This window comes from Mus musculus, chromosome 17, assembly GCF_000001635.26.
Source record: "Mus musculus strain C57BL/6J chromosome 17, GRCm38.p6 C57BL/6J".
NCBI classification, from domain to species: Eukaryota; Metazoa; Chordata; class Mammalia; order Rodentia; family Muridae; genus Mus; species Mus musculus.
The window spans coordinates 87,642,444-87,744,961 of record NC_000083.6 but is presented as its reverse complement, the minus strand read 5'-3'; the positions used below and the strand labels follow the sequence as shown (position 1 = coordinate 87,744,961).

The window sequence follows — 102,518 nt, the reverse complement described above, 5'->3', positions numbered from 1 at the left end:
GCCTAGAGGTGCAGAGCAGAGCCCTCCCCCCCCTCCACCTCTTCTTTGATTAGGGACTCTGCCGTCTACTCCCAAAGGGTCTGCAGCACCAGAAACCCAAAGCAGCCATATTACAAATGTCAGGCCACTTAAGCTCCCATGCCCACCACATAGTGTTTGAGATCATGTTCTAAGTCATGTGTGGTCCTCAAATAACCAGGTGGGCTGTTTACTGCATTGAATTCTACACCGGAGGTAGAGGAGGCAGGAGGGAGGGAGCTGCCAGAACCCAGAGGAGTCATAGAATGAAAGGAACACTCTCTGAATGGTCCTCAGGCCAAGGGACAGAACCTCCCAGACTCGTCCTCTGCAGAGGGACGTCCAGATGCCCAAGGCTTCATTGAAATGGCAGAGTTTGGAGCTGTGAAGGAGCACCACTTCTGCCCTTTGTCTTATCTAAAGAAATGTGAACATGTAAGAAAAGTAGTGTCGGTGTTTATAAGCACACAGTGTGGCCACTGTGCACCACTTCTGGTAGGAATTCCAGCAAAAGTGTCCCCTCAGTATCATCCTTCTCCTTGGCAATGTGCCTGAAGTGTGTGTGTGTGTGTGTGTGTGTGTGTGTGTGTGTGTGTGCGCGCGCGCGCGCATACACCATTAAGAACCATGCTTGAATGTCAAACTCCTCTTTCCCCTTCCAGTTCACATAGGAAGGAAAAGAACTAACCCAGGTTGCAGGGACTTGGTTTGAGTAATTCCCAACCTGCTTTACAGTTGGCCTTTAAACACAGGCTCTAAACTGATGGGACACCAGTGAAGTAGGGCTAGCAGGAGACAGATTTAGTCTTGCTAAATCTTCAAGGGGTAGAATCCTTCCAGAAGCCATGCTTTCAGGATCCACTGTGATTGTCCAGCAGGGCTAGCTCATGAACTTGCATCTGAATGATGGCTTTGGTCCCAGAATATACTTTAGCCAGTCTAGGCCTTCTGACAGAACCTGGAAGTAAAGCATCAGGCTTATCCATTTAAAAGAGGAACAGATTAAAAAAACATCCAATTAGAGATGTCACCTAGGCAACAGAAATAACTTGGGGAGCTGAGCCATTCAGAGGGGGGAAGCAGAGATCCCATGGCAGAGGCAAAATAGCAGTTTGCCCATAGGGAGGGAGCTCTGGCACAGTAGGACCAAGTTACCACAGCTAGACGGACCTACTAAGACATCCAGGCCACCGTACTGATGAACAAACACGTAGCTCTGTGGAATCCTCCGTGAGAGGATGGGGAGCCACCTCCAGGAGCCTCCTCTGGGGAAGAAGAATGCCAAGCGTCCGTCCCTTGGCAGCATCCTCTGTCACCATGCTTCTTAGGCTCTCTGCGTTGCTTACGTTGCACGGCCTTAGCTGTTTCCCATTCCCTCCCTATGCTTTGGCTTTGGAAGAAGGCAAGTGGCTGCAGTTAGAGCAAGCCTCTAAAGGAAATAGACGCATAGTGTGAGGGGGCAGGGAAAGGAAGCCCCTTTCTCCTTCCTTCTCGTGACTTCCCAGAGAAATCTCTGTCCTCCACCAAGTACAATACATAGTATCTCAGGATCCAGTGACACCTATACATCTTGGTCCCTGTCCCTCTGGTCCCCACCACATAACACCAGTCTGTCCTACTATGTGGTACGACATACCGTCATTCTCCCCTGTACAAACCAAAGGATTCAGTTCCCCAGATGCCCAGAGGCTGCTGAGCTCTTGAAAAGCTGGGGCTTCCGGGTCAGGGGACTTGATGGATCAATGGAGTTATGTGGTATGGCTTCCCGTTTAAGGGAAAGCTAAGAAGAAAAAGCTCTCCTATCACTTTGGGAACAGCGACGTCGATCAGGACCCCTTTACTAAGAAGGTCTCCACATCCTTAGATGGTAACACCTCTTCCATGATCATGGGTGTCTCTTGAATGACCCATGGCTGGCAGCTCACCAATGCTCTCAGCTCCTGTGGGCTGCGGCTCACCTGCCTGACCTCAGGTACACACACACACACACACACACACACACACACACACACACACAGTGTTCTAGTGCATTGTAGGCTTCTATACTGACAGTGTGACTCCCATAATCCTTTGTCTTCTGGTTGTGGCCACACAGAACACAGAAGCCAGGGGCTGGACATCAAGCCTTCTTAGAGTTAATTAGGTCAGCAAAGAAGCCACTGTTGATGCCATCACCCACTAAAGCCATGCAGTCAGTCCCTGTGTCTTCCCAGTATAGCTCAAGGTCCTGGTGGGATGGTCTAAGTGGCCAGACAATCTCAGGCCTCCACCCTTGAACAGTGACAGGGAGCCCTAGCCCTTGCGTGTCGTGCGTACACGCGCACAGCAACCACAACAAGTCACTAGCCCTTTCTGAGGGACCCTCCCAGGTGAGGCCACTTTGAGAAGAACGGTTTCTTTTTCCTGTTTAATTCTCTCGAGATCTCCTAGGGCTTTGTTCCCCTCAGTGTTGGGGAGTTTTGTGTGCAGTGTGCATGTGTTTATGTGTTACACAGAAGCCAGCATCCAGTCTCAAGCCCACCCCTAAGAAGTAGATGGTCACCAAAACACCCAGAAGGCACCTCTTCTTACAGGTTTTGGAGTGAGGGTAACTGAGCCCTTATCAATAGAAGAGACACTTCTGGAGGGGACCGAGTCAGCCAACACCGGGCCTATGGACCACCTGGGTCTATCTTAATGTAACCTTTTACACTCATAGGGGTCAAAATAAGCACAATGCTCTATCAGTGTCTGGGAGGTCCTGCCAGCCAGCAGCTCAGGGCACTTCAGTGTCCAGAAGAGACGCTGGGGCTTTGTCTGTCTGTCTCTAGGATTGCTGAATAGCACCACGTGACTCTGAAGGCTCCGCCAGCAGAGTGGGAAGGGGAAAAGGACCTACTGAAGCCATTCCTGGCCACACATGGTCTCAACACCACAGATGTGGGGCCTGGACTCTCGTGACCCCAGAGAAGCCCCAGAACCTATAGGCATCCTGACCTGTGACAGAGCAAAGCCAGCCTCACTATGTTCTGAGGAGGAGCAATAGCCTTTCTGCAGCAACCCCTCCCAAGACCCTGCTTCCTCCCCGACCCCCCCCCCGGCCCCCCCCAAGGAAGCTGGCCCTGGCATTACTACTCATTTCTGATGCTGTGTTCTCTGGGGAGTGGTTCGAGCATGCAGGCGAGCCTACAGCACTTGAAAACAACACTTTTCTCCTTCCGAGCAGCACTTTGCTCTGAGAGCACTAAAAGGTATTTAAATTAACGATGAATAAAAAGTAGCCTGCCACCCTTTGAGCTGTTTTGCTTTCTGTCTGGTCAGAGCTCCTCCTCCTGTTGCCCTGCTCACACTGCCTCTCCCGGCCCTTTCAGACTTGTGGCTGCCAAGGGGATTGATTGTTCTACAGATCCACAGAGCTACCCCTGAGCCAGGCTGGGCTAGGTTGGTAGAGTCAGAGCAAGCATGGACCCATGACCATGTTCTCAAACCTGGTTGTCCACACAACCCTCCAAAGTGATCTTGAAAAGATGCTGGGGCCAGGCCCTACCCAGGAGGGACACTGGGCAGGCATTAGTACTGTTGTAAGGAGTGCAGGTGATTGTAGAGCCTGCACTACAGACAGCAAGCGCATTGTGGAGATGTTCCACTCTGATCAGAGCTCTGGATGCTGGATCTAGATCTGCAGTCACGGAACTGACGCCGCTCCTTGCTCTCCTCATCTTCCAAATGGGTTCATGACTCCACACCCCTGTTAGGAGTAAGCAGAAGTAAGAAGCACAAAGTGTGCAGAGATGCAAGGTGTCCCCACCCTGAGAGGCATCACGAGGACATGGGGGCCCCTCATGTCCCCAGGGAGATGGGTTCCTTCTAGTGCTTTCTTTAGCAGGGCGCTCCTTTACAGCTCCAGCATCACAGAGCTACTGAGACGTCCTTCCTCCTCTGCGCGCCCCTCCTAGAGGTGCAGGATTATGGAGGAGTCTTGGGGGGGGGGACAACAGAGCCTCTCTCGGGATCTAGGGCCCCAGAAATCCAATAGCCACCAAAGCCACCCCAAGATATCAGGTACTTGTTTGAAAAATTTGAAGAGTGGGATTCACAGACCACAGAAGGTGTTAGAGAGATGTTTGTTATAGACCAATAGGCAAACACTTACAAGAGGAAAAGAAAAAGAACAGAGGTCCTCTGTAGCAGGGAGGATACCAGGAAATAGGGTACCACTAAGCCTGGCTGCCTTGGAGTTAATAATGTTGGGGAAAGGGAGAGGGGGAAGGCAAGCTGGTCAGCCCAGTTCCCATGGCACGTGTCTAGAACTTTCAGTTAGATTGTCATTATTATTTCCAGGAGGTGGGTATTTTTTCAGGGAAATCGAGATAAGGAACACACACACACATTCACACTTACACACACACACACACACACACACACACCCTCCCGTTGCCCAGCCTCTGACCATACCAGAACCAGAGACATTTGAGCTTAAACATTTCTGGCATCTCTGAGCTCTAGCCAGGGTAGGCCTGACATTTCCTGCTTTTAGCCAAGAAAGAAACTGGTTACTTTTCTTTGGGGTCTTTTTTACCCTAAACTTCCTAACCAGTTTCTACCTCCTTTATCATCTTCCATGCATCCTAATCCATGGCCACACCCACCCTTGCTCCACCCACCTCTCCTGGCCCCACCCGCCAAAGTCTACAAACTCTCCAGCATCCTAAACTCTACCCCTGCTGACCGCAACCAACCAAATGTACCAGCCTCTCCCTTCTCCTTGTCTACAGCAGGGACTTTCATGACATTACATGATAAAATGGAACAAAAAGTTTAATCAGGGATGGAGACATGATTAGAGGTTAAGAGCAGTTGCAGAGGGCCAAGATTGGATCCCAGCTTCTTGGAATCCCAGTTGCTTACAATTGGCTGTAACTCCAGTTCCAGGGACCAACGCCCTCTTCTGGTCTCCTTGAGCACTGCATACACATGATAAGAATAGGCATGCAGGCAAAACACTCACACACATAAAATAGAAACAAATAAAAGAAGTTTCATCAAACCACTGACTCCATACCAGTTTTTGCCTTTTGTTTTAATGCTAGAGAAAGCTGCTCAATTGGTTCACCATCTGTGGAGTCACACTCCCTCCCACTTAAAGCACCCTGACCAGTAGCATTTCTGGAAAGTTGGCTTCTAACAGCCTTGTGTCCAATTAAGACCATTAGCTAGGCTAAAATTCTGGACACACCTGGGCTTCAGTCACCCACCAGCTCTGTGTTTGATGAGGGTCTCCAGCTGTGGCCCAGCTGTGTGGAACATACATCTCTTCATTGAATGATTCAGGTGACCTTTCGCTGCTTTTCAGGTCCTAAGACCTCGTGATTCCTGAATGACATTTTAGGAGTCCAACGGCGAATGCCTAGGTGGAATCGCTCACCCTGCCTCCTCTGTGGTTGGTCACCTTTCTATGAAGATATCTGTGTTCCTAATGAGTACCAAAGAAAAGGGAACTTAGCATGCAGCAGGTCAGGCTGCTGGACAAGAGACTTGTAGATTTATCATAATTACAAAACTTAATGATGCTTCCCCCTCCAGTTTGTCCTGGGCCGCAGAAGTTAAGGGCTTCTCTAGTTTGGGGTTATTGAATCAGAGGCTGAGGGAAAAGAATGAGAAAACGAGTTAGCGCGGCAGACCCTGGACTCCAGGCTCTGGCGTGTCAGCACAGGCGGGGAGGGTCTGTAGCCACAGTCACTTGTGGATGCTGGGACCACTGAAAACTTGTGGTCACTCCAATGCTGCAGAGAAAGCTTTCACACTGAGTCCATAGGAAGAGGAGGCTCCAGGGAGCCTACTCACGGGCAGAGGGAGCGGCACTGAAGACAAACAGAGGCAGGCTCTTTCCAGAAAGGAGCATATCGTTCGCGCCTCAGGTCTGGGGTGACAGAACGAAGATGTGACTGAGGGTCAGCCTCATGAAAGGCTTCGTAAGCCAAAGCAGTTTCAGCTCATCCTGTAGAATGTCAAGGGAAGAAAAGTCTGTGGAAGGGAGGGGGGCTTGGCCGACAGAAGCCATGACTGTGCCCGCTTGTGGGCAGAAGTCTGAGAGAAAGATCAGTGAGGCAGCTCAGGAAGTCGACACATCAGGTGACAAGCCTGAAGATTCAAGCTCAACCCCACATGGCAGACAGAAAGAATCGGATCCTGCAAGCTGCCCTCTGACCTCCACGAATGTGTCACGGCAAACATGTGCACACACACACACCAAATAAACACAATCCTAACAAAAATTGTAAGTCCAAGAGGCCCCAGGTTTCAGGCTAAGTAGGTGGCTGGAAGTGAGACCACATGGAAACTGAGAACCCTGGAGGACAAATAGGCTAAGCCAGGAAGGACAATGAGCTCCATTAGGGAGATGCTGGGGTTTTCCATTTATTTCTTTCTTTCTCTCTCTCTTTCTTTCTTCCTTCCTTCCTTCCTTCCTTTCTCTCTCTCTCTTTCTTTCTCGCTCTCTTTCTTCTTTCTTTCTTTCTTTCTTTCTTTCTTTCTTTCTTTCTTTCTTTCTTCTTTCTTTTTTGAGACAAGGTCTTTATTTGTAATCCTGGCTGTCTTGGAACTCACTATCCAGTCCAGGCTGGCCTTGAACTCACAGAGATCATCTGTCTGCCTCTGCCTCCAACCACTGAAAGTAATGGTGAATGCCACCACACCTGGCAAAGAAGCTAGGTTTAAGGAGTAAGGAAGTGTCCCAGAAAGAGGTTTCCCCTTAGCAAAAGCTAGCCTTGTGGTCTAAGCAAGGCTAGTAATGTGAGGGTTCTCAGCTTTAGGAGACAGATGAAATCATCTCTCCCGTGGTCCTCAGCCTTCTGAACACTGTGAAAGGGTTGTCCTGGCGTGTTCCTAAAAGGTCAAAGCAGTTGAGAACTGCTGAGAGCTTCTCATAGCTGCTGAGAGCCCAACAGTGTGGAAAGGACAAAGAAGAGTATCAGATCCCAACAACTGGGGAGTCGACGGCCGTCACCTCAGCTAGTGATGGGTTCCCGTGAGTCCCTGGGAATGAGGCTTCCATGTCTAAGTTTCATGGGTCACATGTTAGTTAGAGAGCAAACTGTGCTATGCTAACAGAAATCCAAAATCATACTGGCTAACAATAGGTAAGAAGTTTATTTCTCTCCCAGGAAGGGGAGCCAACATGGAGCCCCCAGCACGTTTGTTCCTGCCTATTTCTGCACTATCCCGTGTAGAATGGCCTAAGACGATTGACTTACAATGCGGGCCAGGCGAAGGTCTAGATGAACGCCTCCCTTCAAAGGCACGGCGCTAAGGCAGCAGATCACTTTCAATGTCAGCCCAAACTTTGTCAAATGACCTAACATGGTCACAAGACGACCTGAAAACTATTGTTCTTTAAGTTAGCCATGGTCCTGGTGAGAGTGGCTCCAGTTTAGCTGAGGGGACACTCTGTAGCTGCAGTGGGGTCTCTAGGGGGTCATGGTAAAGCTGGGCTTGTAGCTCGTTGTTATTGCTGGTGTGATTCAGCCCCAATGTCTGTCTTGTCATCACCTCATCCCTCAGCAACTGTGACCCATCCACAAGCCCATCTGGAAGGAAACTGGCAAGGGATTCTGGGAAATGTAGTTTTCAGACTTCCAAACCTCAGCCAAGCAAAAACAGTTTAGAGGCACACCAAGCACCATGTTGGGAAGTTCACAAACTCTGGTAACTCTAGATTCCTGAGATCCAACACCCTCTTCTGGCCTCTGTGGGTACCTGCACACACGTACAAACGGTGCATAGAAAGATACACACACATACACCAAAATAAAATCAATCTTTAAAAATAAGGTAAAAGGGTATATACCACTCCAGTAGGAGGTCTCAGCCATCATGAAGCAAAGACATCACATTCTTCATTTGGTCAGCAGTTTGTTCTGGAGTCAAGGTCACACTGTGTTACCCAGGCAGTGCAAACACTTGGACTCAAGGTACCTCCGCCTCAGCGGGAAGTACAGAATAACATGCCCTACTCTAATCCACTCTTGAAAGCATACTCTTTCCTTTTGAGGGACACATTCACAGAGGGCTGTCTGTAGAATCATTAGAAGACGCTTATCCAGATGGCAACAGTCAGTCAGCACCTCTGGCCTGCCGCTGGCTCCATGTGACTGCAACCAGGTCCCTCTTATCAGTCAGTGCTGTGGACTGGACTCAGTGGGTCCCTCAACCCTCTGGGAATTAGGGTCCCAGTATTCAGGTGGGCAAGGAGTTGGCAGGGTGACAAACAGATGTGAACACAAGGGAATGTTGATCTGAATGTAATTTCTCAAAGTGAGCATCAGACTTATATTACAGAAGGAGACAAGGAAGTTAAGTGATACAATAAGGTCATTCAAGGTACACTGAGGTTACCGGATGCAAAATGACTCTTTACACAAAACAGAGGAATGCAGCATACATACCAGCTAACAGGAACCAGGCAGTGTTTACAACTGAGATAAAAAGCAGCCACACCTAAGGTCAGTTTATTCTTAGAAGCCAGGGGCAAGGGCTTCATGCCCTTGCCATAGTTCCAATTCTAGTCTATTGTATAATTCACAATAGGCCTTTGGCCATTGTAAATGCCTGTGTATGGGAGTGACCCAGCTATTGTTCTAAGTATACTTTGTAGGCTAGCCCTGAGATTTCTAGCTCAATTCTAGTAAATTGTAATGCCTGATTTCTTTCACTGTCTCTCTGTCAACACTGGAGGCTTTTCATCTGAATGAGTAACATTTTTACAAAAATCAAAGCCCAAGGTTGGTTCAACGATTTCCTAGGATTTTGGAACACTGGTGGAGGCTAATCTAACTTAGCTATATGTCAAAAATCATTCCTTAGAGGCACTTATAATAAAACAATATTGAAGGAAAGCACACAGATCCATTCACCGACTGACAGAGGGACAAGTTTGGAGCATTCGTGCTATGGGATGCCAAGGCTCCAGGAGACTAAGTTTCCGTGAAACTTTTTGCCTTGGGACTGCATCCAAGCTTTTGGGCATGCCATGCAGTTTTTTACTGAAGAGGGTGTGGCAAGTCAGGTTTCTTTCTATGTCATTCAAATGAAGATCTGGCCTATGGTCTCTGCCACCCTGAAGGGAAGAGGAGAGAGATGTAAGGGGCCCATAGATAAGGAACCACTGGTAGCATCTACCAAGAGTCTGCCTGGCTTGAACAACTTATCCCAGTTCTGTCTCCATGGACAGGGTGCGGCAGGACCAGCAACTGGATGTGATGGAAGGAAACACACCTACTGAGATGGAGGTGCTTCCTGCAGAGGGTGGGAGCGGGCTCTTCATCTCTCTAGTGCCTATACTCCCCGGACCATGTAAAGTGTTCGCTAGATACACGCCGTCCTCTAATGTCCCACTAGCTACACACAGATACTTAGGCTTACATGGATTTATAGTAAAATTACATTTCCAGTCCTGGGCTGTTGAGATGTTCAGAAGGAAAAGGGACTTGTCACCAACCTGATGGCTTGAGTTTGATTCTTGGAGAGAGCCGACCTCCATTAGCTCACTGCGGAATCACCTGGAAAACACACCTCTGCCTGTAGAAGCTGTCCCAGAGACAGTCAACGAGAGAGGACACAAATGTGGGTGGCATGTAGTGGCATGTGGGTGGCATATGATGGCATGTGATGTATGTGGTGGCATGTGGGAGGCATGTGGGTAGCATGTGGTGGCATGTGGATGGCATATGATGATATGTGGTGGTATGTGGTTGGCATATGATGGCATGTGGTTGACATATGATGGCATGTGGGTGGCATGTGATGGCATGTGATGTATGTGGTGGCATGTGGGTGGCATGTGGGAGGCATGTGGGTAGTAGCATGTGGTAGCATGTGGGTGGCATGTGGGAGGCATGTGGGTAGCATGTGGTAGCATGTGGGTGGCATGTGGGTGGCATATGATGGCATGTGGGTGGCATGTGGTGGCATGTTCCCATGGACTGGGTCCTAGGAAGAACAACTGGCATAGCTCCAGCCACTCTCGTTACACAACTTCCCTATTCCGAGGACAGCACCCTCAAACAATGAACCAAAATAAACCCTTCTTCCTACGAATAGCTTCACAGGCACTGCAATACAGAATGAGACACATTAAAGGATACAGTGTGTCTGTCCTTCCAGAGGCTGTCACAGCGTTAGTACAGAGAGACCCCTAGGGACGGAAAGCCTGAACTCAGGGGCGACCTTGGGCCAGAGGGGCTGAAGTAGATATCCTGCTCCAACCTCACGTCCTAGTGTGGTCCCCTCTACCTCCAACTGGCTTCTTGTCCCTTGTCCCATGGAGAGTCTTAGGCACTGTTTGCAGTATGCACCCATAAGTACACATCCGTACCCCACAACCGGAGTGGCTGGTCACCCCGTGACTTTACATCAGTGGAAGTCATTGCTCCAGAAACACGATTGTGTGCAATGGAAGCCCCCTCCCTCCACAGCTGTCACAGACCTTGGAGTTATAGAGAGACACGAGGGGGATGTGTGCTTACTCATATGACAGCACTGGTCCAAACACACACACAGACCACACACACACAGACCACACACACACACACACTCCCCAGAGTAGACCTCACTAATACCTGGCGAACATAAACAGAAATCACAGTAGTGAAGGGTGGGTACTGAGGACCCTAAGGCAAAATGATCTTCAGTTTGTCAGAAACCCAGTCACAATAAAAACAGAGACTAACAGTGGCTTGTCCCTTGGGCCAGGGTGTGCATGCTTGCCCTACCCGCAGCGTCACCTCAGTTAGGCTGTTGAGAGAGGAGCTCATGGCTGATGTAGAAAGATGGTTGGAACCAAGGTACCAAAGATGCCGCCTCCAGCACCAGACTCACATGCAGGCCCCAAATTTCTATGGCCACCAGCTACACACCCAAGTGACACCTTCTCTCAGTACTTACACTCTGGCATACGCGAGAAGGTGTAGCCTGCAGCCCATGGGGACGTACTGGGGGACAGGTGGCATCCTGGGACTCAGTACACAGCATTGTAGAAAGCTCTTCTGAGGGTAGAGAACACTGTCTTCAGACTACTCTCACACTGAAAAGGAGAACAGACTTGAGTCACCCAATTCCTGCTGAAGCTGACTGTCCCTAATCCCCACCACTGCCCCCCAGTGTGGCTGAGCCTGTTCCTCTACAGTCCTACACCTGAGCCAAGACTTCTGGGTAAAATCTACCTTCAACTTGGTATCAGCCTGACCTTCGAACAGTAGTGGCTGTTTTCATTCACGCTGACCCAGATGACACTCCTACTACCAAACTCCTTAAGTTCTCTAAGAATCTGGGTTTCTCTGCGTGGCCCTGGCTATCCTGGAACTCACTGCAGATCAAGCTGGCCTTGAACTCAAGAGATCCACCTGCCTCTGCCTCCCCAATTCTGGGAATAAAGGCATGTGCCACCCCTGCCTTGCTGTTTTAACATCTCGAAATGAGAAAACAAACCTATCCAACTGTTTCTATGTGAGGACCTCCTAAAATGAAGTTTATAAAGTGCCAAACCTGATTATCCAGAACTAGTTAACCCATCTACCCACTCATCCATGCCCCATCCATCCACTCATCCATCCATTCACTGATCCATCCATTCACTCATCTACCCATCCATTTCTCCATCCACATTATTATATCACATCCTCTCTCTCTCTCTCTCTCTCTCTCTCTCTCTCTGTGTGTGTGTGTGTGTGTGTGTGTGTGTGTGTGTGTGTGTGTGTGTGTGTATACATGCACGTGCACACATGGTACACAGGTGGGAGGTCAGAGGACCTTGGAAGTCAGCCCTTGCTTTCTGCCCTGAGACAGAGTCTCTTTGCTGTTTTCCATTTTATATGCCATACAAATTTACAGGAATTCTCCTGCCTCCACCTCTCATCTCCCACAGGAGCCCTGGGATCCGATATTCTTGCTATGCTTCTGGCTTTTATAGTGTTCTGGGGACTCAAACTCAGATTCTCACACTTGCACAGCAGGGGTCTTTACCTGCTGAGCCCTGACCACCTATAAAAACTGAGAACCTGTTATTCCCACCATTGCAACCTGAAAATACAATCTAGTGGCAACAGCTTAATGTCCAGCCTGGATATGAACAATGTGTCTGGACGTGAACATGTCCTAAGGGATCCGGAGGCTGCTTAAAGGATGACTAAATACTCTTAGATTATATTTAGAGAAGTTCTAAATACTGAGAGGATGGGATAAATACTCCCAGGCCTCATTTTATGTTTTACTCCAATACAAGTGCTAGAGTCTCATACCAATTTCTCTCTCCCTGATGAAAACATTAGAACGTTTTCTTCCTTCATACAAGAAGATGCCTCACATTCTAGTTACCTTAACCTGGGCAACAGCTCTGCCTTTCCTTTGATTTCTCCATAGCCAGGGTTTTGTCACTCCTCTGAGGACGATGTACAGAGAGCAGACTTCTTCCAAGATTTTAACTGGACCTTTCATGAGGAATCTAGAAACTCACAAAATGATCTAAATAAGATGATGGGTACATTAAAGATGGTCTTCAGGAGCCTGTGTTCCCTGCACACAGCAGCTTGGCAGCAAGAAGCCAGAAAAGGGCTAGGCAGTAGACTCACCCTTGGGAGTCCTCCCCATCTCTTCAGTCAACCTGAGAAGAGGGGACAGGAACCTGTTACTAGCTAATGTGCAGCTGCTGCAGAGAAAAAAATGTCACATTTTGTTGCCAGAGTGAGGAGGGGCATGCTGCACAGCACTGGTTAGCTGCCTGATGCATGAAGACTAAGAGGGACCAGGAGCAGCCCTGCAGCTGTGCGAGTCTGGCCCAGGCCCTGAGCTCTCACCGGGTCTTTGCACTTAACTGTCCCTGGGGAAATCACCTGCCTTGGCTAATACTGGCACTTTTTTTTTTTAATGTTTATTTATTTTTACTGTTTCGGGTTTTTAATTGGGGTCTTTGGTCCACTGAGAATCGATTATTCTATAGGATGGAAGATACAAATGTAACCTCATTCTCCCTCAGGTGGATATTTAGTTTTGCCAGCACTATTTATTTATTTATTTTTTTTTTTAAAGATTTATTTATTTATTTATTACATGTAAGTACACTGTAGCTGTCTTCAGACACTCCAGAAGAGGGCGTCAGATCTCATTACGGATGGTTGTGGGCCACCATGTGGTTGCTGGGATTTGAACTCTGGACCTTCGGAAGAGCAGTCGGGTGCTCTTACCCACTGAGCCATCTCACCAGCCCCAGCACTATTTATAGAATAGGCCTTTCCCAGTGTTTTTGTTTTGGTTTGGTTTGGTTTGCCACCATTGTCAAGCATCAAGCGGCCATAGCTTCATGGGTTTATTTCTGAGCCCTCCATTCTGTTCTACTGGTCCATGACTTTGTTCTTATGCCAGGACCAAGCTGTCTTTATCACTAGAGTTTTACAGTATAATCTGAAGTCCAGCGTGAAGACCCTCAGCAAAGATGATCTTTCTCCACAGTGTTGCTTTGGCCATTTGAGACTTTTTGTGGTTCCATATGAATTCTTAATTTTTTTCTAGATCTGCCCTCCATTCTGTTCTACTGGTCCATGACTTTGTTCTTATGCCAGGACCAAGCTGTCTTTATCACTAGGACAAAGACATGTTTTCTTGGTTACTGGGCTTTTGTTTTGTTTTGCTATGCAGAGCTAGGGAATGAGCTGAAAAACTCATTCGAGGCCATATCCCTGGCCCTATCTATACCCTCAACCCTAACTAGCGGTGCATCTCTGAATGCTCTTAGGGTCAGGGCACTCTCTGTAGCCCCGCTTTCTGAACCATTTCCTCACTGGGCCCTGATGGAATGGCATCTGAGAACTCTAACATCCACTCTAATATCTTAGGTTACAGAAGAGGGGAGGAAACTGAGGAGGGGAGGGACCAGTTTAAAGTGACAGAGACGAGCAGGACTGTGGTCCAAGTCAGTCCTCAGAGTAGGCTACACTGCTGTTCTCTTTACTCCTGCTGTGTCCAGGCCCATGGGGCTCAGTCAGCAGTTGCATATACTCAACAGAGTAATAAGGAGAAGCCCAGGGCTACTCCCCCCAGCCTAGTGAAAGCATTCTTAGCTTGTGGAAGAACATGCAGGGCTTCCAAGAGACCCTAAGATTTGAGGCACCCCCTGCCCCACCCCCACCCCCCAGTGTCTTGCTCCAAACGCTGCTAACATTATATTCTCACTATCAATGTCAACACTTCTGGCCATTCCCACTTAGCTTTCTGCTTCCTGCATGTGGACTCTTAGCTACTGCTTCAATGCCATGTCTGTCTGCTATCATGCTCCCAGACTGTCATGGATTCTAACCCTCTGGGACTGAGAGCCCCAAATTAAACAGCGTCATGTATAAATTGCCTTGGTGTGATGTTTTGTCACAGCTATGGAAAAGTAACTAAGACTGGAGTTGGTACCAGGAGGTAGGGCTATTGATGTGATAGACCCACACACACACACACACGCACCCATGCACGCACGCACGCACGCACACACTTTTTTGTTTTTCCGAGACAGAATTTCTCTATGTAACCATAGCTGTCCTGGAAACTCACTCTTCAGACCAGCTGCCTCAAACTTAAAGAGATCCACCTGTCTCTGGCTCTCAAGTGCTGGGATTAAAGGATGACTTTGGGACCTTGAACCAGGAAAGCAATTGAATGCTCAAAGTGGAGTTTAACAGGTCATCACAATAGGAGTTTGGAAGACAGACGTGTTGAGACCAGCGTGGACTATGGAGGCCTGGATCGAGGTTTCAGAGGGTAACTATCAGGGCTTGAGACCATTCCTATGATATTTTGGCAAAGTATGTGGCTGGTTTTGTTGTTGTTGTTGTTGTTTTTACCTCGTCCTAAGAATCTTCCTGAGCCTAAATTGGAGTTTTGGATTAATTTCATTGGCAGAGGAGATTTCAAGACAGCCTAATATTGACTTTGTCACTTGCTTGTGAACACTGCTATGAAGGTCTACAGTGAAAAAGTAGGTGGGGCAAAGACAAGTAAAATATACAGTTGGAGGAGAAGGCTGCAGTCAAGTAGCCTGAAGCACTGAAGTAGACAAGGGACTGCAGAGGAAGAGAATGGAGTGGAGCCCTCAGGGAAGAGGCCACACAGCTAAGCATCCTACTTGTAAAAGAAAACGCCTAAGGAATTCATGGGAAGCTTAAGCCAATGTAACTTAGGGAGGAGTGAGGTTCCATCCCCAGTAGGCAGCCAAATATGGCAGTAATGCCACGTGGTTCTGGCTTTAAAGTCATAAAGGATACACAAGTAGAGAATCTTCCTCTATCATTAAGGGGAGCCACTGAGGCCAGACATGTGGCAAGGGAGTCCCTACATGGAGGCTCTGGGAGGCCATCTCATGATTCTATGAATGTCAAGGATTGTGTTGGCACCCCAGGGTGTTGGAGGTGTCAGAGCCATGGGATATCAGCCAGGGAGTGTGGCATGTGGGCAGTGGAACCATCTCAAGAGAGAAGTGTGCTGTAGTCAACCAAGCTGGAAAGGCAGAGCCTTCTAAGCTCTCTGACATCAGATACGGAACTACAGGGTTTAGAGTTTGCCCTGCTGTGTTTGGTCCAGTTAATTTCTTCACCATGTCCTATACTTCTTCTCTTTTGAAATAGTCATGTATATTCTGTGCCATTGTATATTGGAAGTGTATAATTTGCTCTTTTGATTTTTCAGAGGGTTACAAGTAAGAGACGGCCTTGGGTCTTAGGAGAGACTTTGGAATTCTTAAGCGGAGTTGAGACAGAAAAGACAGGGAACTTTTGAAGTTGAACCAGATGCATTTGTATTATAATAAGGCAGCAAACCTATAGGGGCCAGGGAGAGAATGTGGTCATACTAATGAGAATGGCCCCTAGAGGCTTCTGTATTTAAATACTTGGTCCCAGTTGATGGAACTGTTTGGAAAGGATTAGGAAGTATTTCTTTATTGGAGATGTTGTGTCACTAGGGACAGTCTTGGAGGTTTCAAAAGCTCACACCATTCCCAGCTACATCTTTCTGCCTCATGTTTGTAAATGAGGATGTGAGTTCTCAGCTGAGTGTGGTGATGCACATCTTTAATCCCAGCACTCAGGAGGCAGAGGCAGAGGCAGAGGCAGAGGCAGAGGCAGAGGCAGAGGCAGAGGCAGAGGCAGAGGCAGAGGCAGAGGCAGAGGCAGAGGCAGAGGCAGAGGCAGAGGCAGAGGCAGAGGCAGAGGCAGAGGCAGAGGCAGAGGCAGGTGGATCTCTGTTGAGTTTGAGGTCAGTCTGGTCTACAGAGAGTTCCAGAACAATGAGAACTACATAGTAAGACCCTGTTTCAAAAGAAAAAAGCAAACAAAAGCCGTGTGCTCTCAGCTACTGCTCTGGCACTGAGCCTGCCTGCTCCTGCAGTGCTTCCTGCCATGATAGTCACGCACGCTAAACTACTAGAACTGTGAGCCCCCAATGAAATCTTTCCTTCTCTAAGTTCCTTGGGTCATGGTGTTTGTCATGGCCAAGTAACTAAGACAACTGCTTAGGGAGTCTTTGGAAGAGCTTCCCCAACCCTTTCTCAGACCTTCATGAGGTCTGAGATGAATTACTTCATGAAGTAAATACCAAGGCTGAGTTTAGCAAATCATGAATCCATGTTTTGGCATTAAGGACTCAGCATGGAGAGTCGTTTTCTTGATCGATACGACTGAACTAGCCAGTGTTTTACAATAAAACATCACAGCATGCCTGATAATAAACATTAAAACCTAAGTCTAATCATTGTGTGAAAAATGGAGGCTCGGCGTACTGCTCAGCTGTAGGGTTCCTGCCTAGCACACACAGAGAGTTTAACCCCTAGAAGCACATAAACTGGACATGATGGGGTAGCCCTATAACCCCAGCACTTGAAAGGTGGGGGCAGAAAAAGTTCAAGGTCACCCCCAGCTACACACAGCAAGTTTAGTAGTCTGGGCTAAACGAAGCCCTGGGACAAAAAGAAAAGAAAAAAAAAAAGCATCCCGGTGGGATATTTTAAGCCTGAAGGTCAATGATTGAATTGAGAAGCTAAATTGCTTTAGATTTAATTATTCCCCACTTGGCTTTGGCTATCTCCATCCAAGATAACTTGTAAAACACTAGGGCTGCAGTGACCAGACTATTGAGGCAATTCTCTAACATAAAAAGTAGTTATAGATAGAATGCCTTTCTTCTAAATTTAACCATTTAAGGGAATTTCTAATTTGTTTGCCTCTCACCAAGATGAACAAAGACTCCAACACAGTCTTCCAGTCACCAGGTCTAGATTACGAGTAAGGCTGGAGGAGGGGAGGCATTAGGGTTCCCACCTACCATCCTAGGATTAGGGAAACTGAGGCAAGAGGGTCTCAAGATACGAGGCCAGCCTGGGCTTGAGACCCTCTCTCAAGAAAATAAGGACAGTCCATATAGAACTACCTAACAGCGCCGCCATCGTACAGCTCTGTGCTCCTGGCTTTCCAATATGGCTGCTTACGTGCAGGGGGACACTTCAGAGAGGAGAGACCATACCCTAGAGTAAAACTGTGCTGACCGGAATTGGAGTATATTCTGAATGTTGCCTGAAACCAGGGAGCTGGAGAAAAACACTGTGGCCTGTGCAAGACAAGACTGCCCACCTCCTGGGAGAAGAGGAAGGAGGAGTCGCTACAGTGGCACGCTGTGTACAAGGAGTTACCACCCCCAAGGCTGCACCAGGCTGTGCATAATCTAAGAGAAGCTGTGCGAGGATTTTATTTTTAGTCTTTTGAGGCGGTGTAGCTCTGGGTGGCCTCAAATTGCCTATGTAAATCCAGGCTGGCCTCAAAGTCAGACTCCTTCTCAGTGCTGGGATCACAGGTGGGCAACAGCGAAAGTGTAAACTCTAAGGCAGAGCAATAAAAGCTCTGTTAAAAAAAAGTAAGTAAAATAAAATAAAATAAAGCAGTGTGGGCACAGAGGGGACATGTGGCAGGAGCTATTCTCTCACACTGGGCTGCATCCCCATCTTCACACGAGCAATCTGCCATTCTGGGCATTTCTGTCCTCTTGCCTGACCACACCCTTTCTCCTTAACCCAAACATACAAAAATCTGTGTAAAAGTCTCTTCCCTCGTTCGTTCTCCTCCACAAGCTAATTAACCATGTTTATTTCGGAGCAGGGGCTAGCTTTTCCTGACTATTCTGCACACCATTTTAATCAACAGAATGTAACTAACAAGCTTTTAAGAGCCATTCAGTACTGAATCAGCAGCTCATACCATATGCTGAGGGTAAAAACACACTTCCCCAAAAAAGCTAAATGCAGAAAGACCAAGGATAGAAGATGTATTTAATACTCAAGAAGTCTCACAGGATGTGCTTGGTATGTGGAACGTTGAGACTCTGAGGGGAACAAGCTATTCTTTAAATATACCTACCCTAGTCACCGGCCAGCTAAGCCGGTACAGCTGGAAACTTAGTATATCTAAATACACGCACGCACACACACACACACACACACACACACACACACACACACACAGGCACACACCTTTTCCCACTGTTTCATTAGAACCTTTAAACCCCACCAACAAAATTTTTAAGGAAAAATACAATCAATTACAAAATTGCATCGTAGATACATCGTGGGGGAGGTGGCGGGTGTTTCAAGGCAGTTTCTCTCTATAACCCTGAACTTACTTTGTAGACCTGCCTGACTCTGCTTCCCGAGTGCTGGGATTAAAGGCATGCACCACACCACTGCCATGCTATAGATGGATTTTTTTTTTTTAACTGTTAAATGTAAAACCATTTTACATTTCTAACAGATTCCATGTTAACACTGGGTTGAGTTTGTAATCTGTTACTAACATACTCGTTTTATTCTGGTAATACTGGCTAATTAATATTTCAACTGTGAATAAAACCAACCCCATAAAATTAGAGCTAAAAAATCTGTATGAACTGTCTTCTTAATGACATTGCTTTTTAAGTATGCGTGTTTGTATGTATGCATACATTTGAGTGCAGTACACTAGAAAGTCAGAGGCCAGAGGCCTAGGACCCCTGGAACTGGAACTACAGGCAGTATTGACCCTCCATGCAGGTGTGGGGAACTGAACTGAGGTTCTCTGGAAGAACAGCAAATGCTCTTAACCACTGAACCATCTGTCCAGACCAACTGTGACAGGCCAGAAACTAGGTTGCTTTAGGTTCCAAAAGGAAGGGCCTGGGGTTTGGGGGGTGGGAAGCGGCGACAACGCCAGTTCCCAGGATCCTAACCATCTTTCAAAAATGTCTCAGAACTAAATCCCCAGCTTCCTTTAGAGTATGGAAGTCGTCGAGCTTCCGAGACTGCGTGTTGTCTCCGACTCGGTGGCCCTAACAACTCAACCCACCGTAGCTGATTTCCATCTCCAACGTGCTTTTGTGCAGCAGTCTAAAACCACCCCTTCACAGCCGTCCAAGGGATGGAAATATTTCAGCTCACTTTAAAAACTGCTTTTGAATTATGTAAAGATCCCTGGCTGAGCCAGGAGAGGTGGTGAACGCTCTTAATCCCAGCACTGGAAGAGGCAGAGGCAGGTGGATCTCATGAGTTCAAGGCCAGTCAGGGTTGCACAGTGAACCCTGTGTAGCAAGAAATAATAAACGAGTAAGCAAGCAAATAATCCCCCTGCAGCTGGCGGTGGCACCGCAGTGAAGGCTGCGGCAGGGGGATCGACAGCTCCAGACTGGCCTGGCTTGTCACAGAAAGACCCTTTATTTGAGTTGGCCTTCTTCACAAGTCTTTGGCACTCCTAAAAGAGACGCTAGCAAAGAAAAGGATCACAGTAAACAGAACTTTAAAGGTTAGGTTGATCTCCAATTATCTTCACACCGAAACGTTTATGTACGAAACAAAACTGCCCATCCTAACAGGAGCTTTCAACAAAAGACCTGCAAAGCCACTTGGGAACTCACTGTCGGGAGACCCTGGGAAAAAACCTGCCCTACCAGGACTCTCCTGGTTTAGTCATTTTTTTAGTTGCACCCTGCTGGGAACAGTTTTACACTCCACTTAAATTCCACACTCGTCTGGAGAGAGCTGTTTAGTGCCTAATTTCCAGAGGACTGGGGTTCGATTTCCAGCACCCACATAGTGGCTCCTAGCTGTGTGTAACTCCAGAGTCCAGGGATCCTAGGCCCTTGTCTGGGACTCAAATTTCATGTAAGTGGGGGAAACTGATTCCTCCGCTTCCTGTTTGAAGGTCTGTTAGCATCGCTTGGTGGAGCTGTAGCTCCTTTCTGTCTTCCAGCTGCCATGGACATTCCAATGTGCCCCTGGGATAGCAGAATGGTTTAGAATGTCAGTTTTACTCAGCTTGTACCCACCAGGAACACTCCCTCCTATCCTGACCAACAGTGGGCACTGCCACTTGCAGGCGTGGTCAGGTCTGGAGGAGGATGGAGCAGGCAGTGAGTGGCTTGGCATGGGCTTCTGTGTCTGCTAACTAGAAAACTGGGGAAGCCTGACTTTGAATCCGTGGCTGCCCTGGGACTCACTACGTTCAGAGGTCTGCTTACCTCTGCCCAGCCCTAAGACCCTTCTGTGTTTATAGCTGTTTGCTCTTATTGAAGTGACCTTTACTGATCCAGTTCACATGCAACGATCATGCGTGTCCACAACTCAGCGGTTTTGGTGTGCTCACTCACAGGTGTGTGTACCCAGGACTGATCTTCCATCTCACTAACACCAAACCCAACACCAACCCCAGCTTACCCACGACTCATCATGCAGCTACCATGTGTGGACTTCTGTGGCTGCTGTCTTTCTCTCAGCACGTTTTCAAGACTCGCCCAATCTTACCCATGTTGCTTGGTTTCTTTTAACACAAATAGACTACATTATACATCCAGAGCACACTAACACACTCTCATCCAGTTAGGATGCTGGGGCTGCTCCCACCTTTTGGCTACGATGCAACGTGAAACTGTTTGCTGTTTGTATGTCCATTCTGTTGGGATGTTTCTCTCTCTTCTCTATCTTCCTGGGATAGGAAGCACAAGTTTTCACTGTGTGAGGGTTGAATGTTTACATTCCCACTGGTGTGCAAGCACCCTCTGTACTCCCTCAGCAGACCCGACTCTACCCACCCCTCACGGTGAGGTGGTTCCTGTAGCTCTCACTTGCTTCCTCGGCTCTGGCCCTTTCCTCACTGGTTCCTTATCTATTACCTATTTTCTTAGAAAAGAAATACAAGGTACCCCCAATGTACAAACTACATGATTTTATTTATAAAATTCAGCATAGTGCTCACAGTTGCCCGTCCCCATTTAAACAGCACCCAGCTACAGACGGTAATGTTTTCAAGCATCACTAAACACTTCCGGATGCTGCTAGGCCAGGTTCCAGTGGGGAGCACTACCCAGAACAGCACACAGTAAAGGTGAGCTCCCCCGTGCACGCCCACCCACTGTCCCCTCACGGAGCCGGAGCCTTTATCCGTGAAATGATCTCGTTTACGAAGCTGTTGTTCTTTGCGACCACCTCGGCTTTCAGTTGCTTCAGCTTCGCGGAGATGCTCTCCTCCGACATGGCAGTAAAGGGCACCTGCTTGACCTTCGACAGGAACTCCAGAATAATTTTCTCACCTTGCTGAAAAACACACGTGTCCCAAAGTCATTACAACGTACTCATGTGGGTATGACATATGTCCGTGGACACCCTTATATGCCAGGAGACAGGGTCGGATCTCCTGGAGCTGGGTTTACAGATGGTCAAGATCCACCCAGTGTGGGAGGCTGGGAGCCCAGCCCGGGGCCTCTGGGAAAGCAGCAATGGGTCATCTCCAGCGTAAGCAATGGACTCTTTCTGTAATTTTCCTCTAGATATGCTATTAGATGTTTAACACACATTTTTATCATAAATGGGCAAGCAATTCTGAGAATCCCAAAGTCCTTGGTTGCTATGAACTTATCCAGAGCAAGCTATTAATAAGACATTTACACTGTAATTTCAGCTGACAAGGAACTGAGCAGCTCTTAAGCCCCTCTGCTTCATCTGACATGGAATTTAATCTCAGCAAAAAAGAACTTAAGGTTTCCAAGGCATAAACACTGAAACTCCCTGACTTGCACAAGCAAAATGGGGATATTAATATTACCAACTTCATACATTTGTTGTGAAGATTCAAAGAATTTAGAGCACGTCTGAAGCAAGAGTTAGTACTGTGTAATTTATTACAGCACATCAAAAACTAAATGGCCCATTTTTATACCTGGCATCAGCATCACAGGGGCAACTGGCAAGTACCGTAAGAACAATAGCTCTCCATTTAAAACCACACGGAAGGAGCTGGCAAGACTGCAAGGCATGTAAAGGCAAGCCTGGCCACCTGAAGTGGATCTCTGAGACCTACAGGGTAGGCAGGCAACAGAACTGATCCCTGAACACTGACCTCTGACTCCCACATGTGCTGTGAGGCAGGCAAACAAACACACAAACCAATGAAACACAAAACCCCTCTCTCTCCTCCCAAGCCCTCGCTCAGGCAAAGCCAAGCTCCGGCACTGCCGAGATAAAAATGTACTTTCTAAAACCAAAGGGACAAGAGCCCGGACTAATGGCAGCAAGGACGTGCTGTCTCCTTTAGCTGACTTTTCAAAATACGTCTTATTATAATAAAAGTACACAATTTCAGTTTTCTTGGAAACCAGGAATCATGTAACATAGCCCCGCCAATCCCAATCGTCAGCTCTGTGGGTCTGGCTGGATATTAAGTGAGTCTGGATGTAGAGACACTCCGTGCTCAGGATGGCAGCTTTCCATATCTAAAACTATGGGCAAGGTAGGATATAGCTTTCCTTTTTGTATAGCAACCGTCTATCCTTACAGGAAAAAAAGCCCACTGGGTAAAAGCTACAAATACGCCATTATCTGTCACCACGTATGCCACTGTAAGGTCTGTCACATGTATGCCACTGTAAGGCCTGTCACAATGTGCAGTGCAGTAAGGTCTGTCACAATGTATGGCACCGCGAAGCTGCCAGAACCAGGCAGCAGTGAAGTTCTTTTATTACTGAGCAGGCCTGTGGCTGTGAAAAAGGAACAAGTTAGACATATACTACAGCACTGTGTGACCATCTAACCCTGACCCCATAGCTACAGAGGAAGATCTAGTTCTGCTAATAACCACTGCCCACAGTCCGCTCTCCTCAGAAAGTCTAAGACCAGCATGGAGCAGGAGTCCTGTTTGCTGCCGCTGTTACACTTATCAATTGACATCTATAGCTTTAGGGATTAAATCTAGATGAACACTTATTTACATTATTCATTCGTTACTCCTTCTGCCAAATCCACAGCTCTCAGGAGGGCAGTGAGCCTGTGACAGAGCCAGATCCGCAGATTCCTGCGTGCCAGGACTATGCTCCAGCTCTAACCCTCCTTCGTAGAAAGGATGGGGGGGGGGGGGGGGAGAGGGAGAGAGAGAGACAGAGACAGAGGGAGAGACAGAGACAGAGGGGGAGAGAGAGAGACAGAGGGAGAGGGAGAGGGAGAGGGAGAGGGAGAGGGAGAGAGAGAGAGAGAGAGAGAGAGAGAGAGAACCAGGTTTTGGTGGTTCTCATATTTAATCCCAGCATCCTTGGAGGCAAAGGCAGGCAGATTAGAGTTGCAGATCAGCTTAGGTTAGGAGGGTGAGGGTGAGGATTAGACCTGCGGTTGTAGACCAGCTAGAGCTATAAGGTGAGACCTTACCTCAAACAACAATAATCCAGGGATGGGTTTTCGGTTATGCTAAGAAATATGAGCCAGTAAGAATGACCAAAAAGTAAATACTAGAATCCCACAGGGAACGCGCAACTCATCTTGGTTGCGTGGCACACAGATTCAGTAATTCACACCCCTGACGAATGCCCTGCTGACCGACCTCTCTTTCCAGGCAGCGTCTCTTTGCAGCCGGCTCGGCTTCGTCACATCCCAGCGAGGTTCCAATGTTCTGAAATTCTTCAAGCTCTAGAGCCTTCTGCTTGGCGCACGCTATCACGTGCCTCGGGAAGTTAGCGAGCTCAGCCACGTGAATCCCGAAACTCTGATCACAGACACCTACAGAAACGGGTGGCGTGGAAGAGGAAAGAAACAGCACTTATGTGAATGGAAGGAATACCCTGTTTATCACCTCATTAGAAAGTGTAATTTTACATTTCAAATACCTTAGCCAATCGGTTCAGAGCACCTCAGATAGACCTTTTAACCAATCGTCAACCATGTGACTGCACCCTCGCTCATTCTGCCTTACCGCACACCAGCAGTGGAGAAAGTACTCGAGTAACACACGGCTAAGGATGCAGCCGCGTGTAAGCAGAAGTGAGGCTACGAGGAGCTGCTGCGCCCGCCTCAGTTACCTGAAGCTGGACAGTGCTCAATTCGGAGCAAACAAAAGTAAACCACAGTCCAGTACATGCTAGCACGACCACAATGGGGGCTGGGCTTACTCTATCTCTATCCACGCTATACTCATCTATCCCCTAAGTATTCGGAAACCACTTCTGTAGCACACAACACACAAGTATCTTAAAAGCAGGACCGGTTTCATGCTGTGCTGAATGCCAGATCTACTACAAATATTGCCTTCTCTAACAAGTATCAATAATGCAAACATAGGAACGCAAACTAATTCCCACCGAGGCAAAAATAACAAAGAGGAAAGCATCAAGACGATGCGGACAATAATTATATTAAAAAAAAAGAAAACAAAAAATAAAGCAAACAAACAAAAAAACAACCACACACATTTTCCTAAGAAATGAAGACAGACATGTGAACCCCTTATTCTGAAATAATCACCTACAATATAGAACCTCCTCATGGAGGTCAGCATCACTGACTCAGTGATGAGTGGGCGCTAACCAGTAGCCTTTCTGGAAGGACGCCACACCCAGGGATCGCCAACACCAGCGCCACCGCTAACAGTGCCAGAGAATCTGGACTCACCAGGTCTAAAGACCACAAAAAGCCAGAAACATGGCTGGCTCAGGTTAAAATCATAGAGCCCTTCCAGGACACAGGCTCAGTTCTTAGCACTTGGGTCGGGGAGGTCACAACCCTCTCTAGCTCCAGCTTGAGAAAAGCCAATACCGTCTTCTAGACTCTGTGTCATGTGCACCAACCTTCACACAAGGCATAATACACTAATTAAAAATAAGATAGATCCTTTAAGAAATTGCAATCCTCCTTTACGTTAAAAACAAAACCAACCTATAGTCAGATAGCTATAATAAACCAACCTGTCTCCCACGTTATCATTTTGATACAGATAATGTATATTGCTCATCTGTAGACTAGAAAGCCAGAGGTAAATATGTTCTTAAAAGCAATTAATCCCAACGGAGAATAAAGAATGCACTAATGGCACTTCAGGCCCTGAGGGCCACGCTGAGCGGAGAAGCCCACCTTTTTTCACTTGGTAAAGCATAGTTAGGGTCTCCTCAGTAGTGAGCGCTGTGACATGTAGATTATTAACAGTTGGTATTTGGTTGGCCAAAGCAGTAAGTTCATGAAAATGGGTGGCAAACATGCAAAAGGCACCAATCTTCGTTGCAATGTAATCTGATATAGCCCATGCTAACCCAAATCCATCATAGGTAGAGGTTCCTCTTCCCAGCTCATCAATGATTATTAAGGAGTCTTTGGTTGCTGACCTGAAACGCATAATTACATGATAAAAAATGCAGTCCAGGGCTCATCATGGCAGAGGGGACAGAAAGACGAAAGAGGCAGAGGTAGTGGATACCTGTAGTACAGTATTTGTTAAACACAAGGCAACAGAATACATAAAACTCACATTAGTGATTTTGGTAACCTTTCATATTTCTCTCTCTGGCTTTTTGAGATAGGGTCTGTCTTTGCGGTCCAGCTATCCTTGAGCTCATTACACAGACTTGACTGGCCTCAAACTCACAAACATCCACCTGCCTGTGCCTCCCAAGTGCTGAGATTAAGGCGAGCAGCCATCACACACAGCTTCCAATCAGCCTTTTAAGATAATATAAAGTACATACAATTCACAGGCAAACACTCACTAAACTAAGAATACCTGTGGCATATTATAGACAAATCTGCAAATGCATTTCAAATAAAACGGGGCCACACGTCTCCACTTTCAAGGGACTAGGACACATACCTGAGGATGGAAGCAGTCTCCAGCATTTCAGCCATGAATGTGGAGACGCCTTTCAGTTGACTGTCACCAGCCCCGACTCGAGCAAGGATGCAATCCACAATGGACACTTCTGCCGACTCACAGGGCACAAAACACCCGATTTGGGCCATGAGTACAATCACCCCGGTCTGACGAATGTATGTTGATTTACCTCCCATATTGGGACCTATAAGTGAATTATATGCCAGGCCACTGATTTCTTTCACTACTAACAATTAAGCTACTAGTAGTCCAAAACTGCAATTGACAATTATTTAAGTCACAATGATATGCAAACCCACCCACAAGCCATCAAAAAACATGCATGGACAGTCACTGTCCACGCAGCCCCAAATGCAACTTTCTTACCATTCAGTCAGACAAACCCACACAGATCCCTCTAACCAGAGAGTAGGATCATAAACCGCACAGCTAAGCTGGAGCATCACTGTGGGCCACTACGCACACACACTTCCTGGCTCACAGACTCATTTAATGATGTCGATTACGCCCGACTGACTACTCAGTAATAGTATTCATTAATAAGTGGGCTAGTTATATGTAACCAGTCTGGGCAAACTCCTCAAATCACGTAAACTCCATGCTACACGACATTTCTTTTGGAAAATGTACAATTTACTTATCTGGGTTGGGTTAAATAATTTAAATACCCACTTAGGGAACTAACAGGATGGAACCATAATTTCTACAATGTAATTCTCTCTTATTTTCTAGTCTCTGGTTCTAGTTACTATCTCAGGACAGCTCAGCCTCCTTTCAAATGAGTATGAACACATGAGTGTCTTACGAGGCGTGCTGGCCTAGGCTGCAGCTTTTCCAGAAGACCATTCCTACCCATTTTCCAAGTCCTGGCTCTGGTGAGCCAGGGCGTGAGTTATATACTGAAACAATATTATCTCCTAAACTTTAGCCACCCCAAAAAGTCTTCCTTCTAGTCAGGATCTGAATGTATGACCAACCAGAGTAATACATTCTTTAATGCCAGAAAGAGAGACTTTCTTCATTAATTGAAAACACATTTCCATTCTATCATCATTAGGAAGAGAGAAAAAAAATTGTTTTTTACCAGTAATGATGTGGAACATCTGTTTATCTTTTTCAAAGTGCACGTCATTTGGAATAAATGCAACTTCATCTTGAACTTCAACACAAGCATGCCTGGAGGCTTTCAATATAATTCTCCCTTTTCCTTTCTCCAAGATGACTGGTCGTACATAAGGAACGGGTGCTGCGTTTGACACATGAGCGAAGCTAACAATGGCGTCTAAGTGAGCCAGCACATCGTTGAGCGTCTGCATTGGCTCTACGTAGCCTGTAAAAACATAAGATACACCTTATAATAGACTTAGCTCAAGGCCGTTTAAAAAGTTAGCAAGTTTGCTATAACAAAATCTGAAAAGCCTTGAACCTCAACATGGGGTTAAATGTTTCACTGTATCCTTCATGCTTCAAAAACAGAGAGCAAGGTCTTTCCTTATGAAATCCCAATTAACTAGCACAACGTACTTTCCCCTAAAAGTTGGGAAATTTGAGAAATCATGACAACCCTGTTCAGATCACAAGAGAGCTGTGGTGGTGCACGCACACATTTCATCTCAGCATTCAGGAGGCAGAGGCAGGCAGATCTCCGAGTTCAAGGCCAGCCTGCTCTACAGAGTGAGTTCCAGGACAGCCAAAGGAGTCAGGGGTATACAGAGAAACCGTGTCTGGGAAAACTATAAAACCACTTTAAAAAAATCACCATAAGCAATGAGCAAGAACAGATTCCAAGAATATTTGCAGTTTCATTTTGTTGGATCAGCACGCTTGCTTGCAGGATTGAGTTGATCCCTGGTGCCCATTTAACACACATTCAAGACTCCACTGTGACACAGCATTAGAGCCAAAGCTACCACACAAACCTCCCTGATTCTAAGGCTGGATAAAACATAACATGCGACAGCAACAAGGGTCAGAGTCTCAGCAGAGTCTCCATGCTAATGGGGTGCAGTACTGCCTGAGTGCCTTCTAATTTCTAGATGCCCCAGAGTTAAACTTTACAATTACTTTACAATTACTTTGTGTTTCAATGGCTGGAATTTTGACTTTACAATTTTTTGTCTTTTTACATAGGGTCTCACTATGCAGGCCAGGTTGGCTGGCTGTGAACTCACTGAGGGTTGCTGCTGCTGCTGCCTCCTGAGTGATGAGATTAAGGGTGTGTGCACCATGCCCACACTACTTATTGTTCATTCTCTTGTTTCACATAAAAGTAATGTTTTGCTGATAATAATTAACTTTTAAATACCCACATAAAAATAATCATCTCATCCTATTATAAAACTATGTTTTGTAGCCGGGCGTGGTGGCTCATGCCTTTAATCCCAGCACTCGGGAGGCAGAGGCAGGCGGATTTCTGAGTTCAAGGCCAGCCTGGTCTACAAAGTGAGTTCCAGGACAGCCAGAGCTATACAGAGAAACCCTGTCTCGAAAAACCATTAAAACAAAACAAAACAAACAAACAAAAAAAACCCCTATGTTTTGTGTTGTTTTCTAACCTATCAGAAATCCACCTGTCTCTGCCTCCACAGTGCTGAGATCAAAGGTATTTGCCGCCATGACGCGTGCGTTAGACACACACTTTACAGCTGTGCTATACCCCCACTCCTTATAACTTTTAACCTTGTTAAGATTTCAACCACACCGGGGCTGGAGGGGTGGTTTAGTGATTAAAAAAGCTGGCTGTCCCTGCAGAAGCCCTGAGTTCAGTAACCTGCGGCCACAGTGGGTAGCTCACAGCTACCAGTGCCCTTTTCTGGCTTCTGCAGACACCGGCGTGTGTATGGAGGCAGAAGGGTTAGGAACTCAAAGCTAGCTCGCAATGTTTAAGACTGTCTCAAACAAAACTGAAATGAGAAAAAATAAAATTTTTATAATTAAAAAAGTAGGCGTTTATTTATTGTGTGTGCGTGCATCTCACACACACACATGATCTGATGCACATATGTGGACATCAGAGCTCAACTTGTAGGGGTAGCCGGGTCTTTCCTTCCACCATGTCGGGCCTGGAGATCAAACCCCAGGTCACACAGCCTAAAGCAACCACCTTTACCCACTAAGTCATTTCATAAGCCCTATCATTTTTTTAAAGCATATTTTTTTCAACTTTGAGATTAGCCTGGGCCAAAATCTGAGCCCATGGAGAGGGACAGAGGAGAAAAGAAGGAAAATCTAATTTTAAAAGAACTTAGCATAAAAATCAAGTTGACTCCAAATATAAAGCTCTTGACTCAAAGGTTAAAAACCAGAGCCTCAACTAGCACAGTGAGAAACAGTTTTTGTTTTGTTTTTCTGAGGAAGCTTCGTCGTCATCATTGAAATAAACAGTATTTTATTAACAGAGCTCTTTAAAATGCAAATTAGATTCAAGAAGACAAACCAACTCAATTACTGCGCTTCAGTTACCTGCAACCATGCAGGCTTCACACATCATCCCTTCAACCCGCATCAGTACGGACAGCACATGCTAACACCACCTTACGTTCTGTTTCTTCTGACTTAACAGAAGTAAACATGCATACAGCCTTTTCAAAGATTCATCACGCCTAAATAATTTGGCTCACAGCCCTTAGAGGAAGGCCACCTTCCTGCCCTTCCTACACCAAGATGGTGGTGTCACAGCACCCCATCCCGAGCCACACCCCTGGCCCTGGAGTCAGTCAGTGGCTGGGCCTTTGGCTTGGCTGTTTTGCCCTATGAGTCTCCCTTAATCCTGAGCAGAGCCTGTCCTTCTCATGCTTCTTCAGCAATACTTGTAAAGAACCCAAGCATGAAAAAGAATGCCCACGATCCATTTTATCTGATGCGTTTCTGTTTCAAAGCAGGTTAAGGTCTGGGGCAAGAACACTCCACAGTGGCATGGTGGCTCTTCTGAGTCACCTCAGCTCATGCCATCTGTCCTACAGTTACCACTGTAGGTCCCATCTAAGTTCATATCTAAACCCTCAGCCTAACACACCATTACCTACCCTGCACTAAACATATATTCACCCATTCTATAGGCAAGTAACATCCAAGTCACACGGCCCTTTAAATACAAAGCACAACACCTCCTGGGGGCTGGAGAGATGGCTCAGTGGTTAAGAGCACTGACTGCTCTTCCAGAGGTCCTGAGTTCAATTCCCAGCAACCACATGGTGGCTCACAGCCATCTATAATGGACACCCTCTTCTGGTGTGTCTGAAGACAGCTACAGTGTACTCATATACATAAAATAAATAAATCTTTAAAAAAAATACACAACACCCCCAGTGCTGTGCCAAGAATAGACTGAAAATTTATAAATAGCATGCAGAATTACCAACAGCAGCTTGTCTTGTGTGATTTGCACTTGCTTTACAGTGATATTTATTTCCATACTCTTCAGTGTGAACCCAGATAATGATTTAAAACAAACACTGTAGAGTGGATCACACCTTCAAACTCAGCACGTGAGAAGATAAAGCAAGAGAACACTTCATCTAAGGAATCAGCAACAACACAGGAATCAGCTACAACACAGGAATCAACAACAACACAACACAGGAATCAACTACAACACAACACAGGAATCAGCTACAACACAACACAAGAATCAGCTACAACACAGGAATCAGCAACAACACAGGAATCAGCTACAACACAGGAATCAGCAACAATACAGGAATCAGCAACAACACAGGAATCAGCTACAACACAACACAGGAATCAGCTACAACACAGAAATCAGCAACAACACAGGAATCAGCTACAACACAACACAGGAATCAGCAACAACACAGGAATCAGCTACAACACAACACAGGAATCAGCAACAACACAGGAATCAGCAACAACACAACACAGGAATCAGCAACAACACAACACAGGAATCAGCAACAACACAGGAATCAGCAACAACACAGGAATCAACTACAACACAACACAGGAATCAGCTACAACACAGGAATCAGCAACAACACAGGAATCAGCAACAACACAGGAATCAGCTACAACACAACACAGGAATCAGCTACAACACAGGAATCAGCTACAACACAACACAAGAATCAGCTACAACACAGGAATCAGCAACAACACAGGAATCAGCTACAACACAGGAATCAGCAACAATACAGGAATCAGCAACAACACAGGAATCAGCTACAACACAACACAGGAATCAGCTACAACACAGAAATCAGCAACAACACAGGAATCAGCTACAACACAACACAGGAATCAGCAACAACACAGGAATCAGCTACAACACAACACAGGAATCAGCAACAACACAGGAATCAGCAACAACACAACACAGGAATCAGCAACAACACAACACAGGAATCAGCAACAACACAGGAATCAACTACAACACAACACAGGAATCAGCTACAACACAGGAATCAGCAACAACACAGGAATCAGCAACAACACAGGAATCAGCTACAACACAACACAGGAATCAGCTACAACACAGGAATCAGCTACAACACAGGAATCAGCAACAACACAGGAATCAGCAACAACACAACACAGGAATCAGCTACAACACAGGAATCAGCAACAACACAACACAGGAATCAGCAACAACACAACACAGGAATCAGCAACAACACAACACAGGAATCAGCTACAACACAACACAGGAATCAGCTACAACACAACACAGGAATCAGCAACAACACAGGAATCGGCTACAACACAACAGAAAGATCCTACCTTACCTACCTTAAAAGAAAAAAAGATAAGAAGAAACCCGTAAGAGCCAGTGAGACGGCTGGGCAGATAAATATGCGGGCCGCCTGAGTACTTTAGTTAAATCCCAGGATCCACAGAAGTAGAAAAAGGGAATCAACTCCTGCAAGTTGTTCTCTGGCCTCCACAAATACACACACACACACACACACACACACACACACACACACACAGAGAGAGATAAATAAATGTAGTAAGAAAGCTAAAACAGAAGAAAACAATCTTCACACATCCCATTAGAAAAAGCTAGGATATCGTCCACCATTTTATGCTCTATTAAGTTTACCTGAGGAAATATTGACAATTTCTTTAACAATGGCATCCTGGGCCTCTTCATACTCGCCTTTGTTCTTAGTATATTCTTCATTTAAAGAGGACAATTCACTGCAAATCAAAACATTATTAAGAGTATCAAAATGCCTGCATTTATATCCAGATTCGTCTTACGAGGGAAGTATCTGAACAATGAAAATTACAGGTTAAAATGAAAGGTGCTTTAGAGGATTGAAAGGAGAGTTAGCCAAAAGTGCTGACATCAAAGAAAAGGGATGGCCCTGGCTCCTGGCCATGGGCCTAAAGCAACACAAAAAGATTACTAGGGAATACACAAATGAAAAGATTTAAAGAAATGACGTGAACATGTCATAAACTGAGAGTCCTGCTGAAGAGATGGGCTGGTGCCTGGTCATATGGGCCATAGTCTAAGGTTTTATTCTGAATAATGGATACACACTGGGCCTTTTAAGAAGAAAAATGAGTCTGAAGAAACGACTCAGAAGTTCAGAGCACTGCCTGTTCTTCCAAGTCAATCCCCAGCAACCACATGGTAGCTAACAACCATCTACAGTGTGACCTGATGCCCTCTTCTGGCATGTAGGTATACATGCAGATACAACACTCATTTCCATAAAATAAGTAAATCTTTAAAAGAGGAAAAATGATATGATCGAAGTCAGATACATAAGCAAGCATGCCATCTTCTCCACAACTTGAAGGTAATGGATTCTTCGCTTTTAGCACCATGTGGCCAATCATTCCAATTTCTTTTACCTAAATACCCCATAGGTTCTGTCTTTATGTAGCCTAAGAGGTATTTTATTGAATGGGAGTGATATAATAAATTGGAAAAATCAATATGAGTTATATTAAGAGCTAGGTTTCATTGATGCCTGACAAGCCCATCCTGTGCTACATATGCAGCTGGAGCCATGTGTACTCCTTTGGCTTAGTCCCTGGGAGCTCTGGGGGGTCTAGTTAGTTGATATTGTTGTTCTTCCTATGGAGTTGCAAACCCCTTCAACTCCTTCAGTCCTTTCTCTTAACTCCTCTATTGGGGACCCCATGCTCAGTCCAATGGTTGGCTGCGAGCATCTGCCTCTGTATTTGTAAGACTCTGGCAGAGCCTCTCAGGAGACAGCCATTATCAAGCTCCTTTCAGCATGTACTTCTTGACATCCACAATAGTGTCTGGGTTGGTAACTATATATGGGATGGATCCCCAGGTGGGACAATCTCTGAATGGACTTTCCTTCAGTCTCTGCTCTACATTATCTCATATTTGCTCCTGTGAGGATTTTGTTCTCCTTCTAAGGGGAAAAGCACCCACACTTTGGTCTTCCGTCTTCTTGAGCTTCATGTGGTCTATGAATTATATCTTGGTTATTTGGAGCTTTTACACTAATATCCACTTAACAGTGAGTGCATACCATGTGTGTTCTTTTGCGATTAGGTTACCTCACTCAGGATGATACCTTCTAGTTCTATTCTTTTGCCTAAGAATTTCATGGATTCATCATTTTTAATAGCTGCATAGTACTCCATTGTGTAAATGTACCACATTTTCTGTATCCATTCCTCTGTTGAGGGACATCTGGGTTGTTTCCAGCTCCTAACTATTATGAATAAGGCTGCTATGAACATAGAGGAGTATGTGTCCTTATTACATGTTGGAGCATCTTCTGGGTATATGCCCAGGAGTGGTATAGCTGGGTCCTCAGGTAGTACTATGTCCAATTTTCTGAGGAATAGCCAGACAGATATCCAGAGTGGTTGTACCAGCTTGCAATCCCACCAGCAATGGAGGAGTGTTCCTCTTTCTCCACATCCTCTCCAGCATCTGCTGTCACCTGAGTTTTTGATCTTAGCCATTCTGACTGGTGTGAGATGGAATCTCAGGCTTGTGTTGATTTGCATTTCCCTGATGACTAAGGATGTTGAACATTTCTTTAGGTGCTTCTCGGCCATTAGGTATTCCTCAGTTGAAAACTGTTTAGCTCTGTATCCTCATTTTTTAATAGAGTTATTTGGTTCTCTGGAGTCTAACTTCTTGAGTTCTTTGTATATCGGATATAGGATTGGTAAAGATCTTTTCCCAATCTGTTGGTTGTCTTTTTGTCCTATTGACAGTGTCCTTACAGTATTGACAGTTCTGCCTTACAGATGCTTTGCAATTTTATGAGGTCCGATTTGTCCATTCTTGATCTTAGAGCATAAGCTATTGGTGTTCTGTTCAGGAATTCATGTGTTCGAGGTTCTTCCCCACTTTCTCCTCTCTAAGTTTCAGTGTATCTGGTTTTATGTGGAGGTCCTTGATCCACTTGGACTTGAACTTTGTACAAGGAGATAAGAATGGGTGGATTTGCATTTTTCTACATGCTGACTGCCAGTTGAGCCAGCAGCATTTGTTAAAAATGCTTTTTTCCCACTGGATGGTTTTAGTTCCTTTGCCAAAGATCAAATGACCATAGGTGTGTGGGTTCATTTCTGGGTTTTCAATTCTATTCCATTGATCTTCCTGTCTCTGTACCAGCACCATGCAGTTTTGTTCTCAATTGCTCTGTAATACAGCTTGAGGTCAGGGATAGTGATTCTGCCAGAGGTTATTTTATTGTTGAGAATAGTTTTCGCTATCCTGGGATTTTTATTATTCCAAATGAATTTGCAAATTGCTCTTTCTAACTCTATGAAGAATTGAGTTGGAATTTTGATGGGGATTGCAGTGAATCTGTAGATTGCTTCCAGCAAGATGGCCATTTTTATTTTTACTATATTAATCCTGCCAATCCATGAGCATGGGAGATCTTTCCATCTTCTGAGACCTTCTTTGATTTCTTTCTTCAGAGACTTGAAGTTCTTGTCATACAAATCTTTCACTTGCTTGGCTGAGTCACACCAAGGTATGTAATATTATTTGTGACTATTATGAAGGGTGTCATTCCCCTACTTTCTTTCTCAGCCTGTTTATCCTTTGAGTACAGAAAGGCCACTGATTTGTTTGAGTTAATTTTACATCTAGCCACTTTGCTGAAGTTGTTTATTAGCTGTAGGAGTTCTCTGGTGGAATTTTGGGGGGGTCACTTAAGTATACGATCATGTCATCTGCAAAAAGTGATATTTTGACTTCTTCCTTTCCAATTTGTATCCATTCCTTTGACTTTCTTTTGTTGCCTAACTGCTCTAGCTAGAACTTTCTTGGTCCCATGAAGGCTCAATAGATGCCCCAGTGTAGGGGAATCAAGGGCAGGGAGGTGGGAGTGGGTGGATGGGTAGAGGAACACCCTCATAGAAGCAGGGGGAAGAGAGGATGGGATAGGTTTATTTTTTTGAGGGGGGGACCAGGAAGGGATAACATTTGAAATATAAATAGAGAAAATATCCAATAAAAAAAGAAAAAAAATTAAACTGTTTAAAAGAGGGGAAAAAAGAGCTAGGTTTCAGTATATAGCAGTATTACTAACTAGCATGTAAGCAGGAACTGAGATTTATCAGATCTGTGAAGGGAGAAATAAATGCACCTGTCGTACTTCTTTCAAAAAATTATTATAAGGAACCATTACACCATTTTCATAACTGGGGTGTCTAACACACCTAGAATAATGTCAGCATGCAACACACTGTACTTAATAAGTTAATACAGGGCTAGAGAGACGGCTCAGTGGCTAAGAGCTGCTCTAGAAGAAGACCCAGGGTCACCCATATGGTGTCCCACAATTGTCCATTAACTCCAGCCCCAGCAGGTCTGACATGCTCTTCTGGCTTTTAACAGGTATGCTCAGAGCACACATACATACACAAAGACAAAACACCGGTACACTCAAATAACGTAAGCATACAAGAGTGGATCCCATCTATATGTTTTCTGTACTGGGAATACTAAGGAGTAGTAATAGCAAGGCAGGCCACAGGTTCTAGAACAGTACAGGAGGGGGGTACTGCCCCTCCCAAGGGACTTTTAGGACGACCCCTCCTGGGCTAACAGTGCTAAAGTATCTACTAGCTTCTTGGAAGAGAGTAAAACCTGACTCTTAGTTAATATTTTTAAGTCAGTGATTCCTTGTTAAAGACTTTGCTTTTACCGGAGAAGCCATGAAGAACCACAAGCTTACGAGTGTGACAAGCAGGCTCTCTGACCTGTTGGTAAACTTCACGCCATTCTTCTGGATGTCCACTGTGCTGAAGTTCTTGTTGTTGCGAAGCACTTTCTCTTCCTTGCAGGTTACACGGAAATAATATCCAAACTGTGCACTGGAGTCCAATTTAATCTGTTTGCCAGGATCCAATCCTTTACGATTAGAAAGAAAAAACTTAAAGTCATAAATTATACAGCCACTTTTTGGTCTAAATGGTCAAAACCACATCTGATTAGTGCAACATACTTATTATATCATAAGACTAGAAATTATTGTCATTTATCATAATTACTAGAAATTATGATTGGCTCATTGGAAAAGGTTCAAATCCCATTTCATTGGGAAACTATGTGTAATATATCTATGGAATCCTTAAGTTCTCTTATAAAAGCTGGCTTCTGACATGGGAGAAGCTGCTTTTCATATGTGTAAACCTACCCAAGATGGCAGAGCACTATTGGTGGGCAGCACCACTGGTGGGGAGCACTGTTGGTGGGGAGCACATGCTGTTTCAGATGTTGGAGGTCTATGAAAATGGGTATGGAAAAACCCATGCTTAAGTAGTTCTGCATAAATTTTCTTGATTTATTTGTTCTCACTTTATCTATTTGTATGTGGAGTGTGTGGAAATGTGTGCCATGGCTCAATGTAGAGCTCAGAAGACAAATTATGGGAGTCAGGTCTCTTTCCACCAAGCAGGTTCATGTTAGGTAGTTAGGCTGTTTGGTGATGTTTTTATCTACTAAGCCATCACCCCAGGCCAGGCTTCTCTTTTTAACCAAAGAATAGCTGAAAACTAGGGTATAATGAAAAGTGGGCAAATGCAATTTCCAAACAAAAATCTGACTCTGACAAGGAGACACTAGAAAAACTAGGATATATTCTTCTTAAGCACAGAAGATTTCACAGAACAAATAATGACTGGCTAGCTAAAATTTATATACCTAAGATCTGTAAAATTTTCTATCATGGCCTCGACTTACAATTTTACTCAAAGTAATTATTAGGCCACACTTAAAAATCTAGATACAAATTTGTTGGCTGAAAAACAGCAACCAAATTTATCAATAAAAACTATAGACAGTCCACATTTGTAAAGAGAACAGCAAAGAGCCACGCATAAATAAAAATTATAGTTTAATAACAAAATCACAAACTGTTCACAGGGAATCACGCAATGACATCTGCCATCCGCAATGACTAGTCTCTGAGTGAAGCACGTGCCCTCTCAGGGTGAAAAGAGAAAGGATTCGGGGACACCTGGCCAGAATGACCCTGCCCCTCCAAACCCATCTTACCGAGCCCCCGGGCTGCATTTATTAAGGTGGACTGCATCTTCTTCTCCAGGCCATCCATGACTTCTCTTAGTTCACTCAGGTTAGGATCAAATGAAGGTTTTACAAGGAACTCGTGGTTTTCCACCTATCGCAGGAGCAAGGACTAGGTAAGTCATACAAACAGATGTGTGGAGACAGACTTACGAAACGTGATGTTTCTTCTGCCTGTGCATATCTGGTGCGCGCGGCAGGAGTGACCCCCCCAACATGTCCAGCCAACACTACCAAGAACTTTCTACTTATTAACAAATTTTAATAGGCGCTTAAGAGTTCTAGATACACAGGAATTACCCACAGGAAGCAGACCCAAAGTCCATGATGCAGCTGTCTCCAACACTACCCTATTTGCATTTTCCTTAAGTATTACTAAAGAATGTTCAATATTCAAAATCATCACTACACTATGCTTTTCCCAAACCAAAGATCTACCTTAAGAACCTCAATAGCTCCAATTCAGCACAGCACTCCACTTCCAATGCCTCCTCCAAAAAACCATTCTTAAAAATCTCTATCTAGCTAGTGCAGGCAAGGTGGCTCATGGGTAAAAGAACTTAAAACTGCCACGCCTGGCGACCTGAGCTCCATCCCTGGAGCCCATGTGGTACAGGGTGAAAAATGACTTGCTGGTGTTGTCCTCTGTCTCCACAGATAAGGGAGGGTGGGATGTCCAGCCACGCACTCACACGCTCGTGCACAGGCACACACACACACATTCTAAACCCGTGTGACTGCCAGGTGTGGTGGCATTTGTCCTTAATCCTAACACTTAAACACTTAGAAGGCAGAGGCGTGAGAACCTCTCTGTGAATTCAAAGCCAGCCTAGTCTACAGAGTGAGCTCTGCCATGTTGGTTTTGACTCAAAGAGAGCTGCCTGCCTCTGCCTCTCGAGGGCTGGAATTAAAGGTGTGCACACTTACACCCACCTCAAAATGTCAGGATTTGATGGACGCATTTTAGAGGGCAGTGAATGCTGGGATCAAATCCAGCCATGGCACTCTTTTTTTTTTTTTTTTGGTTTTTTGAGACAGGGTTTCTCTGTATAGCCCTGGCTGTCCTGGAACTCACTTTGTAGACCAGGCTGGCCTCGAACTCAGAAATCCACCTGCCTCTGCCTCCCAAGTGCTGGGATTAAAGGCATGCGCCACCACACCCGGCTTGCCATGGCACTCTTAAACACTGTCTTTGTAAACTGCTCCTAGGCTATTGCTTTGGAGACAGGTCTAGCTGCAGACTGGCACTGAACTTGGAGATCTCCTTGCCTCTGCCCCCGGAGTACTTGGAGTAACGGTGTGTGGCACCACACCTGACTTTTTATTATTTACCAGCTATATTATTAACCAGCCAGAAAGTGTAATGAAAAATGAATCTCAGTTTTAAAAGCAAAGACATACATGGGATTTTCAAGTCTTTATTATGTAGAGACCTTTAAAATGCAATTTACCTGAACACTAAATAGAACTGGTTTCAAATTAAGGAGCAAACCATGGAAACAGAAAATTAAATGTTAATAGCTCTTCAAGCCTAGTGATTGTTCTTTTTTTTTTTTTTTTTAAAGCAAATGACTAAAATTTAAACAAATAAAATTACAAAGGAATATTTTAAAAAGAAGTCTATCTGTACCAGGCATTGAACGTTATTAAATAGACAATACACATAAAAGCTTAATATGAGAGTGAGTCAATTTTCTAAAACAAGATGACAAAAACATATTCACTAAATAAGGCTGAGACAAATTGCTCCTAATTATTATCCACTTAATCAGAGCACATTTTCATATTCCTAAAGTGAATTCACAAGGAGAAAAAAAAAATCAAATTACAGAAAGCTAGAGGAAAATCAATAAAATATTTAAAATAAAACATGTACCAACTATATAAAATATTAAAAGCTAAAATTCTGAATAGATCTTTTTAAAGATAAAAGGTATACCACAGCTTTACCAAAACAATAAGAACACAAAAGCTGTTTTGTCAGGGCACTTCTTTGCATATAAGGAAAGTATTAAGGTCATCAAATGAGCAGGCATAAGCACCTAAAATGAGCAACAGAGTAATGGAGAGGAGAGCGCAGTAATAAAAGATATGAATATTTAAACAGCCGTGAGCTGTTGTACAGTAGCTTTCCCCGTGCAGGCAGCTATTCCACCAGCTCCTTCCCAGTTTCCTGTCCCCACCTAAGAAAAAGGAGCGGCACACTCTAGGGAGGCTTCCTGAAACCACGCACTCACTCAGCCATGCCTGCTGAGGGTGAAGTTGGTATATGTTTAAAAAGAGCAGTGGCCAGGCGCACTGACACACATCTTTAATCCTGGTGTTCGAAGACAGACGCAGGCGGATCTCTCAGCTCAAGGCCAGCCTGTTCTAGAGAGAGAGTTCCAGAACAGCCAGGGCTACACAGACAAACCCTGTCTTGAAACACAAAACAGACAAAAAGGTGGAGGGCAGGGCAAAGCACAATGAGACTTGGGTACGTTTACTCTGACACAGCTGTTCGGCTGAAAATTTATGGAAATGATAAAATAGAGGCAAAATAAGCACACAGGCTGGAGAAAACCTCCACAGTTTTCTGACAAAGCCTCAATACAGTTAAGTTTACAGCACAACTTGAAGACACATAATTTGCATAACCCATCAACAGAACAGAATACTAATAGTCATTTAAACATATAATGAAGATTATCCAGTAATAAGGATCAAGACTTATAACAGTTACAGGAGGCAGGCGGGGGCGGGGCGGGGTGGGGGACCCAATGCTGTCACGGAAGATTGGAAGTGTGCTTACTACACCACTTGCTTCTTCCAGTGAAAAGGCAAAGTAGGGACCAGGCCACGTTCCTACCCTCAACCCCACCATATAGGAAAGAAATGGTGAGGCGAAACCTCAAATCTGGAGGGGTATCCTTCTCTCCTTCCTCAGATCAGAGAATGCACCTCTGAAAGCTGTGACGAGACTGGAGATGGAACTGGCAGCTAATTGCTCTTGCAGAGGACCCAAGTTCAGTTCCTACGCTCACGCCACCCACATGGAGGCATCACATGGGGCTCAGAACCACCTATCATTATAGTTCAAGAGGACACAATGTCTCTTCTGACCTTCTCTGGCCCTGCACCCGGATGCTGCACATATACACGGAGGCATGCACACATACATAAATAAAGTACATATATAGCAAATAAATGTTTAAAACAAAAATAGGAAAAGAGCTGCAGGGGGGCTAAACACAACAGGGGAAATGACCTGGCCTTTAATGTGGGGAATGACCAGGCCTTTAATGTGACTGAAATAAACGCTGATACAGGACACACATCCCATGGGCATCGCTCAGGAGGCTGCCACTCGCCCCACCCACATAGGACATCTCAATGTTAGTCAATTGTTTTTCAAACAGTACCACCGACCTTGGCACTAGAACAAGCCACTGGATCAGTAAAGGTGACAGACAGACAGACAGACAGACAGACAGAGGAGCAAGGAGCTAACAGTGAGATGAAAAGACTGAGAAAGGTAGGGTTGGGCCTTAGCCAAGTCACTAGAGGACTCATTAATACACCAGAGATGGTCTGAAATCAAATTACCAATTCTGAAAGAGTAGAAACCTTTATAGAGGACGTACATCAAAAGATGAAGGAATTACAAAGCAAACATAAAAGATACTAAGATTTTTAGGTTTTATATATTTTCATACTTTTTGGATGTGAGTGATTTCCCTGGTAGTATCTGTGTACTGTGTGTGCTTTGGTGACCTTGGGGCCAGAGAGTCCATGGAATCCCCTGGGTCTGGAGGTACAAATAGATATGAGCTGCCATGCCTTGTGGGTGCCGGAAACCAAAGCTTGGTCCTTTACAAGAACACGTACATGAACTGCTGAGTCAACTCTCTAGCCCAGGATATGTCTTAGACAATCATGTTATAAAAGCTCCACTACCCCAGAAGTATTAGATAAAATATTATAAGCATGTTTTTCTAAACAAATGATCAGCTGGAGAAAAATCCCATCTAGCTGATGCCAAGTAAAGATTCTCCAACATAAAACCAGGGAGATCATTTCAAAGTCTACTTCATGCCAGAACATGGCTCCACAAGCTTTTAATCCCAGCACTCTGGAGGCAAAGACAGGCAACTGTACATGAGGCCAAACTTGCCTATCTATACACAGCCAGTTCCAAGTTAGGTTTAGGGGTTAGGGGTCAGGGGTTAGGAGCTAGGATTAGTCAGGAAAGAAAGGAGGAACCCGGGCAGGGTTCAATACATAGTGGTGGCTGTGTCACTTAGTTTGTCACCTGAGAAGAAGGAAGCCCCTCAATGAAGTCGAGCAGGTAGGCAAGGCATGGGAGGATGACTTGATGTGTAAGGGCCCCGCTCACTGTGGGTGTTGCCATCCCTGGACAGTAGCCCTGAGGCACATAAGAGAGTAAGCTGAGCTAGAGAGAAGCTGAGCCGGTGAGAAGCTGAGCCGGTGAAGGAGCAAGTCAGGAGGCAGCATCCTCCACACCTACTGTAATCTGTGAGGTGAAGCATGGTCTTTCTCACGGCAGAGGGGGCAAGCTAAGAGGACTGTTAGTCCTCCAGAATGGAGCAGAAATAGGAACTGGCTGAAAAAAAAAAGAAACACTGGAGCTGGCCAGCTAGCTCAGTTGGTAAAAGTGCTTCCAAGCATAAAAGTGGACACTGCATACCGCAATCCTCATCAACAAACAAGATTTGCCCACTGGAGCAACAGCAGTGTCCTAGTTAGGGTTACGATTGCTGAGATGGGGCACCAGGGGAAGCAAGGGCTTATGTGAATCACACTTCCACACTGTGGCCCACCACTGACAGAAATCAGGACAAGAACTAAAACGGCAGGAACCTGGAGGCAGGAGCTGATGCGGACGCCGTGGAGGGGTGCTGCTTGCTGCCTTGCATGGCTTGCTCAGCCTGCTTTCTCACAGAGCCTGGGACCCCATCTCAGGGGTGGCCCTACCCATAGTGGGATGGGCCCCTTCCCATCAATCACTAGTTAAGAAAATGTTCTACAAGGCTGAGCTTATGGAGGCATTTTCTCAATCAAGGTTCCCTCATCTCACATGCTTGTGTCACGCTATCATAAAAATGACCACTAAGATCAGCATGAAGTTTTATGGGAATAACCAACGGCTTTAGGATTGGATTTGAGGCCTAATCCACAGGAGGGAATTCCTACCAGGTACTGTAAACCTGGTCAGAAGACCTCAGCTAGGGAGATCACCAGCCCCAGGCGGGGACAACTATTACTGCTGTTTTCCTAAACGGACACATCAAACTGCCTATTCCCAATTTATGCTTACACCCAGATCAGTGCTGTCCTCAGCGATGGTCAGAGAAGCTTCTCTCTGTAGTGGTCAGTAGGTAACGCATACACATGTCATCTAAATGACGAGAAGTGTTTACTGAGCGTGTGTGTGTGTCTGTGTCTGTCTCTCTTTCCCATGCACGCACACACACGGTGGAGGGTAGGTAACCCGGGTGACATCGTGGGAGAATGGGTGTTAAGTGTGTTAAGCGGCAGAGGATGGGAAGGAGTGCAGGAAATGCTGTATGGACATGACATAGCCAGTGCTCTCCTCATAGCAGGTACAGTTAGCTAAACCATAATGCCGAGCCAGTACACATCCCTGCACGGATGCAGGGGCTCACGGGGATCCTGGCTACATGCGGCACCACTGACAGTTACAGCTCCCAGGGAAGGGGAAGGCATCCCTGAGCATGCAGGCATCCGGCCCCCACATGACAGCTCACAACTGTCTGAAATTCCAGTTCTAGAGGATCTGACACCTTCACACAGACACACATGCAGGCAAAACACCAATGCACATGAAATAGAAGTGAATTAAAAAAGGATGGAAAGGAAAAAAGGAAAACATGACAATGAAGACCAAGGGTGTCTTAGTTACATTTCCATTGCGACGAATAGACGCCATGTCCAAGGCAACTCATAAGGACAACATTTAACCGGGGCTGGCTTACAGCTTCAGAGCTTCAGTCCACTAATATCATGGCAGGAAGCACGGCAGTGTCCAGGCAAACATGGTGCTGGAGAAGGAGCTGAGAGTTCTACATCTTGATCTGAAGGCAGCCAGGAGATGACCAGGACTGACTTCTTCCACACTGGGCAGAGTGTGAGTACCAGGAGCCCTCAAAGCTCACCTACACAGTGACACACTTCCTCCAACACAGCCATACCTCCTAATAGTGCCACTTCCCATGGGCCAAGCATATTCAAACCATCACGGAGGAGAAGTGGAAAGAAATGCATTGGATATGTTCAAAATAATGGTATAAACATATGAAACTGTCCAAAAATCTTTAAAAATTAATATAATTCACTGAAACACAAAGGAAACTGTTTAGTTTTTTTTTTTTTTTTTAAATCAATGCCTTTTTGGAATTTTGGCTTAGGATAGTTTTGATCTACATTTCTAAAATAGGAAAAAGAAAAAAAGAGAGGACTTATGGAAAGCAGCCACAGAAACACTTACTTGGGGGGTGGTGTGAGGGAAGGGCACAGGAAGCATGCCACTGTGTAAATGAGACCCTCCATCACGTGAACTCCTAAGCACAGCTGGAGCACAACCAGGCTTTCAAAGATTAGACATCAACAACTGAGAGTCCCTGGAGAATTTCTGAAAGTAGTTCTAAAAATGTAATCTGGATGTCTAAATCCACTACAAATCTCTGCGACGATGACGGTGATTTGAACTTGCCTTATAACCTGAGATACGGCTAGAGGCCTGCCTAGGTCTGCCCCCAGGAGTGCAGCCTTTAATTAGGACTGTGACTATTTAAGACCGTTCTACACTATAAACTGTGAGTGTCCCCAGTTGCAGTAACTGAGGAGTAACTGCTACTGGCCACAGCAGCCCTCCCCAGCCTGCAGTGCTCACCCTGAAGGCCCCTCCTCCTTCTGGAGGGTGCTGACGTGCGTGTTACGGATTGGATGCAAAGGTTCCGGCAATAGGGAGCCACAGAACACCACCAAGTCACACTGCACAACACACCTCACATAAAGAATGCAATGGGAGGAAAAACCCCACCCAAGAGGGCAAAGCCCCAGCAGAGGGAGGGGGGCATGGCCTGGCCTCACGGGGTCAGCTCCCAGAGTCGTCTAGAAGCCTGGCCGTGAAGGTCTCTAGGGATGGACTTACTGGCTATCCCTTGCCACTCAAGTTAGTATGACCGGCCAAGAGCTAATCCCCTTAACCTTTCTGGCTCTAGAATGGCTACCGGTAGCAGTTGAGCCAACATCCTGAGCCCTGCCATTTGCCATCAAGCGGTTTTCTCCACTCAAGAAATAAGCCAACCAGCAAAGACTGGACAATGGGCACTGCCAGATCTAAAATCAATCCCCAAACTGTCTGCTGAGAAATTTAGCTAAATTGGGTCCACCTCAGAACCTGGCTAACACATCTGGCTCTTTGCTCTGTGGCCTGATCTCAGTATGCTCTAGATAACCAATCTAAATGGCCACCAGAAGGCACTCTGTAAACTTTAATACTCTCCATGACCTTGAAAATGTCTGCATAGGGTGTGAGCTCCCGACTGTTCAAGTTTTTGGGGAGTTGCACTTCTGTGTCCAGTGCTTGACATCCCGTCTCGCTGGCCTTTTACCCGGGGACCTGGACCCTGAGTCATCCACCAGGACTGAGCTGCCTGAGTCACTGGCTTCCCCGCCCTCTCCTCCCCTCCCACTGCTCCCCTTCTAACTTGCCACCTCCCCTTTCTCAACCTTCTCCCCATCCTCTTCCCTCCTCCGTGCCGACTCTGCCCCCTCCCCTTCTATGACCCCGAAACCCACACCCTAGTCTGCCCCGCCTGAATTCTCCTCCCCTGTGGCTGCTTACAGCACTCTGGCAGACTCCGCCCTCCTCTGCCCACTCCAAGAGGTGGCAAGGGCTGAGGGACTTGCTCCAATTCCCGTTCCTTTCTCCCTACACCACCTCACCCAGACTGAAAGGTGGTGAGGCTCCTTCCCTGCCAACCTATCCATCTAGAGTAAAGAGTTCCACTACCTTTGCCAGGCCTCTGACCTCTGACCTGTACATTACACGGGGTTCCACTCTCATTCCCGGGTAGGTTCGGGCGTCTGGCAGGAAGTATGCAGAGTAGACCCAGTGGACAAAACAGTCCCTAGTGGGTGACAAGCCAAGGTCAGCTAAAGAACCCAACTGGGATTACCAGCCGGGTTAAGGTGGCCACCAGAGGAGGGAGCTTATGACCTATTGCCTCCTTCAGGGAATGGAGTTAGACAAGAGTCAACTAAAGTTGACTTTGGTAAGTTCCATGAAATTACGCAGCAAGCTGACGAAAATTCCGCCACGATGCAGTACCTGCCTGGACTCAGCCTCCACAGCAGAGGCCACGGTCCTCGCTACCCATTTTATTTCTGTCATTGCAGAGAGAATATTTTCGGTACTGTATAGACACATCACCTGTCAATTTAAAAAGCCTATGGCTTAGGCAGGAAATGGGAAGCGGGCTATCTGGGAGGCACAGAGAATTCTGGTACAGAGCCAGGCACGGGAAGATTCCCGCGGGGAAGATGGAACAAGACATATGCATAGTACCTGAGCACAGGTAACCAGCCATGTGGCAGAATGTAGGTTAAAATAACTGGGTTATCTACGTTATGATCTAGTCAGAGAAGAGCCAAGGTATTTGTAAATATATTTTGAGTCTGAGTCTTATTTCTGGGAGCATGGGAGGAAGCAGTCGAACCAAACCTAACTTCTACAAGTCCTAACCACAGAGTTGGAAAGAAACTAAAGAAGGAAGAGGATGGTTCTCAAACCCCAGTACAGACGCTGATGAAAATGGCTTCTAAAGCCTTTAAAAGCAAAGCAAAGGAAAAAAAAAAAAGCCGGGCGTGGTGGCGCACGTACGCCTTTAATCCCAGCACTCGGGAGGCAGAGGCAGGTGGATTTCTGAGTTCGAGGACAGCCTGGTCTACAGAGTGAGCTCCAGGACAGCCAGAGCTATATAGAGAAACCCTGTCTCGAAAAACCACAAAACAAAAAACAAAAAAAGTCTATAAAAGCAAGAGAGGAGGTGGCAGTTTCCTGACAGGCTTGGCTACAGCAGAAGGCTACCCCACCTGCGGCAACCCTCAGTAGCCCAGGAAGTCACGCCCAACCCCCTGGCAGCCTGGCCATCAGAAGTCTGTATGCCCCCATGTGGGCTCATCTTCTGTGCCCAGTCACAGAGAGGCCCAGCCCCACTAGCATAGGCTCCCAGACTCGGTGACCCTGCCAAGCCAAGGACAATGCTACAGTATTATCACCAACTTCGGGGGGGGGGGCAAATGGAAACCCCCCTCCTGTACACCTAAGACCCTGTTCTTCCCCACATAGATGGAACCCCCTCCTGTACACCTCTTCTTCCCTGCCTTCTTGTAGGGTGATTCTTCTCAAGTGTTTCTGGTCATGCCTGTCTGCCTGGTTCCTTTACTCCGCCATGAAATCCGTAGCTACTTTGAAGCCACCCTGGCCCCCATAACCTTTCCTGATTCCCATCTTCTTTCCCTAGTTGCCTCACAGATCTCTACCTCAGACTCCCCTGTCCCTATCCTACAGATCCAGTTAACTCTCAAGGGTGGAATATCTCCACACCGTGACTGCTACCCACCGCAGCTGGTCTTTATCCTCCTATTCCTTTCCCTCCAGACCCCAGTTTCCCGTCTCTGAAAACCACCGCTGCAGTCTCAAGCCATTACCCACCCACTATCTCGGACACTCCCACTGACGGCCTCACAGGGCTCCTGCTCTCCCAGCGCGCGCAGTACATGAGCTTCCGCTGCCTACCACACAGTACATTAAATATGGCAGTGGTTCCAACCCACCCTGTGGTTACCAACACTTCTACCCTCCTCCCTAATACTCCTCCTCTGCCTTCTACTTTACCATTGTGGACCTAAAGGACCCCTCCCTTCTTTACTGTCCCCCTGCATATTGACTTTCTCTTTGCCTTCACCTGGGTGGACCCTGACACAGGGCTTCGGGGCAGCTCACACGGACAGTTCTCTCTCAAGGCTTCCAGGGCCGTCCTCATTTTTCTGGCCAAGCTTCATTCCTAGCACACTTCTCTATCATGTAGATGACGTTTACTCTGCAGCCCTTCCTAGTCTCTGTCCCAACAAGGCAGTGTTTCGCTCCTCAGCTCTCTTGGTTGCCTGGGCTGCTCCCATCCTCTCTGTGGATGGATGCTTGCATAGATTAGCAAACCTCCAAGCAGCTTAGGCTGTGGTCAACTCCACTGAAACCGGTGAAGCAAACTGCCTCCCAGCGGGGACCTCTTCACAGTAGGCTGAGCTGCCTTAGCCAGGCATTCCACAGAGCCAAGGGCCAACATCTCCACCAATTCTAAGTATGCCTTAGTAAAAGCCCACCCACTCCACCTTATTCTCGACCCCAAGGGCACCACATTCAAGGCCCTGGGTTTGATTCCCCAGCACCGCCTGGCAAGTCCACTCTTCCTTGTCTGTCACTTCAGTTTACATCAAGTGGCCACAGAGGTGCCACACAAAGTGCCAAAAAAATACAAACTCAAGACAAATTAGACATTTTTTAATATGATTTTTCTGTTGTTTCTGGTTACTTTTTCCCTTCCAAAAATACTTTGCTGTGGGAATTAAATGTGAATTGCATACCTGATCCATATCTAAAGTTGTTTCTATCATTTCTTGAAATTTTGAAAAATCAGAACGAAGATCAATAAGAGGAGTCACAAAAACTGCCAACAACAGTGCCTGGTGTCTTCCTAAAACAAAGCAGAGACAGAAGTAAAAACAACAGATCATAATATTAAAATAATGAAATCCTTTGAACCAGAAAGCACAAATTGTCCAGGTCTCTAAACTCAATTCTCTTTTATGCTTTAACTCAAAGGGTATCATCTATAGACAGGGGACCACTGTGGTAGTGCCCAAGGCCCAACTACTAGAGCACTGCCCTCCCTGCAGGTCTGGGTCTCCTTCAGAGGGTGTGGAAACATTAATTATGACTAAGTGAGCCAAAGACAAAGCCACTAGAATAAGACCTAATTTGCATCCTAATTTCCATTAACAACCCAGCGCTCCAATCAGCAGAGGCTGAATCCAGTGCTTAAATTGGAACTTGGCGGTTGAGAGCCATCCCGAGGAATCGTGGGAGGAGGGGAACAGGAACCAACAATGTGCAAGAAGGCAGAGTCAGGGCTGGCGCTAGCCCGGGCATGCTGCTCTGTGGCTTTCTCATCCTCAGCACAGCCCTGTCCTGAGCCCTGTCCTTGTCTGCACAAGGTAGTGACGATGACAACTACCCAGAGGATAGGTGCGTGCCTGAGACGACACAGCAACAGGCAGTGCCCCACGCCGAACAGTCACTATACACTACACCACAAAAAACAGCTGTTGCAGATGTGAGGCTCCTGTCATCCTCGGTGTCCCCTACCCTCTCTAATGCAGACCTCCTGGAATCTTCATGACCACCCTCAGCCTCCTTCCCTGAGTTTTAACCTCCACTGAACCTTAGTTGCCAATTTCCAACTGGATTTTTAAAGACTGCATTCTCCATTAACTACCACAGCCTGGAAAGCCCTGCAAAAGCTAAGGCAAGGCCCACAGACCCCTTGACATCAAGGCAGAGCATGGACACAGGTCATCGTTTCACCTTTTTCGCATTCCCAAAACAGGTAATGAAGGTGCACAGTATTAGACAACCGTGTCTGTTACCAGTCAAAAGATCCACCACACTCTGAAATCATTTAACAGCTTTTGGAGTTATCCTAAAGTTTCATTTAAACTCAGCATTCCAGGTTGGCGAGATGGCTCAGTGGATACAAGCATAAATTGTTCTTGCAGAGGACCCAGGTTCAACGTTGAGACCCACACTGGGCAGCTCACAGTTTAGCTGTAACCCCAGCTCCAAGGGTTTCAGACTCTGGCCTCCATGGGCACCTATAGTCGCATGTCAACAGACCCACATATCCATAATTACAAATTTAAAATACAGATTCATTATTCTGAAATTGAAGCAAGAGTAGGCCTTTCATTCCTCTCTTAGAAACAAGGCTGTAACTATGTTGTATAAAAATCGATGTTCCTGCCTCGGCCTCCTGAGCAGCTGGGATACAGAATTAAACTACCACAGCCAACTTGTCAGCATCCCCCCCTCCCCTTTAGATTTAGTTATCTTTAATTTTATATAAAATGCATCCTTGGTGCCCACAGAAGTCAGAAGAGGTTATCAGATACCCTAGAACTGGAGTTTGGAATGGTTGTGATGGCCACAGAAGCTGGAAATCAAACCTGTCCTCTGCAAAAGCAACAAATGCTCTTACACGCTTAGCCGGCTCTCTCTCCATCTTACACGCTTAGCCAGCTCTCTCTCCACCTTACACGCTTAGCCGGCTCTCTCTCCATCTTACACGCTTAGCCGGCTCTCTCTCCATCTTACACGCTTAGCCGGCTCTCTCTCCACCTTACACGCTTAGCCGGCTCTCTCTCCACCTTACACGCTTAGCCGGCTCTCTCTCCATCTTACACGCTTAGCCGGCTCTCTCTCCATCTTACACGCTTAGCCGGCTCTCTCTCCATCTTACACGCTTAGCCGGCTCGCTCTCCACCTTACACGCTTAGCCGGCTCGCTCTCCACCTTACACGCTTAGCCGGCTCGCTCTCCACCTTACACGCTTGGCCGGCTCGCTCTCCACCTTACACGCTTAGCCGGCTCTCTCTCCACCTTACACGCTTAGCCGGCTTTCTCTCCATCTTACACGCTTAGCCAGCTCTCTCTCCATCTTACACACTTAGCCGGCTCTCTCTCCACCTTACACGCTTAGCCGGCTCTCTCTCCAGTCCTTACACGCTTAGCCGGCTCTCTCTCCATCTTACACACTTAGCCGGCTCTCTCTCCACCTTACACACTTAGCCGGCTCTCTCTCCATCTTACACGCTTAGCCGGCTTTCTCTCCATCTTACACGCTTAGCCGGCTCTCTCTCCATCTTACACACTTAGCCGGCTCTCTCTCCAGTCCTTACAATCTTTCTAAATGCATTAACTAAGGAGCTGGAGAGTTAACACTGTACGCTGCTCCCGCAGAGGACCCAAGTTTAGTTCCAAGAACCCACACTAGGCAGCAAACAACTACATTTACTCTAGCTCCAGGAGACCTGATATCTTACTGTCTCTTCCGAAGGGAAGGAGGGACAGAGGGACAGACAGATGGACGCACGCATACACAATTTAAATGCATTAATTACAAGTGTGAGGCAGGTGGATTTCTGAGTTCGAGGCCAGCCTTGTCTACAAAGTGAGTTCCAGGACAGCCAGGGCTATACAGAGAAACCTTGTCTCGAAAAACCAAAAAAAAAAAAAAACCAAAACCAAAAACAAAAACAAAAACTCAAGTGTATGGCTCTGTATCAAGGTTTTGTATCTTGATAACTACACTTCAATACAATTAGTTTCTTTTCTCCTTGTTTTATTTCATATGTTTAAAACCATTATTCTGAAAATAAGTTTTATTAGAAGCCAAAACAGCCTGTGTAGCACAAAATGAAACAAAGTTACAAACACTAGATACACAGCTGCGGAAAGGGCTTCAGACAGAGGTTAAGAGGGCTGACTGCTCTTCCAGAGGGCCTGGGTTCCATATCAGCACCACATGCCAGCTCACAACTATCTATAACTCCAATTACAGAGTACTGGATGCCCTGTCTGGAACTCTGCAGGCTAAGGCAACTTGGTTTTGTCTTTTAATTTTAAGGAGAGAGAACACACACTAGCAGGCCTCAGCTCTACCACTCTCCCCTTATTTTCTAGCACTGTGACTAATCACTTCACCTCACTTCATGACTTCAACATGTCTAACCCCTGCTAGCCTTAAACGCATCACTGGCTGATACAGTGAGGCTCCCCAGCCTCTCAAATCCTAGAAGCTGGCTGTTTCTCTGACTTTCTTTTGTTTTCTTTTCTTCTTGTTTGTTCTGGCTTTTGAAACAAGGTCTCATTCTGTAGCCCAAAATTTATGTAGCTCAGAATTTATGGCAATCCTCCTGCCTCAGCATACTAAGTTTGGGAATTATGGGTATCAGCCACTATATACAGCATCAGTAATTTCTCTTTCTTCACATTTTAAAGCCTTAAGTGCACAGGTGCTTTGCCTGTCTGTCTGTCTGGCATCACTGACATGTTTGGTACCCAAGGAGGCCAGAAGACAGTGTCAGATCCCCTGGGCCTGATTTACAGATGGCTATGAACCATGCTGGTGCTGGGAATCAAACCCAGGTCCTGTGGAAGAGCACCCAGTGCTCTTTTAAGTGTTGAGCCATCTCTGAGCCTTCTCAGCATCTCTCATGCTTGCTCAGTAAGGGTCTTGGATGTCAAAGATCACCCAAGGAATTGTGAACTTCTTAAATTAACTGAAGCATGAAGTGTCAGGCCTGGAGAGATAAACAAACTGAAGACACCCCACGCCCATAGATTGGCAGAATACTGTGAAAATGGCTACATTAAGCAACCAAAAAGACTCAATGCACTCTCTATCAAAATTCCATTTGCATGTGGCTGGTGAGATGCTCAGTAGTTAAGAGCACTGGCTGCTCTTCCAGAGGGTAAGGGTCCAATTCCCAGTACCCTCACAGGGGCTGACAAGCAGGGTTAGGGTTTGGTTTAGGGTCAGGGTCAGGGTCAGGGTTAGGGTTAGGGGTCTGTAACACCAGTTTCAGGCACAGATAGACATGAAAATACACATAAAATAATAACTTTTCAAAGTAGTTTACAAAGTCCGAACAGATAAGTTAGACATAAAATAATCTGTATGTCTGCGTGAGTTATCTTAATCTGCTGGAAACGTGTCCAATGTAGAACATCGTTATTTTATATTTTACCCTGGAACATTTGAGATAGACATGAAAATCCCTGTTTCTAGATGTGAGGGTGATCTGGCTGGACAGGCATCACCCCGCTCCATGGGGTCAACTAAAGCCACGCAGTCACCTTCCCAAAGATAGGAAAACTGCTTTTGTTGAGGACCTCTGTGCAGCTAACTCCATTACCCAGCTAGAACCTCCCAATAAGCTGGCAAGTATCTTACAGAGAAAAACTGTAACCAATGCAAATGCCCTCCCTTTCCAAGCTGCTGCTGCCCCCTGCTGTCTGTGAACACACCTGACTCTTGCTGTTCTCTGGACTAAAAAGCAAGCTTAGAATGAGTCAAAACCGAAAACATCACAGGAGGACAAATTATCTGTAACATCTCAAAATAATGGATGCTAATATACTTTTTAAAGCACGGTAAATTCCGCACACTAAAGAACTGTGCTGAGCTCTTTAAAAATAATGGGGATGGGAGGACCCACAGAAGGAAACCGGGAACACGGAACATAAAACAAGATGTCTTCTTAAAGTTTATAAGCTCAGGCTGCGTGTGTGTGTGTGTGTGTGTGTGTGTGTGTGTGTGTGTGTGGTGTGCGCGCTCGCTGGCTACATCTATCAACAAACAGGCACCTTAGCACCTGTCAGCCCAGCCCTGCGGTCAGGGTCAGAAGCAGATGTGTAAGCAGAGGATGAAGAAGTGCAGGCTTTTAGAACCGGGAGCCGAGAGAGGAAGATGCACTCATACCAAAAGCGATTCAGACTAGGACTTGTTTTTTCTAGTCAGTCAGTCAGTCAGTCAGTCAGTCAGTCGTCAGTCAGTCAGTCTTACTTTTTGAGAAAGAGTCTCTCTACACAGTACTTGCTATCTTAGAACTTCCTATGTAAACCAGGCCGGCCTCAAACTCTGCCGCCTCTCATGACCAGATCTGTGCTGAGGGAATAGGGCAAACATGAACACTTAAATGTGCTAAATCACAGAAAGGGAGAATTAAAAATAAATAAATAAATAAATAAATAAATAAATAAATCACACAAGCTGGGCACAGTTGTGCAGTGCTTTTACCTCAGCAGGGCAGGTCTTCGTGAGCTTGAGACCAGCCTTGCTTATACAGAATTCCAGGCCACCCAGGGAGGGCTTCATAGGACACTGTGTCAATCGATCAATCAGTGAGTAGATGAGTAAATAATGAGTAATTAATCGTGTACTAGGTGACTTACTAGGAAACAAAAGGCTATCTATCTGCTACTGTACAGTGGGAGATACATGAAAGCAGAAAGCCCCAAACAGCTGCTGTGTGCTGAGGCCTTACTGCTTAGAGCGGCCCAGTCAGAGCACATCCCTAATTCCTGCTGAAACCAGACAAAATGATATAAAAAGGAAACAAGCAGATGCTACACATTTATGTGATGGGGAAACTGAGGCACGAGGAGCAGAAATTCGTAGTCACAGAGTGGAGGAATCAGGTTTTCATTCTGTCTCTTTTGTATATGAGCCATGCTGTGTGTGCAGACCAGGAGCCCTGCAGGAGTCAGCCCTTCCACTGCATGGGTTCTAAGATCACTGGGGTCCCAGGCTCAGTGATGAGCTTGTACCACCGGTTGGCACATCTAACCAACCGAGAGGAGGAGTGTTTCTACAAAGGTCCTTTGAGAAAATAAGAACCCTTTGTAAAGTATCATCTTTCCCACGTGTTTGTATGAGCGTGTGTCCACACGCTCAGATGCGAGCGGATGCACATCCAAGTGAAGGCTGCTGTCAGGAAGCTTCCAGACTGCTCTTCCCCACGGCAGTCTCGAGGGAAGGTCTCTCTCCCTCTCTGTTTTAAAGATGTATTTATTTTATGTATGTCAGTCTACTGCTGCTGTCTTCAGATCCACCAGAGGGAGTTGAACTCAGGACCTCTGGAAGTGCTCTAAAAACTGCGGAGCTTTTCTCTGGATCCCGAACCCACAAGGTCTCCTAGTTGAAACTAGAGCTCACTGATGTGATGAGTCTTGCTAGCCAGGTTGGAGCTTCAAAGATCCCGTCTCCACCTGGAACTATGAGCACCCCAACTTCAGTCCAGGCCTGTGTACCAAGTGCTTAAACTCCTTAGCCCTCAGTTACCTTGGTGCCTCGGGCCCACAACATGGCTCAGTGGGTAAGGGGCTTGCTGTCAAGCATGGCTACCTGATTTCGGAGTTCTGTGACCCACAGGATAGAAGGAGAGAACCAACTCCCCAAAGCTGCCCTCCTGCTTCCGCACATTACACAAAATAAATTATTGTCACAACAAAACTCAATTTGTGTTCTGTCATCATGAAGCTGAATTTAAATTTGTCTGGAAAAGAAAGCAAATTTTCCCGTAACACTGACAGAGCTATTTTGAGATACTGGGTCTCATCGCTTATCAGCCATATAAGCAATCTACTGCCAAGCCCCTACGGGGTATGTTTTAATAGCTCTAAGAGTTGTTGATGTCTAATTCCAACTCAAAATGCTTTACATGTTAGATATTTAATAACTATACAAACTAAAATTAGTGTTGTAGAAACTTGCATTCAATCCAAGGAAGCTAAGGGGGAGACTGGGAAGATGGACGACTCAATGGCCAAAAGCACTAGTTCAGGACAAATGGGAATGACATCCAGATCTGCAGCACCCAGATGGAGTAAGACATGGCTGCCCCTCCCGATAACCTCACACTGAGGGGGGGGGAGTGGCAGAGTCCAAGAGCACACATCAACTGGCCATCGCCCAACTAGGAAAGCAAGCATCTGAACGGGAGAGAAACTCTCAAGTGTAGCTCTGGGCACGCGTACACATGGGTACACACGACCCATCTATATATGCAAAGCACGCTCATCTCCACAGTGCCCACACACACACCTTTGTCAAGGACATGATCTCACTCACATATATTCTATTAGATAACTATATGGACTTCCTTTTTATTGCGACATGATGTTGTGCAGTCTGGGCTGACCTTGACCTAGTAGGCCCAAACACGGGAAACACGGCAAACGTGGTGCTGGGAGGCCTTGCCCTCCCCCTTGCTAAATCATTACATTACACTCCTACAGCTAGCCACCAAGGTCCCTTTCCTTACTAGACCCCTGTCTGGGCCTGACTCAAAACAAACCTATTGGAAAGTGTAACATCCCCACAGACCTAACAGCACATTTGTTAGAACACAGGGAAGTAAAACGGGGTGAGGGAAAAATGGAAAAGCTAACGTAAAACAAAGCTGCTGGCTGGCTGACCGCACGATACCTTCGTATTTCTCCAGAGCCTGGATGACGCTGGGGAGCTGGTTAATACCCTGATACAGTCGGTAACAGTCTTGTAAATTCGCTGCTTGTCTCTGGAATTTCTTGGCAAGCCGGTTAAGGTCTGGAAACCGGCGAAGCAAATCCTCCTGTAAACTCTGCCTCAGTTCTGAATCCTCGACAAAAGCTTCCACTAAATTTAACCTGGAAAAAAAATAAATAAGTAACGTAAAATACACGAGTAAGTGATAAGATGGCTCAACAGGAGGGCACTTGCCACCGAGCTTGACAACTGAGTTCAATCCCCAGGAGGTCCACACGGCTGGGGGGAACTGACTCCCCACGCTGTCCTCTGACTTCCACATGTGCGGCAACAAGCCACCACACACACAAGTCACTATCCTCACCGCCTCTATCTCTTTAAGGCTGGAATTTTGTTACATGTGAGTATCACCATGGTTAGCTAAAGAAAAAAAAAATAACTTTAAAAGGGGAAGCGCAGGACTGGAGAGATGGCTCAGGAGTTAAGAGCAGCAACTGATCTTCCAGAGATCCTGAGTTCAATTCCCAGCAACCACATGGCGGCTTACAATGATCTATGATGGGATCCAATGCTCTCTCCTGGTTGTGTCTGAAGACAGCTACAGTGTACTTATAAACATAAAATAAATAAATAAATCGGAAGAGGAGGAGGAGGAGGAAGAGGAGGAAGAAGAGGAGGAGGAGAAAAAGGAGCAGAGTTACTTCCAGGACAGCCAGGGCTATACAGAGAAACTGTCTCAGGAGAGAGGGAGGGGAGGGGAGGGGAGGGGAGGGGAGGGGAGGGGAGGGGAGGGGAGGGGAGGGGAGGGGAGGGGAGGGGAAAGAAGAGGGAGAGAGAGTGTGAGCAATCTTCCACAAAACTCAGGCACAACAGACAGGTAAAGTAAGCCATGCTTGTATGCTAGCACCTGGGAGATGAAGACAGGAAGAACACGAAATCTGAGTTTGAGGCCAACCTGAGCTATGCAAGACCCGGACTTGAAGCAAAAAAAAAAGCAAAACACACTAGCACAAAACAAATCACAATGCTCCTTCAGTCTGGCCCAGAGATCCTGAGAAGCCTAACAAATTGCTGGTTTCACAAGTCTATTCAGCAACCACCTAAGAAGTAATTACAGTGTCAGTTTACACCTCTAGATAACAGACAATGGAAAAAAGGAAGAGACTTCTGTCTCCTTGACAATGCCACTTTAAATTCACAACTTTAGAAATATCAAAGCTTCGAGTGGCATTAAGAGAATATTCCTATCACTCATGTTAAATTCAATTCCTCAGCTGCACAAAATTTGATAGGAATTAATTCACAATTTAACTGGAATGCAAGATAAATTTTTAAGAGCCAGTTAGTCCCTAAAATTCCAAAGGGCTCTCTGGAAATCAATCCTAAGATATCTGGTATTTCAAAACAATGATCACAGTTACTTCCCGGAGTACATGGGTGTACAGATGTGTCACAGCACACACATGGAGGTCGAAGTTCAAGAATCTTCTCCCTCTACAGCGTGGGTCCCTCAGATGCACTAGGTCATCGGGCCTGGAAGCAACTGTCTTTAACCACTGCATCTTTCACCAAGCCAACACTGGGTTTTTAAAACCAACGTTCGTGGGAGCTGGAGAGATGACCAAGAGCACTGGCTGCTTTTCCAAAGAAAGCAGTTTTGAGTCCCAGTACCCAGATAGCAGTCACAGTTGCTTATAACTAGTTACAGGGTGCTGAACACTCTGTGCTGATGCTCTCGGGCTCCCGCACACGTGATGTGCATGCATACACTCAGACGTCATCTGGATCACCAGGGCATTCATTCGTCAGTGACCGGATCATCCAGGGGAAGGAAGACAGGGGGTGAGAACATAGAAGGTATGCGAGTTGGGACTAGGTCTTGTGTAAGCTAATGGCTCGTATCAAACCAGCGTATTAAAAGTACAGCATCAGGCTAGAGAGATGGCTCACTGGTTAAGGGCACTGACTGCTTTTCCAGAGGTCCTGAGTTCAATTCCCAGCAACCATATGGTGGCTCACAACCATCTGTAATGGGGTCTGATGCCCTCTTCTGGTGTGTCTGAAGACAGCTACCGTATACTCATACATAAAATAAATAAATAAATTTTAAAAAAGAAAAAAAGAAAAGAAACTGGGCTAGGGACAGAGCTCAGCACAGCATCCTGAACGAGAGTTTCCAGGACTGCTTCAACCTCCCAGTACCACATAAACTGCGGATGGTGGCCCAGGGCCCGGGAGGTAGAGGCAAAAGGATCAGAAGTTCAAAGTTAGGCGAGAGAAAGGCTCAGAGGACAGAGATGCTCGCTGAGAAACCTGTCTATTTGCTGAGTTTGACCCCCGGAGCCTACATGAAGCTGGAAGAAGGGATGCCACGAATGTACAGCCAACACCTGTACGTGCTCATGCGTCTGCCTGCCTGCCTGCCTGCCTGTCTGTATGTCTGTCTCTACACACACACAGAGGGCATACACACAAAAACACACCATGCACATAGTAATTTCTTTTCTCATCCGCAACTAAATATTGAGTTCAGAGTCAACCAGGACTCCAAAACAAAACAAAAGAAAAACTAAAATGAGTGTGAAACTGAGTATGTATCAGAGTAAGTGGCATTCCCACACAGTTAAGCACACGCTGCTCAGAGGCAGTGAAAGCACACACTCCAGGCCGTACCTCTCCTCTATCCTGTTCCTATCCATGAGCGGCTGCTTGATCCACTGGTTAACCAATCTTTGTCCTTGAGCAGTTTTGCATTTATTCAATAATGCGGCCAGAGACTGAGAGCCAGTGGTGTCTTCAACAGAACCCTAGAACACAGAAATAAATACATACGTACACACACACACATCAGCAAAGACTAATAGGACATGAAATACGCTTTGGGCAAAAAGAATGAGTATTATTCTCCAAAAATAAACTGAGAACTGTTCACAAAAATGTTTCTTTTTTTTTTAAGATTGATTGATTGATTGATTGATTAATGTAAGTACACTGTAGCTGTCTTCAGAAACTCCACAAGAGGGCGTCAGATCTCATTACGGATGGTTGTGAGCCCACCATGTGGTTGCTGGGATTTGAACTCAGGACCTGGTGCTCTTACCCGCTGAGCCATCTCTCCAGCCCCCACACAAATGTTTCTAAGCTAAGACCAAATTTCAACCTGTTAATCTATACTTACAGAGGCATACTTTGCCCTCAATGACACCATTTTTCTCATCCTAACCAAAGTTCCCTCCCCTCTGTCCTCCCAGTCTCTGCTCCCAGTTACTGCAGTGTTTAACCAAACTAAAATAGAACTTTAAAGCACTGCTATCATCACACAAAATTATTCAAAAACCTAGGACACGTCGACATATATTACTTGAGGCTAGAAAAAATAAATACAATAGTTAAGAACTATCTATTCTAGCTCCAATAATGTTATAAACTACAAATCCCTTAAACAAAGCATTACTCGCAAAAGGAATTTTTTTTTTTTTTAATTATTCAGTTTTTAACCCATGTTGTCTCTTTTACCTGGAAAAGGTTGAGGGCTCTAACTGCTGCCATGTCCAACTTCATGTACTGGCTGAAGTCAAAAGTGGCCAGTTCAAACTGCCCAAAATTTGAATCGTCTGATAAGAGTTCTAAAAACTTGATTACTGCAGATAGTGATGAAACTGCAACCTAAAAATAAAAATTTAAATAACTCATTCTTCAATCATAAGACGAGATACCAGAAATGCAAACAAAAGTACAAGAAGATCAGCTGGGCATGGAGGCCCATGCCTGGAATTCTAGTCCATGAGTGAAAGGCCAACACAGGCAAGTCAAGGGTGCGGCCAGCCTGGGATGCATAGCAAGTCTACACAAGTGTACAATGCAAAGGGCAGCCTCTCATGCTGGTGACAACTCAGTAGCTAAAGCACCTGTCCCCCAAGGCTTGTGATCTGAGTCTGAGCCCTAGACACAGCAGGCAAAAAGAGCTCCCCACAAGTGTCCTGGGCTCACGAACAAGATGGAGCACCCTCATGACCATCACATGCTCACATGATAATATATATATCATACGTGTATAATCAAAGTGAAGCCCACCACGAGTGGTGGCGCAAGCCTTTATTTCCAGCAACTGAGAGGCAAAGGTACGGGGATCTGTGACTTCAAAGCCAATCTAGACTACAGTCTGAGTTCCAGGCCAGACAAGAATACGGTCATTCCCCGTCTCAAAAACATGGAAAAACCCAGTTGCTTACAAGTGGGAGACCCAGAGGGAAGATGGTTGACATCTCAAATAGACAAGTGTTGGAGAGCTAGAATCGGTCCCCATGGAGACTGCCTGTTGGTTTTCTGTTGATTTTTTGAGACAAGAGTTTCTCTGTGTAACCTTGGCTATCCTGGGACATGTAGACAAGGCTGGCCTTGAACTCACAGAGATCTGCCTGCCTGCCTGACTGCTGGGATTAAAGGCGTGTGCCACCACCGCCAACACAGGCAAGGGTTGTCTTTTTATACCTTCTAAAATACTGCTCATTCATTTTTACTTTCATTTATAAATAAGCTACAACATATTTATTTCAATAGTATGCATGAATAAGTAGAAACCTGTCTCCAAAAGCAAAATAGGAAAGACAGAAAAATAGTCCTATTATTCATTTATATAAAAAAACAAACAGAAAAAGATAAACTAATCTATACTGTCAGAAGTCAGCACCAGGACCATGCCCTGTTGCTGATGAAGAGTAAGAAAATCTCAAAGCGGATCTCTAAGTTTGAAGCCAGCCTGGTCTACAGAGTGAGTTCCAGGACAGCCAGGGTACACAGAGAAACCCTGTCTCAAAAAAAAAAAAAAAACAAAAAAAACAAAAAACAAAAAATAAATAAATAAATAAACCAAATCTCTACCAGCTTCTTTACATTTCCAGGAAGGAAGAAAGTTTTCTAAGCCCTAGGATTTTTATTCACTCTTACTAGGTTTCTATTTGCCTTTTTGAGGTAGTTTCATTTAGCCAAGGATGTATTCCAACTCAATATATATCTGAGACTGCCTCCATCTCCTGCCCTGCCCACACTGTTTTATGTTCTCATTTAAAAAAAAAAAAAAAAAAAAAAAAAAGCAGGGGCTGGAGAGATGGCTCAGCAGTTAAGAGCACTGACTGCTCTTCCAAAGGTTGTGAGTTCAATTCCCAGCAACCACGTGGTAGCTCACAATCATTTGTAATGGTACAAATGCCCTCTTCTGGTATGTCTGAAGACAGCTACAGTGTACTCATAAATATATACATAAAATAAATAAATGAATCTTTTTTTAAAGGTAAACACACTTTCAGTTTTATTACTTGCTAACCTCCAATAACAATCGTTCACTGTAGACATATTTATACTTATTTAACAAAACATTAAATTCTCTCTCAAAAACATTAAATAATTTATGAGAGATTCCTGGAACTGGTGGTGCACAGCAAAGGTGGGACAGGCAAGACTATGCTATATATCCCTACAGAAGTGACAGTAGTCAGGTTCTTTCATGTGACGACTTTTTTCCTCCTCTTCATAGAAACACAGTCTCAACCACCCAGGCTCGCCTCAAGTTTGCAACATTTACAAAGATAGCCGTGAACTCCTGATCCAAGCTCTAACAGCTAGGATTACAGGCTTGCATATCAAGTTCATGTAAACACGATCCCCTTCCACATATACTCTACATACAATCCACATAAGTATGATTATCGGGGTGGAGAAACAGTTCAGCACATAAGAGCTCTTCCAGAGAACCCAAGTTCACTTCTCAGCTCCTATGTAAGGTGGCTTTCATCCACTTGTAACTCTAGCTCTAGAGGAATCCCATGTCTCTATCCACTAAGGGCAGCATACTACCCCTACACACATACATAAATTAAAATAACAGTATTTAAATATAAGGCTATGAGGTTATATTTAAAATTTTCTAGTCATAGTCATTCCTTTTTTTTTTTCTTTTTTGGTTTTTCGAGACAGGGTTTCTCTGTATAGCCCTGGATGTCCTGGAACTCACTCTGTAGACCAGGCTGGCCTTGAACTCAGAAATCCACCTGCCTCTGCCTCCCGAGTGCTGGGATTAACTGCCATGCATAGTCACTTTCCTGTTTTTCACAAACCTTATTGTACGTACAATAGTATCACCGACGCAGAGTTCAGATTTCACAGTGAATCTGACAGGAGTGTGGCCAGTGAGGAGGCTCAGCAGATGAAGACCCTCCCACCAAGCCTGGGCGCTTACCCCAGGGTTCACACGGTGAAAAAAACCAAACTCCCGAAAGTTGTTCCCACTTCCACACGCACGCGGTGGTGTGCGTCCATGAGCACGGGTGTGTGCGCACACAATAAATAAATGCAATTTTTAAAGTGACTGAATTAGCCTTTACAAACATCACTGTAGTGATTTAAGCACATGTTTGTAACCCACAGACCTGATTCTCCATCTCTGGTAGGGCAGCACTATTTATCTGTTCTCCTTTTTTGCCTTTCAGTAACCGGTTGAGATCCTGATAAATGTCTTTAGTGGAAAAGTCGGCTCTCTTTCTTTCTGTGATCAGAATCCCTCCTCTCTGGATAACCTGTTTATAGGAAAGATTTCAAATGACTTTGAGGAAATCAATGAGAAAAGGAAATGTCTAACATGAGAAAGCATAAAATATCGACAGCCTAGAAGACTACTAACACGCACCAAATTCTGCTCACTATCCAAGTCCTTAGGAACTACTCTGTGTGTGTGTGTGTGTGTGTGTGTGTGTGTGTGTGTGTGTGTGTTCGAGACAGGGTTTCTCTGTGTAGTCTTAGCTGTCCTAGAACTCACTCTGTAGACCAGGCTGGCCTCGAACTCAGAGATCTGCCTGCCTCTGCCTCCCAAGGCCACCATGCCCGGCAGGAACTACTTTTAAATCTAAGAACTCAGGAGGCGGAGGTAGGTGGGTCTCACATCTTTGAGTTCAAGGTCAGCCTGGTCTTCACAAGGAGCTCCAGGATAGCCAAATCTACACAGTGAGACCCTGCCACTCATTAAAAAAAAAAAACCCAACTCTGGACTTTGAATTCAATTTTAAAGTTATGACTAAATGAAAGTTTCAAAAAATGTTTCATGCTTGTTGCGATGATGCACACCTTTAATCCAACCAAGAAGCTGAAACAGAGGAGAGTTTGAATGCCATGTTGAGGGAGGAAGGGGAGGCATGGCTAGGGGTAAGTGCAGTACTAGAGAGCTTGCCTGGCATGCTGGGAACCTTATCGGTGCCCAGTACTACAAGGCTGTTATCAGGTGGGCACGAAGTCCATCCCTGTAATCCTAGCCCTAGGGAGGAAGAAACATGAGGACTGCCTGTTAGAAGCAGGCCAGCATGGCCAGTGAGTTAGCAGACAGATCGTCCCTTAAAAAGTATCTGCAGCACTTGGAGATGGCTTGGCAGTTAAAAGCACTGACTCCTCTCCCAGCACCCACCTGGGGGCTCCCAACCATCTGTAACTTTAGTTCCGAGACACCCAATACCTTCTCCTGACTTCCATGGATGCCAGACATTCATGCGGTACACATATACACATGTAAGCAAAACACTCACAAATTTTTAGCTGGCTATGGTAGTGCACAGCTTTAATTCCAAGACTTGGGAAGCAGAGGCAGGCAGATCTGAGTTCAAGGTTATCCTGATCTACAAAGTGAGTTTCAGGACAGCCACAGCTACACAGTGAGGCCCTGTCTCCGGGGAAAATAAATCTAATTTTCTTTTTTAAGTTCAAGGCCAGGTTTGGCTGCAAATCTAAAATAATAAATACACGTACACACACAACATAGACAAAAAGTTCTGTAAAGGCTAAATTTTAAAAGGGAAACAGGAGCCATCTGTAGTAGCACTCGAGTAATCCTAGAACTCAGGCTGCTGAGGCAGGATGTCTGTGAGTTCTAAGCCAACCTGGGCTGTCAAGTAAGACAATGACTCAAAAAAAAAACCTAGAAACTTAAAGAAAAATTCTAGGTTTGGGTTGATATAGTTCAGTGATACAGTACCTGCTTAGCACACGCCTGGCCAAGATCCCCAACAAAATACGAAATAAATATCATAACTATTTAATGCCTGATAAACATGCCAAATACAGTTCATAGTTACTATAACTATTCTCTTGGAGTGAAGACAGAAGAAAAGACTAAATGAAAAACAAGTTCTTTTTAAGATTTATGTATTCAAGTATATGAACACTATTTGCACATATGCCTGCATGACAGAAGATGGCATCAGACAGAAGAGGGCATCGGATCCCATCACAGATGGTTGTGAGCCACCATGATGTTGCTGGGAACTGAACTCAGGACCTCTGCAAGAGCAGCCAGTGTGCTCTTAACTGCTGAGCCACCTCAGCAAGTCTTATAAAAACACTTGTCATGATGACTTAAGAATGCCAAGTTCTTTCAAAGTTAAGAATCAAGATTGTCCTCAAAATAAAACATTATTTTAATTAGAATTAAAACTGGTTTTTTTCCCCTGATAAATGAAAAGCATCATCAGCTGGAACCACAGCTCAGTGCTAGAGCCCTGGCCTAGCATCCAGAGCTCAGTGCTAGAGCCCTGGCCTAGCATCCAGAGCTCAGTGCTAGAGCCCTGGCCTAGCATCCAGAGCTCAGGGGTAGAGCCCTGGCCTAGCATCCAGAGCTCAGGGGTAGAGCCCTGGCCTAGCATCCAGAGCTCAGGGGTAGAGCCCTGGCCTAGCATCCAGAGCTCAGGGGTAGAGCCCTGGCCTAGCATCCAGAGCTCAGGGGTAGAGCCCTGGCCTAGCATCCAGAGCTCAGGGGTAGAGCCCTGGCCTAGCATCCAGAGCTCAGGGGTAGAGCCCTGGCCTAGCATCCAGAGCTCAGGGGTAGAGCCCTGGCCTAGCATCCAGAGCTCAGGGGTAGAGCCCTGGCCTAGCATCCAGAGCTCAGGGGTAGAGCACCAGCCTTGTATTCTAGAGGTCCTAGGTTCAAGGAAATACAGGGGAAGGGGTATTTTACATGAAGGATGTTCCTAGACTGAATGCCCTTACCTGCCTCAGTTTCCCCATGTCTCCAGTAGTCTCTCCTCCTGGTAAAACGCATTCCTTTGGTCCAATCTGAATCAGAAGAGCCTCGAGATTGGAGAACTGATCATTCTCGGGGAACTCACACAAGCCTAGCTTCCTCTGGGTGGAATCCACATACCCAACTCCAACATGTCTTTGACCATCAACCACGGCCATTTTAATACCCATAACGCCAACGGAAGCTGACATGTCATTGTTACCAAACAGGATGTCTTCAAACTGAGAAAGATTGCCGGGAGAAGCCTGAGCAAAAACAAAAACAGTTTTTAAGGAATATTGAACACAGTTAAATTTTGCAAGTGAATAATTATCCAATTAATTTTGGTTTTGTTTTTTTTTTTTTTTTTTTTACAAAATCATGCCTGTCAGTCTATTTTCAATTATTACTACATGTGCTTTAAAGACCCTCTCTTCCTTTTGCAGTTACTGATTTCTCCAGAGACGGGCAATGGTGGTGGCATGCCATTAATCCTAGCACTCAAGAGGCAGAGGGAGGCAGATCTCTGTGGTTTGAGGCCAGCCTGGTCCACAGAGTGAGTTCCAGGACAGCCAGGACCATACAGAGAAACTATTCTGCCAAACTGATTTTCAGGCCTCCCAGAACACAAGAGACTGAGACAGAATGTCAGGGTCCAATCAAGGCCAGCGTGGGCCACAGGAAGATGCTATCTCAAAGACCAAAGCACCCTCCAGGCTTGTGTGACGCTATACCGCTCACTAAAGGTGTGGACTGAGAAATGTGCAGTCACAAATGTTCCTATAAATGAGACATTAGGGACAGTAAAACCTGTCTGACATACTTCAGATATAGAAAAGGCAAAGAAAGGCAAGTGTGGCAGAGCATGTCTGTAATCACTTCAGTGCTGGAGAAGTGGAGGCAGGACGATCGATGACACCAGACTGAGCCTGTTCTAAGAAAAGTAAAACAGAAAAAATAGCTTCCATTAATCCCTCACCTTGAGAAGCTGAGTTAGGCATTTTTCTCTGTCTTTTTGTTGGTTGTTTTTGGCTTTCAAAACAGGGTTTCTCCCCATCTAGAGGCCAGGCTGGTCTAGATCAGCCTGCCTTTGCCTCTCAAGTGCTGGGATCAAAGGCGTGAGCCACCTGCACATCAAGACAGCCATTTTCCAAGGATTGCCAAGAATCCTAGGCCACCCTGAGGACACAGGGAGACTGTGCCTCCAAAGAAAAAGAAAAAAACTAAAAACAAAAAACTGGAGGCAGAAAGACAGGCAGAGATTAAGAACACTGGGTGCTCTTCTAGAATCTGGCTCACAAGTCTAACACCAACCCCAAGGGATCCAAGGCCCTCTCCTCTGGTCTCCTCGCTCTAGCAACAGGCATGCAAGTGGTACACGGACAGACATGCAGACCCAGTACACATAAGTAATTTTTTAATTAAAAAAATAAATAAAACTAATCTTTTTAAAATTATAACATTTATGTCCAGGTTATCATCTAATGTTGTATTTCAGGAACAGTGAGACAAGGTTTGGCGTGTTCAAAACATTTTATATAGATAGACTACTGAATTTCTAAACTGTGATTAAACTGTAACTTTTAGAAACCCAACACTATCAAAATTTCTCAAGGCATTTTGCTATCACAACCTAGTTAATATAGTAAAACATGCACTGAATTTAATTTTCTAAGACAAACATCCAAAAGGAAAATAACAACCTTAAATGCCAGATACCACTCATTCTCCTTAGACGCCTTATTTCCAGCTTTATTCTTATAAACTTCAACTCGATACTGGCGAACCAGAAGAAGATCTTTCACGAAAGACTCAAAGTTCATCTTGCTAAGCACAACACTCTGCAGGGTCTTACTCCCTGAAATAAACAACAAATAAACAAATTTAAATGTTAAAGATGAGGCTGTGAGGTAATACATGTTTGAGAACTTCACAAATTAGCCTAAACTTGCATTTCCTCAGCAAGCCAACCTTCCAACAAACTGCTGAATGAACAAACACTACGTATGTACAACGGGGCATGTATGTACAACGGGGCATATCAGCAGTCTAGCCACTTGGAAGTCTGAGGCAGGGGTATAACTTCAGATCAGGAGGAGTTTGAGGGCAGCCTGGACTACAGAGAAGATACGTTATCAAGGTAACTGCTATGAATAAAAGCTTCCTAATGGAGTTCAAACACTCAGACCTCTCAGGTAGAAGAATAGGCCTGACTCCTGCATCCCTACTGCATTGTGTTCAGCCATATACATAACACACAAGAGATGAATAAAAAGAATTTACCAGGCCGGGGCGTGGTGGCGCAAGCCTTTAATCCCAGCACTCGGGAGGCAGAGGCAGGAAGATTTCTGAGTTTGAGGCCAGCCTGGTCTATAGCGTGAGTTCCAGGACAGCCAGGGCTACACAGAGAAACCCTGTCTCAGAAAAAGAAAAAAAAAAAAAAAATCAAAGCAAAACAACAAAACAAAACAAAGTACATTTACAAAGGACTCTGAAACTGCTCAGAGCTGGGTTTTGCTCAGCATTAAAGCACCTTCCCAGCATGTGTGACAGCCTGGGTTGGCTTCTCAGTAACACAACACAAAACGACACCTAGTCATACTCCACTTGTAAACAGAACTCAAGGTTCAAACAAGTCAAGTCTCCCTTTTAGCACTGTCCCTAGCCAGCTGCTTACCAGTAACAGGCTGGGAGTTTCAGTCTATATTCAATAGCATATGTAAATCATTACTTTCCCTTTTATACACTCACACAATACACACACTGTCCCCTATCACCATGGATACACACCCTGTTCCCCAATCACCATGGATACACACCCTGTTCCCCTATCACCATGGATACACACCCTGTTCCCCTATCACCATGGATACACACACTGTCCCCTATCACCATGGATACACACCCTGTTCCCCTATCACCATGGATACACACACTGTCCCCTATCACCATGGATACACACCCTGTTCCCTTATCACCATGGATACACACACAGTTCCCTATCACCAGGGAGCTTGCTCCAACCACACAGAACTGGCTTCTGTGTACTGGGAGTTATGTCTAGTGATCTAACCAATTTCCTCAGCATTGCTAGGCTTCACGAAGAAACCTGTAAATGCTCAGGGTTCCCAGTGTGTTGAGAAGATTCTAAAACCAAATTCTCTCATGGGTGTGATTTAATAAACAACCAGACTGCCTCCCTCTATGGTTATCTACTTTCCTACAGTCAACAGAGTCCTCAGGAAGCTGGGTGTCTTTGCAGTCAAAGCATCGACAGACAAGACCTCTATAAGTGAAAAGCCAAGCTGGCTTAGGCTAGATCCAGGTCCAGGCCAGGCAGTACACAGCGAGACTCTGATTCAAAAAAAAAAAAAACAAAAACAAAAACAAAAAGAAAAAAAAGAAAAAGAACAAGAATATAATAAAGCAAGAGTTTCCAGGGGCCGGAGAGATGGCCTAGTGGTTAAGGACACTTGCTGCTCTTGCAGAGGGTCTGAGCTCAATTCCCAGCACCCACATGGTGGCTCACAACCATCTGTAGCTCTGGTTTTAGGGGATCAGATGCCCTCTTCTGGCCTTTGTGGGGACCAGACACACACGATACGCATACATGCAGACACGACTCACACATACATTTTTTTTAAAAATTTCCAAACTTTCTCATCTATATCTCAACTGGGCGTGATCCTGCTCCTCTTGGGGGGGGGGGGCGTATAATAATTCTGGGAGACATGTGAGCTGTCATGAGGGAACAATAGCACTTTGGAATCTAGAGGACAGGCGCAAGAAGCTGTTAACATGATTAGGACAGAATGGCTCACAAGAAATGAATGATTTATTCTTCAAAATGCAAATAGTACCAAGGATGAGACCCTGATTTAGCAGGAAGTATTTCAGTTCCAAGGAACTCTGCCCTCTTCTAGATTCATGCACATGGTGCAGAGAAGCATCAGAGAAGCCATCCATACACATAAAGTCAACCTTTCCACACACAGATAAAATCACCACACCATCCACTGGAATAAAAACTCCATTTTCGGGCTGGCGAGATAGTTCAGTGGTTAAGAGCACTGGCTGCTCTTCCAAAGGTCCTGAGTTCAAATCCCAGCAACCAGCTGGTGGCTCACAACCATCTGTAATGAGATCTGACTCCCTCTTCTGGAGTGTCTGAAGACAGCTACAGTGTACTTATGTATAATAAATAAATAAATCTTTAAAAAGAAACAACAAAACAAAACAAAAACTCAATTGTCCCAGCACCTACATGGCCACTTAATCTATTTTTAGGCTTTCTTCTGACCTCCCTGGGCACCAGGCATACATACATGTACAGACACTCAGACAAAACACATATAAAATATAAAACCCAGTACATAAACGTCTAAGAGGTCAGTCTGAGGGAGAATGCCCTAACACTGGGAAGACAGAGAGGCAGGGGGGTCTGTGAGTCATGGTAAGTTCCCAGCTAGCCAAGGCTACACACTAAGACGCTGTGTGAAAAGCAAAAAATAAAATAAAATAAAAATATATCAGCTCTCAATTTAGAAACTAAAATGCAATCTTATTTGGTAAAAAAATATCACGCTGAGGGAAGATGGTCTGGATGAATTCTGGGAGAGCGGCTGAACCAACCCACAGCACGTGCAAGAACCATCCGGACAGGACAGGGCTGCTGAAGCACTCACTGCATTAAAGGCTCCTCACTTCACGAAGCCCTCTCAGATGTACAAGCCCCTCTGTTCCTTTTTGTAGTTAGTGTTTTTCAGTTTGAAGGATTTGGGGGGGGGGGGATGGTGTGGGAGTACAGCGTTGGGGGTGGAGGGTGGGGACGGTGTTGAGACAGGGTTTCTCTATATAGCCCTTGGCTGTCCTAAACTCTTCTAGGTGGACCAGGCTGGCCTTGATCTCAGAGATCCACCTACCCGTGTGCTGGGATTAAAGGTATTCGCCACCACATCTGGCTTCTCTGTTCTTGTGCATAACTACAGTACACAGCAGTGGTATCTATCTGGCACTAGCTAGAACCCAGAGAACTGTTTCTTGGTCTTTTTACTAACCGGAACTCATTATTAAATGTGTTACTGTCTAAGACCCAGGAGCGGAGAGGTAAATGAGACGAGTGCCCTCTTCTATCCCTAGCACTACAGAAATACAGAGACTTCCCAGATAGGTGAGGTGGTACCCACCAGGGAGGCTAAGGTCTGAAGCCAGAGGCCATCGTGTGCTTCACCATGTAGACCCATCTCAAAAAAAGTTTGGTTATCCTCTGAAGGAAGGGGCCATTTCTCTAGAAGGCAGCACATGTGTGACCCACTGAGAGGCCGTGCACACCTGCTGACAAGCATCTGAGGGCCTTGTCTGTGAAACAGGACTTTTCTGCTGTGACACGAACGATCAGACTTGAATCTTACCCACACCCCACAGAAGGGACAGATTCACGTGCACACAAGAGTCTCTTGAGGATGACATGGAACCCCTATGTGCATCCAACTGGGCCAGGAAGTGGGACATAGGAGAGAAGGGTTGGATCCTGTAATAAATATGAAGATGCATGCATGGAATTGCAGCATCTGAACCTGGGAGGCTCAGGCAGGAGGCTCTCCCTGATCAGGGCTTTAGAATAACACATCTTTACATGACCCCAATCATGCAGGTAAAATGTCAGTAAAGGGATACCGCCAGATGCGAGCTGCAGAAAACTATGAAAAACCAACAGAACCCTACCCACGCCCATCGGCTGGGATCCAGAAAGCTGCCAAGAGCTTACTCTTCACTGCACTGTTGGGAGGAACCGGTACAGATTCGAGGAAATGTAGATTCCAGTAACAGCTCAGCTGGGCAAGGTGGTGAAAGCCTGTAGTCCCAGGAGGCAGTGGCAGTGTAAGTGACAACCTGGTAAACCTACTGAGTTCCAGGTCAACCAAGGCTAAAGAGTGAGACCGTGTCTCCAAAAACCAAGCCAAAACAAACTCCAGGGACAAGGAGCTAAATGAAATGTGGGAAATCCACACAATTATTTAGCAACCAAAAGGAACGAAGTGCTGATGACAGAGATAAGCCTTGAAGCTCTTCATTTACATGCTACATCCCAGAATATCCAGAGAAGGAAAACTAGAGGTCAGGACTGGGAAGATTGTGAGAGAACATTATTAATGGACACAACATTTCTTGTGTGTGTGTGTGTGTCACTCTTTAACTCAAGATAAAGAATAGCTGTCTAACAAAAACAAATTCAACTGGTTGTGAAGGCAGCAGACTATTACCTAGCACAGACCAGGCAGAAATACGATGTCTGTAACATCCATTTGCATATAACAGCATAAAGAATTAGAACTCATGCTGGGCGGTGGTAGCGCACGTCTTTAATCCCAGCACTTGGAAGGCAGGTGGATTTCTGAGTTCGAGGCCAGCCTGGTCTACAGAGTGAGTTCTAGGATAGCCAGAGCTATAACAGAGAAGCCCTGTCTCGAAAAACCAAAAAAAAAAAAAAAATTAGAACTCACAACTCCAAAGTATGATATAATGGACATTCAATGTAATTGAAAGAAAAAGCAACGGGGGTGGGTGGGGGAGAGGTTATTATGGTGATCAAATTAATCTTCCTAGGCCACAAATGAGTTCTGAAGCCTTTTAGGGAGAGATGATGCTGAGTGGTGAGAGCCAAGGTGGCAGAAAAAAAAAAGAAAGAAAGAAAGAAAGAAAGAAAGCTAGCTAGCTAGCTAGCTAAGCACAGCTTTCCAACTAGCTCAACCGCACTCAGCAAACAGTAGGGGATCCACAACTGAAATCCGGGCAGTTCAGCTCCAGGGCATATCCTAGGTCCTGACCACTTGGCGATACTGCCCTTCAGCAATGGTCCATCCCAGGTTCTCAAGCGAGACGGTTTAAAAAAAACAAAACAAAACACAGCCTATTGGCAAATGAGGGTGTCTTAAAGGAAGCTCTCAAAACGCCCTCCACTCCTCGCTCCTAGGCTGCGGGCTGTTATTGATTTGGAGGTACCCACGGTGACACAAGACTCTAATCCTATCAACTTGGGAGGCTGGAACTCGAGGCGTCCGAGGACAGCCTGGACTCGGCGGTGTGCAGCCGCCCAGCGCACTGTGCGGAAGCGAACCAAAACAAGATGCTAAACGCGTGGCCCGGGGAGGCAGCTCTCGGGCGGGGCGCTCCGCCGCAGCCCCACCGCTGCATGCGCCCAGGTTTCCGGCAACGCGGCCCCGAGCCGGCCCGGGCCCCGCCGCCGCGGCTGCCCTCACCTGCCGGCCCCATGTACTTGATCACGCCCTGGGTCTTGAACACCTCGCGGGCCGCCAGCAGCGCGTCCTCTCCGTGCGCCGTGTAAAAGTCGCCGCGGTCGAAGAGGCGCACCGTGGTGCTCGGCTTCTCCGGCATGCCCTCAAAGAAGCGCACGAAGCCCGCCTCGGCCGCGCCTTCCAACTGCAGCGTCTCCTTAGGCTGCACCGCCATTTCCGAGCCGCTCCACACCAACACCACTAGAGCACAGAGCGACCCTGCGCTGGCCGCGTCGTTTCCCGCCTCCCCAACCTCGCCCCCTAAACCTCGTCCGGCCTCTGTGGGCTCGCCCAATCACCATGCAGCGCTGCGCCCCGGTGGGTGGGAGTCTACCGCAGTAGCCAATCATAAGCGAGCAAGGTCCCAGCTTCCCGCGAACTCTAGGACTCTAGCTACTGCGCATGCGTCCGACTTCTGCAGCCTTGCAGGCCTTCCAGAGGCTGCGCTTTCAAGTCCGCCTGGTGGGTGGGTAGGTGTGCTAGGCGGGGTCAGCTAGGAATTTGTTTTATCAAGTGACCGGAAACGTAAGAGTGAAATCACAAAGAACTTGTAAACAAAGAACTATCTTTTTTCCCCCACCCAGCCTTGAGTGTGCGTTATACACTTGCAGTGCAAACTGCCATAGGTAAAATTTCAGGTATATTCTGCACAACCTCTTGCTGACCCAGTTTTGCATTTCGCCCATCGGTTGACGAATTCATCCAATAGACACTTGGCAAGCCGAGCGTGGTGGCGCATGCCCTTAATCCAAGCACTCGGGGGGGCCTCTGAGGCCAGCCAGGTCTACCAATCGAGTTCCAGGGAAGTCAGGACTACACAGAGAAACCTTGTCTGGTAAATAAATAAATAAAGGACAGATGGGGGCTCAGCACCTTGTCTGGTAAATAAATAAATAAATAAATAAACAAATAAAGGACAGATTGGGGGCTCAGCAGTTTCCTAACTTCCTAATGTTTTCATAGTCGCCTACCTTGAGTTCAGTCCCCATCACTAGTGTAGCTCATCATAACTGGTAACTCCAGATCCTCGGTGTGGGTGGAGGAGGTCAGGTGCAGACACTTATTAATTTAAAGAAAAAATATATATATTAAATGTGGAAACGAGTAGGGTGACACACACTTGAAACCCCAGCTCTCAGGAGGTCAGAAGGGCCAAAAGTTAAAAGTGGGTCTGGCAAGAAACACAGTACAGTATTATCCTTGGCTACGCAGCTGGAGGTCAATTTGGGCTACCAGAGACTGCATCCTAAATAAATAAATAAATAAATAAATAACCTGCTTTGGAGTTCTAAATAAATAAACATCCTGCTTTGGATTTCTGTGTAGCAAGACCCTGTCTCAATAAAGAAAAGGGTGGAGGCGGGGGAGGTAGAGAGGTTGCATCTGGTTTTTCTTCCGTGCTAGTGAATGGATGCAGACTGCACACTGTTTTAGAAGTAGATAAACAAACACACAGAAAGATGGAGACTAAGAGGTGTAAACCGACAGGAAAAACTGCAGGGTTATAAACATTCTTAAGGGCTAATTAACTGATTAAGATGTGATTGTAGGGAGCTGAAATATTGCAAGCCCTGAGCCAAATTATCTTGAGCTAATTGTAGTCCCCTAAAGAGCTACTATTGCCCACCTCTGTGTTTACCTTAACAACCTTGTGATTATCAAATATAATCTTTGTACAGACCCCTTAGTTTCTACGGCCTTGATTTAAAACTTTCTTTGTTCTGTTTCTATACAGTTTCTCGACGGCCACTGAGATGGCTCTGGGTGAAGGTATGTGTACCAAGCCCGATGCCCTGGATTCCGTGCCTGGACCTATTGTGTGGTATCCACCAGAGAAAACAACTTGCCCACAGGTTTAAGCCAATAGGACAGCTTTATTACTTGACCAGTAACTACCCTGGGTATTCAGGATCCCATTGTAGCACTGAACTTTTCTTGGGGTGAGCTTTTAAGCTATATACATATACATATATTTATATTCTGGGTTGTCATACTCCAATTAACAAGAACAGTTAACCAGAAGTGGAACTAAAAAAAAAAAAAAAAAGCAACCTTAGGACATGTAGAAACTTTACCAGAACTGTGGACTTTTGATGAATTTGGGCTTTTATTTTAGTTTTGGCAGGAGGTGCTGTCTGTGTGCTGAGTTTTACAGCCTGAATAGTACTTCCATCATGGAGTCAGTTGTGCTAAGGTCTAGTGGCCTAATACAGGCCCCAAAGTAGAGAGAACCAACTCCCACAAGTTATCCTCAGACTTCCACACCCCCACGCGATGGGACTCGTGTACTTATGGATGTGAGCACAAATACACACAAAACAGAAATAAATTATTAATTTAATTAATAAAAATGAGACTGGTATATCATGTTGGAACATGGTATTTGGGATAACCTAGACTGTGCTTACTGTGTTTTATAAAAAGATAAAAAGATGGAAAATGTTTGGTGAGGTAAGGTGTGGGGGAAGGAGGTGCCTCTGTGGGCCGATGCTGAGGCATCCCTTCCCCCTGAGTGACCAGACACACAGTGATAGAGTATAGCATAGAGTTTATTCAGGACCTGGGGAGGGGAGTTGAAGGAATAGAAAAAGGGAGAGAGAGACAGAGACAGAGAGAGACAGTAGGTGGGGAGAGGGAGGGGGAGATGAGTAGAGGCCTAAATGCCTACAGTGTTTCTAGGCCATGGTCGCCTATATTTGACACCAAAATAAACTATCTCTTAGTCCCTTTGACGTGAGGCTGTGTTTTGTATTGATCGTGGGTTAAATTCTATGGGATAAAGACCTGAAGGAGGCGAGGGTCCACTGTGCTTGACACTCCCCACCCCATTTCTCTGTAGGTTTTGTTGTTGTTTTGTTTAGTTTTGTTTGGACAAGACTACGTGTAGCTCTGGATGACTTCAAATTCAGTACATAGCTGAGAATGACCATAAACTGGGGTTACAGGCATGAACCACCATACCTGGCCTTTCCCAGTGTCTTTAAGGAGTTTCCAGGATATTTCTGACAGCCAAATTTAGACACTACTAACCCACAGGCTAATATCCACATACTTGGAAAACAAAGAAATGTAGACAATCTAACTGCAGACTGCCCTCCCCAGCCACATTTCCTGACGCTTGAACATGCCTGCCTATTTCCCTGACACCAATCAGGAACCATGAACTTAATTTGTCTTGCAACCTGAGGCCTCTGTGTACACTTGACCTTCTGCTCTGGAATGGCCCTCTTTTGACCTTTCTGTCAGAAATGTCTGGTCATCTTTCAATCCTCGGTCCAAATCCCTTCGCTGGAAAGCCTGCTCAGTTCCCCGGGTTGTAACTAGCTGCATTTCTTCTGAGGTCCCAGGAGTCTGGGTACCTGTCTCTTTATTTACTACACACCTAAAAAGACCTGGGGTGAATACTCACACATTTATCTGTAATAATATTGACTAACAAACATTTACTAGTTTGTCTGACAGGTTTTTAACTTCACATATGGCTACTTCTTGGGGACATTTTATTACCATTTCTGAAGTTAATGGATACAAAATGAAGAACATAAGCTGGCTGTCAGCCTTGGCATAGAAAAGTGGCCAGTCTTAAATAATAGCAGCCCAGGTTGGCCGTATATAGCCAGGGCTCACCTCCTGCCCTGTTGTCATCTTTCTGAAGTGTTGGGATTACAACCACGTGTGTGTTTTGAGAGGTTGTTTTAACATTTCTTTCTTTCTTTTTTTTTAAAGATGTATTTATTTATTTATTTATTTATTTATTTACTTATTTTGGTTTTTTCGAGACAGGGTTTCTCTGTATAGCCCTGGCTGTCCTGGAGCTCACTCTGTAGACCAGGCTGGCCTCAAACTCAGAAATCCACCTGCCTCTGCCTCCCGAGTGCTGGGATTATAGGTGTGCGCCACCACGCCTGGCTTTATTTTATGTGAGCACACTGTAGCTGTCTTCAGACACTACAGAAGAGGGCATCCGATCCCATTACAGATGGTTGTGAGCCACCATGTGGTTGCTGGGAATTGAACTCAGGACCCCTAGAAGAGCAGTCCGTGCTCTTAACCACTGAGCTATCTCTCCAGCCCCCAACATTTTTTTTCTTGCCAACGATATGTATGTATAGATGGCTGATAAACCCCTTTATAAATCATTATGTTTTAACTCCAGCTGGGTTCTTTTTCCTCATGAAGTTGTAGAATCACAAACACGACTGTGGCGGTTGAACAGTGAATGAGCCTTTTATTCTAGAAAAGGAATAGTCTATCCCGATTCACACCAAGGCAGGTGGGTATGGTGACACAGGAAGTCATCCCAGCACTTGGGACGTGGGACCAGGTGGAGCAGGTGTTCAAGGCTAACCTCCCTCAGCCACTTTATCAAATCTGTGCCCAGCCTCAAAACAAACAAAACAGAAACCCAAGAGTAGAGCAGGAAAAACCCCTTGAACCAGTTTCTCAATCAGCTGGGGGCCGGGAGCTTACAGATACAGGACAAGAGGAAGCTGAGCGTGCAGCTCCATCCAGAGACTGAGGCAGAAGTCTTAGTCTGAGGACAGTCTGGGCTGGACATGAGACCCTGTCTCAAAAAAAAAAAAAAAAAATTAAAACCTACAAATAGCAAGTGGCCCACACCTGTGATCTGGAAGCAAAGACGGACAAATTGTTGCAAGTTGAAGTCCATGCAGAGCTACATTTTTTTTTTATCTAAAAAGTAAGTTAAAATATGGGGTTAAAAAAAATTATGGGCAGGCTGGAGAGATGGCTCAGCGGTTAAGAGCACTCACTGACTGCTCTTCCAGAGGTCCTGAGTTCAATTCCCAGCAACCACGTGGTGGCTCACAACCATCTGTAATAGGATCCAATACCCTCTTCTGGTGTGTCTGAAGACAGAAACAATGTACTCACATATATAAAATAAATCTTAAAAAAAAAAAAAAAAAAACTATGGGCGAAGGATAGGCAAATGAAGGTAAAGACTATTCCTATATTTTCTGGGAATGACAAATTCTCTTGAAATTAAGCACCACCTCTTTTCACAAAGTTCTCCCTGGCCCCAGCCATGGCTGTCTGCAACTGTCCTGGTACACTTGGGGACTTGTCACTTAACCTGTAGGTAGGATTATAATGAAGAGGAGGTTGTCTGCAGTGGTCGCTTTGGTAGCCACCTTAGTTAGATTCAACCATTTCCTGCCTTCAGGCATGCTGTACCTATCTCAATACAAACAAACAAGAAGAAATACAGACCAGACATTCAACTAGATCACTCACTACGCAGCATGAGATGGGATATGTAAATCAGGTCTGGTGGCAGACACCTGAAAGCTGAGGCTAGGGGATTGCAGTTTGCCTGTGCAACTTAAAGCGATCCTTCTCAAAAATAGAAGGGAAAGGGCCAACGATATAAATTTCTAAAATTAACTGAGCAACACTCAGGAGGCAGAGGCAGGCAGATCTCTATGAGGAAGAGGCCAGCCTGATCCACAGAGTGAGTTTTAGGCCAGCCAGGGCTACATAGTCAGACCCTGTCTCAAAAACACACGGGAAAAAAGTAACTGACAAGGGGTTGAGATGTAGTCCGCTGGTAGACTGCTCACCTAAATAGTGAATAATTCGTGAAACTCTGTTTTCAATATCCAGAACTCCCAAGAGACGGTATGCTAAGCTTTAGGCAAATGATTTTGGTGTCAATGTGGAATTTGAGCAAGAGGGAGAATAATACATTGATTGCAAAGTGATCAGTGAAGACAGATTAAAGGAACATGAATTCCTGATGAAGAATGGAGCTAGTGACTAAAAATAATGTAAGTCATAGACTATTTGGGGCTTGATTCTGACCCGTCCAGCAGGTCCAGTTATTCAAGGGTCTCGAGGGGACCTCCTCCTAAGAACCAAATGGGGGGTAGAGAGAGACGAGGGTCTTGTACGAGTAACGACACGGAAACCGTTCTGAAGTTGTATCAAGACCCCCAAAATGTATTAGCCAGGCCCAAGGTTTAAATACACAAGCAAAAGGGGAAGTGCCTTTCAGCAGGAAGGATGGGGCAGTAGAATTGCACAAGGAAACGGGGAAGTACAGATACTTATCAGCGGGAGGGATGGGGCAATACAAGCAAAAGGAGAAATATTTATCAGTGGGAGGGGGGCAATAGAATTGCACATTCTTAGGCAGTTACACCGGGAAGCAGGAACTTGGCGGTATCAGGGTATCTTGAGGTCAGGACATCCGGCGCTGACTTAGGGCTGGAACAATCTGTGGTTGTTCTCAGAGCGGTGTGTCGGTGGCCCGCTTTTGACCCTCTTTTCTTCTTGGGGGGAGAGGCCCAATTCAGAGATCAGGACAATAGCGTTGCCTTAATGGCTCCCAACAGATTCTTGGTGAGGCAACCAATACATCTTTGATTTTGTTTTGCTGGGTTTTAGTGTTGGAGGTGAGGTCTCACCAGGTAGCCCTGGAGTTCAAAGGGGCTGTAACTTCACAGGGACCTTCTGGTGCCTACATCCTAAATGCTGAAGGTCTTTGCCACCAAGCCGTTGAGGTAAAATGGGGCAGAGGCTATAGCTCAGTGGTAGAGCACCTGCCTAACACACACACACACACACAAACACACACACACACACACACACACAAACACATACACACACACACACACGCGCGCACACACACACACATACATACACACACACACACACACACACACACACAGGCCTGTACGCATGCGTAGACTGAGTCTAATCCCAAAACTGAAGACAGGAAATGGATTTGTGGAGGAAGGCATGAGATCACTAAAGGCTACTTATGTGAAACAATTGGGAACTCAGTATGAAGAGGAGACATGGAGATTGTTCACCTGCTATCTACTCATCTAGATAACTAAGGCAAGATGGACAGGACCCTCCTGCAAGAGAAACGAAACAAAGAACAGATTCTGGAAACGGTAGCACTTCAGGATTGATACAGTGACAAATGACCAGGAGACACCAAAGATAATGTACAGAAAGCATCCTAGGTGGGGACTGAAGCAACATCACCACAACAGGCTTTGGAGAGCATGTACTGAGCGTGCATAGGCACACACCTTAGCAGGGGTAGCTTCCGAACAGAACTCAGTGTGTTCAATGTACCAATTCCAAATGTGCACGTAGATATGAAGCAGTACCAGCAGAGGGTGCTAGAGAGGCCCAGCAAGGGAAAGTTGTTCCCTGGTTCTGATAGATGTTTGGGGCTATTGCACCCTCCAGCTGATGTAGCATGGGTGGCTTTTCTAGCACTCACAGCCTCAGGATTCCTCCAGTTCATGGGGCCACCAACACCCCTGCTGCTGCAATCCTATAGGATGCTTTTGTTTTGTTTTGTTTTGTTTTGTTTGAGAAAGGATTTCTGGGGAAAAGTAGCTCTCTGGCTGGTGTGGGACTCAGTATGGAGACAAACTCCCTGAGATCTATAACCGCCAGCGGCCACGGGTTACTGGGTTCCTGAAAGGAAAGCTGGGGTTGGATGGGAAAGACGGCGAGAGAAATAACGAGCCAAGACAAAGTTCTCTGATCAAGGCTCAGTGTTTAATTCTAAGGTCGGATTTGAAAGGGGGAAAACCCATCCCCCACTTTGCCAGGATCTAGTCAGGAAGACAAGCTGAGCTGCTCAGCAGGTAGTGGCAGGATGCTGCAGAGGTGACAGGACAATAGACTTCACCTAGATCAGAAGACTCCACCCTATGTGAGCTGGCCAACTGGCAGACAAGGTCTGAGCCAGCCTGCTCAAGGATGGGGGAACAGCACAGTTCCTCCTTTTTTATTTATTAAAAATTAGCTGGACTGGGGCATAAAATTTGCTTATTATTGGTTTTTATTTAATATATTATTATTATTATTATTATTTTCCAACTGGGAATTATGGTGGGTGGTGGTCTGTGCCTAGGTTCAATCTTACCTGTCCTGGAGGCCATGTATAGCTTGGTTGTGTTTATTTGCACAAACACGACCTTCTAGTGTTTATTTTGAACAAACACGGCCTCTTGGCACATGCCTCTGTCTCAGGTTGATAAAAGAGTCATAGAATCATCAGTTGCCCGTCTTTGACTGCCAGCCCTCATAGCACACCATTTTCCCATTCACACCAAAGCCGCAATATGCACTCAATGCATCTCTTCATAGATGAATAACTTCCATGACTGAGCCTTGCTGAAGGTGAACCTGTATGAAGGTAACTGATCTGCTTGAAATACAAAGTCAAAGGTTGCTTTTAAGCAACAGGATGAAGGCTGTCTTCAGGACTTCCCAAGCACTCAATTCAGTTGTAAATTAGGAACAATCAGACACAAGGCCTGGCCTCCTGGAGTAGGGGAAGTGGTTTTGAGAATCAACAGAAAAAACTGTAGCCTCCCCCAGCCTTGAAGCTGGCTGATTCAGACCACATTAGCACTGAGAATGAGACCACCTGGTGTGGAACCTTCCAACTTAGATGGCTCTATTGTTCTGTCACCTGCCCCTGCTCTTCTCCAAGACACTGCTACCTGCTGAGAGGCCCTTGAGATATTCCAGAGAAAGCATCTAGCAGATCACCTACAGGCTGGCAACAGGCACCAAGAATGGGTTGGTGGGGGATGGGCCTCCCCTCTTTATAAGCACGGACTCTTAGTAAATTTTGGGGGCCTTGAACAGAAACATGTCTTGGCCTCCATTATTTCTCTTGCCGTTTCCTTCCATACAGCTCTGGCTTCTCACTCAGGAACCCAGTTAAGTGTGGCCGCAGGCAGCTACAAAAATCTGTTACTTCTCAGGTATAGTGGAGACTATGATTCAAATTAACTCAGCTGGCTGATAAAGATTTTTAGTCATCTTCATAATTGGAATCATACTTACTAGAAGGACTCAGGAACTGTGTCCACTTGACAAACCAATCTTTCAGGCAGCCATCTGGCTCCATCTTCTTTTTGTGAAAAAACACAAACAGAACCTCTCCCCGGTATTGAAACAGGATCTGGACCATTCCGCGCTTTAGTTAGGCGGTTCCACCATTTAACCATGGCATATGAGCTGGAAGTGACTGGATGCCAGTGGTGATCCACTGCAGCCTGACCTTAAGCATCAGTTTGCAAAAAAAAAAAAAAATTAAAAAAATAAGACAAAGGCAAGATGTGCTTTTGATGACCTTGAAGCTATAAGACCCCAACTCAATGTGTTTCTTAAAAAACAAAGCCCAGCATGGAGTTCTTTGTTCTTTTGCCTTCATCCTGAGAGAATGATGACCACTGGGTGACCCACCCAAGCGCCTGAATCATTGTGTAAAGGACCAAGAATGTTTGCCAAAGATAGCCTGCAACCTTTCCATGAGAGATGAGCTGTAATTCACCATCCCCATTCTTATGATGTTTACTCAGCTTCCCCATTCTTTGTGGTCTTATCCTCCCCTCACTTTGCAGTTTATTCTTTAAAAACCCTGAACTGCAACTGCTGGGGGTTGATCTCCTCTGCCCCTGTGTGGGTTACGAGCTCAGCCTCAGCGTGTTGATTCCCAAATAAACCTCATGTGATATTGCATCAAGAATGGTTTCTCTCCAGTTATTGGGGCATCAGCTCATCCTGGGACTTGAGCGAGGGTCTCCCCGGAAACGGGGTCTTTCAGTTGGGGGCTCATCCGGGATTTTGCGGCCACCCCAATTCCCAGAGACCCCTCTTGGAGGTAAGATTCTGTCTTTTGTCTATGTCTTTGTCTGCCGGCTGAGTCTGAATTCAGTACTTTCAGTTTGCAGTCGTCCACTCATGAGAGCAACGAACGAACTCCTTGTCCGGGATGGAAAGGAGGGTTATCTACAGACATGTAAGGGGATAACCGGCTGCCACCCTGGAAGACGTCCCAGGAGGACAGAGGGAGCTCCAGGGACGCCTGGAGATTTCCCATCTGGGTGTTGCATTGGAACCTAAAACCCTCCTGGAGAGGAGAGATTTTGTGCCCACTCGGACATCTGGATCTATTTCTTGGTGTTGGAAGTCCCGCAGGAGGTGGGTCCTGGTCTCGGTCTTTGTAGTCTTTTTGTGTGTTTTGTTTGTTTTCCTGTATGTGACTTGGACAATGTGACAGACCATTAGTACTCCCCTTGAACTGATTCTTGACCATTGGACTGAAATTAAGACTAGGGCTCGGGGCTGGCGAGATGGCTCAGTGGTTAAGAGCGCCGACTACTCTTCCGAAGGTCCTGAGTTCAAATCCCAGTAGCCACATGGTGGCTCACAACCATCCGAAACGAAATCTGATGCCCTCTTCTGGAGTGTCTGAAGACAGCTACAGTGTACTTACATATAATAAATATATAAATCTTAAAAAAAAAAAAGACTAGGGCTCACAATCTACTTGTAGATGTCAAGAAGGGACCATGGAGAACTTTCTGCTCTTAAGAATGGCCAACTTGCCGGGTGTGGTGGCGCACGCCTTTAATCCCAGCACTCGGGAGGCAGAGGCAGGTGGATTTATGAGTTCGAGGCCAGCCTGGTCTACAAAGTGAGCTCCAGGACAGCCAGAGCTACACAGAGAAACCCTGTCTCAAAAAAAAAAAAAAAAAAAAAAAAAAAAAAAAAAAAAAAAAAGAATGGCCAACTTTTAATATTGGTTGGCCTCCAGAGGGCACACTTGATTTGATTGTAATTTCTGCTGAAGAGACCTAGGTCTCTCCCGACCAAGCACCCTACATTTTTGTCTGGGAAAATCTGGCACTGGACCCCCCCCCATCCTGGTTGAAACCTTGGATTCAGAAGAATAAGCCAGGCTCCCGAGTCCTAGCTCTCCATGACTCAGAAGAAAAAACTAAAGCAAAAACAGCAGAGCCCAAACTGCAACCCTAGGCTCCTCCTAAGATTTATCCTGAGATCGAAGAGTCTCAAAATGGCTCAACACATCACCCGCATAACCCCAATAACACCCCCTCAGATCTCTCAACAGGGTGCCATTGAAGGAGCAGCAGAGGGACCAGCTGCCGGAACCCGAAGCCGACGAGCCCAGAGCCCAGAGGGACCAGATTCAACTACTGCATTGCCTCTACGTACTTACAGCTCCCCACCAGCAGACCCCGGACAACTGTAGCCCCTTCAATATTGGCCCTTTTCCTCCTCTGATCTCTATAATTGGAATGCAAACATGCCCCTTTCTCTGAAAACCCCTCTAGCCTGACTAATCTAATGGAATCTCTCCTGTTCTCTCCTCAGCCCACTTGGGATGAATGTCAGCAGCTTTTACAGATCATATTTACCACTGAGGAAAAGGAAAGAATTCTGCTGGAGGCACGAAAGAACATGCTGGGGGCTAATGGACAACCAACGCAACTCCAGAAGAAAATAGATGCAGGCTTCCCCCTGAATCGTCCTAACTGGGACCCTAGCATGCCAGAAGGTAGGGAGTGGCTCTGGTGGCAGGTCTAAAAGGGGCTGGCAGACGCCGCACCAATTTGGCCAAGGTAAGAGAAATTCTACAAGAGGAAAAGGAACCCCCAGCTATGTTTGTAGAGCGCCTCTTAGAAGTAGATGGGCGCTATACCCCCTATGATCCTACATCAGAGGGCCAACAGGCAGCAGTTGCCATGGCTTTTATTGGGCAGTCTGCTTTTGACATTAGGAGAAGGCTACAATGCCTAGAAGGTCTGCAAACATTTTCTTTGTAAGGCCTGGTTAAGGAAGCAGAGGAAGTGTACCATAAGAGAGAGACTGAGGAAGAAAAAAGAGAGAGAGAAGAAGGAGGCTGAGGCAAGAGAAGATAGACAAGATAGAAGGCAGGAAAGAAATTTAACTAGGATTTTGGCTGCATTTGTAGGCAATAAGGAAGTTTATAGAAAAGGAGGAGGAAATAGACAGACAGTGTACCAGGACAACACAGGGTGGAGAAGACCTCGGAATCCTGAAAGACCTTCATGACCACCTCTAAATAAGGATCAATGTGCATACTCTAAAGAAAAGGGACACTGGGCAAGAGACTGCCCCAAGAAAAAGACAGACACCGGGCCGCCCAAGATTCTCACCCTAGAGGATGAGGATTAGGGGAGACAGGGCTCATACCCCCTCCCTGAGCCTAGGGTAACCCTAAGTGTGGAGGAGACCCCTATGGATTTCCTTGTTGATAGTGGAGCAGAATTTTCGGTCCTGAAAGAGCCACTGGGAAAATTAAGAAACAAGAAAACCATAGTGATTGGGGCCACTGGTCAGAAGCCATATTCTTGGACCACTGATAGGAGGTTATTAGTCAGGGTTTTACTGCTGTGAACAGACACCATGACCAAGGCAAGTCTTATAGAAAACAACATTTAATTGGGGCTGGCTTACAGTTTCAGAGGTTCAGTCCATTATCATCCAGGTTAGAGCCTGACAGTATCCAGGCAGGCATGGCGCAGGAGGAGCTGAGAGTTCTATGTCTTCATCCAAAGGCTGCTAGTGGAAGACTGACTTCCAGGCAACTAGGGTGGGGATCTTATACCCACACCCACAGTGACACACCCATTCCAACCAGGTCGCACCTATTCCAACAAGGCCACACCTGGTCCAAGGATATCCCTGGTCCAAGGATATACAAACCATCACAGGAGGGTTGATCTAGGAAGAAGCCAGGTAACCCATTCCTCCCTTGTCATCCCTCAATGCCCCACGCCATTACTGGGAAGAGACTATCAAAATTAAAAGCCCAAATAAGCTTCTCCTCGGAAGGAACCACAGTCACTTGGCAAACCCCCACCTCTATCATTTTAGCTCTAAAATTAGAAGAAGAATATAGATTACATGAGCCTCCAGCCCCATCGAGAAAAGTACTGGAAGGGACCTGGTTAGAGAGATATCCCCAAGCTTGGAAAGAGACTGGGGGCATGGGAGAGGCAAAAAGGGTGCCTCCCATCATCGTGACAGTAAAAACCCAAGATGGTCACTCAGTCTTGCCTACCAAGGAAGGACAACAATATGTAGCTAAGCAGTTTACTGATTGGCCTAAGGGGCGTACCTGGGGGCTCAGATTTTACATGCAAGGATGGAATAATGGCTTCATTTTCCACATTTGTGTCAGGGTTGAGAGCCCTCCCACTATTCTTACTGGGCTGGGAAAAGTACAGGAGTTTCCTCCCGATGAGTACTACCACCACCCCTTCTCCCCACGATTCCCGAGCCCCAACCCTAGGGGACGATCGTTCCCAGCGCAGAAACCTCCAACTGGCCTCCTACTACTGGTGAAAGACTCTTTGGTCTCATTCAAGGGGCTTTTAAGGCTCTCTGTGTTACAAATCCTAAAGCTGCGACTTCATGTTGGCTCTGTTTGGCAGCCGGGCCCCCTTATTATGAAGGAGCGGCAGCAGATGGTTCAATAACTATGATTTCAGATGCAAGCCTCTGCCCCTGGGGGCAATCTAAGAATAGGCTCGCCTTAGCCGAAATTTCAGGATCAGGGAAATGTATAGGGGTTGTACCTCCTTCTCATAGACACCTCTGCAACCACACCTGGACTATTCCTGCTTCTTCCAGAAACCAATATCTTTGGCCTGGCAACCATTATTGGTGGGTTTGCAGCTCCGGATTGACTCCCTGTGTTTGCTACTGCTGTTTTCGATCGGTGAAAAGATTTTTGCGTGTTAATGCAGTTAGTCCCTAGGATATAATACCACCCTGACAAAGAGGTCCTAGATGCTTAAGATTTCAAAAATACTGGAAAGATGAGAGAGCCTATCTCCCTCACCCTCGCAATGGTCATGAGTTTGGGACTAGCAGCTGGAATTGGTACGGGAACCACTGCCTTAGTAACTGGACCCCAACAACTGAAACAAGGTCTAGAAGGACTGTAGGCAGCAATGAAAGTAGACATTGCCAGGCGTGGTGGCGCACACCTTTAATCCCAGCACTCGGGAGGCAGAGGCAGGCGGATTTCTGAGTTCGAGGCCAGCCTGGTCTACAAAGTGAGTTCCAGGACAGCCAGGGCTACACAGAGAAACCCTGTCTCGAAAAAACCAAAAAAAAAAAAAAAAAGAAAGTAGACATTAAGGCTTTAGAAAAGTCAGTCAGTTAGAAGAGTCTTTGACCTCGCTCTCCAAAGTAGTCTTACAGAATAGGAGAGGCTTAGATTTATTATTCCTCAAAGGAGGACTGTGTGCAGCCCTAAAGGAAGAATGCTGCTTCTATATTGACCATTCAGGGACAATTAGAGACTCTATGGCCAAACTCAGAGAAAGGTTAAAAAACGAAAACAAGAACAAGAAGCTAATGGAGGATGGCTTGAAGGTTGGTTCACAAAATCCCCATGGATGACTACCTTACTATCTGCCCTCCTGGGCCCTTTATTAGTTTTGCTTCTTTCATTTACTATAGGCCCCTGCATAATTAACAAGATAATGGCTTTCGTCAGACAGTGGGTCAGTGCTGTACAGGTTCTTATGCTGCACCAACAATATCAAAAAGTAGAACAGGCTGATACATGCTGTAATGAGTCAGAGGTTTAATTTTTCTAGTTCTATGATTAGGACTATTTACTAGAAGGAGTGGGGAATGTAAGACCCCAACTCAATGTGTTTCTTAAACCCCTAGAAATGAAGCCCAGCATGGAGTTCTTTGTTCTTTCGCCATCAGCGTGAGAGATGAGCTGTAATTCACCATCCCCATTTTTACGATGTTTACTCAGCTTCCCCATTCTTGGTGGTCCTATCCTCCCCTCAATTTATGGTTTATTCTTTAAAAACCGTCGACTGCAACTGCTGGGGGTTGATCTTCTCTGCCCCTGTGAGGGTTACGAGCTCGGCCTCAGCATGCTGATTTTCAAATAAACCTCATTCGATATTGCATCAAGAACGGTTTCTCTCGAGTTATCAGGGTGTTGGCTCATCCTGGGACTTGAGCAATGTTCTCCCCAAAACGGGGATCTTTCAGAGTCATAGAACATCAGTTGCCCGGCTTTGACTGCCAACCCTCATAGCTTACCTTTTTCCCATTCAGACTAAAGCCATAATATGCACCCAGTGCATCTCTTCATAGTGGTGAATAACTGCCATGACTGAAGGGAGCCTGTATGAACGTAACAGATCTGCTTGAAATACAAAGTCAAAAGTTAAGAGCAACGGGATTAAGGTTGTATGCAGGGAATGTCCGGTGCACTCTATTCAGTTGTAAATTAGCAATGATCAGACACAAGGCCTGGCCTCCTGGTGTGGGGAGGTGGCTTTGAGAATCAACAGAAAAACTGTTACTTCTCAAGTGTAGTCGAGGCTATGATTCAAACTAACTCAGCTGGCTGATAAAGATCTTTAGCCATCTTCATAATTGGAATCATACTTACTAGAAGGATTCAGGAACTGTGTCACTTGACAAACCAATCTTTCAAGCAACCATCTGGCTCCATCTTCTTTTTGTGAAAAAACACAAACAGAACCTCTCCCCCATATTGAAACTGGATCTGGATCATTCCACTTATTAGTTACGGGATTCCACCATTTAACCATGGCATATGAGCTGGAAGTGACTGGATGCCAGTGACAATGCGCTGCAGGCTGACCTTTAGTGTAAGTTTGCAAAAAAAAAAAATTTTTTTTTTCCGAGACAGGGTTTCTCTGTTTCAGCCTGGCTGTCCTAGAACTCACTCTGTAGACCAGGCTGGCCTCGAACTCAGAAATCTGCCTGCCTCTGCCTCCCAAGTGCTGGGAAAAAAGGTGTGCGCCACCACCGCCCCACACAAAAAATTTTTTTTTAAATAAGACAAAGTCAAGATGTGCTTTTGGTGACCTTGAAGGGTATAATTCCCCCTTATTTGTTTTTGAAAGAAAATATTGTTTTAAAGCTCCCCAATACCTTGTCTTTGAGGATTATAAAAAATCCCAGTAACATGGGTAACATTAAATTGTTGACAAAACATCTCAAATGCTTGACTGTAATAGCCAGGTCCATTATCTGTTTTAATCTGATTTGCAACACCAAGCATAGAAAAATAATGCAGGCAAAGACTAATTACATTTTTATTTGCTTCTCCTGTTAAAGTAGTTGCAGCTAGAAAGCCTGAAATGGTATCAATAGTCACATGTGCATGTTTTAATTTTCTAAAATCAGAAATGTGAGTATCCATTTGCAATAATTGGTTAAGCATAAGTCCCCGAGAATTAACACCATTATGTGGTACAGGTAGAACAAGGACACTGAGAACACTGTGAGGACACTGACAACAAGTCTTTACAATTTGACATGCACATTCTCTAAAAATACCAAATTATCATCTCAAGCCATAACTATTTTGATGATGTAAAGAATGAGATTATTTGGCCAATTGTTCTCGTGTAAGGCTTATACTCTACCTGGGATAAAAATCTGCTGTGGCATTGCCTTAGGGGGTCTTGTTCAGGGAGTCCAGGATGAGTTCTTAAACGTCTAAAGCCAGTCTTTTAAGGAACAGTACTTTGTCTTTAGTTGTCTATGCATAAACAATTGCAAATTTTGAGAATTAGCACTATCTAAAAAAGAAACAATTTCAAGCAATTGTAAGCCCTGATACACATGTGGGCGCACACGCACAGGCACACGCGCACACGCACGCACACACACACACACACACACACTCAGTCTATCAGTATACAAATAAAAGATTGATTTTAGCCTTTGTCTTTTATTATTTTTTAAAGATTTTATTTATTTATTTAGTTAGTTTATATATGAAGAGTACACTGTAGCTGTTTTCAGAGACACCAGAAGAAGGCATCAGATCCCATTACAGATGGTTTTGAGCCACCATGTGGTTGCTGGGAATTGAACTCAGGACCTCTGGAAGAGCAGTCAATGCTCTTAACTGTTGAGCTGAAAAAGTGTAACATAAAAACAAAAAGACTAGGTCTTTGGGCCTACGCTTGAGAATGTGACCTTTGTGACTCAATGCTCCAAGGCATGCTAATCATAAAACAGATAGCAACATCCTTCCACCAACCTGCTTCCTGGGTTCAGGGAGTGTTTGTTCAAAAAAAAAAAAAAAAAAAAAAAAAAAACGGAAAAACGAAAAACGGTCACCCTGACCTTTCCTGAAACCTGCTATGCAAATGTGCTATTGTTAGAGGCTCATAGAAACTGTCTTGAGAAATAACCACACAATTACCAGGTATTATTCCTTGTGACTTCCACTTCCTCATGACTCTTAACTGGTATTTTTCCTATTTTCCAATAACGCCCTCCCTACCCCCTTGAGTTGTGGTTTTTTTCCTTTAAATACCCCCTCCCCCAGCTACTCGGGGTTCCACAGTCCTCTACCCCTGCCTGGTGTATGACTGTGGGCCCCAGAGCCCGCCTGGAATAAAAAGTCCTCTAGCGGTTTGCATCAAGGCCATTTCCTGTGAGTGATTTGGGGGGTATCGCCTCTCCTGAGTCAGAACGTGGGAGAGTCCTCACTTGGTGGGTCTTTCAGAGCCATCTCTCCAGCCTGATTTTAGCACTTTAAAAACAGTGACTGCAGCACATAGTTCGATTATTTGGCCTGAAGTAGAAGGAAACTCATGAGAATAAACATGCGATCCAATCACATGTACTTCTCTCCCATAGAAGGGCTGTTTATAAATATAGTAGATGTACTCTTTATAAGATGCATACATAGACTTACAGGAAATACAAAAGCATGCATACAAGCAAATTTTAACAACTTATCCTTTGGATAATAATTATCAATTTTGCCTAAAAGGTTTACCATGCAATATGCCAAATATCAGTACTCTGCAATAACCAATGTAACTGCTGTTTGAAACACGGAATAGATGTCTCGTCAGGTTTTTGTTTTTGTTTTTTTGTTTTTTGTTTTGTTTTTTTGAGACAGGGTTTCTTTGTATAGCCCTGGCTGTCCTGGAACTCACTCTGTAGACCAGGCTGGCCTCGAACTCAGAAATCTGCCTGCCTCTGCCTCCCAAGTGCTGGGATTAAAGGTGTGCGTGCACCACCACTGCCCAGCTCATCAGGTTTTTAAGACATTCTTTCCAAATGCTTTCATGATTCTATCCTACAATTTTTTCATTAACACCACAACAGCTTCATAATTAGGATGTTAAAACTTTACTTGGAGATGAAGAAAGAGGAATCCACATTAATGCTCTCTTTTGCCAAAGAATTGCTGTGGGCGCACTGAGTAACAATAACTAACATAAGCAGCTAATGTTTGGTTACCATTGGTTTCAATGGATAACAATTGATTACAGAAGCTTCCTCTACTTCCTGCAAAGCTATCTGCCTCTAGCCAGTTATTTTGCATCCCCCCCTTGACAACATCCAACAAAGGTTTAAGTCCTCCTCTGGTGAGCTTAAGGTGAGCTCTTAGCCAATTAACATCTCCTGGAAGCTTTTGAAAATAAATTGAAGTAAGCAAATCTTCTTTTCTTTCTTGAATTTTCTATCTCACAGTTGTCCTAGGATATAACTGAGGCCCCAAATATTGAAAAAGATATTGCCTCTGAATCTTTTCTGGAGCAACAACTACTCCAAATGTTTTAAAGCTCGTTGGGTAACAGGAAAGGTTTGTGGTAAATTTCCCTTCAGAGGGATTAGCTAATAACTCTCCATATAATAAATAATATACACTTAAAGATTCAAAGTCCTAGCTTCTTGTATTGAAGCAGAGACAAAAAAATTTGTCATTTTACATAATGTAAGGTTACTAGCTATTCCTTTTTTTTTTTTAAAGATTTATTTATTTATTATATGTAAGTACACTGTAGCTGTCTTTAGACACTCCAGAAGAGGGAGTCAGATCTTGTTAGGGATGGTTGTGAGCCACCATGTGGTTGCTGGGATTGAACTAAGGACCTTTGGAAGAGCAGTTGGGTGCTCTTACCTGCTGAGCCATCTCACCAGCCCCCTACTAGCTATTCCTAAAGGCAAAATCTTTTTTGTTTGTTTCTAGACAGGGTTTCTCTGTGTAGCCCTGGCTGTCCTGGAACTCCCTTAGTAGACCAGGCTGTCCTCAAACTCAGAAATCTGCCTGTCTCTGCCTTCCAAGTGCTGGGATTAAAGGCGTGCGCCACCACTGCTCGCCTTTTTTTTTTTTTTTTTTTAAGATTTATTTATTTATTATATGTAAGTACACTGTCATTGTCTTCACACACTCCAGAAGAGGGCATCGGATCCCATTACAGATGATTGTGAGCCACCATGTGGTTGCTGGGATTTGAACTCAGGACCTCTGGAAGAGCAGTCAGCACTCTTAACCGCTGAGCCATCTCTCCAGCCCAGGCAAAAGTCTTTCAATGATTACAAGCTCACTAGAAGCAAACCCTTCACAATTATCAGGATGCAAAGGAAAAAAACAAAACAAAACAAAAAAACCCTTACAAATCCATAATAATTCTATATAGAGTAGGCAGGCCAGATTGTAATGCCTCTACAAGTTTCACAGACTCATTGACCTTTCATAAATCGTAAGTTTAAACTTTCTTTTGAACAATACCTGGATAGATCTGTAATAATGCTGTTTTGGCTTAAAAATAATTCCCTGGAGGCAAGGTGAGGCCCTCAAAATTTCCCTAGGCAGGGTCCACACAAACCTCACTGAGTAGGCTCTGAACTTTGCATTAACTCAAATGTTAAAATTTCTTAATCCTAAGAATTCCCCTCCTGCAGTGAGGCCAGATTCCAGGGGAGCAATTCTACTGTCTGTCTATGCCTCTAATTTTTGGACAGTCTTTCCTAAGATGATTTATACTTAAAATATTCCTTATAACTTTGGCGCTGTGAAAGCATTACTTGTACTGGAGTCCCTTGCAAGGCAGCAACCATAGCCAAACACTGATTGTATGAGGGTCCAATTTCTGCACAAAGACGAATATAATATATCCAGGTAAGTCTGTCTTTGCTTTGTATGGCTGGATGGCCACAGTGAGCTTCATTAGCGTTCTCATAAGACAATTGTGTGACAAAAGAAACCCCTGCTTGAGGGGTTTCTCTGAAAATTCTACTAGCTGTTTTTTTAGTAGCCTATCCACAGACTCCTTGAAACAGTTCATCCGGAGCCTGTTTGATAACAAATAAATTTCCACTGAAATCTCCTTTCTAATCTTTGCGGGGTGTGTGTGTGTTAAATTTTGCTTCTATCACTGTATCCAATAAAGGGGGTAGCAGGACCACAATGGTCACAGCTGTTTTTTAAGTTTTATTACTCTTGCAATCATCTAATTACAAAATATGGGTGAGTTAAGAATGCTGAGCTTGGAGCTGGGTGTGGTGGCGCACACCTTTAATCCCAGCACTTGAGAGGCAGAGGCAGGCGGATTTCTGAGTTTGAGGACAGCCTGGTCTACAGAGCGAGTTCCAGGACAGCCAGGACTACACAGAGAAACCCTGTCTCAAAAAACCAAAAAAAAGAAGAAGAATGCTGAGCTTGGGCTGGTGAGATGGCTCAGCAGGTAAGAGCACTGACAGCTCTTATGAAGGTCCTGAGTTCAAATCCCAGCAACCACATGGTAACTCACAACCATCCATAATGAGATCTGGTGCCCTCTTCTGGTGCATCTGAAGACAGCTACAGTGTACTTATGAATAATAATAATAATAATAATAATAATAATAATAAATCTTTGGGCCAGAGCAAGCGGGATTGACCCGATCGAGGTCTGATTTTAAAGGGGGGTGGAGGAACCCATCCCCCACTTTGCCAGGATCTTAGAAGTCAGCCAACTTTTCCTGTAAAGGCTACTATCACTTAGTTCCGCAGCTGTATCGCACAGCATAAATGAACCACTGTCGCTGTGTTCATAGCTTTGTCTATACGTCATTCTCGTTCTCAAAACTATGCCCAGTAGCATTAACACACAAGTGTTCATCACTTTCCTCGTTGCTACGATGCTGAGGAGAGCAGCTTACAGAGGGAAGGGCCAGAAGCCCATCCCGGTGGGGTGGCAGCGGCTCACACTGCATCTGGAGTCAGCGGCAATGATGTTGCTGTCCAGACACTTTCTGTGTGTGCAGTCACAGGACGTTTTCCGTGAAGTTCTACATGAAGGGCTGTTTCACATCCTGTATGAATTAAGTACTCACGAAAAGCTCCAGTTTGTACTAAGGGTATAATACAAAGAGTGTTTCCCGGCTGTACTGGCTGGTTTTGTGTCAGCTTGACACAGGCTGGGGTTATCACAGAGAAAGGAGCTTCAGTTGAGAAAATGCCTCCATGAGATCCAGCTGTAAGGCATTTTCTCAATTAGTGATCAAGGGGGAAAGGCCCCTTGTGGGTGGTGCCATCTCTGGGCTGGTAGTCCTGGTTCTATAAGAGAGCAGGCTGAGCAAGCCAGGGGAAGCAAGCCAGTTAAAGAACATCCCTCTATGGCCTCTACATCAGCTCCTGCTTCCTGACCTGCTTGAGTTCCAGTCCTGACTTCCTTGGTGATGAACAGCAGTATGGAAGTGTAAGCTGAATAAACGCTTTCCTCCCCAACTGCTTCTTGGTCATGATGTTTGTGCAGGAATAGAAACCCTGACTAAGACACTGGTAGTGCAAATTGGACACAGGGCCTCTCACATGGTAAGCACATAGTACCACTGAACAACCCTCCCAACCACCCCACACTACCCCAACTCTCACAATATGTTACTGATGGTCAGGGTCTCGCTGGGTAGCCTGGAACTCTGTGTCTACATAGCCTGGGCTGCCTTCAAAACCACACTCATTCCCTAGCCTCCCATAACACAAGACTTACCCACGTTTCTTAAGTTTGATTTTTATTTCTTTCAGATAGGGTGTTGGATAGTCAAGGCCAGTCAGTGGCAGAGCAGATACACAGCAGCTACCTCGGAAGCGCTAACCCTCCTACCTCTACCTCCCAAGTACAGAATTACAGGTTTGTACCAGTTAGCAGTGCCAGAGCATTTAGACATCTATTATCTTAATTATGCACATGCTAGGAAAATTTGATTCAAACAAACTTAGAAACTCACTTTAAAATGTTTTATTTCATTAAAAAAAAGTTTATTATGTACAAGACTCAGGTATATAGAAGGGCAGCCTTAATCACAAAAAAAAAAAAAAAATGAGACTAGTCACCGCATTCTACTGTTGGAATGTTTGCGACGCACACTCTGTCATAATAAGCATCAACTCTCTTAACTTTGCAGGCTAAGTTCTGAGTACCACACTGGACCTGCACCTATAAGACGTTCGTCTAATTTTACGATCGGTAATGCCGGTGTCCAGCTGCTTGTATTTACGAGTACAAATTTCACTGTTACAAATGTGAAACTAACAAAGTAACTATCAAAGCAGTAACCCTTCGCAGGTCTTCATCTTCCCCAGGTTTATACATCTGCAGTCCGAGCTCTTCTGCCACTTCCGGTCGGGCGGCCCCTCCTCAGTTCAGCACTCAGCACGGCTAGGCATTAAGCTCTCTGTGGATCTCACCCATCTCCTTTATCTGCAACAGAGGAGGAAACAGGGTTTCTTTGCTTAGAAGCAACAAAGAACCGGCTGTCCCAGAACTCAGCCAGTAGACCAAGCTGGCCTTGAACTCAGCGATCCCCTGCTTCTGCATCCTGAGCGCTGGGGATTAAAGGCGTACACCAACACCACCCCCTCAATGTTTGGGGGTCTTAAAGTTACGTTTTCAGCTGGATGTGGTGGCTAACACCTGTAACCCCAGCACTCAGGAGGCAGAGGAAGATGGTTCTCTAAGTTTGCGGCCAGCCTGGTCTACAGAGTGAGTTCCAGGACAGCCAGGGCTATGTAAAGGGACCCTGGATCTAAATAAATAGCAGGGCTATGTAAAGGGACCCTGGATCTAAATAAATAAATTTTGAGTTTATTATTTCTCAGTGTAGCCCTAGCTGGCCTTTGTCTCCCTAGTACTGGGGGGTTAAAGGTGTGCATCCTATGCCCAACTCAAACGATTATTATAAACTTGTAGAGACACGGGAAATCAGGTCAGCACTCATACTGGGTTTCTCTAGAATATACATGGCTTCACTAGAATATACCTCCACAAGACTCCAAAATCTAAAGCCAGAGGCTTCTGCGCCACTTGTCAAGGAAACAGAAAGTAGTATGAAGTGGCCTGTCACAGAACTCACCCCAAGACTGTTCCTAAGAGTCTACCGTGTGCAGGACTTCAGTGTAACTGCCAGTGTCTTGAAAGGGGCACTGATTCCTCAGAATAAGACACTCAGCATACCCTTTTATCCACTTACCTCAGCCTTCTCATATTTTGCTGATTTCTTCCTTGTAGATATAACCTGAAAGAAAAACCATTACTGTTAATATTCAAAAGTGGCAAAATTAACATATGTGCTTTGAACACACCTAAGTGCGTGTGTACCAGTTTTTTTTTTTTTGGGGGGGGTGTCTAAAAACTGGTCCCACGGTACCAATTCTCTGAACAGCTCTATTAGTACCAGAGGTACCTTGCTGAAACAAAAATTGTTAACTAAACGTAGGCAAAATACCCCACACATTCACTTACCACTCATCCTCAGATAATGAATACTCACACTGTCCTCTCGTTTATCCTCACAGACATCAACACATGACCCTCCTTGCATACATAGCCCTAGCTGGCCTGGAACTCACTATGGAAACCAGGTGGGCCCGAGCTATCCTCTCTCTCCTTGAGCACGGGGATTGAAAGTGTTCACACTCAGCCAAGCGTCTTCCCCGAGCTTCTACTTGGGTTTCTATTTGACAATTAGACTTCTGTGTGTTTATTTGCCCGCTGAAGATCCTCTCCTATAAGCCATCTGTACCTACTTACTACCAATCTTATATTGAGGGAAGGGGTTGTTGCTGTTTTAAGATAGGATTCTACTAAGCCGGGCAGTGGTGGCACATGCCTTTAATCCCAGCACTTGGGAGGCAGAGGCAGGTGGATTTCTGAGTTTGAGGCCAGCCTGGTCTACAGAGTGAGTTCCAGGACAGCCAGAAATACACAGAGAAACCCTGCCTCAAAAAACAATCAAAAAAAGATAAGACTATGCTATGTAGGCTAGCTTTGAACCTTGATGCCACAATTCTCCTGCCTCAGCCACCTTGCCATTGTGTCTAGCTTTGTTGCACACTACTCATACACACAAAATCCTAACCTCACAAGGTGGCAAGTGAGAAAATGGTCAAATAGGAATAGGCCTTGGCCCAGTACAAGGGAACGCCAGGGCCAAGAAGCGGGAGTGGGTGGGTAGGGGAGCAGGGCAGGGGGAGGGTATAGGGAACTTTCGGGATAGCTTTTGAAATGTATATAAAGAAAATATCTAATTTTTTTTTTAAAAAAAAGGGGGGGCTGGTGAGATGGCTCAGTGGTTAAGAGTACCGACTGTTCTTCTGAAGGTCATGAGTTCAAATCCCAGCAACCACATGATGGCTCACAACCATCCGTAAGAAGATCTGACACCCTCTTCTGGAGTGTCTGAAGACAGCTACAGTGTACTCACATATAATAAAGTAAAATAAATAAATCTTTAAAAAAATGCTAAGAGTTGAAGGTCATTCTTAGCTACATAATTCTTCCAAAGGAAAAAAAAAAAAAAAAAAAAAAAGGAACAGGCCTTGGGGGCTAGTTTCAGGAATGTAAACTAACAGTTTTTTTTGTTTTTTTGTTTTTTGTTTTTTTTTTGCTTTTTCGAGACAGGGTTTCTCTTGTAGCCCTGGCTGTCCTGGAACTCACTCTGTAGACCAGGCTGGGCTTGAACTCAGAAATCTGCCTGCCCTGCCTCCCAAGTGCTGGAATTAAAGGTATGTGCCACCACTGCCTGGCTAAACTAACAGTTTTTGACACGGCAGAGGGAATTGAGAAGAGAAGGCCTGCCAGTTGGCCACGCTCACCTGGCCATAATAACTACACTTAGCTGACTAGGATCCCCTCAACCAGGCTCGAGCACAAGGCCTCTACCTGCCAGTGGCTGTCATTCTTTCTCTGGGTTTCCTCATCAAATTGTAAGAATTCATTATATGTTACATAGAACATCCACTTTTATTTTACACATCATACTTCCCTAGCTTATTTCTATTTTTTGCTTTACATTAAATTTGTCATGAAAATATGTTTTCCTTTTGGTAGAAGCCTAAGGCAACTTGAAACTCTCAGTCCTCTTGCTGAGCTCAGCCTTCTGAGGGTTAGGCCTGCAGGTGTGAGCCACGAACCCCAGCACCAAATGTTAAAATGCTTAATTTTAGTTGGACATAATGGCACATGCCTAGTGTCCCTGCAAAGTCAGGTGATCAGCTGAATCCAGGAATCCAGCAGCCTGGGTAGACTCCATAGGCAGGGGAACACACACACACACACACACACACACACACACACACACACACACACGCACACGAGTTCCCTCCCGTGTCCCTGTAAAAAAAAAAAAAAAAAAAAAAAAAAAGCCATGTGTAGCCATGTGTCTGCAAGCCTAGTGCTGGGACGCAGTGACTTGACAGAGTTCCCAGAGCTCTCTGGCTGGCCAGGCTCAAGGCCAATGAGTTCCAGGATAGCCAGGGCTTTGTAGAGAGACCCTGTCCCAACAAGCCCAAATAAATAAATAAAATAACAAAATAAAAAGATGGAGAGGCACAGAGGAAGACTCCCGGCATTGACCCCTGACCTCCATACAAGACGAGACACTCACACATTTGGATTCCTAGAACCCACAAAAGCAGTGGGTAAGTGTGAAAACGGACCTGAAATGCCATCTTTAGAAGGCAGAGATGAGATTCCCCAGCCTGAAAGCGAGCTGACTAGCCAACCTCACCATATCAGTCTGCTCTGGGTTTGATTGAGAGAGTCTATCTTAAAGGGGAAACCAGAAAGCTAGAGAGCAAGATTCCCAGCATTACCCTTAGGCCTCTATGGGTACTTGCACACACATGTGTCCCCACACATGTGAACACATATACTGAAGTATATATACCACACACACATATATGGAAGAAAATAAATAAAACATAAAAATAAATAAAGGATATTTCTCCTCTTGGAGCCCCTTCTACCCTCCCACACTCAGAAATTCCTTCCCTCTTTCCCAGGATAAAGCAGACTTCTTTAAATCTCTGAGACTTCCACCTTTACCTCCCAAGTGCTGGGATTAGGAGCATGTACCATTCATTATACGTGCCTGGTGCAAATTTGTTATTTATGTAGAATCACTGCTACATGGATACTTTGATTATTCTCTTGCTAACTTAAGCTCTGTGTTGTTTTGGGGCCAGAGCTCAGTTTGCAGCACCACCAAACCCAAAACCAAACAAATGATAAGTGTGGTGTTGTGCATCTCAGTGACTGATCTGGGAGTTCTAGTCTGCTGTGCTCCGGCAGGAGCACGGAATTCCTTGCAGGGAACTGGGCTGTGTTCATCAGCTGAGGTGTTTTCTCAGGAGCGGTCAATCTTTTCCAGCTTTAGGAAATGACTATTTTGTAAAGAGGAACCAGAAACGCAATACAGTCCTTCACTGAAGATTCCAAACACGGGTAGTTTTTCAGGCCAATATAAGAACCCATCTTTCCCTGAGCCCTGACTCATCCCTGTACTCACCAGGACAACAATCCCCGCGATGACTGCTAATGACACCACCACAATGACAGCGATGATCCCGGCCGTGAGGCCCTGCATGGAGAACTCGGGTGCCTTTTCATCAACGTAGTAAATCAGAGTCTGCCCGGGGTCCAGATCGAGCGGCTCTCCGTTCACTCTCAGGTCCATGCTCTTAGAAGAATGGAACAGGGACTCCCCCTTCACCTACAGAGGAGAAGGAGAGTAGAGACTGTTCTAGACAGTCTGCAAGGCACCGGCGTCTGCATACCAACTGCGGGCCAGAAGAGAACGGCCAAGAATCTTCACGGTTGGTTTCCATGCTAACAAGCTGATCCAGGGAAACTTTAAGGCAGGGATTTATTACAGGAAAATGCCATCCACATAAGGAGAAATGAAGTCTGTGAATCCACCCTCCAGACTAAAACATGACAACACATGACCAATTCAGTCTCATTCTTTCTTCTATCCCTTCATCTTCCATGCCCAAAGTATTCTGAAGTAAATTGCAGAATACCTCACTGTAATAAACACACGCTTAGCCAGGTGCAGTATCTTCCATCTGTAACCCTACCATCGGAGAACTCAGGCTGAAGCCTACCCTCTACCATGAATTCTAGGTCAACCTAGACTAACGTAAGACTGTCTCAAAACAAAGAGGTACAATAAAGAACAAACACTAAACAAACATATACTTATATACAAAGTTGTCTATGAACTCAGTCCCCCTGCCTCAGCCTTCAGTGTCAGAATTACAGTGTATTCTACCACCTCGGGTGCTCACATGTTTTTAAAATGGAATCTGGGCAGTGGTGGTGCACACCTTCAATCCCATCTCTCGGGAGGCAGAGGCAGGTGAATCTCTATAAATTTTAGGCCAGCCTGGTCTACAGAGAGAGTTCCAGGACAGCCAGGGCTACATGGAGAAACTCTGTCACGGGAAAAAGAAAGACAAAACAGACTTGACATCTCAGCTATGAAGAGGATTTGAGTTTGGTTCCCAGAACCCACATCAGGCAGCTCACAACAAACTGTAACTGTAATCGAGGTCCTGGGGAAGCGCTTAGCCTCTGGTCTCAAGGCACCTGTGCTAACATGCACATAGATACACAAAGACACACACACCTACACAGAATGAGAATCAGCCTTTAAAATGGGGGACTGACTCCTATTCATAGAAATTATTAGAATATTGGATGAGGAGACAGAGACAGAGAGAGAGAGAAAGAGAGAGAGAGAGAGAGAGAGAGAGAGAGAGAACAAAGAGAAAATAAAAAGTGTAAGAAAAGAGAAAACTAGGTATACATAGTTTACAGTTTAGTAGTAGACTGTTCTAGACTGTTCTAGATTGTTCCCAGTAGTAGACTGTTCTAGACTGTTCCCAGCATACTGGAATACATACTGGGTTTAATTCCTAACACAGCAAAGATTAAAACAGGAGTCAGAGGGTCTAGAAACTGGCAGAATGCTTCCCTAGCATGTCCAGGTACCAGTCCTCAGTATGACATAAACTAGTCATAGTGACACTTGTAGTCTAGCACTTGGGACACTATTACATCACAGACCTGTCCCTCCTTCTCCTTAGATAGCAGGCCATGCATTTCCTACCAGCTTTGGTTTCCATATCACCTGCTAGCAGGATTTGTGCTTCCTCATCTCTCTGCTCCTAACAATGCTGATACCTGGACACCCTCCCAAACATGATCTGACTATGGCCAAGCTCCCCAGTCTCTGAGAAAGCTACGAAAGAAAGGGCTCTCTCGCCAGCCTGCTCCTGTCATGGTAGACATCTCTATTCTTTCATTTTACATTTTTCTCTGCTTTAGATTTACTTTTATTGTCTTCAATTGTTGTTTGGATTTCGTTTTTCAAGACAGGGTTTCTCTGTGCAGCTCTGGCTATCCTAGAACTCACTCTGTAGACAGGATGGCTTCAAACTCAGATCTGCCTGCCTCTGCCTCCCAAGTGGCAGTGCCCACCCACCAGCCATCTGTTATTCTGAACTTCAGGTGATAGCGGCCTGGGGATCAAACACAGGTCCTCTAAAAGAACAGGACATGGTCTTCACTCTGCTAAGCCATCTTCCTGCTCCACTTTACACAAAGTGTAGATGTTATGTCCTCCCCTTGACCCCCAGGCTCTGGAATGATGCACCTTCCCTCATAAAGCTCTCCTACCTAGTGGTCCAACCACAGCCCCTGGGACTGCAAGGCCCTTTCTCCTTGTAAAGCTCATCTTTGGAAGGGTAATTTCATAGCATCTGCTTTCCCAAATTACTACTCTCTCTTTGTAGACAGGGCCCAGAACTTGGGAGATGGAGGCAGGAGGATCAGGAGTCCAAGGCCAGCCTACAAGAACCTGTCTCAAAAAGGACATGGTTCTGCATGCCTTTGACCCCAGCACTCAGGAGGCAGAGGTAGGCAGATCTGTGTGACTGCAGGGACAGCCAGGGATATAGATAGATAGATAGATAGATAGATAGATAGATAGATAGATAGATAGATAGATAGATAGATGTGTGTATGTATATGTGTGTGTATGTGTATGTATGTTTACGTATGAATTCATATGTGTGTGTGTGTGTGTGTGTGTGTGTATCTTGAGTGCCAGGACAGCCAGGGATATATATATTGAGATCCTGTCTCAAAAAACAAAAATAAAAAAGTATTAAGCTTTAAAAATTACACGGCTTGTACTTACATCTTTTTCAAAATAGTAAGCCACATCAGCTATGTCCACGTCGTCTTGTGTTTTCTGAGAAGAGTTTTGCATCAGATCAATGGTGATAACATTATTCTCATACTGGGGAGAAAAAGTGAAAACACAAATTAATATGATTAAAATATAGAAAGAGTTTGTTCAGCAGTCAGAATATAGAATTTTATTTCGTGTAATCTACACCCACCAGGATGCATCCATTAATGAATAATTTATCACTAGTAATTGAAAAATCTTTTAGAGGACTTTATCTAAGAGAGTAAACTAGCAATGCAAACAGCTTTTTTTTTTTTAAGAGTTAAGTAAAGGACCAACTAGGTATGATGGTTAGTTTTAAATGTCAACTAAAATCTAGAAGCATTTGAGTCTCGATGAGGGACTGCCTATATTGGGTTGACCTATGGCAAATCTGTGAGGATTATTTCTATTATGTTAATTAAGGTGGGAAGATTATGGCCTGCACCACTTCCTAGGCTGGGGCCTGGGTTATAAAGAAAAACAGAAAGCTGGGCAAGGCAGGCACGCGTGTATTCATTCTCTCTGCTCTTGATGGTGGATGTTGCTAGCTGCTTAATGGCCACCACACAGTGAGTTTCTGCTGCAGTTGACTCCCACAAGGAGACTCTAATCTGGAATTGTAAACCCTGTTGGGGCTGAAGACATGGTTCAGCAGTTTATAGCACTTGTTGCCCTTGAGGACAGGGATTTAATTCCTAGCCGCTAACCATCTGTAACACGGACACTAGGAGGTCCAATGGCCTTTCCTGAACACCTGGAGCACCAGGTAAAAACGTGATGCACACGCAGGCAAAAACACTCGTACAAGTAAAATAAACCTCAAACTACCACCAATAAACCCTCTCTCTCCTAACTCGATTTCTTCAGGGCACCTTATCACAGCAACAGGAAGGGAAACCAAGACACTGGGTAAGGACAGCCTGTGGCAGGACGCGCAGAGAAGGCAATCCCAGAGCACTCTTCGAGGTGTAAGAGCAGCATGCTTCCGCATAAGAAGAGACACTACTTGTCCTTTACGTGTCCTTAAGGGTACACTGGAGCTTGTGAGGTCGATGGAAGGAAAACTACTTGGATTCCATATTAAGTGCCCAGGATTTAAATTGATACTAAAATTCATTTAGCTACCATTAAAAATCACTGGCTATTCGCCAGGGCAGTGATGGA

At 45.4% G+C, this 102,518-nt stretch overlaps 2 protein-coding genes across 2 annotated transcripts in view; both read right to left on the bottom strand.

Annotated features, from left to right (window-relative positions):
* Positions 1 to 21,248: 21,248 nt before the first annotated feature.
* Positions 21,249 to 72,430, bottom strand: Msh2 (mutS homolog 2). The gene is made up of 16 exons (NM_008628.3): positions 72,156 to 72,430; positions 66,600 to 66,754; positions 64,884 to 65,162; positions 62,285 to 62,431; positions 59,376 to 59,525; positions 58,533 to 58,666; positions 55,821 to 56,020; positions 48,358 to 48,467; positions 37,657 to 37,780; positions 36,360 to 36,510; positions 32,236 to 32,333; positions 27,262 to 27,507; positions 26,157 to 26,361; positions 25,427 to 25,674; positions 23,904 to 24,079; positions 21,249 to 21,631 (listed from the first exon to the last, which is right to left on the bottom strand). The coding sequence occupies exons 1-16, from the start codon at positions 72,364 to 72,366 to the stop codon at positions 21,458 to 21,460; spliced, it is 2,808 nt and encodes a 935-aa protein (NP_032654.1). The 5' UTR covers positions 72,367 to 72,430; the 3' UTR covers positions 21,249 to 21,457.
* A 21,404-nt stretch (positions 72,431 to 93,834) lies between these two features.
* The window catches only part of Epcam (epithelial cell adhesion molecule), a 15,149-nt gene continuing 6,465 nt past the window's right edge, over positions 93,835 to 102,518 (bottom strand). Inside the window, exons 7-10 of the mRNA NM_008532.2 lie at positions 101,319 to 101,420; positions 98,622 to 98,825; positions 95,304 to 95,348; positions 93,835 to 94,534 (exon numbers count right to left, since the gene is read on the bottom strand). Of these exons, the coding sequence (NP_032558.2) occupies positions 94,493 to 94,534; positions 95,304 to 95,348; positions 98,622 to 98,825; positions 101,319 to 101,420 (393 nt within the window). The 3' untranslated portion in view covers positions 93,835 to 94,492. The remainder of the gene's footprint in view (positions 94,535 to 95,303; positions 95,349 to 98,621; positions 98,826 to 101,318; positions 101,421 to 102,518) is intronic.

Coding starts and splice junctions, on each gene's coding strand:
- Msh2 (NM_008628.3), bottom strand. CDS start 72,366: ATGGCGGTGCAGCCTAAGGAGACGCTGCAGTTGGAAGGCGCGGCCGAG. Junction 37,781..48,357: donor CAACTTTAGATATGGATCAG/GTATGCAATTCA, acceptor CTCCTGCGATAG/GTGGAAAACCACGAGTTCCT. Junction 21,632..23,903: donor GACGCTGCCTGGAAAGAGAG/GTCGGTCAGCAG, acceptor TGTGTTTTTCAG/CAAGGTGAGAAAATTATTCT.